This window comes from Vulpes lagopus, chromosome 7, assembly GCF_018345385.1.
Source record: "Vulpes lagopus strain Blue_001 chromosome 7, ASM1834538v1, whole genome shotgun sequence".
Classification (NCBI taxonomy): domain Eukaryota; kingdom Metazoa; phylum Chordata; class Mammalia; order Carnivora; family Canidae; genus Vulpes; species Vulpes lagopus.
This window is the reverse complement of record NC_054830.1, coordinates 810,606-928,158: the sequence shown is the minus strand read 5'-3', so window position 1 is coordinate 928,158 and position 117,553 is coordinate 810,606. Positions and strand designations below refer to the sequence as shown.

Genomic DNA, 117,553 nt, shown 5'->3' with positions numbered 1-117,553 from the left:
TTTTCAATTTCTTGGGGTCTACACCTCTGCGTGGGCTTGGCGGGTCAGACGGTGACCTTATGGTTCACTTCCTCAGCCACCTATCATTTAAGCCTCTACAGTTTTCTCTCATGAAGAGCAGCGCTGTGATACCGTGATGAGCAACCTTGTGCTGCATCTTCTCTGATGGCCTCGCAAACTGAAGTGCCGCCGAGTGAGAAGTGGTCTTCTGAGCATGATCACTACATGGGCCTGTGAAGGGCTGTGCACCCCACGCTCTCACCGGAGTGCCGGTGACACCCACCTCCACCGGGAAGGTAGGGATTGTCACTCTGTTCAGTTCTGCTGATCTCATCTTCATCGTCTCGTCTGGTTCCGGCCATTGTCACTGCCTTTGTGAGTTGCTTGTTCTGATGTTTTGCCCATTTTTCATTTGGGGAGCCTATGTTTTTTTCTTAACAAGGTGGAGAATCTTTTTGTAAATTGAGGACATTAACTTTGCCATTCAGTTTTAAGATTTTTTAAAATTAATTTGACAGAGAGAAAGAAAGAGAGCACAAGCAAGGGGAGCAGGACAGGAAGGAGCAGACTCGCTGCCAAGTGGGGATCCTGACGCAGGACTCAATCCCAGGACCCCAAGATCATGACTTGACCCAAAGGCAGATGCCTCACCGACGGAGCCTGCCAGGTGCCCCTGACGTTCACTCTTAAACACTTTCGTAGGTTTATCATTTGCTGCCATTTTTGCCTAAATGTCCTGTCACAGGACTTATCACTTTCTGCCTTATACCGTTTGCCTTGGGCTTCTCGCTGTAAAAGTCTCCCTCCACCCCCGAGGTACGGACATTCAATTATCCCCAGATCCCACGTGTCCTTCAGTGTGGCTGGATGTACTGTCCTTAGTTATGGGGATCTACCCCCTTTCATGGTCTTGCACGCTCCTCACAAAGGAGCCCAAACAGCGCAGACGTGCCCTCAGTAGGAGGGAGACCCGTGCTCCCGCAGTGCTCGCGTCGGTGCCGCGGCTGCCCTGAGTGCTCGCTCAGAGGGTCGCGCAATCCTCACAGGAACCCGTGGCCTGGGCTCACTAGCCAGCATCCCGGTCGGGAAGCCGAGGCACAGAGAGCTCAAGCCACCTGCTGAAGGTCACACAGCTGGCCCGCGGTGGGCCCGGCTTTGATCCCAGGCCGGCTGTTCACTCCTACCCTCCAGATAAGGAGAGGATGTGGGGGTGTGTGACTTCACAGAAGCAGGAGCCTCACACACACACCGCCTCACGTCCCCGGCTTCGTCCCTTCGCGGGAGATGCTGGGCAGGTGCGTCTGTCCTGTAGGTAGGGAGGCAGCGCCGTCTGGCTCCGCGGCCCCATACCGGCCCGCAGGCCTGCGTGTGCGTGTGCAGGCCTTGTCGGGGACGCAGCCACTGCTGTATGACGGACGTCACGCTGGACAAACCTGTCTCCCCGCTCGGGGGCCCCTCGCCAGCCTGCTCCGTGCCCTGGGAGGCCGGCCCCGGGGCTTTGTGCTCCCCGGTTCCCATCTGGGCTCGGCCACCAAGGAGCTCTCGCGGGCGATGGGAGGGGCGAGGAGACGCGCAGGGAGGCACCGTCCCCGTGGCTTCCCAAGTCGTCCAGCCTCCGTAAAAGCAGACACGAAAACTGAACCACGGTGGTGGGTAGCAACGTGCCTCAGTTTCCTCGTGTGCATGCACCGTCTCTCCCCGGCAGAGACTCCTCGGCGGGTCCGTCAGTCCCCATTTGTCTCAGAGATGCTTCACGACACCTGCACTTATACCGACACACGGGCCGGCGCGCCGCTGACTCGGTCAGGACGGTGGGCTTGCCGGTCTTGTCTGCGCTGCCGAGGCTGACGGGACGGCCGGGGTGACTCGGGGTGTGCAGCGCGCTCCGGAGACCAGTGGTGACCCCCCCAGGAGTCACAGCCTCGTCTAGACCCCTCCCGTTGAACACCCACCTGGCCCGTTACCTGTGACCAGGAGGTGACCCGGGGTGGGCCTCACCTAATCCGGGGCCCTCATGCAAAGGGGGCCCGGGTGTTCCTTACGGCCAGTCCTGCGGCTGGGACTGTCCCTGTCCCGGTTGCTGGTTTGAGGAAGCCCATGGTCCCCGCGACCCCGCTGTGAGGATCTGGCTCCTGCCAACAAGCAGGGGCCTGGAGGAGGCATCTGGGCTGCAGAAGGAGCACGGCCGGGTGACCAGGCCACTGCGGCTCTGGCGGGGCCCAGAATCCCACCCAGGAAACTGCAAGGTCCCCGGGGGGGTCGTCCGGGGCCCTCACCCCGCTGTCCTCTGTTGCGCGGGGGTGGCCTCCTCGCACCCCCGAGCAGGGTGACGACACAGTCCCCCCGTGACGCTAAGGCTGATGCAGCCGCTGGGCTCACGACCTCCCGCGCAGCTGGCACGGTTTGAGGGGGGCGGGTGCTGGCCCTCCCTGCCGAGGCAGAGCTCTCGAAAGAAAGTCTGAAGATTGAGCCTGTTTTGCGATCAATCTGCTGTGGTGGAGACCCTGATTGATGCAGACATTTATATTCTTTCCAATAAAAGAAAAAAAAATGAGTCAAAGAATATGCTGCAAGGATCATCCTACAACGATCTCTGCGGTTGGGAGATTCCAGGCCCTCAGGAGCGGGTTTTCTTCCGAGTCACGAAGGAAACATCCCCCTCACCCTACCTGCTGGGCCAACAGCAGCCCCCCGACTGCAAGTGAAGACACCTCGATCCTCGCGACACTAGCGAGACACGTGCTTCTCAGGCCACTGACAGGGGAGCTTCGTGATTATTGTAACTCCCTGATTATTCTAATTTCACAATACTTTCCCCCTTGCTTTTTCTTTTCCGTGGAAACAAGTCCCCCCGACACTACACGGCTCCTAAAATCCTGGCAACTCCCAAGTGTGTTTTCCGCCACGCGAACTCTAGAATCATTTTGTTCAGTTCTCCTTCACCCTGTGGGGGGAGACGAAAAAACTGATTGGGATTTTGATTGGTATTGAAATAAAAATGTATGGATTAATCTAGAGGAAATCGACATTTTTGCATTATTGTGTCTTTCCGCTCAGCGACTGGGGCATCTCTGTTTATTCCGTGCTGTTTTTGTGTGTGTCCTTCAGGAGCTGATATTTTTTCAACAGCCCGCATGTGCCTTAAGTGGGGTTTTTTTCTTTTTCTTTTCTTTTCTTTTTTTTAAGATTTTATTTATTTATTCATAGAGACACACACAGAGAGAGAGAGAGAGAGAGAGAGAGAGGCAGAGACACAGGCAGAGGGAGAAGCAGGCTCCATGCAGGGAGCCCGATGTGGGACTCGATCCCGGGTCTCCAGGATCACACCCCGGGCTGCAGGCGGCGCTAAACCGCTGCGCCACTGGGGCTGCCCATTTTTGGTTTTTTTCTGAAGAGTTTTTTGAGTTTTTGTTCTCATCTTGTTGTCATGGATGAATTGTTTTTATTATTTTTTGCAACATATGTTCTCACTGGAGGCTGCCAGACTGGGGGAGGCTGTATATTTACGTTGTAACCGCCTCGAATAAGCTGCCTGCTGGTTCGTCTTCCTGAGTCCTCCTGGTGTTTCCGTGATAGGATGACACCCTCTGGAAACAATGAGGGGTGGGGGACTGGTGCCATCCAAGGACTTCACAGCCCCGGCAGGAGATCTGCTCACCTGCTCCATCATTAACCCAGACTATTTCATCATCCTGTCTTATCACGTGGGCTGGCACCTCCAGTGGGCGGGAAAACACGCTGGCGAAGTTGCCAACTCCCTTCCGGTAACAGGCATTGACCAAAAGGCTTCCTGGAAAACACATAGAAGGGGGCTGACCCCACCAGAGGGTCCCCATTCGGCACTCACCGTCCACGGGCCTGCACTTCAAAGAGTTGGGACAGTCACTTGGGGCAGCGTCCCATGTGGACCTCACGTCCCACTCTCAGCTCCCACATGGCCACTGCGTCCCTGTTCAAGGCGCTTACAAGTCACTAGTGGGAAAGTGGAAGAGATTATCAAGAACCCCCTTTTTTAAAAGATTTTATTTATTTATTCCTGAGAGACACAGCGAGAGAGGCAGAGACACCGGCAGAGGGAGAAGCAGGCTCCATGCAGGGACCCCAATGAGGGACTCAATCCCGGGACCCCGGGGTCACGCCCTGAGTCGATGGCCGATGCTCAACCACTGAGCCACCCAGGTGTCCCCTCAAGAACCTCTTTCTGCAAGATTTTGTGAAGATTTCCTGTGATTAATAACGAGGCTGGCTGCTTTTTTTTTTTTTTTTTTTTTTATCACATTAAGGGCAGAGCCTTCTATTCCCGTCTCACCTAGAATTTCTGTGGAAGGCTTTTGGCACCTGCCGACGAAGCCTTTACTTCATCTCCTCCTACCCGCTGGGATATTGAAGTGCGGGAACGGATGTCCTAACGCCGACCACCACTTCTGCCTTATTTGATGACGGTGGGTTTTTTTTGTTGTTGTTGTTTTGCTTTTTCTTCAAATATCTCTGGATTCATCCAGGCAAGAACTTGACTGTGCTCCTTTATCTTTTAATGGATGGGAGCGGCCTGCAGATTTCTTCGTCGTCTTATTTCCGGCAGGGTTTGGGTATTGGGGTCTGCTGGTATTGTAGGATACTGTAACGGGGGACGGGGCTGGTTTAATTTCGCGGGGCGACCGTAACAGAGTCACAGGTGGAGAGGCTTCAAACAACAGAAACGTCTACCCCTGGCGGTTCCGGGGGGCTGGTTCCTCCTAGAAGCTCCGAGGGAGAGTCTGTCCTGAGTCCTTCTGGCTCCCGGAGGCGCTGGCAGTCCCGGGGCGCCGTGGGGGCTCTCGGACCTGCACCTCTGTCCTGCTATGGCTGTCTCCCCCGCGAGGCTCTCTGGGTTCCCCCGCGGCCTTCTTAAAAGGGTTTTTTTTTTAAAAATTTTTATTTATTTATGATAGTCACAGAGAGAGAGAGAGGCAGAGACACAGGCAGAGGGAGAAGCAGGCTCCATGCACCGGGAGCCTGATGTGGGATTCGATCCCGGGTCTCCAGGATTGAGCCCTGAGCCAAAGGCAGGCGCTAAGCCGCTGCGCCACCCAGGGATCCTCCCCCCCGGGGCCTTCTTGCGGGGACCCCCGTCGTTGGATTCGGGGCCACGCTGCTCCAGCATGACCTCGTAGCCGCGTTACAGCTGCAAAGACCTTTCTTCCAAATCAGGTCACCTGCTGAGGTTCCGAGGGGACACGAGCTGGGGAGACAGGACACGGACCCAGAACGGGGTGTTTCCCCTTTTCTAGGCTTCAGGATGGTGAGTGGAATCAAGGGTGTTTCTCTTTTCTTTAACCGCAAGGGAACTCCCGGCCCCATCAGCCGTCACCCGCTCCCGGCCCCCCGAGGCCCCTCCCCATCTGTGGACGAGCCCGTCCTGCACGTGTCACACGCGTGGACTCACAGCCCATGGGGCTCCTGTGTCTGCCGCCCCCCCCAGCGCCGTGGGCTCAGGGTCCTCTGTGTGCAGGTTTTTGTCACTACCCCTCTTCCCAGTTGCTTTGGGCAGAGACCTGCAGCCTCAAGAAAAGGAAGCACCTCCCATGTTTCCCCTTCTGCGTCCTGCCGCTTTCGGGGTCCATTCTGGCGATTTGTGTTTTTGCAAGAAAATCGTGCATTTCATTCATTCCCGCCTTCAAGTTCGTTAGCACAGAGGCCTTTATCCTGGTGCATCTGAACGTCCCTGGTATTTATGGTTGCGTAGGCTCTTCCATGCCTAATTTTCATTTGTGTTTCTTTCTCCGTTTTTCTTGATTACACAGCCTGTTTATCTATTTTAGGGTGCTTTATTTTTTTTCTTTTTCTTCAGAAAACCAGCCGTGGGATTTATTTATTAATTCTGTTGTTTTCCCCTTTTCTAAGCCATTAATTTTGGCTTTTATCTTTATTAATTTGCTCCTCTGCTTTCATTAGTTCTGTTTTGGGCTTGTTGCTCTCCTCCTGAGTTGCCGACTTTATTTATATTCACTTTTTTTTTTTCTTTTTCTGTAACGATGAAAGCATTTAAGGCAATGGATTTGTGCCCGGCCACCACCTGTATATTTTGGTGGAGAGAATTCCCATTATTGTTATTCCTAAATACTCTAGAATTATGTTGACCCAAAAATTAGTTCTTTTTAATACTTTCTTTGAGGAATGCCCAGCCAGGCTCAGTCGAGGGGGGCCGGTGGGAGCCTGCAGCTCTGGATCTCAGGGTTGTGAGTTCAGGCCCCACATTGGGTGTAGAGATGACTTAAAAATAAAATATTTTTAGGGGATCCCTGGGTGGCTCAGCGGTTTGGCGCCTGCCTTTGGCTCAGGTCATGACCCCGGGGTCCTGGGGTCGAGTCCCACATCGGGCTCCCTGCGTGGAGCCTGCTTCTCCCTCTGCCTGTGTCTCTGCCTCTCTCTCTCTGTCTCTCACGAATAAATAAATAAAATCTAAAAGAAAAGTCTTTGTTTTTATTTCTGGTGCTGCTCCTGGCGGCCTGCACTCCTGGCCAGGGCTGTGGGGCACCGCCCGGGCCCCAGGAGGCCGCCCGCCTTCCCGACGCCGCGCCCCCGGGTCTCGGGGAGGAAGTCTGTCCGCTGTCCCAGCAGAGCCTGATGTGCTTATTAGCTCGATCTCGTTACTTAGACTACGCTGATCCGCGTCGCTCTAACCTTGAGGAGTGCGGGGACGGCCGCGAGGCCTCCGGCCACCGCCTCTTGCATTTCTGAAGCTCTGTCCTTTCGGTGACAGCCGCACGCCACGTTCCGTGGGGATTATATTTGTAACAGCAGCGAATGGCCTTCCTTTGGTGTTGGGCTCTTTTTATTCTGAGCCTGCTTTTGTCCGATGTCAGAACTGTGGCCCTTTCTGGGCTTTATCCAGTCTTTTGCCTTTTTTTCTTTTTTAATATATACTTAGGTTTTTTAGAGCAGTTATAGGTTCACAGAAAAACTGAGCGGAAGCTATGAGCAGCCCCCACACGCCCACGGCCTCCCCGTCACCCGTGTCCCCCATCAGGGGCACATCTGTGACCCTCGGTGAGCCTGCGTGGTCCACGCACACTCGCCCTTGCTGACGCACGCACCACGGCTTTCGCTGCCTAATGTCACGTGTGGTCTTGCACAGAGGCGGCCCCGGCCCTACAGACCCCCTGCTCCGTGGAATCACCCTCCCCCACCCTGGCCACCGTGGACCCTGGCACGCCTCCTCCGTGGCTCTGCTTCCAGAAGGTCTTAGACCTAGAGCCATGCGTGTGTGGCTTCTGCGCGTCTCTGCTTGGCTCCACGGCTCGCTTCTTTCCGGGGCTGAATGATGTTCCCGCGTCTGGGTGGAGCTCAGTCCGCGTGTCCGCTCACCTCTTGGTTGTGCCAAGCATGACGGCCCATGAAGCAGGGCACCTTGTCACCTGCTCATTTGTCATCTGGACATCTTCACTGGTGGGCGTCCGCTCAGGTCTTTGTCCCATGTTTCAATCAGGTTGTTTTCTTGTTGTTGAGTTTTCCGTGCTCTTTGTGTGTTGTGGATCATGGTCCTTTATCAGAGGCGTCGTGTGCAAATATTTTCTTCTGGTCTGCGGAGTGTCTTCTTGTCCTTCTAGTGGCGTTTCTCAGTGTGAGTTTTCAAGCTTTAATACAGTCCAGGTGACCAGAGATGCCTTTCCTGGGTTATGCCTTCAGGGTAACGTCAGAAAAGTCATCTCCAAACTCCAGGGCATCTAGATTTTCCCTCAGGTTTTTTTTTTTTTTTTTTAATTTTTATTTATTTATGGTAGTCACAGAGAGAGAGAGAGAGGCAGAGACACAGGCAGAGGGAGAAGCAGGCTCCATGCACCGGGAGCCTGACGTGGGATTCGATCCCGGGTCTCCAGGATCGCGCCCTGGGCCAAAGGCAGGCTCCAAACCGCTGCGCCACCCAGGGATCCCATCTCTCAGGTTTTAAAATAATATTTTTATGTTGGAATCATTTTATGTTTACAGGAGACTTGTAATGATTGATAGCTCCTGATGCAAATATCTGACTTTTTCATGCCACATTTGTCGCAACTAAGAAACCAATATTGTTCAATTCTTTCATTTTTTAAGCAATCTCCATGCCTGGGGCTCGAACTCACAACCCTGAAATGCGCACTGAGCGGTCGCATGCTTTGAATCTTTCCAAGTCCCCTCGGTCCCTTCTGTGCACGTGAAAGTGGATTTTGTTTTGTGACCTACTCACCTCCGCCTCAAATTGGGAATCTTTAAAAATAAATAAATAAATGAGTGTATCTCGTTTATGTTAATTTGCATATCAGAGATTGCTCGCTTTACTCTGCTAATGTGACCGTATTTTATTTTTTCTTCCATCAACGCCTCTTGCAGATTGCTTTCTTTCTTTGGATCCAATGTCTTCCTGGATGTTTTTCCAATAATTTGGAAGGAAACAGCATTTTGTGTTCTACCAGGAGTCACTTTTAGAGGAGCACCACGGCGACCATGTGTTTTTCGAATGAGCAATTTTATTAATGGAACAGCGTGTACTGGCTCCGCACCCATCACTAACCTTTTGCTGTGTCCCTAAAACTCTCAATGTGGGTTGGCACAATCAGGGATTTCATCCCACTCTTCTTTGCTATTAAATTATTATGTTTGTTGGTGAAGCGTCTGCCTTCAGCTCAGGGCGTGATCCCGGGGTCCTGGGATCGAGTCCTGCGTCGGGCTCCTTCCCCTCAGGGAGTCTGCTTCTCCTTCTGCCTGTCCCCCTGTCCGTCCGTGCTCTCTCTCTAATAAATAAATAAAATCTTCAAAAAATTATTTGTTTATATATTATACGTCATCTCTCAAAAATTATATTTACTGTTTCATTGCCCTATTTGCAACCATTATTACCTTTCCAAATTCATGTTTAAGAGCAGCAGGTACCCGCCACGGCTTCTTTAGGGGATTTCTTTATTTTGCATCTGTTTGCAGCCTCTCATTCTTTCATTTTTTTTCAGGAAGGGCAAATGGGTGGGGCTTGTCCTGAGTTCTGCCTGAGGCCTGTGGCGGCTGCGTCCTACCTTAGCATGGGACCCAGGACGCGCTGCTTTCCCATCTAAACTGTCATTTTTACTTTTTTTAATTAAAAAAAAATATTTTATTTACTTATTCATGAGAGACACAGAGAGAGGCAGAGTCCAGGCCGAGGGAGAAGCAGGCTCTTTGCGGGGAGCCCGATGCGGGACTCGATCCCGGGACCCCGGGGTCACGCCCTGGGCTGAAGGCAGAGCTTAACCACTGAGCCCCCCAGGTGTCCCTAATGATCACTCTCTGTTATCAAATGGTGGTTGTGGGTTCTTCGGGGGTGTCCTGGCTGCTCGTCATCCCTCCTGGACCGGAGGGCCGGGAGCCCTCATCCACGCCAGTGCAGGTGTGAGTTGGTTCAGCCACCGGAGAAGACTGGCCGCGTCCACTCGCCCTACGCCCCGGCAGTTCCACCCCGAGGGAGGAGGGCGAATGTCCACAACAGAAGCCTGTTCGGGGTCCATCGCGGCGTATTTCCTCACCATGGCCCCAAGCTGGACGGAGCCTGGACGTCCGTCCGTCCGCCCGATGCCCACGGCGGGGACGCGTGAATGGGCGAGCCGAGGGTCGCACGAGGGCATCCTGCGGAGCGATGGGAAAGCCAAGGCGCCGGCGCGTCCCGCATCATGACTGCGTCTCTCAGAGTGTTCGCGAAAAGAAACCACCCGCGGGCGCCCGGGGGGTCAGCGGGTGAGCGTCTGCCGGGGCTCAGGGTGTGACCCCGGTCCCGGATCGAGTCCCGCATCCTCTCCCCGCGGGGAGCCTGCTTCTCCCTCCGCCTGTGTCTCTGCCTCTCTCTGTGTGTCTCTAGTGAATAAATAAATAAAATCTTAAAAAAAGAAAAAAAAGAACACACGTAAGCTTCAATTGGTAAGAATTTCAAGAACAAGTGGAACTAACTTTTGGCGACGGTGGTCGGGGCAGTGATCACCTCCAGGGGGCATAGGCTGGGGGCCCGAGGGGACCCTCTGGGGTGAAGGGAACGTCGTAGGTCTTCCTCGGGGTGGAGGTCACCGGGCGTGCCTGTGTGTACCCTTTTAGCCATAAACCACTCGGAGCCCTCTGGTGACGCGAACCTGACCCCGGGGTGCTGTGGGGACGGGGCCGGTCCCACGTTTTCCCTGGACGTGCGGCTGTTTACCCCACGTCCGAAGGTCCATTCAGGCACGGCTGCGTCCAGCTTCTGCCCACGGAGCTGGGGCCCTGGCCCGCCTCAGTGAGTGTGCCCGGGTGCTCAGCCGAGTAACGGCCCCAGCGACATCCCTGTCGCAGCCCTGGGGGCCACGGTATGAAACCTAGTGGCAGAGGGGACTTGGCAGGTGACATTAAGGCCTGGTGGTGGGGAATAACCCTGGGTTCCCGGGGGGCCCGGCGTCCTCACCAGGTCCCCCCGAGAGGGAGGCAGGCCCCAGAGACGGGCAGGCCCCAGGCTGCTGGCAGTGAGGACAGGGCGGGGGGGGAGCTGCAGGCCAGGGAGGGGGCGCCTCTGGACGCGGGACAAGGCTGGAGGGGGTCTCCCGGGGGTCCTCAGGGGGGGGAGGTGGACCAGCCCTGCCAGCCCCTGGGTTTAGCCCCGGGAGGCCCATGTCAGGCTCCTGATCTCCAGAATCATCAGAAAATATATCCGTGGGGTCCTCTTATGCCACCAAGTTTGTGCTGATCTGTTGTGGAAGAAGGACCCCCCCCCCGCCCCCCGACGCAGGGGAAGCTCCCTGGGCTCCAGGAAGGTGCCTGTGGCCGAAAGCCACAGGAGAGGAGCTTTATGAGCTACCAGCATCTGACTCGTGGGGCGCCCCCTCCCGAACCCCGTCCCATGGGGCAGCCGCCGGAGGCCGCGGGTGTGTCCAGGCCAGCTGAGGGGTCACTGGCCCACCCCTCCTCGGGAGACGCCTCCTGTCCACCACTGCGACAAGGAGCCTGGGCCGCAGGGGTACAGTGAAGCCGGTCCGGGTGTCCCCAGCACCTCGAAGGCCAGGTGAGGACGCGCGTGACCTTGGGGACCGGGCGGTGAGGGAAGCCCGAGCGGCTCGGTGCAGGGGAGGCTGGCGGGGGGGCTGCAGGCGGGCGGGCCGCATCCGTCTCCCGGGCCAGTCAGTGCTCTCCCGGCAGATCCATGAGGTCGATGCAAAATTAATTAGAGTAATCAACTCAGCCGCGCCACAGAAAGCACCCACACAGGTTAGGCCACTAATTGGTAGGAGCTGACAGTGTGTCTCCCGTGTCTTCAAGGTATTAACACTCCTCCCCCTGCGTAGATTAATTACCTTTCTGCGTCTTCACCCCGTTTATTGCTCCCGGACCTACCCTTCTTGGGGGGAAGGAAGGCAGGGTGCTGTGGCAGGGGGTCGTGGAGCCACCCCCGGGGCCCTGTGTCCCCTCCCCGGGGGGAGCCTATGAGGAGACACCGCGACCCAGAGGGTGGCCGCGGCTGCGTCCAGTCTTGGAGGAGCAGCACCTGCCAGCCAGCATGGCCTTGGAAGGGATGGCCTGTAGCCTGGTTGGATGTGGGACTCTTGGGGACAATTGCTCACCTTGCCACCTCCCCATCTGTCCAGCCACCATCCGTGCAGGCTTTCATCCTTCCATCCTTCCATCCATCCATAGACCCCTCCATCACTCGTCTATGCATTTAGCCTACATCCTGCCTCCATCCCCCTACACTCCGTCCATCTGTGGTCCATCCAGCCATCCACCCATCCACCCATCCATCCAGCCAGCCAGCCATCCAGCCATCCAGCCATCCGGCCATCCGGCCATCCAGCCATCCGGCCATCCATCCATCCATCCATCCAGCCATCCGGCCATCCATCCATCCATCCAGCCATCCACCCATCCACCCATCCAGCCATCCGGCCATCCACCCATCCAGCCATCCACCCATCCATCCATCCAGCCATCCACCCATCCACCCATCCAGCCATCCGGCCATCCATCCATCCATCCAGCCATCCGGCCATCCATCCATCCAGCCATCCGGCCATCCACCCATCCGGCCATCCACCCATCCAGCCATCTATCATCCACAACATACCCTTCTGCTCACCCACTCATCCATCCCATCCGCCCATCCATAGCTCCATCCGTCCATCATCCATAATACGTCCTTGCATCCATCTCCCCATATGTTCATTCACACATTCCTATGTCACCCATCACCCACCCATAGACCCATCCAACCATCCATCCATCCATCCTGATGCAGCCAACCAGGCAGCCGTCCACCATCCACCCGTCTGTCCATTCACCCGGCCCCCCCAAAGCATTTACTTACATATTGAACAGACACATATTTCCTCGTCTGGTCCACCTGTGCGTTCGCCTGTCCATCACAGCTTCAGTCATTCATTCATCAGTCCTGGTACCACCCAGACGTTCACCTGTTCCGCTGTCTAGCACCTTCCAGCCCCACCAAAAGCTAACGCTCTGCTGGCCCTGTTGGAAGCTCTTCCCACGTTGCCCTCACGCACCTCCACCCACCAGCCCATCCTTTGGGCGGCCTGTTTACCACCTCTGTCCCTGTCTGTGCGGCTGTCTCCCCATCCCCCCCGGCCCCCGTCAACTACCACAATTCCTCCTGGAGGCTCTGCAGGAAAAGCCACCTCAGGCCCTTCGCTCCCAGCTCCTGGTGGCCCCACGGCCCCGGCCTCCGCCACCGCATCACCGTCTCTGTGTCTCGGCGTCCCTTCTCATCTCCTACCGACGAGGACGGCTCTTTGGATTTAGGATTCACCCTAAATCCAGGACAATTTCATCTCAAGATCTGCACAGAGCCTATTTCCAAATGAGGTCATGTTCTGAGGGTCCCAGGGGGACGTGGATTTTAGGGGACACTATATTCAACCCACAACAGAAAGACTGCGTTGATTTTTCTTTTATTTTCTCTGCTAATTTTACAGGGATTCTCCAAGATGTCTGCTATGTTAAGATACTACCTTTGTAATGAGAATAAAGGCCAAATTATTTTAATATATAAAACTAAATCAGAAACAGAGACAGAGATTTAATCAGATTTGACCTATGAAAACAGAGGCTGGGATCCCTGGGTGGCGCAGCGGTTTGGCGCCTGCCTTTGGCCCAGGGCACGATCCTGGAGACCCGGGATCGAGTCCCACGTCGGGCTCCCGGTGCATGGAGCCTGCTTCTCCCTCTGCCTATGTCTCTGCCCCTCTCTCTTTCTCTCTCTCTCTCTCTCTCTCTCTCTGTGTGTGACTATCATAAATAAATAAAAATTTAAAAAAAAGAAAGAAAACAGAGGCTGAGAGGGGGAGCTGCTTGGCTCAGACAGTGGAGCGTGCGACTCCTAATTGTGAGTTCGAGCCCCACGTTGGGCGTAGAGATCACTGAAAAATAGAATCTTTTAAAAAAATGATAATAGGGATCCCTGGGTGGCGCAGCGGTTTAGCCCCTCCCTTTGGCCCAGGGCACGATCCTGCAGACCCGGGATCGAATCCCACATTGGGCTCCCTGCATGGAGCCTGCTTCTCCCTCTGCCTGTGTCTCTGCCTCTCTCTCTCTCTCTCTCTCTCTCTCTCTGTGTGTGTGTGACTGTCATAAATAAATTAAAAAAATTTTAAAAATGATAATAAATACAAAAATAAATACATAAACAAAGGCTTATGGAATGGACTGTGACTTTTCTGGATAACTGGGGCCCGGATGAGGGTCAGTTTGCTGGAATGCAGCGACGCCTAGGTCCTGTGGTCCTTTTGGTCTCCACGCCAAGTGGCCCAAATGGGACATCATTTGTCCATGTTGTGTCCACACTGTTCGTCCCTCCTTCGCTGTCACGGCCGCGTCTCGCTGCCCCCAGTTCCTCAGCACGTACGGACCCCACTGCCCTGGAACTTGCACCCTGGAACTAAGAGCTTCAACTCCGGCGCAGGCCTATCCGTGTGCCGCCGAGTCACCAGGCCAGGAGCAGGGCTCTCCCGGGAATAAGCGCCCTGGGCTTCCCTGTCCTGGGGGGGGCGGGGGTCCTGGACCAAGAGGAGCTCCTCTCCCGCCCCTCGGAGCTGAGGAGCTGAGCCTGACTCGGAGGTGGGGCTGAGGCCCTCTGCAGGGGGGGGTGTCCCTGTTTGATCTTGGGGGTGATGGGGAGCCTGTGAGGCTCTCAGGAGAGCGGCACACTCTGGGCATGAGGTTGGAAACCGCTGGGGGGCAAACACGGGGCTCCGTCCATGGGCAGTAGGGTCTCCCCGCCCTGACCCCCACCGTGACCCCGCCCTGCCCCCCCTCACCCTGCCTCCCCCCACTCTGACCCCCACCGTGACCCCGCCCTGCCCCCCCTCACCCTGCCTCCCCCCACTCTGACCCCACTGTGGACCCCGCCCTGGCCCTCACCTTGACCCCCACCCTGACCCCGCACTGGCTGGCCAGAAGGCAGGCCCAGGCTCCCAAAGCAAGGAAAAAAGTCTGCCCTTGGCAGAGGAGGACCCCGGGGGTTCTGCGCGACCCCTCCTGCAGCTGCGGGTGGAGCCGAAGCTCACGTGGGCAGGGGTGGTGGCCCGGTGGCCCCGGGAGGCCCCGGCGGCCTTGCCCCTTCCTGTCCCGGGAGGACCAGCAGCCTAGTGTCCACGGGGGGCGGTGCCGTCTGGTGTCCTGCTGCCACGGCCAACGGCCAGGGGTGACCTTTCCCCCTCGGACCGGAGCCCGAGCCAGTCGGCGGGCACGCACCGGGGGCGCACCCCCCCACACGAGCACGGACAGTCACACACACCTGCGCGCACCACACGGACGTCCACGTCGGGCAACGGGTGTGCAGACAGGTTCCGACACAGGCACGTGCAGGTGCCCCACGCAACCTCGCTGTTTGCCCCGGCACACGCACGTGCACACACGCACACGCTGGCACGCCTGTGCTCCGCGTCCACACACTGCCTCCTGCTCCCACCTGCTTCCATTCGGGCTGCAAACACCCCGGAGCCATCCACCTGGTGGGGCTGCGGGAGGGACGCAGAGACCGGGGTGCCAGCGTGGGGCCGCCCGGAGGCCCCCATCACACCTGTCTCCGGGAGGCCCCCTCCGCGGACCTCTGTGGCCAGACTGCTCGACCTGCTGCGTGACCCCAGGACCCTTCCTGGCCTCTCTGAGCCTCCTTGCCCCTGCAGGAGTCAGGAAGGCTGCGTGCAGGAGGGGCACATTCACTGGGGGTGCAAAGAGGTGGGGGCTACACCGCGGTGGGCGCGTTGGCACCCCAACAGCTCCAGGGGTGCAGGCATTGCTGCCCCTCCGTCCACCCCCTCCAAGAAGGAACCCCGGGGCACAGGTACTGGCTGCAGACCCTCCCAACTCCCTCATCCCCCCCAGGGGTCCCCACCTGGGAATTCACTGGCCCCAGGCAGGGCCAGTCAGAGCTGCCCATCCTGGGGCTGCGGGAGGGGCCCGGGTGGCCATGTGACCCGGGCTGCCGCAGTCAGAGAGCGTCCCAGGCCTTGCCTTGCTTAGACGGACACAGGGATGTGTCTCTGTCTCTCCTTCTCCCTATCTCTGGGCAGGAGGGAGGCAAGGCTACTGGCCACCATCTCGGGGTCCCGGTGACCAGGCTGTGCTACTGGCCCAAGCCTCACCTGCAGCCGCTGTCTATCCCGGGGTTCCGTTGTTGGGGCCCCTGGAATCCAGCTCCTGCTTCTCACGCCACAGGACGGAGCCCTGCTCATGTCAGGGAACCGCTCGTTTCCTGGAACTCGCCCCCTCGTTGCAGATGAGAGGCCTGAAGCTACACAGGGTTGAGGACAGGGCCAGGGTCCCCCTGGGAGGGGTTGGAGCGGGGGTGGGGGTGGAGGGGAAGGCGGGGGAGCCCTGGGTCTGCTGGTCCATCCGCAGCACAGACCCACCTCACACATGACCACGGTCCAAACAGGCTGTGCCCAGGGAGCCAGGCGGTGCCGGGGGACTGGGACCCCCTCCGGGCAGACACACCAGAGTGGCCGCAGTGGCCCCGTGGCCAGTGGGATTTCCCATGGCAATGTCACGGCCTCTCCGTGTGGGGAGCTTGCTCAGACTTGAACACTGCAGACAAAGGAGACCCAAGCAGGGCCAGGGTGGGGGCCCGAAGACCACGGGAGGGGATGATCCTGGAGTGGGCTCGCCTGCGGGGTGGGCACGCAGGCCCCGGTGGTGCCGTCTCAGGGTCGTCTCAGGGCCTCGTTCGGATTCCAACAGAGAGAGAGAGAGAGAGAGGCAGACGGGAGAGACACAGGGAGGGACAGGGACCGAGGGAGACCCACAGAGGGCGGCCCGGGGAGACTGACCCCGACTGCTGGCCCAAGGTCGTGCTGGGCACCCAGCGCCCCCGGCCCCGGCGATCGCCTCCCAATCGGGGGAGAGAGAGCCCCCCTCCGGCTGTCTCACCAGCTATTGATCTGCCTCGGTCGCCGCTGAGAGCAGGCGGGGCTCCAGGCAGAGGCCTCAGTGCTGGCCGCCAGCCTCCCCCCTGCATTGTAATCGTTAGGATTCTTTGGGAGCAGCGACTGCCCTGGGGGGCCAACTGCCAACACTAGCAGGCAGGTGGGCCAAGGGGGACCCACCTCATCTGTTTCTTAGGAAGAGAAGTGGGGACAGAGGAAGGCCAAGGTCCTGGGCCCCTATCCTGACCCACTGTCATGGCTCGAGAGGTGTCCCCCCGAGCCCCTTCCTCCCAGATTCCAGGGATTTGCTCTGGAAACAGAGGGTCTCTTCCTGGGGCCTGGACCTGGACTCTCTCCAGTGGTCTCCAGGGCGCCCGGGGGTCCAAGCTCAGGCCCTGGAGCCACCATAGGTGGATCCGACACCTGGGATGCAGCCAGAGCGGCACCAGCCTCCCTCAGCGCTTGGCGTGCAGGGGCCTCAGGCAGGCGGCTCCTCGCGTCTCCATCCTCAGGAGCAGGGCTGGGCATACCCGAGGAGGGTCCTGGGGGGCGGAGGTGAAGAACACCACCAAGCCGTCTCCATCGGCCAGGCCCCGAGGCTGGAAGTGGGACCCCAGCCGCCAGCCTCCACCTGCGCACCCATCTACAGCGCCAGGTACTCTTGTTCTCGCAAAGTGGCTGGGGTGGGGGTGGGAAGAGGGGATGGGACACAGAGGACAGAGGAGACTGGGCCCGAGCCCACGCCCCAGGCCCTGCCTGCTCGGCCCCCAGCCCCAGGACCGCGGATCCTGGCTCCGGTCCCCACAGGTGCAGTGCCACTGGCCACTCTGCCGCCTGGAACCTTTCTGCTGCTTCTCAAGCCCTGTGCTGTTTGCAACAGCCAGACTCCCAGGTGGAGCGAGGGTTTGCGCCGCACCTGGGGCCTTTGCGACCTCTGGGCAATAGGTGACAGTCCCACCCACCCGTGCCTCCCCGGTGTCGGTCCCACGGGTCTCCTCCGCGGCCTGGTTCACCGCAGCCCTGCAGCGCCGCCCTGGACAGTGCCCCATCTCCGGTGGGAGGCGGCGCCGCCCGCACGAAGGGAGCAGTGGAAGCCCTCGAGGCCGGGGGAGGACGACAGCCGCGGCGGGGACAGGCCTGGCCGGCCGGGCGAGGACCCAGTGACTGTGGCCTGCGTCCCTGGCTGTGCGCACAGGCTCGCCCAGAAGGCGCCGCAGCGGAGGGCGCCCTGCGGGGGCCGGACACCCGGGACCAGGGCCTCCAGGGCCAGGGTGGAGGTTCCGCCACCGGCCAGGCTCGGGGTCCCCGGACAGCTCCGAGACACCCACAAAGGCTTCCCAAGCAGTCTGTGCCCTCCGCCTGTCCTCTCCAATAATGCGTAAAAATCATTAGGCTCCGGGCCGAGACCCCGATCGTAAAGCAGCAGGTCCCCGGGGCCCGCGCCGCGCCAGCGGCATCCTCCGGAAGGCCGGGCGGCTCCCCCCGTGCCCCCGCCCTGCCCCGCCGCGCGCGGAGCCTCTCGCGATCGATTTTATGAAAGCAGCTCGGGGTTCGCCAACGTTTCCGCTAGCGCTTTATGCCCCTGTTTAAAAATTCTTAATTAAGCAGGTTTTTCTGTTTACACTTGAACTAATTACACTTTTAAAACCAACAATAAAACATTAGGCCCAGGCTATTAGAGGCTCCGGTGAAGGCCTGCGGCCCGGCCGGGGGAGCAATTCAGGAACTGAGCCCTTCGGCGGCAGATAGGGGTGCCGGGTGGCAGGCGGGTGCCCGGCTTCGCTCAAGAGGGTCTCCGAGTCTCAGCCGCCTTCCTGGAGGGTGGAGTGGGGGACAGCAGGCGGCCACCCGGGTCTGGCTTCCGTCCGCCCCAGCGGATGCCGGGACTATTGATCGTGCTGCCCTGCCCCGGCCCGTCCTCCCGGGCACCCTCGGAACACCAGGGCCCGTGCCAAGCAGGGCGCGGGGCGCCCAGGGAGGCCCGCGGGGGCCCAGCCAGGCTCCTGTGCGCTGGGCCGCCCGGACAAGTTGGGGGGCCCCGTGCCGGCAGCCTTCACGGGGCACAGGAGGGGCCGGCGAGCGTTTGGTGCAGGCCGAGGGTCCCCATTGTGCATGGGCCCAGCCCCCGGCCTCTGGTGGGTGTCCAGAGCTCTGCCCGGCTGCGCCCAAGCCCCGTGGGCGCCCGGCACCCACGCCTCGGCCCTGGCGCTGGACTGTGCCTGCACAGACTCCGAAAGCACCGCGGCGGGTGGCTGGGGGGCCCGGGTGGGACCGTCCCGGCACCCCAGACCTTCCCTGAGGCCGCAGCAGCCCCCGGAGCAGCGGGGCCGCCTGAGAAGCTCCTGGACCGGGGTCTGCCTCCCACGCGGCCTTGCGGGGCCCTTCTGAACACAGCCGGCAGCCCCCCGGGGATCCCCACAGGCCGTGCCCAGCCCCGCCGGCCCCACGGGAGGTTCCAGGCTTGCGCAGCCGCCCCAGGCCTCTCCGGGAGCCCCTCCCTCGTCCTGGGCCCGTGACTCGGCTGGCCACCTGGGCTCGGAGTCCTCCCGTGTCCCCATCGGCGACCACCCTCCGTGTACCTGCCTCCCAGCCACACGCGCAGTCTCCTCACCCCCCACCGGCTCCCACCTTCAGTCTCCAACATCCTCCATCTAGCCCCGAGTCCCCCCGGCACAGACTCCCCCGCAGCTCCCGGTGGCCCCGCGTCCCCCCGGGCCTCCCACCTCTGCCCTCGCCTCCAGAGCAGCCTGTGAAGGGCTGGCCGCTAATACGTTTGGATTCCTGGGCGCGGCAGCCTCTGAGGAGCGCCCCGTTCTGTCCTTGTCAGCGCACCACGGATGGTGAACGAAGGACTCGGCATGACTGTGTGTCAATAAAGCTTTATTTATAAAAACGAGCCAAGGGCCTCATTTGGCCCTTGGGCCATAGTTCGCTGACTTTTGACCTAGAGCGCCTCAACACTGACTTCAGGAGGCTCTTCCTCACTTGAAAAACTTTTTAAAAACATTTTATTTATTCACAAGACACAGAGAGGCAGAGACACAGGCTGAGGGAGAAGCAGGCTCCCTGCGGGGACCCCGATGCAGGACTCCGTTCCAGGGCGCCGGGGTCACACCCTGAGCCGAAGGCAGGTGCTCAACCACTGAGACCCCAGGCGTCCCTCTCACTTGAAGACTTGCTACATACCCTCCCTGCTCTAAAACTTGTCTGTGCTTCTTCACGGCCTGGGGAAAAACGTCCCCCTCTCCTGGCTTGGAGTGGAAGGATTAAACTTAGCCTGTCTCCAACACCAACCCCTTTTACAGCTGTTCTCTCTGTCTCTCTCTCTCTGACGGTCTTCCCTTTGCCCAACACCTTCACTGGGCCAACTCCTAGTCATCCCTCAAAGCCCCAGCCCCCACACCCCCTTCTCTGGGAACTGGCATCTGGGTCCCAAGCATAGCCTTTAGCCACGCCCTGGCCTCTGCCCTTCCACTCCCCGACCCTGTCCTTACTGTCTGGGCCTGGAAATAGGTGTCCAGCCCTGTATTCTCCCAATCTTGATGATCCTTCCCAATCATGTGTTGGCCATGACCATGGGTACCAGCCAATCACGTGGCAGCTCCTCCTCCCGGCTGTGGTGATTGGCCCAGGAATAGACATGTGGTCCATGCTGGCCAATCAAAACCTTCCCTGAGATTTTTTCCCTCAGCTGCAGGGAGGAGCTGAGGAGCCAGAAGGCCGTGGGCTCGGCCTTGTGGGGACGTGTTCCCAACCTGCGGGGAGGCTGGCCTGAGAGAGAGAAGCAGACCCCGCTTCTACCCACACGACCCGACGTCACGAGCACATAATGGGCATTCAACGGATGTCGCACACAAACACCCTGCGCCTCCCCGACCGCCCCCCGCCTGACTTCGCCCACAGCTCACACCACCTTCTTGCATAACTTACATTTGAAAATACTCGTTTATTTCTCACCCGTTTCCCCGCACTAGGAGGTCTGGTCCCTGTCTTTCACGTTGTCCCCAGGACCCCCGTGCACGGGGCGGCCACAGGATTTGCAAGGCTCCCTGGGACGTGAAAACGCAGGGCTTGCCGCTTGTTCAAAAAGCAGGAAAGGGAGAGTCATCCAAGACGGTAAACTGCGGCGCTTTCGCCGTTCTCCCGGGCTCTGTCTCCCTCCACCGTCACGGCGTCCTCCACTTGCTGTTCCGCGCACGTCATGTAAATAAAGAAAAACCAGACATTAGGACGATGGGCGGGAACGTTCCCGTTTCTGCAGCGCAATGCCAATTTTAAGTGTCCGCGAGTCGGAGGGCACGCCGCCCGTCCACGCGGTCCCCGGAAGTGCACGGTCGCATCGCGCAGGTTGTTCACGCCTATGCATTTTGTTCTTGCCAGAATGATTGAAACACTGCACTGTGCAAAACCGACCTGCTTTCACGTCACCATGTGTCGCCGTGGACGTGCAAACATGCTGCTGACATGCGGAAGCCGGTGGGTGCGAACGGAGAAGCAAGGAGCAAGGGCGAGCTACGTGGGCCCGCGGCCTCCCCCCGCGTCCTGCTCCCTCGTCCCATTGGACTCCACTAGTGAACATGTGTTCAAATAGCAAATTAGCAGGAGTTTCAAGGCGGTGACAGCACAGCGTTAGACCAAGGGTGGACTCCGGGCAGCTGCACAGGTCATGCGCCCACAAAGCCACCCTGTGGAGAGGTCTGGGACACAGCAGGCGCTGAATAAATGCTCACTCAGGAAGCGAGGGATCCGAGGAGGCTGGAGAGCATCGAGTCCCCGGGGGGCTCAGACTGCACCCACAGCCTCAGAGACTGTGAACAGTGTCCTGGCTCCACGGTAGGATTGGGGGCGAGGGAGGTGTAGTGCGGGAGGGCGTCCTCTGTGATGGGCCCAACGGTGGCCCCAAGGACGTTCACCCATGATCCCAGGACCTGGGGCGTGTCACCTCCCGCGGAGAGAGGGCCTAGTCGAGGCCCCCGGGTGAGGGTGACCTTGGGTTCCTGGGGGTCCCCCCAAGAGGGAGGCAGGGGAGGAGCCCCAGAGACGGGCAGACCCCACTTTGCTGGTGGTGAGGACGGAGGAGGGGTCATGGGCCGGGGAGGGGGCACCCCTGGAAGGTGGAGGGCAGGAGGGGGTCTCCCTGGGGCCCCGAGGGGTTGACCTGGGCGTGACCAGTCCTGCCTGCACCTGGGTTTTAGGACTTCTGAGCCCATCAGAGCATCCGCGTGAGCGGTTGGTTTAAGTGGCCAAGTTGGTAGCGACCTGTTAGAGCAGCACCAGGAAACCCCCACGCCCCGAAACCCGCTCGCAGCTGGAGGAGAGGACCCTGCTTCATCCTTCCGACCACCGGCCTCCTGCAGATCGGTCCCCCGAACTAAGCGTTCTGCGGCTCCGGGCAAAGATCCGAAACCCACGGTCGAAACCATGGGTCAGCGGGCGGAAGACCCAGCAGGGCTGGCGGAGGTCTGCAGGGGTCGGGCTGGGCTGCGGGCCCCCGCCCCAAGCCTCCTGGCTCTGTCACCCTAACCCCCACGCGCTCTTCCCCAGAGGGCGAGGGTGAAACAGAGGAGCCCTGGTGGGGCCGCTGCCTGGGCGACGGTCAGGCAGGTCCAACGAAAGACAAATGTAAGGTCACCGTGCGACCCAGCGACCCCACTGCCACCTACCCCCAAGGAACAGGAGCCCGCGGGGTGCCCGTTGGCAGCAGCAGGACGCCTGCCAGCCCTGGGGGGGGGAGCCACCCGTGTCCTCGTGGGGGAGCGCGCACGGCTTGCTCCCAGATGCGCAGACGGGACCGAGGGCCCTAAAAACCACTGAGCCGTGGGCTCTCGCGGAGAGCTTTACATCACGGCAGTTCCACCCGGCTTTTCATTTTTATGTTTTAAAAGATTTTAGGTATTTATGTCTTTATTTATGTAGAGCAGGGGTGAGCTGGGGCAGAGGCCGAGGGACAGAAACCCCCAGCACATTCCGGACCCTGAGAGCAGCACCCGAGCCCATTCAAGAGCAGATGCTCAGCCGACGGCCACGCCCAGGCGCCCGTCACCCCACTTTTCCAAAGCTCCAGGGTTGCCCCTGAGGCTGCACCTGCGCCCGCCCAGGCCCGGGGCCCATCGGCCTGGGGGGGGCCCCGCCCGCTCCAGCCTGCGGTCCTCGCCCACGCGGGCTCCCTGTCCCCCGCCTGACGACACTGTGATGGGTGCGCGGCCCGGTGTTTACGCTGAAAGTAGAGAAGTTTTAGGCTATGAAAGCTCGACAGGCTCGGAGTCCCAGGGGCGCCCATCCTGAGGGGGTCGTGGCTGCTCCGTGGGAGGGGGACGAGCATGCGAGGAGTCGGGTCACCCCTCCCCCCGGAGACTCCTTGAGTGGAGCACAGGAGCGGGGCCCAGTGATGCCCCTTCTTCCCCCCGCCCCTGCTGCTGCCCAGGCACCGGGAGCCCCACCGTCCCCCGTGACCAACAGGGTGACCCCATCAGGACTTGGCTGAGTCTGCACCTGGATGGGGATAAGTGCCTCCCGTCCTGGGAGGCCCCAGGGAGACCCCCCCAGCACAAAGAACACAGGGAGCGTGGTGGGGCCCCTCCCGGCCCTGACACCCAGGCATCCCCACCGCTCCAGGGCCGCCAACCAAGGCACCTGGGGGTCCCCGGCCTGAGGCTGTTTCTTGGGGAGGGGACCAGAGATGTCCCACTCCGTAGGGGCTGCTTCTGTCCAGCATCACCCTGGGGCCTCGGCAGCTGGGTCTGGGGGGCCTCGGGGGGTAGGGAGAATGTCCCATTCCTACTGGCTGGACGGCGGGGATGCAGGGCCAGAGGAGCCTCTGAATCTGGGGATGGCAGAGAAACGTGGACGGCAGTGAGCGTCCCCAGGGAGGGAGGACAGAGCTCAGGGCAAGGGGGAGGGACACTGGCGAGGGGTGCGGGAGGGTGGGGTGGGCCCTTGGGAGGCCGAGGATGCTGCCCCGGGGGCACCGTGATGTGCAGGGGGAGGCCAGGGGGTCCCCGCCTGGTGCCCTGACCACCCACAGTTCTAGAGTGGGGGGGGGGCACTTCTGAGAAGGGAGGGGAGTCCCTCAGGGTCTCGAGGTTTCTGAGAACTGTTCCCACCTATTCTCAGAACTGCCCCCCCGCCGGTTCTGTCCCCAGGCCCCAGCCTGACACATACCCCCACCCTCCCCCATAGCTGGGAGGGGGTGAGCTCCCTGTCCCTGGGGGGGTGCAAGCAGCCTGTAGGGGGCCAGGCAGGGGGAGGAGCCGCACTCAGACTGGTGAGACTGGGAGGGGTTGTCTGGGAGTCGCTCACACGGGCCTCCAGGGGAGGGGCGAGCCGGGTCTTGGCAGGGTCCTCAGGCCGCCCCCCCCCATGGGGCCCAGGGATGGAAGCCCAGCTGCCCAGGGAGCGGCCGTCGTGGGGACCCACCAGCGTCACCTTCACTCTTAGTGCGTTTGCCTGGTGCGCAGCCACACCCAGATAGGGACGCTGAGGCCAGAGAAGGGGACCCCCATGCCCGCCCCAGCCGCCTCCCGACCCCAGGCCTGGAGCTCCCAGAGCCCTGTCAGCAGCACCTCCTGCGGGGGGGCGGGGGGCAGGTGTGAGAGGCTGGGCCTGATGTGCATTAGTGAAAAATATTCCAAACAGCTTGGTGGGGAGGCTGGGGGGTGTTGGGGGTCAGGGATGGGCGCCCTCCATGTCCCCTCGCCCAGCAGGGAGGTGTCCCTCACCCCCCAGCCCCCTCTCCCCACCACTGCCCCCTTGGGCCAGGCTGCCCCCTCCCCTATTTCTTTTTTTTTTTTTTAAGATTTTATGTATTTATTCAAAAGAGGCACAGAGAGACCCAGGCAGAGAGAGAAGCAGGCTCCCTGTGGGGGGCCCGACGTGGGACTGGATCCCCAGGTCCCCAGGATCACGCCCTGGGCTGGAGGTGGTGCTAAACCGCTGAGCCACCCGGGCTGCCCTGCCCCCTCCACAGCTGCCAAGCCCCGCAGGGTTCCCGCCCTTCCCGCGGTCCCTGCCCCAGCCACCGACCTCTCCAGCTGATCTCTGAACGCCCCCCGCCCCCCCACCAGCCCCCAGCCCCGCAAGCCTCCTCTGTGCTGTGCCTGCCTCAGGGCCTTGGCACCTCACCGCACCAGCACCTTCTCCTTCTCCGAAGCCCCCTCCTTGGGGAGGTCTCCCCGCCTCCCAAGCAGAGCCTCCGTCGCCCCTTCAGGGGCCTCCCCCAGCCCTGTTTCCCTCTCTCAGGCCTCATTTGGGCCCCACAACGCTGGTGGCGATCAGTCTCCATTTTGTCCAAACTCTCCCTGGGGGGGAGGCCCTGCTGACCGACCCCAGGCCCCCCGCAGGGACCGCAGGGACCCTGCCGGCTCCGGCTGCTGACCCGCCCGGCTTCCCGCAGGCTCCTCCAGGACGGCTCCAAGTTTCGGCCTTTCTGGAGCCCCTTCGGCGCTCCCCCGCTCTCCGTCCCTTCCCGGTGGCCTCAGTTTCCCCTTGACCACCCCTCCCTCTGCCTCAGTCCTCCCCCGGGTCTCAGCCAACACCCCCGCCTCCAAGAAGCCCTCCCCGAGCCCTCCAGTTTTCTACTTAGACATTCGTCAGTTTGTCTCTACCAACAGGAAGGGGTCACTGGCGTGCGGCCACCACCACCGTGTCCCCAGCACCGAGGTCAGGGGTCAGTGCCCGGGAGGCACCCAGTACCTGGGTGTAGGCAGACGTGCAGCATGCCGGGTCCTGGCCCTGGAGTGACCCCCACTGACCCCCTGGGAGGGCATGTCCACCAGACGAGGCTTGTCCGGGGGGTGACCCGTGAGCGGCCTGCACATTTGCCTCCTGGGACCCCCCCTGCATCCTATTCAAGCCTAGTGACTCCTCAGGACTTGGGGCCTTCCTCCTGCAGAGTCTGGGGTGCAGGGTGTCCTGGGGACTCTCAGCCCCTCCTGGCCTCCTCCCCGGATACAGCAGGTGCACAATCAGTGCCCCAGGTGACCTCGGAGCAGGAGGCCCCCCCAGGACGTGGCGAAACTAGGCTATAGGGCCCCAGCCCTGCCATGGCTGCGGGGACACCCAGCAGAGGTGCGGCCGGGGGTCAGCGGGGGATTCCTCTGGTGGGCGGGTGTCGCCGAGCGGCCGTCCTGGCACATCCTGGCGTCTCCCCTCGGGCTCCTTGGCAGGCTCGCCCCATTTCACAGGTGGAGGCTGAGGCTCGGAGCTGGGGCGGGGCCGTGCACCCCCAGGCCTGGGGTCATTTGCCGTGCCCAGCCGTGTTCTGGGGACTCCGCGGCCCGCGCCCACCCATCCGGCTGCAGCCCCCGCGGCCGCCGTGGCCATTCCTGTGGGACTGGACGGGCCGATTAGGTCTGTTTAAGGGGAAGTTAACTCTGACGCCCCGCCCGCCGCCCGCGCCACCGGAGGGGGGACCACGCCGCGCAGCCCCCACGGCCCGGGACCGGCCACTGACCGGCTCCGCCAGCCTCACGGCTTCCCGCTGCACAAGGCGCAGGAGGCCCTCGGGGGCGCACAGACGGAGCCCACGGGGGGGCCCCCCTGCTGTGCCCGGGACAGTGACAAGGGCCAATGACAAGGGCCTGAGCTCGGGGCCCTCAGTCAGCGAGTCTTGCTCCCACTCGCACCCAGGGTGGCCTTATAGACCCGGAGCCGAGTCAGGGGCACGTCCGTCCCCTGCTTGAGCCGTCCCGAGGCTCCCCAGGGCCCTCGCCGAGGGGCGCGGACCCCGCAGGCCCCGGAACCCAGGCCTCGGCCTGAGGGTCACCGCGCCGCCGCACCCCGCAGCATCCCGGGGCGCCCTCCACCCCGCCCTCTGCCGGGCACGCCCTCCCCCTTACACACACCCCCTTCCTTGGACGGAGCGAGTGAGGGAGTGACGCCCCGACATTCCTCTCGCGACAACCCCACAGGGAGGCCCAGAGGGCCACTGGCCGCCTCCCCAGGGACCCCTGCATGTGCCCGGTGAGCAGAAGCTGAGACTCCCAGTCCCGGGGGGGCCTGAGCTCCGCCTGCAGAGGGAGGTGGAGGGAGGCGAGTGCCGAGGCCAGGAGGGGAGCACCCCAGCCGCGCAGGGTCTGACCTGTGGGCAGGGGAGCCCGGCAGGTTGTGGGCGGGACAGGGCGCTGCCAGATGCACGTGGGAGAGACCAGGCATCCCACCCAGCTCAAGGCAGGCGTCCGAATCCTGGCCTGGGCATTGGTGGCCACGTCACCTCCGGCGTCCACCCCCGACCGCCCAGTGCCCACGGCCCGCGGATGCCCCAGGACACAGGTGCCCTCTGCCTCCAGAGTTCACAGGATCCTGAGATCTCGGACCCTAAAATGCCCAATGTCCATACCCGGGGGTCCCGACATCCAGAAGCCAGGGCCCCCCGCTCCCCACCCTCACGTGTGTTTGCCCCTCGATGCAGGTTTCAGGAGGTGCCTGGGTTTCCACGCGGAGCTTATTTTATTTTCATTGTATTTATTTATTCATGAGACACACAGAGGGAGGCAGAGACACAGGCCGAGGGAGAAGCAGGTCCCTGCGAGGAACTGATGCGGGACTCGAATTGGGACCCCCGGGTCACGCCCTGAGCCGAAGGCAGACGCCCCACCGCGGAGCCCCCCAGGCGCCCCTACACGCGGAGTTTAAACGGCAAAGTCCCGAGGAAGGACGAGGTCCGCCGTCCCTGCTCACACGCGCGGGCCTCAGACACCCCGACCGTGGCGGCGCGGTGCGGGCTCCCCGGAAGCTGAGGCCAAGAGCGGGGCTCACTCGGTGAGGTGGGTTGTCTTCGAGGCGAGGGGCCACTGGGGACACCCCGTGGGGTGGTCACGGCCAAGGGCACGGGGCTGCCGCTCAGCCATCAGGTCCCTGCATCTCGGGCACCTCCAGAAGCCGCCTCCGAGCAGGTGCCCGGGGTGCCAGGAGCGGGGAGCTGTGCTGAGGTTGCGGGGGCCCCACGGGGTCTGCTGCACCGAGAGGGGGGCAGATGCCGGGTGTCACCCACACTGTGGAACAGACCCAAGGTGAGGCTGGACCGGGGAACAGACGGGAGGGAGGTCGATCCTCAAGACAAGCAGAGCGAGGGACGTGATGGGGGTGGGCGGCGCTCGGGAGGTCGGCAGACAGGGGTGGGTCCCCTCGCCGGGTCCTGGGGAGACGGCAGCTCCCGAGCAGAGGACGGACGCGTGGGCGCTTGCTCTACGTCCCCTCTACGTGCCCCCGCACGGTGCGGGTAAAGGAGAAGCCAGCCTCTCAGGCAGCTGGGGGGCTCCGCGGTGGGTCTGCCTCGGCCCAGGGCGTGACCCCGGGGTCCCGGGATCGAGTCCCGCGTCGGGCTCCCCGCAGGGAGCCTGCTTCTCCCTCTGCCTGGATCTCTGCCTCTCTGTGTCTCTAACGAATAAATAAAATATTAAAAAAAAAAAAGAGCCAACCCTTTAGCAGTTGAGGCAGTGGGCACCCAGCCACTGTCTGCCTTTCGGGGAAGGGCGGCAGGGAGGGGTCCCGCGGAGTCCCACCCACCCTCACGGACCACCCAGGGGCCTCGGGGCAGCTCTGCTCTGGCCTCAGTCTCCCCACCGGCCCAGCGGGATGACCTCCCGGGACATGTCCCCTTCGGCTGGCCCCTGGCGCTCTGGACACCCCCAGACCCGGGTCTGAGCCCCCTCCCTGCAGCCCTGGCCCGCCACCCACCGGCCTCCCCTCTCAGGCAACATCTTCATTACGGAGCCGAGTTGTTTAAATAAATGAATTAATATTGACGAAACATCAGTGACCTAATAAATGATTAGTTAAGGCGCACATACATCATGCCGCGGGGACGCCGGGAGCCCTTAATTACTGCTTTGGAGGGGCCAGCAGGCCCACGGCCACGGCCCGGCACCCCTTCCCGGCCCCGGACCCCCTCCTGCCACCTGGCTCCCCCCACCCGCCCCCCGCCCAGGGCTCTGGGACCCGGCCCATCTCTCCATCCCTGCCTGAGCTCAGGCTCTGCTGGCCGCGGCCTCCTCCCTGCCCCCAGCACCCAGAGGGCCCGGTCAAAGCAGGTCAAAACCTGCCGCCTTCCTCCTCCCTCCTCCCTCCCCCAGTACACCCCCGAGAAAGACCCAAGGCCTCCCCGCAGTCCAGGAGACCCCACGAGGCTGGTGCCCAGCCAGCATCAGCGCCCTCTCCTCCTTCCTCCCACACACTGCTTCCTGCCCCAGGGCCTTTGCCCCTACTGTTCCCTCTGTGGAGACCTCCAGCTCCCCACTGGGCCTGGGCAAACCCTGCTCACCTCCAGCAGCAGGCCCCTCTGGGGGTGGGGGTCCCTGGGGGCCTGGAGGAAACCTGGGGGGATATATGGGGTAGGGATGTGTCAGGTGCCCCACCTGGGGCTTCTCTATCATCCCCAGGGTCTGTGGCCCTCCCCCCCCCCACCCCCACCGCCCCCACTGCCCGCCCTGCTTGTGCCTCCTGAGAATGGCCTGGAGGCTTTGGCTGAAGGGAAAGGAGACAGGAGGCTTGCCTGGCTCATTGTTTCCCCTTCCCCACCCAGCGGCTGGCCCTTAGGGCCCGGACAGGACGGACAGGACGCAGACTCTGCAGCAGGCGGGTGGCAGCGTGTCCTGACCCAGCTCCTCCTGGAGGGCGGGCGGGGCAGCTGGAGAGGCTGCTGCTAATGGCTCCTGAGAGGGACCCGAGGAGTGGGAGAGCTGTGGGGCGGAGGGGGGCAAGGATGGAGGCGAGGGGGTGGGGGGAGGGGAGGAGGGGAAGAAGGGAAAGAGAGCAAGCAGGGCCCCGCAGGGGGGACAGTGTCCTGGCTGGACTTCTCCTCTGCCCTCCCCACCCACGGCCTGAGAGCCCTGGGCAGCCCTTTGCTCTGCATCTATTAAGCTCCTGCTGTATGTAGGGCCCATCTGGCTGGCAGGTGCGGGATCCCGGTGGAAGGGCCCGGCCTGCTCCCCACACCCTCCTCTACTGAGGCCCCTCCTCTCTGCCACCCCCCTGGGTGGTCAGGCCCCTGCAGAGCCAGGTAGGTGACCCCTAACCAGGTGCTCAAGGTTACACTGTGCCTTCGGGGCCAAATGGGGCTCATCTCCACTTTCTGCCTGGAAGTAGCCCCTGAAGCCCTGGGAGATCCTCCGGCGCCTCTGTGACTGGGCCTCAGTTTCCCCACATTCAGGGCCTCCAAAATCCTTGATCAAGCCTCTTCCCCCAGAGACAACCCAAGGCTGGTGGGACACAGAGGAATCAGGCTGAGAATTTCGTCGCCCTGGGCTCTGTGAACACGGTGGTCCACCTTCCTGAGGCCCCTCTCCCCGTCTCCCCGTCCTACTGCCCCCACCTCCTGCCTGGGGGCGCTGAGGGGGCCAGCCCACAGAGGCTGCACACAGAGGTTGGGGACCAGCGTGCAGGGGTGCTCAGGGGCTGAGGCTGTTGTGGCCCCAGGGGGCGGCCCCAGCCACCCCCCGCCCAGGCCAGCGCCTCTTGGGGCCCCTTCAGCACCTGTGCCCCGCCCAGGGCAAGCACCTCCCAGCGGCCTCTGTGGTGTGGAGAGGGGTAGGGCTGCTGGCGGGGCTGCTCCCCCAAATCGCTTCTCTGCCTTCACCCTGCAGGTGACCTCACAGGGGGCCCCTCCAGCCTCGGTTTCCCCGACCGTCTCGGGGGACCTCGACTCCCGCAGCGGGGTCCAGGGGTGCCAGGGGCCAAGCAGGAGCCGCAGGTACTGTCTGGTAATAGTAATAACGTTACAGCCGCTTCTATTCTCTCTATTCTCGGAGGGAGTGAGTCCCCCCGTGTCACGCTGGGCACCGGCACACCCCGGGCCGCGCCACCGCCTCCCAGCCCCGGGGGCACCGCGTGGCCACGAGCTCGGGGCCCACCCTGCCCGCGGGGAGCCGTTTACTAGAAGCCCGCGCACCCCCCTGCCCTGCCGGTCCCAGCCGGATAATCTAATCGCGTTTCCAAGGCTGCGATCGATAACCCGAGGCGGCGCCAAAACGAGGCTCTTAAAGGGCCAGCAGCCCCGCCCCGCCTCCCCCAGAGCCCGCCGCGGGGAGGGGGGCGGCCCCTGGGGAAAGACTGGCCCCCCAGCAGCGTGGCCCCTCCAGGCTGTGTGGCCCCACCAGCAGGCTGACCTCTCGGAGCGGGGAGTGGGCTCCTCTGGAAAGGGGACTCCCCGGAGGCCCCCGCCACTGCAGACCTGGTCCACACTGCACACCCCCACCGCCGGATGGGGAAACTGAGGCTCGGAGCAGGGAGGGAGCAGATGCTACCAGCAGGCTGGTGCTACTTCTCCCACCCGCATCTGCACTCAGCCCCCCAGGTCCCCCGAGGCCCCCTTGGCCCTGCCTCCCCCTCTCAGGCCCAGGCTACCTGTCGGGGGATCTATACAAACGCACTTAGCAATCCGCGTCCCTGCAGGGCCCGGGGATCAGCGATCGACCGCGGAGGGCCCGAGGCCCCACACTGCCCCTGCCCGCTGCGCCCTGCCCACCCCCACGCTTCCTCCTGGTGCCCAGACCTCCCCCGCCTGCCTGCTCTGCGCCTGAAAGGGAAAAACCGAAAGGCCCCCGATGGCTTCCTGCCTGCCCGGAGTAGCCGAGAGCCGCCCGGCGCTGCTGGGCTCTTCCAGAGGCCACGGTGCAGGAATATTCCGGAAGCAGTGACGGTGGACTAGGCTAGAAGCAGTCAGGACAGAACGTTCTAGGACGGTGGCGGCAGCCGGCTCAGGCCCTGCGGCCCGGCGGGCTGGGGCCTAGGCCCGGTTCCCACCGCCAGCCGTGCCCCACGCCGGGCCAGGGGGCCTTGCTGCGAGCGGTACGTGGGGCCGCGGGCGGGGGCGCTCCACGCAAACCCGGGGCTCCAAGGAGCGGGCGGACGCAGGCTCTGCACGTCGGAGAGGCCGCGGCTTGGGGACACAGGGGCTGGGGGACATACCATCAGTGCAGCCCAAGGCTCACTTGACCTCTGACCCTGCTGACCTTGCCCCCAGGGACCCCCTCGCCCTCTCCAAGTCTCGCCACCCCCGCTCGGCTGCCTGAGTGATCCCGGTCCTAACCCCGCGGCATCCCCCCACCCGGACACCCAAGCCTGACCCCACTTCCTTGTCACCTTCCGGGTCCAGGGTTGGGGCCGCCGGGGTGAGAGGAGATTGATCGAGCGGCTGACCCTGTGGCCGCCGTTGCCAAGGAGATGGTCCGTGGGGGCTGGAGGGGTGGCCAGGGCCAGGGGGTGACAGAGGGACAGGGAGAGAGGAAGGAAGGGGCGGGAGAGCATGAAGGAGGGAAACACAGAGGGAGGGGCCCGGGGAAGGGGCACGGTGCTCGGTGCTCGCAGCAGAGCCTCCTGAGCCACGTGAACACTCACCCACCCTTGGACGCCCACCTTCCAGGAGCCGGGGCCCGAAGCCTCCATGCCGTGACCCCACCCGAGGCCCCCAGCAGGTCCTTGAGCGGGGGAAGCCAGCACCCTGCCTGCCCTTCACGGTGGCCCCTCCTCCCCTCACACCCAGGGCACCAGGCACGTGTCCTAGAAGAGGGGCCAAGAGCACAGGGCCCTGCAGGATGAATAGGAGTTCATGGCGGGGTGGACAGGGAGTGGTGGGGGGAGGCGGCCCCTGTCTGCCCCATGAGCAGAGATGATGTGGGCGATGGAGGAGGGTCCCCTCGTGCTCAGCAGCCTCAGTAACGGTGGAAACTGTCCCCGGGTTGTTGGAGCCCACGGGGATTTCCCATGACGGCCGTGGCCTGGGGGCTGGTCACGCAGCCAGCCCAGCCTGTTTCCAGGGTGCCCAGGGGTGCAGCCGTCAGGGTGCCTTGGGCCAGCGCCGCCCCCCCGGGGGGACGGCATCAGCCCACGAAGGACCGAGGCGCCGGCGGGGAGGATCAGGCGGGCCAGCGCCCACCGAGGGGACACGGACCCGCGTGGACCGCGCAAACCGCCAGAACATGCGGACCCACGCGCGACTACGCCCGAGCGCGGCGGGCGGACCCACGCAGGCCTCACGCGAGCGGACACGCAGGTGCGCGCGCGCCCGGGCCCCCAGGCCACGCGTGGACGCGCGTGCGCACGTGCCCGAGCCCGCGGAGGCACACGGCGGTCTCGCCCCGTCCCGCGGAGCGCGGGCGCCCCCTGGTGGGCGCGGGCCCCGGTGCGCGTCGGGCGGGCTCTGCGGGGACTGCCCGAGGGGTACGGGGTCAGCCGGGGCCGCCGGGCCGGACCCCACTTCCGTCCCCCCCACCCTCGTCCCGCCCGTGGTGGCCCGCGCGCCCGGGTCCGGGGAGTCCAGCCCGTGCGGTATCCCCGACCCAGGGGTGCCCGGGGCAGGGTGGGCTCCGCGGGCGGGGCCCCAAGAAGACCCGCGGCCTCACCCAAGAGCGCCACTAGGGGGCAGCACTAGCCCGAGCGCGCCCGTGTGACCCGGGGCGCGGCCTGTCCCGCCCGAGTCCCAGCTCCGCGATGGGGACGTGGAGGCCGCTGGCCTGGACACGTGCGTGGTGCAGGGCGCGCGAGGGCCTCCGCGGAGAGCAGGAGCACAGGGAAGGCCGGGAGGTGGGGGGAGCTGAAAGGCCTGAGAGCCCCGGGGCCAGAGCGGGGTGCGGCCCCCCTCCCCGGGGCTCCTGGTCAGCGACAGGGTGCAGACGCTTAAGACACATCCTGATCCCACACTTTCTCCCGGTCAGGGGTGCTGAGGTTGGAGCCACCTGCAGAACATTCCAGAATCCTGTTCCCCTGGCTGAAGCCGAGGTTGGTGCCTCCCATTTCCAGGGTGGAAGACCCTGGGACTCTAGAGGGTGGGGCTCCTGTGACGCCAGGGCAGAGGTGACCCCAGGCCTGCGGAGGAAGGCCCGTCCCCGCCCCCCTGCACAGTTCCAGAGTCTCTGCACCTTTAAAAGAATGCGGCAAAATTAGCAGGTCTGCCGTCATTAATATGCAAAAATGCAAATCAAGGGGTGATGAAGCAGCAGGCCCCAGGATATTTCTGCTGTGATGGATTCTATTGTCAGGGAGGTTCCTGGTTGCCAAGCTGGCAGGGTTGGGGGAGACTGGAGCTGGGAGCTGGGCCGCAGCGCTCCTGGGGGGCTGGCCCGACCCCCCCTCCCCCCACCCGGTGCTCTTTGCTTGGGCTGCAAGCACAGCCCCTCCTGACCACGTTCCCCCCCCAGGCCGGCCCAGGGGGCCCTTAATGGGAGAGCAGGGGCTCAGGGTCCCCACGTCAGCTCAGACACCCAGCGGCTTGGCTGAGGGTGGCCCTGGGCCTCAGGGCCTTTGCGCTGGCCCGGAGCCAACTGGGGTCACTCCCGGCCTCCATCCCCCCGCCCCGAGACCCTGCAGGCCCCGTGGCTCTGGCCCCCCCAGGACAGCTTCACATGCCCATGAAGCAGCTCCTTGGTCACTGTTTGCTTCCCAGGCCGGCCGCGAGCCGGAGGGACAAGGACCTGCAGCCTGTGGTCCCACGGAGCGCCGGTGCCCAGCGTGTCCGGTCCCAGATGGGAACACTCTACAAACACTCCCCAGATGGGAAACTGAGGCTCACGACAGACTTGCTCCAGGGCCGACAGACTTGCTCCAGGGCTGGGAGCCCAGGGGAGGTGTCTCCCACGGGGGGAGGAATAGAGACAATAACGGGCAGGGGGGCTGTGCAGGGCCGGCAGGTGGAGGTGAAGGCTGCGTTCCAACGCCACGAAGGGGGCTCAGCCTTCAGCCCTGACAGTGGGGGGGGCGGTGCAGGAAAGAGGAGACAGAGACCAGAGACGCACAGAGACAAAGACAGAGGGTGAGAGCCTGAGAGCCGCAGGGAGAGGCCGCCCCAGCGCAGGGCCCCTCCCGCCCAGGACGGAGCTGGCCCCGCCACCGCCAGCTGCTGCCTCCCCCTCTGCACGCAGGGTGGGGGTTGGGCCCCAGAGGAGCCCCAGCTGCCGCTGCCACACAGCCAGCCCTCAGCCCGGGCCCCACCAGCTGTCCCCGACCCCGCAGCCCCTGGGCCGCAGCAGCGCTTCTGCCTGGGTCCCCTGTCTACTTGACCTCAGGCCCGCCCTCTGAGCCTCAACATCCCCACCTGTGAAGTGGGGACCAGCGTCCACTGAGCGCCTGCTGCAGCCAGGGCGGGCGCGAGGGGGGTGCAGCCGAGGCCTGACCTGGCGGGGGCCGTGGGCGGCCCCCAGCAGGGACAGGTGCGGGGAAGGTAATAGCCTGGCCGAGGCAGAGCCCCCCCCCTGCAGAGGCCCCCCGGGGCCTGCTCGGTTTGCTCCTCCCTGGATTCCTCTCTGGCCCTCAGGGGCCTCCTCCCGGGGCCCCCGCACCCCCACCGCAGCCCAACCCCAGGCAGAGAGGGAATTCGGGGCCGCTGGGTGACCGCACGTGTGGCGGCCTTTGTCAGAATGAGGCACAGCAGAGAGGTCAGGGCCGCCTGAACTGGCCCCTCCCCCGGACGTGGGGACAGGGGCACAGGGGCGGGGGACAGCCAGGCCCGAGAAGGGGGGGGCACAAGGCGTGGACGCGGGGCCTTGATTCTTCTGCGGCCTCCATACAAATTGGAAAACGGAGGCTCACGGCCTTCCCAGGAGAGGGTCCCTGACCTCACAGGAGCCGGTTCCTCCGGGGCAGGGCCTGGGGCTGCCCCTGCCTTTAGGGAAGGGGCCGTCCCTCCGCAGTCCCCGGCACCTGCCCAGAGGCCAGGAGGCTCGGCCTCCACTTGGCTGGGTGGCTTGGGCTCCCATCCCCGTTACCCAGGGGGAAATGACCTCACCGGCCTGGGTGGTGGCCCTTAGACTGGATTGCCCTTGGGGACCCCCCTGGAGCACCAGGGTTCCCCCCCAGCCCCACGTCCCCTCCAGGGCATGCCCGGGGAGCACTGTCGCTGAGGGGGCTGGGGCGTACCCCCAGTGGGAGGGTGCCCCCACCCCGTGGCTCTGTGGGGCTGCAGAGCTCTAGCCGTAGGGTGGAAAAGTCAATTTTCTTTTAACTTAAAAAGTTCGTGCACACGCACACACACATACACGCACGCACGCGCACACAGAAAATAAAGTCAAAAAAAAAAAAAAAAAGAAAGAAAAGAAAGTCCAGCTTCTCAGCTAATTCCACTTCTTAAATATAAATATAAAGTAAGAACTGAAAGTCCCCCCCACCCAGGGTAACCACTGAACCCCGGGGACGTTTCCTCCTGTGCTTTTTCGATACCTGCTTTTTTTCCTTTACAAATTCTCTCCCCCCAGAACGGTGCCTTGGGTCTCAGCCCGGCCTTCAACCCGGCCTTTGGTCTGAACGGTCCCCCCGAGACGTGTTTCCGGCTCAATATGCAGGTGAACCCCGAGCGCTGGAAGGCGAGGGCGGCAATCCTCGCACGCCGGTGTTGTCATCGCCTCGTGCGTCCCCTTCCGCTGGCCACGGGTCACGTCCGAGCGCCCGCTGCCCTGCCGCAGCCCGCCTCCTGAGGGACGTCCCTGTTTGTGCCACCGTGTTTTATTAGGTGTATTGGCGTCAGGATTGGGACTGGACGGGGCGTTCAAGGGGGTGTGGCCGACTTCCTTTGCTGGGACACACACCCTCCTAGTTTCGTCACGGCAGGATATGACCCGTCTCTACTGTCCTGCCAACCACGAGGTCGGTGCGTACTCGTTTGCATTTCTTTCACCACGAGCAACGTCAAGGCTCTTTTTCTCTGTCCCTTTAACTGCCGTCCGTCCGTTCGTATTTCTTATGTGAAGAACTAATGTTCATTTCTTGGTGTGGGTTTTCTGGTTTTGTTTTTGTTTTTAAAGATTTTTTAAAATGTATTCATGAGAGACCCAGAGAGAGGCAGAGACACAGGCAGGGGGAGAAGCAGGCTCCCCGCAGGGAGCCCAACATGGGGCTGGATCCGGGGAGCCGGGGGCCATGCCCTGGGCTAAAGGCAGACGCTCCACCGCTGAGCCACCCAGGCGTCCCTATTTTTTTTATTGATTTGTAGGAACTCTTTGTATGTGAAGGATATAAATCCTTCTGTCACAATGTTGCCATTCTTTGCCGCCCCCTTCTCCCACCTCCTCTAACCTCCTCTGTGTGTCTGTTCAATTCCAAAGTGTTTAGTTGTTACATAGTCAAGCATGACGATGGTTCTTCTTGTTGTATGTCTTGGCTCTGTGCCTCTTCCGCTCCTGGAGAGGGCGAGGAGGTGGAAAGGCTGGACGAGCCCTCCCAGCCTAGGAGGACAGGGAGCTCAGAGGAGTCCGAGCACCTCGCGCCCCGGGCCCTGTCTCACGCGCTCCTGCCGGGCCCTTGGGGGGCAAGTTGGGGCCAGGCCTGGGCGCCCAGGAAGCAACGGGCCTCACCCCTCGGAGGAAAAGAAGCGGGGCCTGCCTCCTCCCTGGGCCTCCTGGGTGAGCACCTGCAGAATGGGCGCCACCATGGCCACCACCTCCCAGGGCCCCAGTGGGACCCAGCACGGCGACTGCAGGGAAGGTGAGGTGCCAGCTGACCTGGAAGATGACCGCCCCCAGCCCTGACTTTCAGAAGGGGAAAGCCTCTGCCCGAGTCATACAGTCACGATGAGGGCGGGACCGGGACTTGAACCCAGGCCTGTTGGCAGAGCCGGGCCCATGGCTTCTGTGCGTTCCTCCCTCTGGACACTGTCTCTTGGGCCCTAGACGTAGCCTTCAGAACAAGGAGCCCTCGGGGCGCCCAGGGGGGGCTTGGCGGGTGAGCGTCTACCTGGGGCTCAGGGCGTGACCCCAGGGTCCTGGGATCGAGTCCCACATCGGGCTCCCTGCTCTCTCTGCGTCTCTCAGGAATAAATAAATAAAATCTTTAAAAATAAAATAAAAAGAGAACCAGGAGCAGCGCACTGCCTCTGCCCTCACCCCACCCGGGCCGATGAGCACCCACTGTGCGTCACACCGCGTGGAGAGCGGAAACCTCGCTCCCTGCCCTTGGGGGCGCTGGCCTGGCGGAGGGGGGTACCCAGAAACTGCAGAAGGTGAGAGGGGCTGTGAGCTGGGCGGGGGTCTGGCTCCGCTGGGGACCAGGGAGGCTTCCTGGAGGGGGCGGCCCCGGCCCCGCGCTGAGAGCTGAGAGCTGAAGGAGGACCAAGAGCCGCCGGGCACAGCGAGCACAGGGCCGGGGCGCCCCCGCCAGCCCGGGCCTTGCCGGGTCAGCGCCGCTGTGCCACCCGTAGGAGCACGTTGCCCCCCGGCTCCTGGCCGGCGGAGGGGCGCGCCCTGCCTGCGTTTCTGGAAGGGGCCCCGGGGCGCGGGTGACGGCGCGGGCGGGCGGTGCGCCAGGTGTGCAGCCGGCCTCCCGGCGGGGCGGGACCAGGACTCAGTCTCCCCGTCTGGGCAGTGGGGACGCGGAGGAAGGCGGGGAGAAGCGGCCGGGGCAGGGCTGACAGGGGCCCCCGGGCGCCACAGGCCGAGGTCAGCGAGGCCGCCCCGTGGGTGGGCGCGTGGGCAGGCAGCGGTCGGCGGCTCCCCATCCCCTGGGCGCACCCCTCCCCGGGAACCGGGCCGGACAATGCCCGTGGGGAGGCACCCCGTGTTTGCACAGGCCACCCCGGAATGCGGTGGGACAGGCCCCGGGGGCCCCTGAGTCAGCACCACGGGCACCAGGCCAGGAGGGGGAGGGCCAGCCCTGGCAGGTGGCACTGGTCCTGGGGTGACCGGCACAGGGCACGTCGGGGGTCCAGGGTGGTGGGTGGGTGGGCTCTACCGCTGGAGCCCCGGGTTGGGGCTCGCCCCAGGTCAGGGCTCATTCACCCTCTCGTCTCTCGCTGCTGCCCCTGTTGCCCCCGGAGCGCTGGCTCCGTCCCACGGGGCCTCATATGGGAGAGCCAGGAGCCCCCTGCGCCTCTTTTATTCCTGCCACCAGCCCTGTGATGTCCCTGCCTGGACAAGGACACAGCATGAACGTGCCCAGGCCCCGGTCCCACACCCAGCACTCACCCTGCCCCTTGGAAAGCCTCGGGCCACCCTCAGACCCGTCCCCCATCAACTGTCCCCATCCCCGCTCTCCGCACCCCAGGGGCCAGCCCTGTCCCCCCGCAATGTCCATCTACCTCCACTCCTCCTGCCAGGAGCCCTCGCCCACTGGGCAGCCGTAGGGGTCCCTCCCTCTCGGGCTCCAGTCCCGCTGTGGCTCCCTAGTGCCCTCTCCGTCAAGGCCCCGCCCCACCCTCTGACCTTGGCTCCTTCACCTTCCATTTCCCTGAGCTCCACCTCCCAGCCTCTGTCACGCACTTCTTGTCTGTCCCCTGGTCACCCCCGAGTGTCACTGCCCCCCAGACCCACCGCACCGAGCTCAGGGTCCTGTGGGGCCCACTCAGAGCCCTCTGGATCTCGGCCTGGTGCCCAGCAGTGGGGGGTGGGAGGCTGAGGTGCCGGTCCCTGGCTCCCGAGGACGGGGTGGGGGGGCTGGAGGGCCAGGGGTCAGATGGCCTCTGGTCCCCTCCCCCCTTCCTGCTACTTCCCGCTGCTAGGCCTAGGGAGGGGCCAGTGGCCCCAGCTCCTGTCCCAGCTCTGCTCCCAGGTGGCCTGCAGCCGGGGGACACCGGTAGCCCCAGGCCCAAACACCGGGCCCTCCCCGGAAGCAGGGACGATGAAGGAATGAGGGAGGGAGTGAGCCCTGACCCAGCCACCCAGCCGAGCCCCCGCACCCCCCCGGGGGTATGAAGGGACCCAGGAGCCCCGGGCCCCAGAGGCAGTCGTCTGGAGACGTTGACCGGTGACCGTTGGTGCCGGTGATAAGGGCCCCTCCCTCCTGCCAGGGCTTCTGAAAGGCAGGGGAGCGCCCTGAGCGTGGGGGGGCAGCAGGCGGGGGCTGCACTCGCACCCCAAGACAACCTTCCCACTTTGGAGACAAAGGAAAACAGATGTCATGTCGGGAGGAGGGCCCCAGAGTCCCAAACTCCATCGCGCTCCTTGTCTGCGGACGCCCCCGGCCTGCACACCCAGGGTGACTCTTCCGGAAGCTTCCACCCGAGGCCTATGTCCTATGCCTTGTCCCCCCACTGCCTGGCGAGCCAGCATCCTTGGCATGTGTTTGCCCCACCAGAAACAGGGTGACCTCCCTCGGTGTGTGGGGTCCCCGGGCCCGGGGCCCAGCGCACAGTAGGTGTGGCTTGTGTGGAAGGAGGAAGCAGGTGGGGGAGGCAGGGGCCCGGCTCCCGTCTGCACGGGGCCAAGCGGGCGGGCGGGCACCCACAGAACAAAGGCCGCGGGCGGGCGGGGTGGGCGGGCCTCGAGGGGCCCCTGGCACCAGCCACTGGCTGCCTGTCCCCATGCCAGGGCCTTGTGGGGCTCACCCAGGCCTCCGGGCTGGGCAGAGGTGTCAGTGTGCGGGGGCCCCCACGGGCTACTCCACCCAGTGACTCAGCCCAGGCTGGGCCTCCCCAGGGAGGACTGCGGTGGCCTGCGGGGGCCGAGAGGGCCTCCCGGCAGGTGTGAGCCCCAGGGCGCCCTGGGCCCTGGGGAGGGCCTTTGGAAGCCTCAGTTTCTTCATCTGTACAATGGGTCTCATGGCTCAGGTATGGTGACCTGATGACCACATGTAGGGATGCCAAGGGGGCCTCTGATGGCCCATCCTGCCTCAGAGGGCGGACTCGGGGTAGGGCACAGGCAGTGCATGGCCCAATGCCCAGGAGCGAGGCACATAGTAGCTGCATGGTCCCCCGCTGCAGGGAGTGTGTTGAGGGCCACTCCAGGAACGGTGACCCCAACGCCATGGTTCAGACCCTGAGCACTGTCGGGGAAGCAGGGACTGGGCCTGGACCCAGGCTGGCGGGAGGCCGCAGCGGCAGGGTCAGGCCACAGGGCATGGCTGGGGACTCAGGGCACCTCTGTGCCGCCAGAGACACAGGCCCAGCAGTGGGGAGGCACAAGCTGAGGGCACCGGCTCTGTGCCCATCACGGTGCCTTCCACGTCCTGATGGGCAACAGGCCCAGGGCCAGTCAAGACTTTGCATGAGGTCACAGTGAGGCTGGGAGGCGGGAGGAATCCGCACCCGGACCCCAAGACCCATACCTCCCTCTCCAGGCGTGCAGCACAGGGAAATTCTCTGAGCCAGAACGGGTTGGGGTGAGGGCCAGCCTACTTTGGGGTAGCACGAGGGGCTTGTGCCTATGTCGGGTGGCCCCCGAGGCCTCCGGCCGCTCCTTGTACCCCTCACCCTGGACCACCACTCTGCTTCCTGGCCTGGGAGCAGCCCTGAACTACGGTGATTGGCGGTTTCCAGGTGTGAGTGGAAAAGCAGTCCAGGCAGAGGCCGCAGCAAGGACAACGGCCTGGAGGTGAGCATGGGCCTGGCAGGTTCCAAAACAGCCGAGAGGCCCTGGTGGCCAGAGCCTAGTGGGTCAGGAGGACGGTGGCCTCTTCCCAGGCCTGGAAGGCAGTGTAGCTTCCTGGGGACACAGGAACCCACGAAAGATTGTGATATTTTCTTTTTAAAAAAATATTTTAGGGATCCCTGGGTGGCGCAGCGGTTTGGCGCCTGCCTTTGGCCCAGGGCGTGATCCTGGAGACCCGGGATCGAATCCCACATCAGGCTCCCGGTGCATGGAGCCTGCTTCTCCCTCTGCCTGTGTCTCTGCCTCTCTCTCTCTCTCTGTGACTATCATAAATAAATTAAAAAAATATATATATATTTTATTTATTTATTTGAGAGACAGAGAAAATGGTGGGGGGCAGAGGAAGGAGCAGACTCCCTGCAGGGAGCTCCATGCAGGACTCAATCCCAGGACCCTGAGTCCCAGGACCCCAGGATCATGATCTGAGACCCCAGAACCCTGGGATAATGACTTGAGCCCCTGAGGCCCCCGGGGGTCATGACCTGAGGCCCTCGGGGACCCCAGGGGTCATGACCTGAGCTGAAGGCAGGCGCTAAACCAACCCACCAACCCAGGCGCCCCAAGGCTGTGACATTTTAATTTGTGATTTTATCCCTCCCCTTCCGTAGGGTCTGCGATCCTCCAAAGCCGGGGAGCCCCTGGATGTGGGAAGAGGTTCCGACCCAAAGGGAGACCAGGCCGCCCACAATCTAAAGGCTTGGTCCAGACTCCGCTTTACCGATAAGCAAGTCAGAGGCTCAGGGCGGCCCCGTGTGGCCTCTGACCCTGAAACCGAGCGGGCTTCCATCGCCCTGCCAGCAAAACGGGTGCACACCGCGTCCTCCGGGGGTAGATGCCCGCTCTCAACGGCCAGGACCGGGACCGGCCCTAGGAACTGAGACACGACCCTGCCGGCGCGGCCGCGCGGGCGGCCACGCAAACCTGACAATAAAACCCGAAAGCCCACCCCCACCGCTGTCGGAGCCTAGCGCGCACGAAAGTCCCACCTCTTTCCTCGCCGGGCCGCGCCGAGGGGGCGGGGCGGGGGCGGGGCCGCGCCACGAATGGCCGGCGGGCGCGTCAATCAACGACTCGCAGCCTCCGATTGGCCACCGCTGCCCTGCCTTATCTTTCCATCTCACGATCCTTGCCCTCTTGCGTCAGCGCTGCGTGCCCGCCGTGCGTGCGCGTCCGCGCCGGAAGATAGTCCGGGGCCCCTCCCCGCGCCCCCCGCCGCCGCCCCGCCCGGGCGCCCCTGCCCCCAGGCCCCAGGCCGCGCCAGCCCGGGCCGGGCCCCTCGGGCGCGCGGAGGACGAGCCGCGGCGCCCGGCGGGGGCCGAGCGGAGGCGGCGGAGGGATCCGCGGCGGCGCCGGGCGGAGCGCGGGGCGGGGCGGGGGCGGGGCCCGGCGGGGGCGGGGCCGCGCGGGGCGGGGGGCGGAACATGTCTCCCGCCGCAGGAAGATGAGGCAGCGGCGGCGGCCGCGGGCGTAGCGGGCCGGACCGACCCAGCGACGCGGCCGCAGGGCAGCGCGAGCTCGCACACGCCGCCTCCGCCAGCGCCGCGGCCGCGCACGGGCCCCTCGGGGCGGGCCGCGGGGAGGCCCGGCCGCAGCGCCGCCGCCGCCGCCCACGCGCGACCCTCGGGGCCCGGCGCGACCCCTTTGTCCGGGGGGGCCCGTTCATGCCGCCGCCCCCCGCGCGCTGCGGGCCGGGCCGCGCCGAGCAGGTGAGCCGCCGCCCCGGCCCCGCGGCCCCGCGCAGCCCCGCGGGCCGGGACCCAGGGGCGCCGCCGGCCGGGCCCGCTCGCCGTCATTGTTCTCCAACTTTCCGGCCTGGGCCGCACTTGGCGAAAGTTTGCGGCGGGCGCGGCGGGGGGCGGCGGCGGGGGCCCCGCGGGCGCCGAGCCGGGCGGGGGCGGGGAGCGGCCTTTTGTCTGGCGGGGAAGGTGCGGCGCGGCCCGCGGGCGCAGGTTGAGGCCGGGCGGGGGGGCCGGGGCGCGAACATCTGCTCCGCGTTAGCGCGGCCCGGGGCGGCGGCGGCGGCGGCGGCGGGCGGGCTTCAAAGGCTCCCGGGCCGCCCGCTGCACCGGCCGCGGCGGGGGGGTGGGGGGGCGCCGTGGGCTCGGCCCGGGCCCCGCGACACCCCCGCCCCGCCGCGGCCTCCACGCCGCCTGCGGCCGCCCCACGGAGAAGTGCGGTTTCGTAGTCCTCCGCCGAGTGAGTTCCGCACGGCCGGCGGGGGCGGGGGCGGGGGGGCGCCGCTCGCACCGGCCCGGGCGGGCGAACAAAGCGGGGTCTCCCCGGGCCCGACCCCGCAGCCTCCCGCGGCGCCGCGCTCCTGGGGGGGGAGGCTCGCGGCCCCGCAGGTGACCCCCCGACCCCGCGCGGCCCCGGCGGCCCCTGGGGCGCTGCGGGGGAAACCCCGCTTCGGGGACCCCCCCCCCCCCCCAGCGGGAGGCGAGGGATGTTTTCAAAGTTGCTGAAAAATAATTCCCGGATACATCGTGACAATAAAACAACCTAAGGTTGTTAAGGTGGTTGTTTTTTTTTTTCTTATGACTTTTTTTTTTTTTTTTTTCCTTTTTCGTTGGGGGGACGTTAAGAGTGGAGGGAGCTTCGCTTGCGAGTCCCTACCCTGGGCACCCTCCCCCTCCCCCCCCGTTGAGAAGATTGTTTTTTAGCTTTCAATTTGGGGGTGACCTGGTTTCCACCACGCTGTGACAGCTGCTGGGGGGCGGGGGTCACAGAATTTCCCCGGGGATGGGGCCTGGGCCGCCCTCCCCCTTCCCCAGCGGGGCCAAGCCCGGGAGGGGGGATTGGAGGGGGCGGGGGCGGGGGCGGGTCCTGGCGGATGGGCAGGGACCACTCCCACCCCGCATCCCGTTTAAAATTTGCAATCTGATTCCCTGGTGGTCTTGGAGGGAGTTTAGGGAAGGGATATTTGCGGACTCCTCCCCCTCCCCCCGCATTGTTCGGCCTCCCTGAGGGCTCTGGGGAGAGGTCTCCGGGGGCCCGAAGCAGGGAGTCCTGGCTGCCCTGCCCCCACCGCCGGGGTCACGGAGGGGCTCCTTCTGGGAAGACCTGCGCCCTCAGGGCCGTTAGGAGCCGGGCTCTTTACTCCCCATCTGTCCGCCTCTGCCAGCCACTCAGCTCTTCTTCCCCTCCTTCCTCCCCGCGTGTCCGTCCGTCTGCAGGGCCGTCTGCAGGCCTGAGGTGCCCACCTTGGCCCCTGGAGGATGAACCAGCCGCAGAGGATGGCGCCCGTGGGCACAGACAAGGAGCTCAGCGACCTGCTGGACTTCAGCATGGTAAGCCGGGCTCACCTTCCCAGGCTCCCGCCCTGCCGCGGGGTGGGTCTGCGCCCCAGGTCCCTGGGACAGGATGCCTGCCACAAGGGCCCCCAGCTGGGAGCCAGGCCTCAGACTTGGGCTGGAGGGGGCCTTGGGGGGCGCTGGGGGGCATGGGCTGCGGGCCTGCGGTGGTCTCCGTCTCCTGACCAGGAGGGTGGGCGCGAGCGGGGTTAGTCGTCCGGCGTGGGTGCAAAAGAAAGAAGGGAAAGAGGCACCCAGCGCGAAGAGGAGCAGCGGGGGGCCCGAGGGTGAGCCGGAACACAGGCGGTGGCGGCTAGCACTTCAGTCATTCAGCCACGTGGTGGCTGCCCTGGGGATGGTCAGGAGCGGGCGGGAGGCGGCTGGAGGCCTTGGGAGGGTGGAGGTCCCTGGGCAGTGCACACTCCGAGCTGGCGGGGGCTGCCGCTGTCACTGCTGTCCTCCTCGGGGCCCCGAGAGGCCCGGCCCCCGCCTGGCTGGACAGAGCTCCCAGGACGCTGCCAGGGGCATCACGGCCCCACGGGGCCCCCTCTGGTGCTGGGAACAGGGGTCATCGTGAAGGACCAGGGGTCACGTTTGTCCGTCTGTGGGGTGGGCTGTCTGTCCCCGGTGTCGGCGTGGTCTGTGTGTCCTCAAACTGTGCTCCCCGAGTCCGGGCAGTTCCCTGCTCCGGGAAGCCGCCGTGTCGGTGTGAAGCCAGTTGGGGGAGGGCACTCTCGGTGTGAACCTCAGCCTCCACCGGGTCGAGGCCCGGGCCACTGAGGCCTGTCGAAAACAAAAGTCCCCAAAGCGAAACGGCACTGCCGTCCTGTGGAAACACAGCCCTCGGGACAGGGGCTCCGGTCCGGAAGGGCCGCGCTGGTATTTTTAAGCCCCGTTTTATTTTTGCCTCCTCGGCTGAGTAACCTGGAGCACAGCTCGGTTGTTTTTTTGTTAAACTGACAGGTCACAGACTACTGAGCCGGAACAGGCTGGGGCGGGGGTGGGCGCGGGTTCAGGCCGGGCCCCTTAGCCTCTCCTGTCCGAGGGCCTGGGCACCCCCGCCCCCCTCTGTCTGGTGGGTCCCACTGGCTTGTCCGACCTCGCTGATGACCCGCCGCCCATTTCCCAGCCGCAGAAACGGAGGCCGAGGGGTAAGGTGCTCCGTGTGTTCCCGCAGAGTGAACCTGGAGCTGGATTCCCTTCACCCCCTTGTTACGGGGGAGGCCTGGCTGGTGCCAGAGGCAGCCCCCCTGCCCCCCCCCCCCCCCCGTGTTCTCTCTCGTCATCTCCGTCCCCTTGTCGCTGCTCCCTGCGTCCTGACGCAGAGAACCCGAGTGGATTGTTTTGTAAAACAGCTCGGTCTCAGACAGGAGGTCGCGGAGGGCGGTGCTGCGCGGACCCGTCCCGTGAGCAGTGGGCAGGGCGGCCGCTCCACCGAGGCGTCCGAGCTGCTCGGGCCAGGCCCTGAGCCCCCATCAGGACGGAAGCTCGTGGGGTGCAGAGGGCGCGTGGGCTTCGGGACTGGCCGGGGTGGTGCTGCAGGCCGGTGCTTGCCTGGGGCGCTTCCCCGGGGCCGCGGCTGGCCGACCCCACTTGGGCGCTTGCCCCCCTGCAGAGGCACCTCCCTGTGTGCCCACGATGCCCTTGTGCGCTTGGGGTTCGGGGTCCCGTGGAGTCGGGTCCTGAGTCCATGTCACAGAGGGGAAGACTGAGGGCCTGAGGACGAGGGGCAGTGACAGGGCTGACGTGGCCCGGTGTCCCTGGTGGCAGGTGCCACGTCAGCATGGTCCTTGGTATCTTAGAGGACAAAACAGAGGCTTGGGATGGGGCCCGCACACCCCCAGGCCTGGCATCCTGTTGGTTCTGGTCATGGTTCAGGCCACCACCCCTCCCCCCAGTGCAGGCCTCAGTTTCCCGGGTGGGACCGGACCCTAACTGGGAGCCCGGGGCCTTGGGGAGGCTGGGCCAGTTGAGTGAGCGCAGCCACGCCCCCGAGAGGGTGCAGACCCAGTGCAAACCTGCTTCCGGCCTGGCTGCGCTCCTCCCATGAGCCCCTGCGCCTGCCGGGCCAGGTGAGCCTGGGGCCTCCATTTCCCTCCTGTGGACGGTCCGTGGGCGCAGGGCCCCACATCCTGGGTCTCCCGGGGCTTGCCCACGGGCCCCGTGCCCCACCTCCCGGCAGCCACCCAGAGCCGTGGACCGTGGGGCAGGGCGGGGGCAGGGCGGGGGCGTGTGTGCTTCCGTGTGGCCGCGGGGCTTGTTGATGTTCGGTTTCCCGGCCTGAGCCGCTAAGCGGTTTAATCCCGAGGGATTTAACACGGTGGGTTTGGGTAAACCGGGGCGGGGGGGGGGGGGCACCCTTTCCCAGGTCCCTCCAGCTTCCTGTCCTTCTGGGCCTCAGTGTCTCCCGAAGGCAGGTGTGACGAGGACCCCGGGGGGGACACTGAGCCAGGTCACGGGCCTCCTCGCCCCATGCCCGCACTCAGCGCCGGGGCTCGGGCCAGAGGCGGTTCTCGCAGCCGATTCGCTGCTGCGGCCCCAGGAGCGTAAACGTTCCCTAACGCTGAGGGGTACGCGGAACCGCGTCGTTTCCAAGAGCAGGTAAACGGTCTCCGGCGCTGGAGTCGGTTACTCTGGCCCCGAAACGGCAGAGTTATTTTCTAGTCTTATTTTTGAAGTAAACTCTGCTCAAGTGGGGCTCGAACTCGTGCCCGAGATCCAGAGTCGCACGCTGCATGGTGGCCAGCCGGCATCTCCACGCGGGGTTTTGAGTTGTGCCCGATTTCCCGTTGCCGGCAGCAGGCTGTTTCCGGGGTCTCCGGGGGGGCCGGGAGCCGCAGGCGGGGCCCATCCTGGCACGCGCGCCCAGCCTCTCTCTCTCTCCCCACAGATGTTCCCGCTGCCGGTGGCCAACGGCAAGGGCCGGCCTGCCTCCCTGGCTGGCACCCAGTTTGGAGGCTCAGGTAGGATCGTGGGGTGCGGGTGTGGTGGGCTGGGCGGCCGGGGCGGGGCTGGGGCTATGGGCTCCAGCATGAGGGGAAGCTGAGAGCCGGGGGTGCTAGCACCCAGCCCTCCTGACTTGGGCCTACTTGCATGTCGGGGAGAGGCCCAGCTGCTGGCTGGTTTTACTTCCGGTGTGTAGTATGTGCCTCCTGTATACGGGACCCGGCGCCGGGCTGACGGAGCATCCTGCTGAGCACCCAGGGTTATTCTGGGCCCTGCGGTTTTCAGCATTCATTCGAGGAATAGCTCTGGCAAACTTGGATGGATCAGCCCCCCCCTATTGGGCACGGGGGGTCCAAGACACGGCAGGGAGAGCACAGGCCGCTTCTTCCTGCTGAAGGGCCTAGCTCAGGGGCCAGGCCGCACAGCAGCAGGGGGGACGCTGCCACAGAGCCAAGGGAGTTGGGGGCCGACTCCGAGGAAATGCTGTTTGAGCAGAGCCCTGAGGGGGGTTCAAGGCAGTGGGCATAGCCCGTGCAAAGGTCCTGGGGCAGAACCGGGCCTGGTGTGTGGGAAGAAGAGAAAGGAGGCCTGTGTGCCCAGAGCAGAGTGAGTGAGAGGAAGGAGGAGAGGGCAGAGAGGGGACAGGGCAGTGCTACAGGGCCTTAGGGTGTCTGGAAGGTTTGGGCTTTTATCCCAGGGAGCTGGGAGTCCTGCAGGGCTGTGGGCAGAGAGGGCTGCCCTGGGTACTTCGGGGAGCCCACCCTGGTTGTGGGTGGGATTGGGGGAGCCCAGGACCTCCTGCCACCCTGTGGACCCCGCATCTCTTTGGGGTCTCAGTATCGGGTGTGTGGTGTTCTGGGACCCTGGGATTCGGAACAGACGGTTCTTTCTCAGAGCTGTCTGCGGGTGCCGCTGGGGGTGTCCATTGGGCTCTGGGGGGGGTTCAGGGTGGGTTGTGCTTGGGCACCCCCGCAGGGGAGGGACGTTGTGTCATGTCCGTCCCCCCACGCCGGCCTTCCCCTCCGCCTGAGGAAGTGGCCGCAGGGCTGGACAGTCCTGCCCGAGCTGTGGAAATCCCCACAGGCCTGGCCCTCCCCCTGGAAACGTCTCCCAGGAGCTGGGGTGCGAGCTTTTGGCTGCATCGGGCAGAGGGTCGGGCCATGGGGGTCTCTACCCCGGGCCTCTGTCTTCCTGCAGGGTCCGCCTGGGCGGTGGCCCCGAAGACTAAAGCCATGGCTCCTGGGGAGGGGCCCTCCAAGTTGCCCCACGCCTGGCCCTGCCCGGGGCCTTTGGCTGGGGACAGCTCGTCTTATCGTTCCCCATCCCCTCCAACATCGGGCTGCATTTTCTTAGGAGGGACGGGGTGTGGTGGTTCCTGGGAGACCCCCGTGGTGTGCCGCTGGGGACCACCAACCAGGTCCAGTTTAAGCCGTCAACCCCTGCCTGAGCCCAAGGGCCCCCCCTCGCTGCCCCACAGGCACCAGATCCCGTGTCACCTGTGCCAGGTGGTGTGACCGGGAGCTTCCGTTTCTTCATAAAGGGTGCTTGCCCGCGGCCAGATGATTCAGTGAGTCTGGGGGTGTGCGTACCGCTCAGCTGGAGGCGTGGGGGCATCTTGGGGGAGCCCTCCTGGCCCTGCCTGAGCCCAGCGTCAGGCCTGGGAGCCTCGGGCCCTGGGCTTGGGCCCTGATGGCTTCTCCCTCCTGGGTCCGGTCACCCCTTCCCGAGCAGGCCGGTCATCCTCCTTGGGGTCGCATGTGCTCACAGGGGTCCCCGCCAGCCTGGCGCCCCTCCAGGGTCTGGTGGCTGTTCACAGTCAGCTCTTCCGCCCCGTGGGTCGCAGGGGGCCCTTCCTGTTAGAAAGTCAGCAGCCCACTGTGTGGCTGGCGGCTCCCAGCTCAGGCGACCCTGCCCGGGGTCTGGAGGTTGGCGGCCCGGCTGCTTCGGATGCCCGGGCGCGGGGAGCCGGAGGGTCTGCTTGGTGTCTGCCTCGGGGCCGCACACAGGGAGAAAGCTTTCTGGTCCCTCCCTCTTGGGCGACCTCGAGGCACAGGGTCGCGTGACTGCATCGTCTGCAGTCACCGCGGGGTCTGAGGCCACCAGGACTCCAAGCAGAGCCTGCGGGCCTGGAAGAGGGGCCTCTCCTGGGGGTCCTTTCTGGGCAGCTTTCCCCGTGGTGCCCGGGGTCTCTGCGGGGCCTGTCTGCCCCGGCGTCGGGCGAGTTCGTCACGCGGGCTGGGCTCTGGTGAGCATCCCTCCGGGCCGGCCCCTTGGCCAGCACAGGTCTTCACACCTGTCCTCCCGCTGGAGCCGTGACAAGGATATGCCGTTTCAGGGCCATTTGCATCACCGACAACGGGTGACCTGTGTTCAAAAGGTTATCGGTCATGAGTTTCTTTTTGATGAATTTTGTGTTATTATCTTGAGCCTCACTCATTTCTCCCTTTTTGTGGGATCGATGGGCTTTTGCCGCATCATCGCAGATTGACAGGAAGTTGCAAAGACCTGTAGGGAGAGGTCAGGTCCCCTGCCCCCAGCAGTGACCTCCTGCCTGCCCCTAGCATGGGAGCCGCCCTGGTACCTTCCAGACGTGGTTCAGATCTCTCTCTGCTCGTGTCTGCGTACGTGCGCATGGGGCTTCCACGCAGTCTCATCCCACGTGGAGCACCGTTAACCGCTGCGGTCCAGATGCAGAACTGCTGGCAGCTCCGCCCCCGCCCCCAACCCTGGCGGCTACCGACTTGCTGATCTCCAGCTCGACGGTTTTGTCTTGTCAAGAATGTGTGCAGCCACGTGGCGTGTACCCCTGTGAGACTGGCTTTCCTCGCTGAGAATTCCCCGGAGCCCGTGCAGGTTGTTGGCTGTGTCCGCGGTGCTGCTGCTTTGCTGCCTGCTGAGCTTAACGACAGCAGTAATGCTACGTATCAACCGTGATTTACGTTGATGTTCTTGAGCACGTGTTCCAGGCACCAAACCGGGATTGTTTGAGTCTTCAGTCCTCACAGGTTGGGGAAAGAAGCAAGATTATTGTTGTTGCGCTTCTGGTGAGGTTCGTACCCATCCCAAGTCACCCCCAGCACGGCTGCCTGTGGCGTCCTTTACTCCTGTCCTGTGTTGCTCTTCTTGATTTGCAAGAGCTCTTCACATAGGAAGGATGTTACTAGTTTTTCGTGGTCTGTGTTGCAGTTTTTTTCCTAACTTTGTAACTTGTTAACGATGGAGATTTTTAATCGGTCTCGTGGTGTTTCACAGATTAAATTTTTATGGTGTCACATTTTTTTGTTTATGGCGTTCCAGCCTTGGTGCCATTTCTGAAAAATCTTTAGGAATCAAATCTTCACTCAGCAGTGAGTGTGGCTGTGAGCGTCACGAATGCACCTGCTCCTTGTTAGTTCAGGCTGAGGAGAGAGGAGCGTACGACACGAGATGCAGGAGGGCGGAGGAGCGAGGAGCACACGACGGGAGGCCTTGGCACAGCGGAGACACGAGAGATAAGATAAGTGGGAGGCAGACAACCTCACCTGGGAAACGATAGTGTGCGCAGGACGGCTCCCCGGCCCTGCAGCTGACGGCTGACGGCTGATGGCGGGGCTGGGCGGGGGCCTGCAGGAAGTGCCCCCGGTGACCCCCGGGGCGCGCCTGCCCTCCGCAGAAGCATGTGTCCGGACACACCTCCTCTAGGGAAGCACACACGTGTGGGTCACAGTGAAAACAGGAGTAAGACAGACTCAGGTCTGTTCCTGCCCGGTGCCCCCCGTGGCCGTTTGTGGAGTGTCGGAGTCCCGCCCCTCCTGTGCCTTCGCAGGGCCCCCCACGTGTTCACACCCGCAGGTTCGGTGTCGCGATCGTGGGGACAATCCTGCGTGTCTCTGCCCCGAAGGGAAAGCCTATTGGGGTTTGCTGCGGTGTCCACTTGGCAGTTGACTGGGGAGGAACTGTCCGTCTCCACTGCAGTTTCCTGAGGTCAGAATCCGGTTTCTCCCGCGTCTGTTGAGGTTCTCTTTTAACCCAAATAGCTTTGAGGAGAAACCCTGGAAACTGAAGTACAAGTTGTGCACTGGGGTGCCCTAGGGCCTCAAGGAGCCTCCCTGCTGTGCTCTCGAGGCCATCGCTGCCCCGCCCGCTGCCTGGCTCCTCCTGACGTCCCTTCACTGTTGCGCCCTTCCTGGGTGTGCTTCTCTGGCTGACCGGTGAGGCCGTCCCCGCGCAGGCCCCGCTGGCCCTTGCACAGCCACTGGTGTTGCCAGAAGCAAGCACCCTGCGTGTGCTCTTGGGCTTGAGGGCAGGACCATGCTTCAGGGGGGCAGGGGGCGCCTGGAGGTAGGTCCTCCTGTCGGGTGGCTTCCCTCTGGTCCCAGCTGGCGTCCACAGTGAGTGTGCTCTTGCTGTCCTCTCCACGTCCTGGCACTGTCCCCGGGCACGTCCTCCCGCAGGACGTGCCTCTCGCCCGGTGTGGTCTGCCCCCTGCACGCCATCCGTGGCCTGGGTCCCATGGGCCGGGGGCTTCTCTGGGTCCCTGGGCAGTGCTCCTGACCCTGCCTCCTGGGAACAGGCTCTGAGGAGCGAGGAGCAGGACGTCCCTGGTGCGGGGACCGGCCCGCCACCCTGTTACCCTTCGCGCTGTCTTCCGCAGTGATTCCAGTCGCCGTTTTGTCTGTGCCTCTGGTCAACGCCGTGTTTTACGTGGTAACGTGGCTGGGATGCACGCTCGTGGCCCCTGAGCCACGGGTGGCACGGTGCACGCTCAGCTCCACGTCCCGTTCTCTGTCTGACTCGGCTGCCTCTGAGCCCCTCCGTCGATCTTCGTGTGGGGAACACGCTTCCTGGCCAAGCTGGCGTCCGTCTGTCGAACGGCTCTGCTCCTCCCTTCTCCAAACCTGTGGTTGGTTGGTGTTTGGCGTTGCACCGAGGGCCGGCGCACCGGTGCCTCCTGTTTGGGACCTGCTGTGCGGGTCACGCTTTTCCTTTGGAGCTGTGTTGTTCGCTGGGGCCTGGTGGCTGCAGTAACGTGGTTTTCTGTTAGTTTTGAGACACATTTGGTACTTTCTCTTAAAAAATGTTTCTGTCGAGTCCCCAATTCCTTTGGAGATTTCTGGGCTGGGGGCAAGCGCCTGTGTCCTGCGTCATTTCAAGGTCATCAGTACAGAGTCGGGGCACGGCTGGAGCCCTAGCCCTGATGGGAAGACCCAGAGCCTGCCGACCTGGTGGGGGCCTGCTGTTGCCGCACACGTGTCCTCGCTCAGTGGGACGTGCAGCCGTGACGTCTGTGTCCCGTGTCAGCAGGAGCAGCGCCCCATCTCCACGAGCGTGTGCAGGGGCCCCGGGCTCTTGGAGCTCAGGGCAGGGGGGCGTCCCTCCCGGTCCAGTCCGTCATCCGCGAGAGCGTGGCCCTCGGCCTGGGCCTGGGATGCGGGCCTTCCGACCCCTTCTCACCGGGTTGCCTGCTGTGTGCGCGGGGCCGCCGAGGCGCTGGGCCGGAGCTATGCGTGTGCCTTCCCCGGGCGAGCTCTGCGGGGGGTGGTTTTCAGGCTGGGGGGTAATGGGGCAGGAGCCTCCTGCTTCCACCTGGGGGTCAGACCCGTGTCCTGCAGGTGGTGTGGGGATGCGCCCGTCCGCCTGCTGAGGGGCGTACATAGACCGCCCCTTGCAGAACACAGGGTTTGTCTTCCTGACAGTCTGCGCCCATTGGTTGGTGCGTCCACCCCGTGGCCACAGAGGGGCCCTGAGCAGGTGACCTTGCCTCTCTCCATCGCCACTCCCTCGTCTGCAGAGCCGGGAGGGCTGCTGCTGGAAGGACTCGGGGAGGGCGGCTCGCCAGCCTCCCTGCTCTGGCTCCACGTCCGGGCTCCGTGGCGGCCACCCACGCCCCGCGGTCTGCAGCGCCCTCCCGTCAAGGCAGCTGTGCGCCCAGCACGGCCCGCCCGCCTCCCTTCTCCCTCCTGGCCGAGCAGCGCGGGGCTGTGTGCCCTCACCCGGCCTCGACAGTCAGGAGCACGTGTGTGCGTGTTTCCTGTTCTGTTCCCTCCTTTTCTTTTTTTTAAGATTTTATTTATTTATTCTTGAGAGACAGAGATAGGGAGGGGGGGAGAGAGAGAGAGAGAGAGAGAGAGAGAGAGGCAGAGACACAGGCAGAGGGAGAAGCAGGCTCCATGCAGGGAGCCCGATGTGGGACTCGATCCTGGAATTCCAGGATCATGCCCTGGGCCTAAGGCAGGTACCAAACTGCTGAGCCACCCAGGGATCCTCCTTTTTTTTTTTTTTTTTTTTAAAGATGTTATGTACGTGGGGGGAGAGAGCGCGGGAGCAGCAGGCAGAGGGAGAGAGACCAGACTCCCCGCGGAGCAGGGGGCCCGATGCGGGCCACATCCCAGGATCCCGGGAGCACGACCCCAGCCGGTGCTGGCGGAGCGCCCTGGGTGCCCCCCTGGTGCCCTTGGTGGCCACCGCTCAAATGCGCAGTCCGCTCTGCCCGCTCAGAGTGAGGCTGGGTCCCGGAGTGAGGCTGGGTCCCGCCGTGTGTGGCCTCGGGGCCCTGTCCCTCCGGCCCGAGCGCCCTTCCCGCGGGTTGCTGCCCTTCACCGTCTCCTGTGGGTTTGTGGGCTCCGCTCTGCGTGCTTTGCCGTCTTCTCACTGTTTTCTCTCCGGTCCCCTGTTTGCGGGAGGAACCATCCGTCTCTGGTGTCCTACGCATGTCTGTGTTCCGTTCCCTGCAGGGGCCCCAGCCTGGCTTCTGAGCTCATTGGGGGCAGGTTGCCCCACCCCGACTCAGGACCACACGGGTCCCCTGGAGCCTGAAGCGGGCTGAAGCACTTGGGTCACGGATCTGAAGTTCACGGGGGAGGGGAGGGCCCCTCTGTAGCTGCGGGGGCCCAGTTCTCTGTGAGTTAGCATGTCTTTGTGGGACCCTCCTGAGGCTGCCTCTGCCGCTGGGAAGCCCCTGGGGTTGTGGGTCGTTGCTCCAGGGCCCCAGGGGTTGGGCTGGGAGCAAAGCCCCAGGTTTGGAGGTCCTCTTGCTCTTAGGGCGGGTGTGGCCTCTGCTCATTTCCTCTCCTGCCTGCGATCTGCTGGCTCACGGGTCTTGCCGGGCCCCCCAGGCTCGGGTGGACGCTGCCTGGGCTCCGGGCCCCTTGGGCACCTACCTCCGGTGGGAGCTCCCAGCGCCCGGTGTGTGCGTGCAGAGGGTCTCCAGTCTCGCCGCTGATGTTCTCGAACCTGCTTCTGATCCTTGCCAGCCCCAGGGGGTGGGGGCCTGTCCTGGCCATGGCCAGCCATGGAGAACTTACTGAAATTTGAAGTCACGCACGTCGGGAAGGGAAGCATTCTTGCGTGTGAACAGAGGGCACAGGAGGACAGCAGAGAGGCAGGAACACGGGCCGAGTGAGCCGGGTTCCGGGCACGGCCTGCCATGCCCCTTGCAGCTTCCCTCCTAATTTTGAAATGATACAGGAATTTAAAAGTTGACTCCCAGGGACCTGGGAGTGGGAGGCTCAGTAGGTTGAGCATCTGACCCTTGGTTTTAGTTCAGGTCGTGGTCTCAGGGCCGAGGGATCGAGCCCCACATCAGGCTTCACATTCGGCGTGTCGTCGGCTCAAGTTTCTCCCCCACCCCAAATAAATAAATCTTAAAAGAAAATGTTGACCCCCCCCCCAAATCCTGGAAGAGAGGCCTCCCCTGGCTTGTGGGAGTCCACAGCCCCAGCCGAGGAAGGGTTGCCCCGAAAAGCAAACTGGTGTCGCTCTCGCCCCTCCACAAGCCCCTCAGTGCCACATGCAGGTGGGGCTGGCTGACCCACCCCCTGGATTTGGGGGGATTTTAACTGTGAGAGGGAAGGGCCAGAGGGAGAGCTGTGTGTCCCACTGGCCTCCTGAAGGTCTGCAAGAAGAGAGACCTCTGAGCACTTGCTGGGGAGTCGTTCCCAGACGTCGTCAACGTGTTTTAGATGCAGTTGCGGTGCCTGAAGTGATGGTTTTGTTGTTACTATTTCGGTCTCTGGGTTGTGGGGTCATGGTGTCCAGCACCGCGGCTGCAAGCCACATGTCGTCACCCACGCTTACGTGTTTTAAAGATCCCACAGGATTGGAAGTACCTTCCATCAGTCATGCTGGCCCCACTTAGAGGCCGAGCAGCCCTGTGTGACAGGGTCGGGCGTGGGGACCGGATGGGACCGGATGGGTGCCATGGGGCTCCTGGACATAGGCCCGGGTAGTGGCAGCTGGGGCGAGGATGTGCAGCATGGACGTTGCTGAAGCTGTTTGCGGGGGGCCAGCCCCGCGTGGGCAACGCTAAGGGTACGGGGGACCCTGGGCTGGGAGGGGACGGCAGGGCGGCTTTCCTGAGGGAGGTGATGAATCTGCAGGTGTGGGACCCACGGGGCAGAACTGGGGCGGGCGAGTGGGTGGGGGTGGAGGGGATGAGCTGCAGGGGGAGGGTGGGCAGAGAGGGATGTGGGGAGCCACAGGGCTGCCAGACGGGGGGGGGGGGGGGGGGGCAGAGCCAGGTTTCGCTTTGGGAAACCTCATTGGGCTCCCTGGGCTGGAGCGTGGGCAGGGACGGGGGTGGGGGAGCCGCTGCTGCGGGAGGACCCAGGGCTGTACTGGAGGCGACAGGGAGCAGACCGGCCTGAGGGGTTTGAGGGGGCTCACAGAGCCGGGCTCTGGTCCACACCCGGGCCCCCAGTACTGGAGGAACCCTGTTCAGGGGACCCGCTCAGGAATCCCCCCCAGTGCTGGGGTTGCCTGGACGTCCCTGCAGAGGGCCAGCAGCTCCCCTGCTCTGTCTTTGCAGGAACAAATGGGCACACTCGTGTTCAGTGACACTCTACTTACAGAGAAGCAGGGGGCCCGGGGCGGCTTGGTGTCTGCGCTGCGCTCTGCCCCCCCAGGCCCGGGAGGATCCAGCCCGGGCCACGGGGGCCTCCCAGCCCAGCCCCAAGCCCCCAGGTCTTCAGGCAAGGGCCGGCTGGGACCAGGGACCAGGCTTGGGCGGTGCCCCCCCTCTGCAGTGTCCCTGCTTCTCTGTCACAGCAGCCTGGGCAGGTGGTTGGCTTGTTCCCCCTCACTGGCCCTGGAGCTCCGTGGCGTGGGCCCTGGCAGGGCACCCTCTATGCACCCTGTCCTGGCCGCCGCCACCGCCGCCGCCGCCAGCAGGAAACACGCAGCCTTTCTTGAAAAAAGGCCCAGAAAGATTACATCCCGACAGCAATGCTTTATTCTATTTGTACGTTTTAATTATAGCATGAATATGGAATGTGAATATTCTGTATGAATATTCATAGTGGTTATTAAAATGTACAATTAATCGGTGGGGGGGTTAATAACTGGTGGTGGAGTGAGGGGGGAGGGGCCGTCTCTATTTCTGACATCTTGAGAAGAGGGGAGGCCAGGGGGCTGGTGTGGGCTTCCTCCCCATGGGCCGCGGCAGACCTGGTTGCGTCTGCCGGGAACTTGGGAGCCCCTGTGGGTGGGAGTCCCCAGGCCCTGGGGTGCCCTTCATGCCACCAGGCCCTGCAGGGGTTGGGCTGCGGGTGCCCAGTTGGAGTCGTCCTCAGACCTGGTCTGCTGTGCTCTTGCGACGTAGCTTCCCCGTGGCACCGCCAGGGGTGAACTGTGGATGGCCACGGGGTGGGGGCTGCTCCAGAAGAGGCAGCAGGCATGTGGGTATAGGGGAGGCTGAGGCTTGCCTGCGGGTACCGTGCCCAGGGTCACTCGTGCCTCACCGGCCTCTGTTCCCTGTGCACATGCCCCAAACCTGGTGGCAAATACTGCATAGATCCCAGGACCACAGGAGCCCCTGCCGGGGTCATGGCCCCCCCCAGCTCCAGCAGAGGCAGCCCCCCACTGCAAACACGTTGGAAATTTTTGATTAGAAAATAAAATCTAAATGTGATGTATGAATATGCATTAGGGTGAGGGATTAATATGCGCAGTTATGCAAATCAGGCAGCAATTAAACACTAGTTTGTGGGGATGATGATTAACACAAAGGCATCATAACAGTATGAAATTTGAATGAAGTTTCTGGCAAAGCTGAGTGGGGGAGGGCGGGTGGGCTGGCCACCTCCCCAGAGTCCCGCTGGTGGGGTCGCACTGCGGGCTGGCGCGGGTCCCTCCAGCCCATCCCTCTCCGGCCTGACCCTGACGCGGGCCGTGTTCATCCCCTGTCCGCAGAGGATGGAAGCAGGACCCAGGCGTGGCGCTGGGGCCCTCAGGGGGCCGGGGTCTGCTCCGCGGGTGTCAGGCCGTGTGGCCTTGTGTCTGGTGGATGGAGCCAGCCCAGCCCCCGCTGGCTCTGCCTACTGGGTGGGGAGCCCTGGGTGGTGCCCGCGAGTGCTGAGGGAGATAAGGGTCCCACCCTGCCCCACCCCCTGCTCCAGCCCCAGCCCCCCAACCCCACTGCTGCACCCCCCGCTGCGCCGTGGGCCTCTCCTCCCCAGGGCCCCGCTGCTCCCTGCTCCCCGACACGCCGCAGCCTGGGCCTGGAAGGTAGTGGCAGCTGTGCTGTTATTTCAACAATGGAGTGACTCCACCTCCTGAATCCCCACTCGTGACAGGAAGGGAGAGACTCCCACTTCCCTGAGGTTAGACTTTAATCACTGCTCACCCTTTCATGGCGCCCTCATGCCCTTTCTTGTAGGGTCAGGAGAGATTGAGCTTGATACAGACGCCCCGGTTCCTTGGGGTCATGGCTGGACCAGAGGGAGAAACTAGGTGCTGGGGGGAGCAGGCTCTGAGAGTGAGGGCTCCGCCCAGGGTGCGCATCGTGGCTGGGGCTTTGATGGACGGGTAGGAGTTTGCCAGCACAGGCAGCTGGTAAGATTGTTTTTGGAACTGTGGGCCTGAAGATACGCTAAATGATGGGGTGTCTGAGGTGCTTCTCAGCAATGATAGTTGTTTGTTTTATTGTGTTTTTTAAGATTTAAGATTTTATTTTTACGCGAGGTCTGCAGTCACCTTGGGGCTCGAACTTAGCAATCGTTAGGTCAAGAGTTGCACGCTCCTCCGCCGAGCCAGCCTGGCGCCCCACTGACAGTTAAAATACGAGCAGGGTAGGGGCTGGGTGAGGCCAGAGGGACCCCAAGGCCAGGCTGGGTCAGGAGGACCCAGGAGGCCTGCTCAGTTGCGGGAGGGCTTCTCCCTGGGGTGCCGGGAGCCACAGCAGGCTTCAGAGCAGGGAGGCAGCAAGGGCGAGCCTAACTCTGTTCTGTTGGCCCGCAGGTCTGGAGGACCGGCCCAGCTCGGGCTCCTGGGGCGCCGGCGACCAGAACAGCTCCTCCTTTGACCCCAGCCGGGTAAGGAGCCTCCAGGAGGCCCGAGCCCTGGGCTCACTGCTCTGGTGTGGGGCGTATATGGGAAACTGAGGCTCATGGGCAGGAAGTCAGATGCCAATCTGGTCTCCTGGGGCAGTGGGCTCGGAGACGTGGGTTCAGGTCCTGCCTGGGACACTCAAGAGCATGCCTGCCCCCTGGAGCTCGTCTCCCCAGCACCCCTCACGCCCGTCTGCCTCCACAGACCTACGGTGACGGCACTCACTTCAGTGAGCCCCACGGCAGCCTCTCTTCATCCACATTCCTGGGCCCCGGGCTTGGAGGTGAGTGTCTGCGCGGCGCGGTGCGGCCCCCTCCCCTCGTGCTCGTGCTTCACTGGGTTCTCCCAGAGCATTGGGTGTAGGAGGCCGTGGCCTGCTGCCCACGGGAGCGTGGGCTCAGGAGTCCTGGCAGCCCCAGGAGGTGGTCAGAGCCGCCGGCCATGAGTCAGGATTCAGGCAGGCCTGGGCTTGAGTCCCTCCCACCAGGATCCACAAGGACCTTCTGTGTGCCAGGTGACGAGGCCTTGCCCAGCTCCCAGGGCCCCGCAGCCTCCCCCACCTGCAGACGGGCAGGCTGAGGGTCAGCGCGGAGGGACGTGTCCAGGGCTCTGTGCTCGTTGGGGCCGGCGGAGGCTCAGCCTCTGGGACCATCGGGGCCTGCCCGGGTGGGTGGCTGAGCAGGTCCCCGTGACTGCGTGTGGGGCCGGAGCTGGATAGGCAGGCATGGTGCCCGGGGGGAGGGGGCGGGGGCAGGGTCCGAGGACATACTGTGTGGCAGGAGCCTGTGCTCATTGGTTGGCCAGACCCAGAGGGCGAGGGCCGGCCCCTCGGGTGGCCTGGGGTGGCCTGTACACCTGCAGGGCCTCCGGTTCCCTTCAGCCTGTTCCTTCCTCCCGCTCCTTCCTGGTGCGGGCAGTTTCCCACGGTCGGGCCTGGTCAGCAGGGCCCAGAGTCCAGCTGGGTCCCAGGCCCGCCCCGTGGCATCCAGGCCCGGCCCGCGGGCTGGCAGGGAGGTGGGCGCAGTGCAGGCCTCCCTTGGGCTTTGTACCGTCGCCCCCCCCGTGTGGTCTCCCTGACGTGGGGGCCCAGCGCGTGTGTTAGGTACGTTCTCTGTGCCAGGCTCGCAGGATGCACAGGGTCCCCCCGTGGAACCTCCGCTTCCTCTCCTTGCCACCCTCATCCTGCTGCTCAGGAAGCCCCTATTTGGTGCCCGCTGTGTACAGGGTCTGAGCCCCAACACCTGACATTTGCAGCTAAGAGTCTGGGAGGGGAAGCCACCTTCCTGGACCGAGCCCAGAGCTGTGGCTGAGCGCGCCTGCCCTGCGTCGCATGCTGACCCCGGGAGGAAGGAAGCGCGGGCGCCTCCCCCTGTCACCCACTGCCCTTTACTCCCTGGTTTGCTGATTCTTCCATAGGCCCAGGATTGCCTGCCCTTGGAGGCTCATGGGACGTGGGACTGGGGCACAGCCCACGAAGCCCTGCCCCCCGGGCCCCCACCAGCACCTGCTCTAAGAGTTTGGCCAAAATTGTAATTTCATGATAAAGAATCGGGAGATTTTCTCTCTTAATTTGAGAGCAGTTGTAATCAGTTGACCAAGCACCTGAGTTTCTTGCTCACGTCAATGCTGGTACTGGTCTGCCCTGTGCAGACACCAGCATCTGTCTTAAGGCTGAATCCCCTGGTGCTGATTGATCCAGGGCCTCTGCTTCAGGTGAGGCTAGATCCAGGCATCCGTCTGCACTGGTGCTGGTGGTTGGGCTGTGTCCTCACCGCCCACACGGAGGAAAGGCCCTTTCTCACCCAGCTGACCGCTGGCTGGGAGCTGGGGGTGCAGCCCAGGGCCCAGGTGCTGGACCTCACGGGTGCACGGGAGCCCAGCTCCCCGGGGAATGATGCCCCAGGACTGCATGAGGAGAGGGGCGGCAGGATCAGCTGCTGCTGTGCGCGCCTTGGCAGGACACGTGGGGGCCTGGTGGTTCGGCGAGTTCTCTGAAGGTCACGCTGGGACGGTGTCTGTCCTGACCCCTGCTTGTGCCTAGGCTGAGGGGGAGGCCAGCGTCCCACCAGAGTCGTCTTGATGCCTGGTGTGGGGTCGGCCTCCAGTGAGTCTTTCCTCTTCCAGGCAAGGGCAGTGAGCGCAGCGCGTACGGCACCTTCGGGAGAGACACAGGTGTTGGCGGCTTGAGTCAGGTGAGGCCCGTGTCTGCGGTCGTGGCCCGTCGGCAGCCTGGGTCCGCTGAGTCTGGAGAGGCTGCGGAGGCTGCAGTCCCTCGCCTTCCCCACCGCCTTTCCCCCTCTTCTGATCTGCAGCAGGTTCCCCGGCGAGCCCAGTGCGGTCCGCTGCGGGAGGACGGGCCCTGGGCCAGGCTGGCCAGCTGGGCGTGGACGGGGCAAGGGGAATGCTGGGGAGGCCACAGCCCCACCCCGGGACTCCTAGACCTGGGGTCCAGGCTGCAGGCTCTCCACAGCTGGAGGGGCCCGAGAGACCGTGCCCACCCCCGAGGGGCAGATGGGGATGCCGAGGCCAGCCTGGTAGCTCGAAGGCCCTGACCCCTCCCCCTGTGCCCTCCCAGGGAGCCCACCCCACAGGCGGAGAGGCTGATGGGGGGAGAGTGGGGGGTGGACAGTGACTCATCAGCGTGATCCCCTTGGTGTGGCCAGGCCTCGTCCCAGGAGGTGCCACCTGTTTGCTCACAGTGTCGCATCCAGAGCGGTAGCGCTTGGATCAAGTGCCAACCGGGTACAGACCTTGTGCAAAGGGAGCCCCCAAGGTGCCCCCTGTCTCCACAACACCCTGTGCCCATCTTGTAGACCAGGAGGCTGCGGCATGGCGCTGCTGCTCAGTCGAGCTGCAGGACTGGCTTGGGCGCCACTCCCTTTGCTCCCGAGGAAAGGAAGCTCATCTCACATTAAGCTAGTGGGGCCAAACCACTTACCTTAAAAGAGACGTGCAGTGAGGCAAGCAGGTTTGCTCGACAGCTCGACACGGGTTTAGCGTGTTGAGCCTCCTGCCGTGGAGGTTGCAAGGCTGTCACGAGAGTTTTCCTCTGTCAGGCTTTGTTCAGGGAAAGAGCCGGTGGCTTGTGGTCGGGAGTGTCGTACGTCACGGGAACGTCCCGGGCGGGCAGGGTGGGGTCCTGCAGAGGCTGCCCGTCGCCCCCCGCAAGGGTGTGAGCAGCCCCCGCCTTGGCCGTGGCGTGGCAGCCCCGCCGTCCTAACGACCTCGCCCTCTCGTCCCCCAGGCTGGCTTCCTGCCCAGCGAGCTGGCCCTCGGCAGCCCCGGGCCCCTGTCGCCTTCAGGCACCAAGGGCGGCTCCCAGTATTACTCCTACCCCGGCCACCCTCGGCGGAGAGCCGCGGACAGCGGACTGGGTGAGTGGGGGGCCCGGGGCGGGGGGCCTGGCCGCGCAGGCTGGTGGGGGACGCGGGGCTCAGGGAGCGAGGAGCCGAGGTGCCAGGCGGGGTCGTGTGAGCTCTGGCGGTGGCCTTCTGCTGTCCTTGTCCGCTGTTGGCTCTGCTCGAGGCCGTCACACTGGGACTCACGCTGGATGGGCTCTCCCCTGGGTTCGGCCCCGTGCGTGGGGCACTCTATTTTGTGTGTGTTGGGGGGGGCATTCTAAACGGCGCTTACGCAAACGCAGGAACCAGGGCCTCGATAGTCCACGAGGAGGGCCCTGGCTTCTAGAACCCAAGGGGCGGCGGCTGCACTGCCTGCCAGTGGCCGCCGGAGCTCGGCCAGTAGCCTTGGGGAGGGCCGCGTGGAGGGGTCCTGCCGAGCACGGGACCCACGCCCCACAGGCAGGTGTGAGGCATGGCCGTGGGAGCACAGGGAGGGCCGCACGGAGGCCTGGCTCTCGGGCCGCGGACCCCACCCCGCTCCACCCTGCAGACGGTATGGACGCCCCTGAGACCTCACTCTGGTTGTTTCGCTCCCGGGAAGCTCAGGGTCTCTTGTCCGAGGCACAGGGTGGGGCCCCAACCCCATGTCCCGCCTGGGGGGCAGGAGCCAGCCTCTCCCGCCTCACCGCTCCTCTGGCCCCGACAGACACACAGCCCAAGAAGGTCCGGAAGGTGCCGCCTGGTCTCCCGTCCTCGGTGAGTGGTGGGCTGCAGTGGGGTCCTGCAGGTCAGGGGTCTGGGCTTGGGGACCTCTCCGCTGGGGGTGAGTTCTGCCCCGGGGCTGTGGCTCCAAGGGCCCCTGGGAAGTTCCCCTCGGTCCAGCTCACAATCCTGCTGTAGGAGAGCGGGATGTTACTGGTGGCCAAGCAGCTCGGGAACGGGGTCCCCACCCCTCCCCGCATCCCTGCCCCGCTGCCTGGCCCCTGGCAGGGTGTCAGCCCCAGTGCATGGCATTGGGTCCCAAGATAGGGTCATGGGGAGAGAAGGCGGTCTGCTAGGGTCCCCGGCTCAGCCGCCGCTCCGCCTGGCTCTGCTGGCCTCCAGGACCCCGAGCCCCGACGCCGGGCACGGCCCCGAGTGTGACCCGGATTGCAGTCGGCCCAGGGTCAGTTAGGTGGGCGCTCTGCTCTGCAGCTCGTGGTGCCGGTCGGGCTCTGAAGATCTGGTTTGGGATCCCGTTGACCCCTGCTCTCCCTGTCTGAGCCTGACCGGACCCCCCGTACCCACCCCGTCCTGCTCTAGCACCAGGCCAGGCGCTCCCCACCGGCCTCAGCTCCAGGCCGTGCCAGCCCCGGTTGGCGGGATCCTGGAACCTCCCTGCTGGTCTGGAGCAGCCAGGGCACAGTGTGAACGTGGGGCCCCGCGTCCAGGCTGCTGGGGGTCCCAGGACACGGGGCAGAGGGAAGGGCTGCAGCGTCACAGCGCGGCTCTGATGGATCGAGGAGGCCCAGGGCTGGAGCGCGGGCGGGAGAGCCGCTGCCGCCAGAGCGTCCCGTGCTGGCCCAGGGGACGTGTTAGAGCAGCAGAGGACCGCGTGGCGGGTGGAGGGCAGGCCTGGGTGCGGGGGCCGGTCCCTCCCAGCCCCCTCCTGACCTCATGGGCCCGCCGGCAGGTGTACCCCTCCAGCTCAGGTGATGACTACAGCAGGGACACGGCTGCCTACCCGTCCGCCAAGACCCCCGGCAGCGCCTATCCCACCCCCTTCTACATGGCAGGTTCGTGGGGGTCCCCGGAGATGGTTGGGGCAGGGCTCTGGGTCCCTCTGCCCCCCGCCCACCTCACCGTCTGCCCCCACAGATGGCAGCCTACACCCTTCGGCCGAGCTCTGGAGTCCCTCGGGCCAGGCGGGCTTTGGCCCCATGCTGGGTGGGGGCTCGTCACCCCTGCCCCTCCCGCCAGCTGGTGGCAGCTCCGTGGGTAGTGGCAGCAGCGGAGGGTTCGGCAGCCTGCACCAGCACGAACGCATGGTAGGCCTGCATGAGGGGGCGGGGGCGGGCGTGTGGGCAGCGCCCCGTCGGGCCCCTGTGACCCCGTCCCCACCCGCAGGGCTACCAGCTACATGGAGCAGAGGTGAACGGCGGGCTCCCAGCAGTGTCCACCTTCTCCTCGGGCCCCGCAGCCGCCTATGCCAGCGTCTCCAGCCACACGCCCCCCGTCAGCGGGGCCGACGGCCTCATGGGTACTGGCCCCCTTCACCCCACTTCCAGATGCAGCCCCCGGGCTGGACCCCTGGCAGGGTGCAGGCGTTGGGCCTTGTCACGTGTGCCCTTCCTCCCCTGGGCCTGCCCTACACACCAGCCCGGCTTTCTCAGGCCGTACCTGTGATGTTTGCAAATGGCCCTCTTCATTGGGTCCCCACTTCGCATCTGGGCAGGGAGGGGCTCCCAGAGCCATGCTCCCACCATTGAGTCACAGGGACACAAGGCGATTTGCTGGGGTCCCTGGCTCGGGGGCTCCAAAGGAAGTCATTCTCGGGTCCTGCCGCCTGCCTGTCCCTGGAGCCTCCGTGGAGGCAGGAGGCAGGACCCCAGGCCGTTACCCAGCTGAGCTCAGGAGCTGCCCGCCAGCTGGGCCAGGCTGCTAGGACGATACGTCCCTGAGGTTGGGCTCCACCTCTCTCTACCTCCCAGGCTCCCGCGGGACAACTGCCGGCAGCTCTGGGGATGCCCTCGGGAAGGCGTTGGCCTCGGTGAGGCGTGGGACTGGGGGTGGCAGGGTGGCTAGGCTGGTGAGCCCAGGAGGCTGGCCCCTGACCGCCTGTCTGGTGGCCTTGCTTCGTCCCTGTTGCAGATTTACTCCCCGGATCACTCAAGCAATAACTTCTCCTCCAGCCCCTCGACCCCTGTGGGCTCCCCCCAGGGCCTAGCAGGTCTGTGTGGGGTGCTGGGGAGGGGCGGGGTCTACATCTGGTGCCTGCGGCCCTGGTTGGGTGGAGAGCTGGGTGGACCAGCCGTCCCCGGGGTTGTGGGATCCAGCAGGGGCAGGGCGTAGGGGCCAGGAGCCAGCCTAACAGGACTCCGGAGCACGGACACGTTGGCGTCTGTCCAGCCCGTATATAGTCGGCACCAACGGCGTGCCCTGCCTTTAGTTCTGCCAAAGGGGCCAAGGTTCTCCTATCCCCAAGACCATCTACCTGGGGATCAGCTCATGGGGAAGTTTCTGGAAGGCCAGGTGGTTTTACTAGAAGCCCTGCAGGCCCTCACCTCTGCGGCAAAAATCCTGGCCCCTCCCTGAGCCATGTGGGGCCCCTGGGGTGAACCTGTGCCCTCCGCTGGCCGCACCACTGGTAGGGCAGGCGGGCCTCTGGGACACCTACCGCTGTGCCGCTGGGCTGCCTTCCCCGGGAGGTGGGTGTGGGTCGTGGCTGGGGGAGCCCGATTCCCTGGGGCTCCCCTAGCTGGCTGGCCTGGGCAGGGCTGAGCCCAGGGGCCCTGCGGGCAGGGGAGCCCTCGTGCGCCCCCTGCCAGCCTCAGAGGCCCTGTTGACTGGCCCCCTCCCCTGCAGGGACGTCGCAGTGGCCCCGACCAGGAGCCCCTGGTGCCTTATCGCCCAGCTATGACGGGGGTCTTCACAGCCTGGTGAGCTTCCTGCCCCGGCTCCAGGGCTGGGTGGGGGCGGTCCCTGGTGCGGGCCTGCGCCCAGGGTGCGGTCTGGGCCACGAGGTATGGGGTACGTGTGGGCCCAGGGACAGCATTCCTGGGGAGGGGGCGGGCGGAGCTCACGGGCGGGCAGTTGCCCCCTTGATGGGTACTCGTCGGGTGTGAGGTTGAAGCCGTGACCGTGGCCTCAGGGACCCGCGGCCCACACCCTGACTGCCTCCCGCCCCCCTGGCCCGCAGCAGAACAAGATGGAAGACCACCTGGATGAGGCCATCCACGTGCTGCGCAGCCACGCGGTGGGCGCCGCGGCGGACGTGCACGGACTGCTGCCTGGCCACGGAGCGCTGGCCCCCAGCTTCGCCGGCCCCGTCATGCCACTGGCCGGGCGACACACCGGCCTGGTGAGTGCTGCCTGCGGCCGGGCTGGGCGGGGGTGACGGCCGGCCAGCCCTGACCATGCACCTGCTTGCCTGTCTGCAGGTGGGAGGCGGCCACTCGGATGACGCCCTCTCGGCCAGTGGCCTCTTGCACAACCACGTCGGCCTCCCCAGCCAGCCCGGCACCCTGCCTGACCTCACCCGGCCGCCGGACTCCTACAGCGGTAAGCCTCCGCGCGAGGCCGGGGGGCAGCTGGCCTGGGGGTCACCTGCGCCCTGACCCCATGCAGGCCCGGCTGGGGCTGCCCTGTGCCAGGTGCTGGGTGGGGGCCCTTGAGGGGTCAGCTCAGCCCGTCGGTTCCTTCCTGAAGGAGCCGGAGCCCGGCCTCACCACTGAAGTGTTCTCCACTCAGCATCCGCTGCGCGCTTGGTGCTTCTGTAGGCAGTGGGCGGGAAACGGGGACGGAAAAAGCCTGCCCCTAGGGGTGGCCAGCAGTGGACTGCGTAAAGAGGGGTGCTGGGGGGAACGGGGAGGGCTGCGGGGGTGCTCGTAGGTGTAAAGATGGTGGTGGGCAAGATCGTGACATTTGGGTGGGGCTGGGGAGGAGCGGACAGGCTCTTGAGTGAAGCTTGTGCAAAGGCCCTGGGACAGGACCACGTCCCGGGTGCTGGAGGAGGAGTGAGGGCCCTGCATTGGGTGAGGGAAATGGGAAGAGATGGCGAGGTCAGGGAGGTGACAGGGCAGGTCACACGGGGTCCTGGGGACAGGGGAGGACCTGGGTGCCTTGGAGGGCCGCGGGTAGAACAGGGACCTGCCACGCTCACAGGCGCCCTCTGGGAGCCACGGGGAGACCGGGGAGCCTGGTGACGTGGGCACCAGAAGTGGCGGGTTGAGTCCTGTTCTGCAGGCACAGAGCCCGTGCAGGTGGATTCGGGTCTGGGGTTCAGGGCAAGGCCCGGGCGTCCAGGGCACGCGGCAGGGCTCAGAGCTGGGACCCCGGGCAGGCTTGCCAGGCTCCTGAGGTGGGGGCCGGTCGCCGTGGGCACAAATTTTACGGGGAAAAGACCCAAGCGGGTGATGCCACTTTGCACAGGGCTGGAGGGATGAGGTGGGGACGGGCCTGCGGGGGCCTCGGTTGGGGCTGGGGCTGCGCTTGTGGCAGCGGGGCCGCGGGGTGCAGACGCTGACGGCCGCGGTGGGGGACGGCTCGGGGCCTCCCTGCAGGCACGTGTATGCTGCCCAGTGTCTGGAGCCCCCAGATGCTCCCGTGGGTTCTCCGTCCTGCTCAGGACCCCCCACCCGCTCAGCACCAGCCTGAGTTTGACACCAGCATTGGTCTGCACCCAGGGTCTCTTCTGGGGCACCTCCAGCCACCACAGGCATCACCCCTGGGGAGCTCGGGGTGGGGGCAGGCCTGCTCCTTGACCCCTCATGCTGCCCTGGATGCCTTGTGTCCGTGTATGGGGCCAGGGTTCCCTGACCTGAACCTCTTACCCCAGGTTCTCGTCCTCCCCTGCCCTCACCTCCCCTCCCTTGCCCTCTTCCCTCCTCTCCCGTCTCCTCTCCTCCCTTTTCCTCCCGTCCTCTCCCCTCCTCTCCCCTCCTCTCCCCTCCTCTCCCCTCTTTTCTATTCCCTTCCCTCCCTCTCCACTTCCCTCCCCTCTGCTTCCTTTTTTTTTTTTTAAGATTTTATTTATGATACACACACAGATACACATACACACACACACACACACACACAGGCAGAGACACAGGCAGAGGGAGAAGCAGGCTCCTTGCAGGGCCGGATGTAGGACTCGATTCCCAGTCTTCAGGATCAGGCCCTGGGCTGAAGGCGGCGCTAAACCGCTGAGCCACCCGGGCTGCCCCCTCCCCTCTCCTTCCTTCCCTTCCCCTCCCTTCCACTCCCCTCCCCTCCTCTCCCTTCCACTTCACTCCTGTCCTCTCCCCTCCCCTTCCCTCCCCTGTCCTTCCGGGTCATCTGTTGCCAAGCCCAGGCCCCATTCCTGGTCCGACGTTATTATCACAGAGTGCGGAGTTCAGCATCACTTTCAAAGGGCGTCTGTAGGGCGGCCCGGGCAGCTCAGCGGTTTAGCAGTTTAGCGCTGCTTTCGGCCCGGGGCGTGATCCTGGAGACCCGGGACCGAGTCCCACGTCGGGCTCCCTGCGTGGAGCCTGCTTCTCCCTCTGCCTGTGTCTCTGCTTCTCTCTCTGTTTCTAACGAATAGATAAATAAAAATCTTAAAAAAACAAAACAAAAACGAAGGGCTTCTGTAGAAGTGGCGTCGGCTGGTGTGTATCACCTCGGGGTGAGGACCCTCTTGCTGCTGGTGGCTGAGGCGGTGGGCCCAGGCCCTGATGTGGAGCCTTAGGTTGTTTCCAACTCTACGTTTGTGCCAGGTGCTTTCTGGACTGTGTCTCTTGGTGCGTGTGCTTGAGCTTCTCCGGTGCGATTCCAGGTGGTGGGGTCTGGGGGTACGTGTGTATCCACCTTCTCCAGAAGGTGCCAGGCATTCCCAAACTTGCTGTGCCAACTTCCCTTCCACGGGCAGGACTTCAGGTTGTTGGGCTCTGCTGTTTCACCAACTCACTGACTTATTGGATCCCAATATGCATTTCCTAGTTTCTGGGTGTAAACAGATTTCCACGGGGTCATATCTGCCTCCTTTTCTGTGAATCGACTGCTTGGGAACTTTCCATATTTTCCTGTTTTTCTTATTTATTTGTAGGAGGTTTTTACATATTGTGAAGATCAGTCCTTCACTTGTTTACCAGTGTTTTCTTTCTTGTGGTGTATTTTCTTATTTTCTTGGTGGTATCCTGGTAATCAAAAAAAAATTTTTTTTTGTGATCAAAAATTCTTAGTTTGTTTCTTCTGAAAACAGCCTGTTTAGTGTTTTAGAAAATAGTCCAGACTTCTGAGTCACAGCAAAATTTCTACTTTTCTTCTAAAGGTTGTCAGATCTTTATCTGGAATTGTTGACTGTGTAGCGTGAGGTAGGGACTTGATTCCAGGAGTGTTCTCTGTTTTACTACTGTTTTATGGTTGTTGTTTTTTTTTTTTTTTTTTTTTGCAAGTGAAGGCCTGGATTTCTCAAGAGGTCACTGTACCTCATTTAAGGGCCAAGTGAGATTTGTTGAGTGGTCCTGGAGGTGCCCCAGACCCTGACCCCAGGCCTGTTGCAGGACTTGGGCGTGCTGGGGCCGTCTCAGGTGCCAGTGAGATCAAACGGGAGGAGAAGGAGGACGAGGAGAATGCATCAGTGGCCGACAACTCAGAGGAGGAGAAGAAGGAGTTGAAGCCCCCCCGGACCCGGACCAGGTGCCAGCCCTCCTCAGCCCCCGCCCCGCCCCACCCGTCAGGACACACGCACACGCACACGCACACACACGGCGCCCACACCGCGAGGCTGTCGGCGGGCCCCCCGCCTGCCCCCCCGCCTCACTGTCTCCCTCTGGCCCCCCGGGCCCCCCCCCCCATAGCCCGGACGAGGACGAGGACGACCTTCTCCCCCCAGAGCAGAAGGCTGAGCGGGAGAAGGAGCGCCGGGTGGCCAATAACGCGCGGGAGCGGCTGCGGGTCCGAGACATCAATGAGGCTTTTAAGGAGCTGGGGCGCATGTGCCAGCTGCACCTCAACAGTGAGAAGCCCCAGACCAAACTGCTCATCCTGCACCAGGCCGTGTCGGTCATCCTGAATCTGGAGCAGCAGGTGCGAGGTCAGTGGGGGCGCCGCTCCTCTCCCCCGCCACTGCCGCCCTCGCTCTCACCTCACTTCCTGGAGCCAGCCTCCCCTGCTGTGACTATCCCCCTCCTGCCATGACCGTCCTCCTTGCTGTGGCCTCTCCCTGCAGTGACCACCCTGCCCGCTGTGACCTCCCCCACCACAGTCCCTGTTCCCTCTCTGACCACTGGGCCGCCTAGCCTGGCCCCAGTGTCCCCTCTGCAGATGGGAAGATGACACTCTTTGGCCCCCTAGCTCTGCAGACGTGGGCACTTGGCTCTGAACGCCATCCCTGGACCCCAGGGACTCCCACCCACCCCAGCCCTCCTTTCTGGGAAAGGCTGTAGTCCCTTGCCTGAAGCCCATGTGCCCCGGAGCCGAAGGTCACTGTCGCTCTGAGCAGACACATCCTTGTGGGGCCACTTGAGCCCATCAGCCCCCATCTACAGGTGGGGTTCGTCCCCCTGCCCCCATTTCCCAGGGCTGGGTGAGGATCCAGAAAGTCCCCCCTGTGACTTGGCTCCCCAGCTCAGCTCCTTAACGCCTCCCCTGCCTGCGCGCCCGTTAACCCTTTCTCTCCTGCAGCGCTGTCGCTTGGACCGGAGCTGGGGCCCTAGCCCACCCGGCCTGCTGTCCCCTCAGCTCTGAGGGTTCCGTGTTTCCGTGGTGGTGTGGGCACCCCGCCGTGTTCCCCGCGCCCGCCTCTCTGCTCTCTGCCTCTCGCGCTCCCCCCATCCCAGCCCATCCATCTCTGCTTCCACGGCAGCCCCTCCCTACCTCGCACTTGCTGCCCAAGCCCCGGATGGCAGGGCTGCGACCTTGGGGTCTTTCCTCCCCCAAAGCCCCCCAGTTGGGACTTGAGGGACGAAAAGGGACCAAGGGGTGCACCAGCCTCAGGCCTGTCAGTTTGGTCTGCGCGCTTGTCCTGGGCTCCGGGGGCCACCGCCGCCACCTGGCAGGATCCGCTCAGGCCCAGGGGCGGGTGGGCGGGCAGGGGCAGCAGCAGCCCCCCCGCTGCGAGAGCAGGACAGGGCACCCCGAAGCTGCTCACATGCAAGTGCCTCGGCCCCTCCTCAGCCTCCGGGGCGCACACCGGGGCCTTCCCCGCACTGTTCCACGGTCCCCGAGACCAGATGTGCAGGTGTCCTGATGGCAGTTTGCCCCCATCCCACCGAGGATCGGACACAGAGTAGTCCCCTGCGCCAAGTCGTGTGGCTACACAGTCCATAGGGTTCGAGCCAGGGTCTGGACCTCCTGGCAGGTGCCTGAGCTGTCCCAGAGTCTCTGTGACCAGGGCCTGGTAGCCTCCCCCACCCAGGGCCAAAGGGGGTTGTTGGCGGCAGTGAGGAGGGGTCTGCGGAGCCGATGCTCCCAGCCCAGAGCCACCCAGAGCCAGCGTGGGGGTTGGGGGTGGGGGCCAGGCTTTGGCCCCCTGAGCTGAAGTCATCTCTGCCTCTTCCCCCACACCGTCAGGTCAGGCCTAGCACTCCCTTAGCCCAGCCAGCGACAGCTCTGCCCGGGGGACACCATCCCAGGAGGGGCGCTGGGCCTCCCCTGCCCTCCTGGCCAGTCCTGGGGCGTGTGGAGTGGGCAGGGGGCGAGGGATGTCCTGCAGCTCTGCACAGATACGCACACGGGGACCTCGGTCCCTCCTCCGCCCCCCGGGAGCGCTCCCACGTTGGCCTCCTTTGGGTGTAACCTTGTAGCCTACAGCTGGCTCCCAGGGGTGCACAGGGGCAGGCACAGTGCCCAGGGGCCGGGCTCCAGGACCGAGCCCTGGGAGCACAGGTGAGCACGTTGTCACAGACATGCACATGCACACACATGCGCCCGCACACGCACACAGCGGGAGCCCCGGCCCATGACTAACAGAGGCCCCGGTGCTGTGACCCAGCAGTACGGAGGAGGTGCTGTCCCTGGAGGAGAAAGACCTGAGGGACCGGGAGAGGCGCATGGCCAATAACGCACGGGAGCGGGTGCGCGTGCGGGACATTAACGAGGCCTTCCGGGAGCTGGGGCGCATGTGCCAGATGCACCTCAAGTCGGACAAGGCACAGACCAAACTGCTCATCCTGCAGCAGGCCGTGCAGGTCATCCTGGGCCTGGAGCAGCAGGTGCGAGGTAGGCTCCCAGGCCAGGTGCCCCCGCGCCGCGCCCCTGCCCCTCCCCGTGCGCAGACAGCGGGGGACTCCGCGCCGGCTCCACGTGCTGCTCACGGCCCCCACGCCCGCCGCCCCCGCGGGGACCCTCTCCCACATTGCTCTCCCCCTCCCCCCAGAGCGTAACCTGAACCCCAAAGCGGCTTGCTTGAAGCGGCGAGAAGAGGAGAAGGTGTCAGGCGTGGTCGGAGACCCCCAGATGGTGCTTTCGGCCGCCCACCCGGGCCTGAGCGAGGCCCACAACCCCGCGGGGCACATGTGAGGGGCGCATGTGAGGGGCGCCGTGCGGGACCCGGGACCCCAGCCGGTCCCCGCTGCACGTCCTCGGTCAGCACGGACCCGCGCCACCCCAGGGCCTCCGAGGGCGGGGCTGTCCGGCCCTGGGCCTCACCGCCTTGACGCCTGGGGACTTTGCTGATGGATCCTGAGACCGCGGCCCCGGCCCAGACCCCAAGGGGCAGTGTTTTGTTTCGTTTTGTTTCTAAACAAAACCAGAACGCAAGCAAGATATACACTTTGTCAGAAAAGATTTAAAAATGCCTTAAGTATAAAACGCAGGAGAGTCCAAACCTACCACTCGCTGGAGGGAGAAGCTGCGCAAGACTGGCTCGTTCCTGAGGAGCCGCCGTGAATCGTGCCTACGCCTGACATTTGTCTTAAGGAAAATAAAGAACGTTAGTTACAAGATTTTTTTTTTTTTTAACGTATTAGAAAATTAGCAAGGAGGATGCCTTTGGTCTCTTTTTTTTTTTTTTAAGCTTTTTTGCATATGTTTTGTAAGCAACAAATTTTTTGTATAAAAGTCTTGTGTCTCTTGCTATTTCTGCTGCTGTTTCTAGACTTGAGCGTTGCATTTCATGATCAACCAGATTATTAAAAGTTGTATTAAAAAGGCCCACTGGACCCTGAGGTCTCCCCGCCCTGGGAGCCCCTGGACGCGAAGGAGGATGTTGTCTCCTAGCTGCTTATCCAGAGGTCGGGAGGTGTCCCGGGTTCGCTCAGGTGTGAGTGGTGGGCAGGCCTTTCCCTGGTGGGGGGCGTCCTCGGGGAACCCATCGCCCCATTTTCCTCAGGTCTACAGACCTCCCCACATTGGATTTCATTGGGACCAACGTGTGTCCCTGGGCACGGGAGCATGGTGTTGGGGGCCTCCCTGGCACCCCGTCCCCACCTCTGGCAGAGGACCAGCACAAGCCCCCACCCCGAATGACTGCCCCCAAACCCAAAGAGCCCACAGGCTTTGCACCCGATCACCCGCAAGGCCAGGAGGGAGGTCTCCCCGTGTCACCAGGCCTAAACTGAAAGTCCTTGACCCTGGAGCTCCTGCTATTCCTGGGAAACCAGGACAGTGGCCCCCCCGTGGGTCTCCCAGCCCCAGATCAGGCCTGCTGGGCTCTGGGGCTGCTTTTCCCCGTACCCCCCAACACCCAGGCCTTAGGGACTCCGGGGTGGCCGCCTTCGCCCCCAGCACACCAGTCTGTCCAGTGTCTCCCCAGCCCCTCCCACTCGCTCCGGAGCAGTGGGGCTGCCTGTGCCCCTGAGCCCAGCCTGGAACTCCCCGGGCCAGGGAGCTGGGTGCCCCGAGGGAAGCTCCAGGCTTCAACCAAGCCCTGAGGTCACTGGGGTCCTCCCGTTGGGTCTGCTCCACCCCCCCAAGACTGGTCGGGAGCAGCGAGGAGCCATGGGCTTGTGAGGGACCATCCCCAGTGACTCCTGGTCTGTGCGGGTCTTGTGTGTCTTTTGGGGAACCTGCCTCAGTTTCCCTCTGCTTCTGGCCTTACGAGGGGCCTCTGCGTCCCCCCCACCACCACCCCCAGACTACCGCCGGATTCTGTATTACATGTAAGTGGCCCTGAGGGAGGGAAGAGCCACGATTACGGGAAAATTGTGCTGAGTGCCTCAAGATAACTGGTTTCCAAACAAAACCTTTTTAAGAAAAATGGTTTTATACAAGTGTCGACACAGCTGGCTGGATTCTCTGGGATGTTCAAACGGTCCTCTCTGAAGTGGATCTGGAGCCCCGTCCTGTGTAGAACAGCCCTGTAGCAATAAAGGTGACATTTGATGACCACACTTTGCTGTCCCCTGTGCTTCGGCGGGGGAGGCAGGGAGGCGGTGCCCCGTCGGGCAGCAGGTAGCGCAGGGCGCGGGGCACAGGCAGGGACAGGGCCCCGGGCCTGGGGCAGCTGTAAACATCCACTGGAATCTACGGTCCCTCATTCTGGGGTCAGGAGTCCCCCCCCAAGCGGGCCAGGTCCCTCCGGAGGCCCCTTCCTGCCTCTCCCACTCCCAGGGGTGTCAGGCGTCGCGCAGCTGGTGGCCACATCACCTCTGTGGCATGTGGCCGCCTCCCCGTGTGTCCGTGTCCAGATTCCCATTATGGGGACACCTGTCACTGCAGCAAGGCCGCCCTCCTCCCGTGCGACTGTCTTAGCCCAGGATCTGCAAAGATCCTGGCTCCAAATAAGGTCCCAAGGGGTGGGGGGCAGGGCTTCAACATGGCTCTTTGGGGGACACACAGCAGTTTGACCGCGGTGACAAGGCCCACGGCGATTCCACGTCCCAGAGCCGGAGCTCCTCAGGTCGGGGGGAACCTGCCCCTGCAGTAGGGGTCCTGGGATGGAGCCTGCGTAGGCCGCTCCCCCTGCCTCCGCCCCTGGTGCGCTCCCTCCCCACACACGTAAATAAAATCTTTTTTTTTGGGGGGGGGGGGTTATTTTTAAGCAATCACACCCGACACGGGGCTCGAGCTCATGACCCCGACATCCAGGGTCGCACGCGCGCGGCCCACTCGCCAGCCCGGTGGCCCTCGGGAGGGGCGTCCAACAGAAGTGGGAGGAGAGAGGCCCGCGGCCGGGACACCAGCTCCGTGGACGTTTCTTTTAAGATTTTATTTATTTGAGAGAGCGGGGGAGAGCGCAGGAGCGAGGGGGCCAGAAGCAGACGCCCCACTGGGCAGGGGCCGACGTGGGGCCCTGGGCGCCGGCTGGGCGCCGCCTCGGTGGCCACTTGGGGAGAGAAGCCTCCAGACGGTGACGAGGAGCGAGGGGGCGGAGGGGGTGCACCCTGTGACACCCCTGGGGCCCTTATTTGTCACCAGGTGTGACCGTGGGACACGGGGCCCGCATCCTTTCTTTGCCCGGGCAGGAGCCCCCCCGCGGCCGCAGGTGCGAGGAGCCCGACAGCCTGGCGGCGGACGCAGGTCACGGACACCTTGGCTTGTGAAAGCTAAGCTCGGCGGCTTCGTGCGCGGGGGGACACGGGCCCGCGGAGGAGTGACTCAGCGCCACCCGGCAGGAGGCGGCGGCTCGGGATCACTGGCCCCACGCGGCAGGCCGGACGCAAGCTCAACACCCTGGGCGCCTCCCTGGGTAGAAAGGCCTAGAAAATTTGGATTAACTCACAGAAGACATCAGCTGAGCGGTTGCGGGGGCTGGAGGGGCCGTGAGTCGGCCCAGCGGCTGGAGGAAGCCCGAGGCCCCGGCTGCCCGGCTGCCCTGGCGCTGCGCCCACGGGCACGCACGTCCACGTGCAACCTGCACGCGATCACCATGTGAGTTTGTACACGTCAAGCACACCTCAGTACGTTGTCAAGAGGTTACAGGAATCCATCCGCGGGTGAGCGGTACACACAGCATGTCCCCCAGTGTGTCCCCTGCGCACGGCCACGTCCCCGGGCTGCCAGCAGGAGCAAGGCCCTCACGTGCCGCCCTAGGATGGACCCGAGCCCACCATGCTCAGGGAAGGCAGACACAGGAGGCCCCATGGGGTGGGAGTCCACGCATGACACGTGCAGGACGGGCTCATCCACGGACAGGGAGGGGGCCCAGGGGCCCGGGAGGTGACGGCTGATGAGGATGGAACGGACCTTTCCGAAGTGATGCAAGTAGGAGTGGTGGTTCCAACAAGTGAATGCACTGGGCGCTGCTGAAATTTTTTTTAAGATTTTACTTATTTATTAAGATTTTATTTATGATATATATATACGGGGGGGGGGGCAGAGACACAAGCAGAGGGAGAAACGGGCTCCATGCAGGGAGCCCGACATGGGACTTGATCCCGGGACCCCAGGATTGTGCCCTGGACCAAAGGCAGGTGCTACACTGAGCCCCCCCGGCCCAGGGATCCCTAAAGATTTTATTCATTCATTCATGAGAGACACAGAGAGAGACGCAGAGACACAGGCAGAGGGAGAAGCAGGCTCCCTGCGGGGGAGCCCCATGCGGGACTCAATCCCAGGACCCCGGGGTCACGCCCTGAGCTGAAAGCAGATGCTCAACCCCTGAAATACTCACTTCTAAATGGCTAATTGTTGGTTATAGGGACTTCACAGCAGTAAAAACAAGAAAAGCAGTTCCATTTCCCCCAAAGGCCAGATGGGAGTATCACAGGGAATCCTGGCGCCCCGGGCAGAGGACCACTGGGATGTGGGAACCGCTGACAGTTCTTGCTTATCAGGTATCAGGATCCTGGCGACTCCCTTCTGGGGATCCTCCCCTCCAGTTCCAGCCCATGTCCTCGCAGGGGCAGAGGCTGACCTGCCCCATTTCCACAGCAGGCCCCGGGGCATTTTCTGCACTTATTGGGAGAGATGCGAGGGAGATTCTAATAATATGGCCAGACTCCTGGATCCCGCGGTGCCTGAAGCCATCCAACATGCCGAAAAACCTAACTTAAACTGGTTTTTGTTATCACTGGAAAGGAAAACCTTCTGCCTTATGAGCTGAGGTGCGTTAGGCAGAGGGGCAGTGAGCCAGGGCTCCCGGACCTGCTGGGTCCAGACCTGCAGCCCTCAGGCCCCATGCCCAGCTCCACTTTTTTTTTTTTTTTTTAAAGGTTTTATTTACCTGTTTCAGAGAAAGGAAAAGAGTGACAGCATGAGCCGGGCAGGGCGAGAGAGGAAGAGACAGGAGAGGAGCCCAAGGCGACTCTGCAGGGAGCGCGGGGCCCAACGTGGGGCCGGATCTCAGGACCCCGAGATCGCACCGGAGCTGAGACCAAGAGCCTGAAACCGGGACGCGGAGCCACCGTCCTTCCCTGCAGGCCGCTCGGAGGCAAGCGGAGGCCCCAAGGCACCTGCAGAGACACGTGTCTACACAGGTAGCAACAAGCCCCCTCTCCCCGGGCCACGGGGTATCAGCGCGGGGGCGGGGGGCTCCCCCACGCGGAGGGGCCAGGACGCGCCCAGGACCCGGGAGCTGCCCCTCCCCCCACCCCGCGAAGGGGCCAGGACCCGGGAGCTGCCCCCCTCCCCCGCGGAGGAGCCAGGACGCGCCCAGGACCCGGGAGCTGCCCCTCCCCCCACCCCGCGGAGGAGCCAGGACCCGGGAGCTGCCCCTCCCCCCCCCCGCGGAGGGGCCAGGACCCGCCCAGGACCCGCGGCCCCGGAGCTGCCGCCCTGCAGGAGGCGAGCGAGGGGGGAGGCGAGCCCCGGACTGCACCCGACGCCGGGGCCCCGGACCGCCCCCGGAGGTCCGCCCGCGGGCCGCACCGGGACCCCAGGGGCGACGGGCCCACTGGCGGCGTCCGACCGACCGCGCCGCTCCTCCGGCGGCCCCGGCCAGGCCCTGCCCTCCGGGCCTGCTCCCCTGGCAGGACACGCGCAGCAGCCAGGCGTCTCGGGTGCAGCTGCGGCCGCGGGGAGCCGCCCTGGCCGCCGGCGAGGGGACGCCCCCGCGACTCCCGGTCCCGCGCTCGGCAGGACCCGCCCACCCGCGGCCTCGCGGGAACGACTTCCGACCCTCCCCGGAAGTGACCGCTAGGTTTTCCGGGTCTGCGCGCGCAGCAACCGCCGACGCCCGTTGCCCACTGGGCAGCCTGCCCGGGGCGGGGCCTCCGCGTGCGCCTGCGCGCTGCGGCCGCCGCGCCTGCGCAGTGCGGCCGGCGGCAGCCGGGGTCACCCTGAGCTGCGGACCGCGTCGCGATGCTGAGCAGGTTCCTGGGCCCGCGCTACCGGGAACTGGCCAGAAACTGGTGAGCGTGTGCCCCCGGCCCCCGCGTCCCCGGTCGGCACCTGTGATGCTGCAGGCCCCAGAGGGGTCCGGCGCGTGCGTCCGGGGCGGGCTCCTCACCCCTGCCTGGGCGGACCGACACGGCCGCCCGCCGTCTGTCCGGGCCCCGGGCTCCCGCCGGACGCCGGGCAGGGTTCCTCGGGCCTTACGGACCCTCGGAGCCGTGGTGGTGGAAGTAGCGCCTGCAGCCCCCGCCCGCCGTGAGGCTCGTGGCCGGCCACGGGAGCTGCAGCGGGTTCCCCGGCCGCGGGGCACGTGGGCCCGCACAGCCCCGAAGCGCGAGCAGGTACCCACGCCGGGAGGCTGCGGCGTCCTCCAGGGGCTCTGCCTGCGGTGGTTCCCGGCGCAGGCCTGATTGTCGCGGAGCCCTGCGGGGCAGCTCCGGTGGCCCTGCTTCCTGCAGAGGACGGACGAGCCAGAGGCCTGGGTTCACAAGGTCACCTCCGCGAGCCTCGCTCGCTACGCTAGAGACTGGGTCCCGCTCCTGCTCGTGGGGAGCAGGTGCATGGGGTCTGACCCGCAGGAGGCCGGTGGAGCCACTGAGGACTCTAGTCCGTCACCGCACACGAGTGAGGGGCCGCCCCTGGGCGAGAGCTGCACTCAGCCTGTGCCTGCACCCAGCACCTGGGTGTCCTTGGGCAGGTGTGCGCTCCTGATCCGTCTCTCAGTCCCACAGCTGTCACGGATCAATCGCGAGCTGCAGAGCCGACGGGCATGCACACCTGGGCTCTATGAGGGTGGTTATGAGCTCGTATTGTTGAAATTTTTTGAGCAAATTCCACAAAAAAACCTGCCAGTGTGAAAGCAGGCGGGAGTGAAGTCGCCTCGGGGTCTTTGGCTTTGCGGCCACCCCACGGAGTTGTCTGAGGCTTGTGTTCATACGCTGGGCAGGAGGGGGTGTGTGTGGTGGGCGCTGGATAAGGGGGAGGGGGAGAGACCCAGAGATGCAGCTGGAAGGGTGATTCCCGATCAGGACCTGACCCCTGCTGTCCTCTGGCAGGATCCCCACAGCAGGCATGTGGGGTGCCGTGGGCGCTGTGGGGCTGGTGTGGGCCACGGACTGGCGGCTGATTCTGGACTGGGTGCCCTACATCAACGGCAAGTTTAAGAAGGACAATTAAACGGATCCTCCTCGGACGCCTCTGGTAAGTTTGGCGGCCGTTAGCAGGTGAATCCTGTGATTCACACGTGGCTGAGGACTGGGGCTGCCATGAGGCTGGTTTTCCCTGCCCCGAGAGCTAGGGCGGCAGGTCTGGAAGGCTCACCTGGATGTTTAACCCAGGAGAACCCTGCCTGTCAACACAAAGCTGCCAACCAGCATCCCTGGTTCGCGGGGCTGAGGAACAGGCAGTGCCCCAGGGGCCCCGTCCCGGAGGCTGACTGCGCATCCCACACGGTGCCTGCCATCCCAGTCTGCCCAGCCCCGGGTGTCATGGAGGGGTGCCCCACTTCACGGGGCAAGTGGAAGCTGGCCCACAGGTGTTGGCCTCCCTAGGGGCACTGCTTGAGCCTTAACGACCCCTTGGATGGTTCCATTGGCCTCGGTCAACTGTGCTGACCACGTGGCCTGGCGGTGTTCTGGTTTGCCACCTGCCTGACAGCCGGAGTGCCCATGCACTCTGTCCATGCAGCAACTACGTGGCATAGCCGGCTTTGACTTTGGAGGCTGGCTGCAGTGTGTAGACCTCATCACTCAGCGCCTCCCTCCTTGCAAGGACGGGAGCCTGGAGTCTAATGCCCACCCGCCCTGTCTCCCTTCCAGGTGTTGGCGGGTGCTGTCTGTGAGCCCTTGCCGTGCCTGGACTGCCCACGCCCTCAGGATGGACCTTAGGGGCACGGATAGCATGACCGAGGACTCTTTCTGAAGATAGCTTTCATGTTTGAGTGCGCACAGCATTAAACCTTGCTCTGAAACCTGCCCCACCTGGACGTGGTCATGCTGGGGATGTTGTTACCATGACTTAACTCTGGTGGCCTGAATGACCCGGGGTGGGGGGAGGCATTGTGTCAAAGAGCAAACCTCCGTTACTGCTCGACGTCTGGGGGTGAGAATTTAGGAGAAGTTTAGTTACGTGGTCCTGGCTCCAGTTACTCAGGAGGATGCAGTCAAGGTGTCAGCCGGGGTGGCTGGTCGGAAGGCCGGACGGGGGTGGGAGCTGTTCATGCTTTGCCGCATGGGCCTCTCCTAGCATCTTTGCGGGTGGAAGCTGCGTGTCTTAGGACCTTCCCCCCAAAGTCTTGCACCGTCACTTTCTCCACTGTTGGAAAACACACCCCCACATCCAGCCCACACTCACGGTACGGAGACCTTGGCTCCGTTTTAAAAGAACAAAGATCAGAACTTGTAGGAAAGTGAAGCCCTCACCTGAAGGATACAGAAACGAGCAGGTACACGAGGACCTCTGGCACTCCCTTTCCTCCCTCTGGCCCCTGCCCTGTTCTTGAAAATTCTAGAAGCTTCGTGTGTGTCAGAGCATACTTGTGAAACCCACTCCCGTGTTAGTCGGCCATAGGGAAACTCCACAGACTTGGGAGCTTAAGCAGATCAGTTCTAGAGGCAGAAGGTTGAGGTCAAGATTCTGGGTTTTGCTGCATCCCGCTTTCCCCTGATTCCCCTGTGGGGGGCGCGGAGGGTGCGTCTCCCGGTGTCCTGGGCCACTAATCCTCTGGGGACACGGCCCCACCCTCCTGACCTCACCTAACATCCTGGGTCACCTCCAGCAGCCGCCCTCGGGGTTGGGGCTTCACTGGATGCACGTGGAGGGGGTCAGGTGTTCGGAACAGGGGTGATTTTTATTTTTTTGTTTTTTTATTTTTTAAGATTTATTCATGACAGAGAAATAGAGAGGTAGAGACACAGGCAGACAGAGGGAGAGAGGCAGGCTCCATGCAGGGAGCCTGATGCGGGACTCTATCCCGGGTCTCCAGAATCACCCTGGGCCAAAGGCAGCACCAAAGCGCTGGGCCACCTGGGCTGCCCAACAGGGGTGATTTTAACACAAGCAGTGGCACTGATGACACCCCTTCTGCACATCATTTTTTTCCCAAAGGCATCTTTATCTTTCCTGGGGCTCACGCCACTTGAGGCCCGGTCCTCCGCTTTGAAATGGCTGCCACGTGCCAACCCTCAAACTGATCTCAATAAATCCTGTCACTCGCTGTTCTCTGCAGTGATGTCTTTTCAGCGATTTATAAATAGATGTGCTGCTTAAAACCTAACAAGGGAGGGGCCGCGAGACAAAGGAGTTACTCCTTTTTTTTTTTTTTTTTAAAGGAGTTACTCCTAAGTTTGTTTTGTTTTTAAGTTTCCAGCCCCTGCAGGGCTGGGCGGTCCCACGGCCCCGAGGCAGCACCGAGCTGGAGCCCTGTGGCCTGAAGTGGAAGGAAACCCGCGGCCCCCTTCTCACAACTGTGATTTGATAATGCTGAATACCTTTAAAGAAAATACAGGTGAGCTTGCTTCCATGACAGCCAGAAAAGTAAAATTCTAATTCAGATTGTTATACATTAAACTGAAAGTACTGTGAGCTTTTTTTTTTTTTTTTTTTTAGGGATTTATTTATTTATTGAGAGAGTGAGAGGCAGGGACACAGGCAGAGGCAGAAGCAGGCTGCTTGCAGGGAGCCCAACATGGGACTCCATCCGGGTCTCCAGGGTCACACCCTGGGCTGCAGGTGGCGCTAAACCACTGCGTCATGGGGCTGCCCCTACTGTGAGCTTTAATACAAATTTTCAGTATTTTTTTCCCCCCAGTATTTTAATACCTTTCCAACCACTTAAGTCTGGGTGGAAAGTTAACCATTAAAAACATCTGTAAAAGATCACAGGTCTCATGTTGTCTCCGGTTTGAAATGGCTCAGCACGATGCCATGAAACCCTTTATTTAAAACTTTCACATTTTGGGGGATGCCTGGGTGGCTCAACGGATAAGCATCTGCCTTTGGCATGATCCCGGGGTCCCTGCAAGGAGCCTGCTTCTCCCTTCTGCCTGTGTGTGTCTCTATGTGTCTCTCATGAATAAATAAAAATCTTAAACATATATAGGCAGCCCAGGTGGCTCAGCAGTTTAGCGCTGCCTTCAGCCCGGGGTGTGATCCTCAAGACCTGGGATTGAGTCCCACGTCGGGTTCCCTGCATGGAGCCTGCTTCTCCCTCTGCTTGAGTCTCTGCCTCTCTGTTGTGAATAAATAAAAATCTTAAAAAAAAAATTCTGTTAACACCTCTAAAAAAAAATTTCACATCTTGGAGGCGCCTGGGTGGCTCAGTCGATAGAATGTGCAACTCTTGATCTCGGGGGTCATGAGTTTGAACCCCACATTGGGCATGGAGATTACTTAAGTAAACTGTCGGGTGCCTGGGTGGCTCATTCAGTTAAGCGTCTGCCTTGGGCTCAGGTCATGATATCAGGGTCCTGATATGGGGCCCCATGTTGGGCTCCCTGCTCATCAGGGAGTCTGCTTCTCCCCTTGCTTGTGTTCTTACTCTCCCTTTCTGCCAAGTCAATAAAAATCTTAAATAAATTGAGGTTCCTGGCTGGCTCAGGAGAACATGTGACACTGTATCTCGGGGTTAGTAGTTTGGGCCCCACGTTGGGTATAGCAAGATTTACAGAAAAAAGTAAAATTTAAGTAAAAATAAAAGGAAAACAAACTTGGAGGCGTCTGGGTGGCTCTGTCGTCAAAGCAGCTGACTCTTGATTTCAGCTCAGGTCATGATCTCCGGTTCTTTGGATCGAGCCCGCTGTTGGGCTTGGAATCTGCTTAAGATTCTCCATCTCCCCACCCTACTACGTACTGTCTCTAAATAAAATCTTTTTTTAAAAGTACAAATTTGACATTTTGTCTATCATGGATCTTTTGCATTTAAGTTGTTACAGCACTGCAGTAAATGCCATTCATCTTGATGCTGAGGTCTTTGGGACCCTTTACATTCTGTGCCGCAGCTGAGTGGCGTGCTTGCCTCCCATGAACTCAGGAACTGCTGACTGGGGAGATCTGTGGTTGTCAAGACTGGGGGAGTCCTGGCATTGAGTGGGTGAGGCGAGGGGTGCTGCTCAGTCCCCCACAGCACCCAGGACGCCCGCAATCACCCATCCCCAAGGTCCACAGTACTGAGGGGAGAGGCCCTGTCAGTCAAAGTGGCTCTTTATGTCATCAGATTTCGTTTCTCTTTCTTAGCTCGTGTACATGGGCAGGAGAGGGTGTCTGCTTGCGGCCTGAGCCAGCCAGCCCGGGAAAGGGAGCTTCGGAGTGCCAGCAACTGCCGCCCCCTCCCAGGGCTCCTGGCCTCCCATCCCTGCTGGCACCCTGATCATGTCCACCCGGACCGGCCCCTCGCGATCAGGCAATGCCCACAGGCCAGCTGAATACGTTCTGGAGACATTCTAGGCCTCAGGCGGTCAAATTCCCACAGAAGCAAGTGAGGTCCAGCTAGCTGGATGCCTGAGAACGGAGAGGAGGCTCCTAGGGTGCGTTTCCAATGGTGGTTCTTAGGGTCAAATCTTATGACCTACACCATACATCCATCAACATGGTACTAACAAAAACCAGAAACTAAACATCGACAATGTGGTGAAATGAGCCCTCCCCCCAACCCCTTCCACCCCCCAGCTCAAAAGACCAGGAGGCTTCCCTTCTCACCCCTCCCCTTGCTGGCCCAGGGCAAAGGAAAAGGTGACTGAAGAGTGGATGGATCTATGGTGCCAGGAGGCCCAGCCTCCTCCTCATGTACCACTGGCAGGAATGTAAAATGGGGCAGGTGCTGTCGAAAAGTTTGGCTGGGGACCCCTGGGTGGCTCAGTGGTTTAGTGCCTGCCTTTGGCCCAGGATGTGATCCTAGAGACCCAGGATCGAGTCCCACTTCAGGCTCCCTGCATGGAGCCTGCTTCTCCCTCTGCCTCTCTCTCTGTCTCTCTCTCATGAATAAATAAATAAACACTTAAAAAAAATAGTGTGGCTGTTCTAAAAATTAAATGCAGGGATGCCTGGGTTGCTCAGTGGGTTGAGCATCTGCCTTTGACTCAGGTCATGATCTAATGTCTTGGGGTTGAGTCCCACAACTGGGCTCCCTGCTCATCGAGGAGCTGCTTCTCCTCCCTCTGCCTGCCGCTCCTCCTGCTTGTGCGCTCTGTTGTCAAATAAATAAAATCTTTGAAAATAAGATTTTATTCATGAGAGACACAGAGACAGAGGGAGAAGTGGGCTCCATGCCGGGAGCCCAATATGGGACCCCATCCCAGGACTCCCGGATTGCGCCCTGAGCCAAAGGCAGACCCTCAACAGCTGAGCCCCCCAGGCGTCCTGAAAATAAAAATAAACAGTTACCACTTGACCCAGCAATTCCACTTCGGGGTATGCACCCAAAGACTTGAAAGCAGGACCTGGGAGTGGTCCTGGGAATCCCTGATGCAAGAACCTTAATACTTTTTCCTTTATGTGTCTTTATGTGGTTTCACTGACAACAAGTGTATCTTTATAACTACAACTTTTAAGTTAAATAAAACCATTCAAGCTGGAGAAATGCAAGCCCAGCAGCGCCCAGCATTGCCTCCACGAAGGTCAGCGTCCCGAAGTTCTGGGTTCTGGCCTCAACTCTGCAGAAGGGAATGCAGTGCCCCCAGCCAGCTTCGCACGGTGACCGCTCGGGCGCCCACCTGGCCGCTCTGCCCTGTATCTGTGAGTCCAGGACCAGGACACGGGGGGAATCGTGAGAAGTCGCCGTGCACCTGAAGACCTGCAGCAGGCCGTCGAGCTTCACCTGCGCCCCACGCGCTGGTCCTGGGGGCCGGGCCCCGCTGGGACCTGAGCTGGGGAGACACCTGCAGGGGAGACGCGGGGGTACGGCCGGCGCTCCGCGTCCCCCGGCGCCAGGACAGGAGGCCCAGCGGTCTCCGGGCACTGACCTCGGCTCCATCACCCCAAGTCCCGAGCACCTGCCCTGGGCCGGGGAGGGGAGGGGCTGAGGGGAAGCCGCCGGGCTCTCGGGGGCGCGGGGGGAGGAAGGGCCCCGGGGCGTGCAGGGCGGCGGTCACCAACAACGCCTGCAGGCTGGGAGGCCGCGCGGCGGGACGGACGACGGCGCGGTACCGGGCGGCCACCTCGGGACCGTGCAGCGGCCGGCGGCTCGCGGGGCACAGGGCGCAGGCGCGGGGCGGGCGGGCAGGGAGGCGGTGCTACACCCAGCCCCGCCCCCTAGCCCCGCGCTGATTGGAGCCGCCGCCGCGGGGCGGGGCTGGCGACCACGGGGCGGGTCCCGCGCGGCGCCTGCGCAGCACGGGGCCCCGCGCGCGGGCGGGTGGGCGGAGCGCGGCCCCCCGAGCGGGGGCTGGCGAGCGCGGGGAGGGGGCCGAGAGGGCGGCAAAGCCGGCGCGTGCCCGGCTGGGGGCGGAGGGCGGGGGCCCGCGGGCCGGAACAGCCGCGGCAAGTGGCGGCGGCGGCGACGGAGGCAGCTGAGGCGGCGGCGTCGAGCGGGGGTCCGGGCGGCGGCGGCGGCGGCGGCGGCGGGCCGAGGAGCCGGGCGCGATGGAGCGGAAGAGGTGGGAGTGCCCGGCGCTCCCGCAGGGCTGGGAGAGGGAAGAAGTGCCCAGAAGGTCGGGGCTGTCGGCCGGCCACAGGGATGTCTTTTACTATAGGTGAATGAACGTGCCGGCCGGGCAGGGCCCCAACGGGCGCCTCCCAGCGGCCTCTGCGGCGGCCTGGGCGCCTCGACCCGGGCTGCGGCCTGGGCCCCGCGCGTGCGTCGTGCGTGCGTGCGTGCGTGCCGGCGCGCGGCGGCCCCGGGCCAGTGCGCGTGCGTGCCCCTCCCCCCCGCGGCCGCGTGGAGCTCCGAGCGGCGCGGCGCGGGGCGGGCGGCGGCCTTTGTTCGGCGGCCGCGGCGGCCGGGCTGGCGGGGCGAGGGGCGCCGGGCGCGGGCCAGACGCCGCTGGGAGGCGGGGGTGGGGGCTGGGCTGTCCCTCGGATCGGCCGGGCGCGCGCAGCCCGGGGCGGGGGCGGGGGCGCGGAGGGCGGGGCGGCGGGGCCGCGTGTGCGGAGGGCCGGCCCGCCGCCATCCCCGGGCTGCGCGGGAGCGGGGGCTGCGCGGGGGCGGGGGCTGCGGGCTCGCCGCCGCGGCCTGGGGAGACAAGTCGTGGGCGGCAGGCCGGCGGCCACCTGCTGCTCCCCTCCTTCCTCCCCTTCTTCCTGAGTGCTGGAAGATGCTTTTGTTCCTGAGCCAGCTCTGGTGGCTCCCTCCCCCTTGCTGCACGATCCTGGGGCGCGTTCAGGTCGCTGGACCACGTAAAGGGGGCCCCGGCCACGTGCTGGGCGCGGGCCGGCACTGGGGCCGCGGGCCCAGAAGCTGCCCGGCTGGGGCCGATCGGGGCGGGGGTGCTGCTCGTGCACCGCGCACTGGGGTCGCTCTTGGGCCTTGGCTGCAGGAGGGCGGTGAGCAGGGAAGGGAGGGCAGCTGTCAGGACCAGCGCGGGGCTGGCTTCCCCGAAGAGCAGCGGCCCTGTTGGGGCACTGAGGGGGCGGGCACTGCCCTTGTCTGCTGCGATGAAGCCTGGGTCCGCGCGGCTCTGTCCGCTGGGTCAGTGAGGAGGTCCGAGGCCCTCGTTTTCCACACGTGTCTAGGCGTAAGGCTGAAGCGGGTCTCTCTGGCTCTAGTCCTTTGTTAACTGAACAGTTGCCTCTGCAGCACCTGCTGCATGTCCTGGCGGTGGAGCTGGCAGTGGGACCCCGCGACTCCTGTAGTTACAGGTGGTGACATTCACAGAGAAGCGCAGGGGTCTGTGAGGGCCAGTGATGGGGTGCTGGACTGAGGCTGGGGCGGGTCAAGGAGGGCCTTACTGAAAGGGTGTCGCTGAGCTGGGCCCTGGCAGTGGAGCTGAAGGGAGCTGTCCGGGCAGGGGCATCCCGTGCAGAGGCTGCAGGAGGCCGAGCCAAGGGCAGCATGGCCAGAGCACCTGGAGAACGTTGTTCCACCTCTTGTCCCCATCTCTACGTGGGCCTCTCAGGCCCTCCGCCAAATGGGGCCTTCCTGTGAGTCCCTAGACCTGAGTATGGGGGTCTGGCAATGGGGAAAAGCTCCAAAGAGGCTGGACAGATGGAATTCAAGCTTTCTGGTGACTCCACTGAGAGGTGGGGCCTGAGGGGAGCAGGGAGGGCAGGTGGTGCGCTTGGGCTCTGTGTACATCAGCGGCACCACTCCCAGGTCTGACCTGGGTGACCCACCAGGCAGGAGGGTGTCACCTGCCCTCCCAGTGGGTGGGAGGTTTGGGGAATGTGACCTGGAACCCATGGTGTTGTCTAGAATGTGGATCTCTGGTGTCTCCACCTCCTGGAGCGCCAGCTGAACCAGCAACGGGGCAACAGCATGGATGGATTTGCCTAATTCTCTTAAGGCAGAGGAAAGTAGAGCTTGAGGGCTTTCGGTCAAACAGACCTGGTTTGCAGTCCAAGCCTTGTCCCTTGGAATACTTGGGCCTTGGTTTCCTTCTCCAGCGAGTGGGGGAGGGAGTGTGTTCTTTGCAAGGTGACCCCACAAACGTTACCTGGGGCTGAATCATCAGGCTGCGGCCCTGTGTTCTTTGTGAAAATAATCTCCCTGTGATATTCTGTGTCCAGGCAGGAGGTTGAGGGTTTGTGGGAAGTTAGTACCCTGACCTCGGGGCTCGCTGTTTGGACAGGTACAAAGTAGAGAGGACTCCCCCAGGACATCTCATGTCAGAAGTGGAAACGCTCGGGAGAAGCAGGACGGGCTCAGGGTCAGGGCCCCTTGGGGCATCGCGGGCTCCAGGCCTCATTCTTGTCGGTGCCCACTCACTGGTCCTGGCGACTGGCACAGCAGCCCTTCCTACAGACTAGAAGCCAGGCTGTGTTTCAGTCCTATACCCACGTCCTGGCCTGAGGCTCGAGGCCGAGTGGTGGCTCCTAGCCCCACAACCAGCCCCCGGACATGCCAGCCACAGCCCCCATCCCCATGCCTGGAGCTCCTGGTCTGTGCCCTCCCAGAGAGGCCCTTGTCTTGCTCTTTGACTTCTATACGTGTGCTCCGATTAAGTCTAGAGTAGTGGTGGTTTTCAATAAAATCTTAGGGACGTTCTCCTGTGTCCATACTGAGCTGTGGATCTGTAGGACCGTTTTTAAAGCTTGAGATCTAGTCCGCGTTCTGCCCAGTCCATCCTGTACAAGTGTACTGTCGAGTGGATTTCAGTCCTACAAAGTCGTGTGGCCGTCACCTCTAGTTCCAGAACATTCCATCACCCCCAAATGCCCCCCCCCCCAGCCCCTGGGATCTACTAATTCACTTTTTGTCTTGCTTTTGTAAAAAAAATAGTTTTTATTGAGATTAGGATTCATACTGAATACAGTTCATCCGTTTCAAGTGTATAGTTCAATAGTTTCTAGCATATTTACAGGTATGGCCACCTCCACGGTCAATTTTAGGATACTTTCCTCACCCCGAAACAGCCCCAGGCCCTTAACTGTCAATGCCCCGTACCCCATGGCGCGGTCCCTAAGCAGCCACTTACTTACCTGCTCTAGTTCCTGTCCTCCTGTAGTGTGTGTGCGGGGTGGCGAGTGGAGGCAGAGAGACGCTGGCGAGGTTCGTGGGGTCCTCCTTCCTCTTTGCTGTCGTATTGGACCCCGGCTCCTGCCCGCCGTCCCGGCGTGTAGGCTCTGTGTGCACCAGGCAGCGCAGCAGGGTGGGGTGGGGGAATTGCCCCGCAGAGTCCCCGGTGGCCTCAGAGCAGGGGTCGGGCTCTGTGTGGGGCGCCGGGTCTCGGGACTGGGTCCCGTGACTTGCTTGGCTTCACCCCGGCCCTGCCCGCAGGGGGTGGGGGGATCCAGAGCTGAGTGCGGCTGCCCCCCGTTTGGGTCCTGACGCTGCAGGAGGGGGTTTCACTGTGGCTGGACCAGATTCCACGCTGCCCTCGATTGTCCCGAGTGGGGTTTGGGGACCAGACATGCCGTTGTTTGAGAGGCTCGTCTGAGGTTTTTCAGGGGAGATCAAGAAAATCAAGCACTTAGCATCTCAGACTGAGGAGCCAGCAGCAGCGGAGTGACCTGAGTTGGTAGCTGCGCCGTGTCCGGAAAGGCGCCAGGCCCCCGGGCCCCCCCACAAGTGCTTTCTCACAGCCGGATGGAGACGTGATCCCCACGGCACACGGCTCGCCCTCCTAAAGTGCACGAGTCCGTGGTTATTGTATCACAGAGCCCTACAACCATCACCAGGGCCAACCTCCAAACATTCCATGTCCCCAAAAGCAAAAGCAGCCCTGGCCCCATTAGCTGTCACCCTCGAGCCCCCTCCCCATCCATGGACAAGCCCGTCCTGGACATGTCACACACATGGACTCACACCCCGTGGGGCCTGCTGTGTCCGGTTCCCTCCCTGAGCGTCGAGGCCTCGGAGTCCGTCCCCGGAGCGGGTGGGGGGCGTCACTCCTGTTCACAGCCAAGGGACATGTTCGTGGGGTGGGGGGGGACGACACAGTGTATATTCGCTCTCCCGCCAGTGGACACTTGGGGCTGTTTTTACCTCCTACCTTCCGTGAGCCTCGCTGCTCTGAACACCCGGCACCCGGCTGTATGTTTTGCACAAACATGTTCATTCCCTCAGGTAGATCCCGAGTGTGGGGTTGCTGTTCAGTCTGAGGAGCCACCTGCCTGTCGTCTGCAGTGGCTGCAGCAGTTGCTGTTCGGGTTAATGCCTGCTGGTCCTGTGCTGGTTCCTCCTAGTACAGCCTCCTTGACTCGGCACAGCAGCCCTGTGGGTTGGCATCACTGGTTTCCTAGAGAGGTGGGCGGCCTGTGCCGTCCACAAGGTGAGCAGGACGGCAGAGCTTCGTAGCCAGGTCTTCAGAACACCTGGTTTCCGATTTCCCAACAGGTCACACCTGAGCAGCTATTTGGGGTCCTAGCCCTGAATCTTAACATGAGATTTTACAGCCCCCACCCCAGGACACCCTAGTCCCCAACACGGCACCCATGAGGAGACTGTTGTTAGGGGCTCTCCCTCAAAACCTGCTCTTCTGGGGTCTTTTCTCAAGAACACAGCCTAATTCTGTTTCTGGAACGTTCTGAGATGTCAGCTGGGCTCCCAGGGCTCCCGGGGCTGGGCCCCACCCTTCCGTAGTCAGGGCATTTACTCTGAGAGCTCGTCCGAGCTCTCAGCCCCGGTGTCTGCCGGGAGGCCGCACTGGGGAGAGGGCAAGGGTTGGCCCAGCACGCCGCGCCTGCCCACCGCTGACCCCCTCTCCGTCCGCAGCCCCAGTGGGAAGAAGTTCCGGAGCAAGCCCCAGCTGGCACGGTACCTGGGGGGCTCCATGGACCTGAGCACCTTCGACTTCCGGACGGGCAAGATGCTCATGAGCAAGATGAACAGGAGCCGCCAGAGGGTCCGCTATGACTCCTCGAACCAGGTCAAGGTGAGCTCCGGGCCTCAGGCTCACTGCTCAGACCCGCTTCGGGGCCGCCTGGCTGGCGCAGTCGGTGGAGCGTGCGGTTCCCGATCTTGGAGCCCTGAGTTCAAGTCACACGTTGGGCATAGAGGTTACTTTAAGAACAAAAACGCAGGGGATCCCTGGGTGGCGCAGCGGTTTGGAGCGTGCCTTTGGCCCAGGGCGCGATCCTGGAGACCCGGGATCGAATCCCACATCGGGCTCCCGGTGCATGGACCCTGCTTCTCCCTCTGCCTATGTCTCTGCCTCTCTCTCTCTCTGTGACTATCATAAATAAATAAAAATTAAAAAAAACAAAAACAAAAACGCAGGCATTGACGGGGTAGCTGGATGGCAGTGAACGTTCTCAGTCGGGTCTTGTCGTGAGCTCCTGGTCCTGGGGTCAAGCGCCACGGCGGGCTCTGTGCTCCCTGAGGGGTCTGCTGCTCAGCTTCTGCCCCTGCTGTGCGCTTTCTCTCTAAAATAAGTAAATCTTTTTTTTTTTTTTTAAGATTTTATTTATTCATGAGAGACACAGACAGAGGGAGAAGCAGGCTCCATGCGGGGGGCCCGACATGGGACTTGATCCCGGATCTCCAGGCTCACGCCCTGAGCTGAAGGTGGTGTTAAGCCGCTGAGCCACCCAGGCTGCCCAATAAGTAAATCTTTAAGAAAAATTGTAAGATAAAAAAAACCGCAACTCTAGTTTGGGGTGGAGAGCAAGGCTTCCACAATTAACGTTACTTGTCCCGGTGTTAGAGTTATAACTGGCTCTTGAAGGACATTTGGAAGTTACAGAAGAGTAGGAAGAGGGAAAAAAATTCTCTTTACTTTGTCCCTGAGAGAGGCCATGGGCCTGCGGCTGGCCCTGCGGGTGGCCCCCAGCTGTGCCCGGTGTGTGTGCCTGTCACACTCTCCCCGAGCCTGGCACAGCTGGCGTCCCTGCAGGGGCTGGAAAGCAGCACTTATGGAACACCCAGGGGCTCAGCGGTGGAGCGGCTCCCTGTGGCTCAGAGAGTGACCCCGGGGTCCCGGGATCGAGTCCCGCATCGGGGTCCCCGCAGGGAGCCTGCTTCTCCCTCTGCCTGGGTCTCTGCCTCTCTCTGTGTGTCTCTCATGAATAAATAAACTCTTTAAAAATGACAGAGAGAGAAAGCAGCACGTCTCCCACAGCTGATGGGCCACATGGGGGTGCCTGGTGACGCTCTACCAGTCTGATGGATGTGCGTCCAGGGGGACTTTGGTCCTGGCTGCAGGACAGCACCAGCCAGGGCACTGTCTGGACTGTGCTCCATGGAGAGCAAGGAGCAGGAGGCAGACACAGGGCAGGTGTGGTCCAGGGCCCCACTGTGGCCCCAGAGCCGGGGTGCCTCCGGGTACGCTGTGACCAACAGACAGCGATCTGTTCCCCAAAGCCCAGAGGGGAGGGGTCTCGTCCGCTGCGTGGGAGAGCCCAGGGAGGCCTCTGGGGCTGCAGTGTGTGTCTCTGCAGGGCAAGCCCGACCTGAACACGGCCCTCCCCGTCAGACAGACGGCATCCATCTTCAAGCAGCCGGTGACCAAGATCACCAACCACCCCAGCAACAAGGTGAAGAGTGACCCCCAGAAGGCTGTGGAGCAGCCTCGGCAGGTGAGCCCACGTGCCCCCCCCACAAGGTCTTGGCGGGCAGGGGGGCAGTGGGGGCTTGGGTCTGCGGCAGTGGAAGCCCCCACCCTGGCCCCGCTCACCACACGCTTCCTCTCGCCACTGTTTGGGGGGAGAGCTTGTGGTTTTGTGGGGCGTGGTTCTGTAAGGTCACGCACATGGTGCTTGTAAGCTGCTGCTTAAAATCCGAGGATTATCTGTACCTTTGTGCATATTTACAAACGCCCAGCAGATAGCTGGCGTGCAGGTGCTGGCGCGGGCAGGAGGCTGTGGGAGCCGCTCACGAGAAGGCCCCTTGTCATTTCCACTCCCCTCGGTGGCATTTGGGTCATAGTCCTCTATAACCACTCAGACCTGAGCATCTGTCCCCGTGCTTTGGACCGTGCCTCTTTGCACCCTGTCCCCGAGTCCTGTGGTGCCGTCCACGGGCAGAGCTCCTTGCACCCCCGGAGGCGCTGGGCCCCCTGCCTGCACAGGTGGTGCCTGTTGACGGTGCTGACCAGGTCCCTTTGCCTGCTGGGACCTCTGGGGGCCTCGAACTCAGCCGTGGGAGGACGGTGGACTCCTGAAGTTTCAGAGCAAAGGGCGCTTTGCCTGCGTGGGATTGCATCATGTTCTGGGAACCATAGACTGTCAGCACCGACGGCAGGGCTCACATCCCGGCTTGCGTGCCTCTGAGCTGGGAGGACAGGCCTGGGCGGAAATCCCGCTGGGTCCTGCAGAACTCTCATTCCCAAGCAAGTAGCTCAGGCACGTCGGGGGCAGAGGTCGTGCTGACCTGCTGTCCACATGTCCATGGGCCCAGCTATTGGTGGGCCTGGCCAGGGCTGCCTGTTGTGGAGGCATGTCCGTCAGCCCCATCTCTTTGTCTGGTGGCAGCTTTTCTGGGAGAAGAAGCTGAGTGGCCTGAATGCCTTTGACATCGCTGAGGAGCTCGTGAAGACCATGGACCTCCCCAAAGGCCTGCAAGGTAACCCTGGGGTAGGAGGGGGCCAGACGCAGGGGAGCCGGTGGCCTCTGCAGCACGGGGAGCAACCCTAAATACCACGCCACGGGCCGAGTGCCGCGGCCCTGCTGGGGCTGGGCTGGGCAGCAGGGAAGGACAGGTTTCTGGGAGCACAGGGGGGGCCGCAGGTGTGGCACGGGGTGTCCTGAGGAGACCTGGCGTGTGTGGTTTTGCTCCCGCGCCGTATGCAACCACACCGTCCCTGAGAGGCGCAGCTTCTGCGTTTCTCACGAGCAGGCCTGAGTGCCTGTAGTGGGGGGTTTGGGAACGAGATCCCAGGCTAAGGGAGAAGGGCCTCAGGTGCCAGATGGTGACCACCCTGCCCGCCCTGGTAGGCGTGGGACCTGGCTGCACAGATGAGACCCTGCTGTCGGCCATCGCCAGCGCCCTGCACACCAGCACCATGCCCATCACGGGGCAGCTGTCGGCCGCCGTGGAGAAGAACCCGGGGGTGTGGCTCAACACGGCCCAGCCCCTCTGCAAGGCCTTCATGGTGACCGACGAGGACATCAGGTATTGGCCCACACGTGCCCCCAACGCCAGCCCTGCCCGTGGCCAGCATGCTCCCCCCCCCCCCCCCCGTCTCCCTGCAGTCACATTTCTCTACTAACGCTCTCCGGGGTTAGTGGCGGACGTAGCCCCAGCGAGGGCAGTTTTGAAAAGCATCAGCAGGAGCCTGCCAGTGTGTCTGGAGTTGAGGGCAGGCCAGGGGCTGCCTGCAGAGGGAACAGGAATCACCCTTGCTCTTCAGGAATGTTCTTAGGAAGAGAAAGTGGCTCCTCACCGGTGTGGACAGGCTTGCAGTGTGGCCTGCCTGTCCTCGGGCACATGAGGCTTTCCAGGTGCCTGCCAGGGGGCTGCAGAGAGTGGCGTGTGGAGCAGGGAGCACGGGGTGAGTGAGGGGTGGCAGCAGACACGCCCCAGGCCCTGAATGCCAGCACAGGTTTAGGCTGGACCCCGCAGCTGCGGGCCTCAGAGGGCTTCCCCGACGAGCCAGTGTCTAGGTGCAGGTGGGCTCGGGGCAGGAGGCGTCCATCTGCCAGAACCATCTTGAAGGGCGTCCTGGTGAGGAGGTAGTTCAAGCTGGCAGCAGGGCAAGGAGCATTTAGAAGCAGCAGAAAGTGGAACACACGTCCTCTGGGGCTATAAAGCATAAGCGCACAGCTGAGGTCAGGACAGTTAGGGGCTCTGTGGTCCCTACACAGACTCGGGGCTGGTACCACAGCAGCCGCGGCCGGGAGGGGCTTACCCGGAGCGGAGGCGGGTGGGCTTCCCGTCTGGGCACCGGGGTGTGGAAGCCAGGCCGGTACCACACGGGAGCCCCATGCTCTGTGCGGTGAAGACCCGGAATAGCCTATAGCCTCACAGAGGAGCTCGTCTCCAGGAGATGGAAAGTATAAGGAAAGAACACAACCATCTGGAAAGACTAGACGGATTTTTAAAACCAAGCAGAACTTCTAAAAATAGGAAAAGCCACGGAAAGGAGAAGCTCGTGTCATGGGTTAGGTAGGGGATCTGGTCCCGTCTGGAGAGGAGACGGGCGGCTGGCAGTGTGGCAGCACAGCACGGGGGTGCGGAGTCTGGGGCCGGGGGGTTGCAGAGTCTGCAGCCAGCGTTTGCCAGACCCCGGGACAGACGCAGGTGCGGATTCACCTTCAGGCGGGGTCTTGGCCGCAGGGAGGAAAGCTGAGGGTCTCACAGCCTAGGCTGACTGCTTTCTAGGCGGCCAGAGCAGAGGGCAACCCCTGAGAAAGCTGCTCCATCTGCAGGGTCCTGTCACCCAGCAGGCCATTGTCCCATTTTTTTTTTTTCTAAGATTTTACTTACTCATGAGAGACACACATAGAGAGGCAGAGACCCAGGCAGAGGGAGTAGCCGGCTCCATGCAGGGAGCCCGATGTGGGACTCGATCCTGGGACCCAGGGTCACCCCTGAGCCCAAGGCAGATGCTCCACCGCTGAGCCCCTCAGGCGTCCCGTTGTCTACTTTCTCTTTGCAAACTCTGCTCAGCCGACGGATTCACGTGCATCTGTGCGCTGGGCCCAGGAGGAGAGCCGACCGGTGCGCCCGGGCAGGGGCTGACTGAATCGGTGCCCGCAGGGAGCACTGGGAGGGGCAGCAGCAGAGGGAGCCAGGGATGTGGGTCTGGGACCTGCTGCCAGAGGTGGAGTGTAGGACCCAGACCCTGAGCCAGAGGGCCACCAGCTAGGGCGGAGGACCCTCCCTCCTGTCCTGGCACCTGCTGTCCTGGAGGCGGGGACCGCGGGGACGAGCTCTGGCCAGCGCAGCCTGTGTGTCCCCAGGAAGCAGGAGGAGCTGGTACAGCAGGTGCGCAAGCGGCTGGAGGAGGCCCTGATGGCCGACATGCTGGCCCATGTGGAGGAGCTGGCCCGGGACGGTGAGGCGCCGCTGGACAAGACCGGCGCGGACGAGGATGATGAGGACGACGAGGACGAGGACGAGGACGAGCCCGACCAGGACCAGGAGATGGAGCATGTTTAGAGCAGGTGCTGGCTGGCTGGTGGTTCCAGGCCGCAGCTGGCACTTGGACGGTGACTGTGGGGATGAGGGACATTCCCAGGGTCCTGGGGCCTGCGCCATGCAGGGTGGCGGCTGTGCCGGTCTCCCCGTCGGGGCACTGATGGCGCCCTCTCCCTGTCTTCCCAGAGGCCCCGTGGAGCCCTGCCTGCGGGGAGCCACTGCCAACTCCAGCTTCTCCACACTTGGACCAGGCTCTGTGGCCCAGCCCAGGAGGATGGCGGCCCCTCCTAGGCCTTCCCAGGCGTGTCCCCTCCCCCAGGTCCACGGGGGCACGGCTGGAGGACAGCCCCTGCCTGATGGGCCCCCACGTTTGCTCTTCTCTGAACGGCCTGGGTCCGGAAGTGCCAGTCGCCCCCGGGCCCCGCCTGCAGGAGGCCGTCCTCGGAGCCATCACTCCACACTGGACTAGGGACCGGCCTCGTCCCCACGGCCGCCTCACACAGGACAGCTGCCCCCAGGCGGCCTGCGAGGTCCCCCAGGGGCTGGAGGAACTTTTTCTGGGACAGTCAAGCTGCGGGACAATATTCCAGGGTCGACACAGGAGCCCTCCAGGTGCAGGCTGGCTCCCCTGCGCGCCCCCAGCGGGCGAAGCCGTCGTGGCTCCAAGCGGCACACGCCAGGCGTCCTTCAATAAAGCCGTGACGCCAGTGGGGCTGGACGTCCGCATGACTGCTTAGCCTTTGTGTGTGCTGCACGTGGACGCCAGCTCTGGCCTCCGGGCCGGGAAACCTCGCCGTCCCCACGCGCCCAGCCCTGCCTGAGGGGCAGCCAGCCCCCGGGACGGAGAACTCGCGGCTGACTCGCCCGGCAGGGCTCCAAGGCAGCTGCGCCGGCGGCATCTGCGTCCCCCTCCCCCCGTGTCGCAGGGACAATGACGCCCCTCGCTTGGGGCCAGAGCTGGCGCTGGGGCCGCGGCTCCTCGGAGCCCCCAGCCTGGGGTGTGTTGTGCGGCCCGGCGATTCCCGGTGCCCGGAGCCACGGCCCCTGGGAGCCCTGGGCACGGCGTCAGCGTGGAGTTCCTTCGTCCCACGCCCTCCAGCCCCGAGTGCCTTGGGCGGGGCAGCCACCCTGTCCCCGCGCGGCCCCGGCCCACAGCCTGAGACCGTCAGGCAGGACCCGGGTTGCTGCCTCGTGTGGCCGTCACCCTGGCCGGCCCGGAGGGTGGGCAGATGGCGGAGCCCCTGCGCCCCAGGACGCCGGCCCCGGCCGGCCGGCAGCATCCCGCTGGTCCAGTCAAAGCACAGCTCCTCGGGAGCCACCCCCAAGGCCGATGTCCTGCCCCTCACGGAGGCTGCACCCGCTGAGGGAGCTGTGCCTGGGGCTGGCCCCTGCGTGGGCCTGAGGCCCGGAGCCCTGCTCAGCGGGAGGGACCGCGGGGCCCGGGAGGCACCCGTCCTGCGGGCGACCGTTGAATAAAGCCATCTCGGTGAGTGTGGTCTGCAGCCTTGCTTCCTCCCGAGGACCCGAGCCTCTGTGTCGGGGGCCCCTGCCCGGCCCTGTGTGGCTCCCGGGGACCGGGAGGGCGGGCCCCGGGTCCCAGCTCCTCAGCGGAAAGAGCCAGTCTGGCCAAGGTTTCCAGAAGTGCCCTCAGCACCCCCGGGGCCACCTGCTGCCCCGACTGGACCCAGTGGGCTCTGCACCGGACGCACCCACGTTGGCTCTGAAGACTAACAAGGGTCCATCTGGAGTCTGCAGTGGGGGCTCTGCGGGGGCCTGGGGTGGGGGAGCCAGCGCTGGTGGGATCTCACCCCTGCTGCCCCCTGCCCGGCCACTGCCTGCCCTGCATCCGCAAGCAGCAGAGGGTCCGCCCACCTGGGGTCGGAGGCAGGTGGGTGCCCCAGGCCCTGCCCTGCTGCCTGGAGCGCCCTGCACTCCCCGACCCCCCAGTCGCACATGGTCACCCCACAGGCACCAGCCCCACCCTGCAGTCAGCCTGCCCTCCTGGGGACCCAGCTCCCAGAAGGGGGACAGGCTCGGGAGCCACAGGAGGGGGGCCCCACTGGCTGAGAACTCCGGTCTCCCCGACTGCAGGCCCAGAGAGCCCTTGGGGGGTCACGGACCTCGGGACCTCAGACGCTAGGATGCGGTCAGGGTCCCAGCCCAAGGGTGTGTCCGCACCGTGGACCAGGGCAGTGGTCTGGTGTGAGGGTCCGATGCCCCCAGCCCCACAGCAGGGCCCTCCCCACCCGAGAGCTCATCCTGACCCTGAGCTGAGGCCACCTTTCCAAGACGTGGGTCCCCCAAATTCTCTCCTCCCCAAAGAGATCCCTGGTGGCAAGGGCTGAGGAGAGGTTCCGCGCAGCTAGGTCACCTGGCAGGTGCTGCTCCAGCATCTCCCCACGCCACCTGCCGGGCCCCTTGATTCCGGAGCCATCAGTTCAGGGCTGTCCACACCACAGAGAACCACCCCGCGTCTCCACCTGGTGCCCAGCCGCCCCCACCCCGAGGCAGACTTTCGGAGCCATGTTGCACCCCACTCCGCTGACCATCCTAGGGTGCCTCACCTGTGCGAGCCTCCCGGGGCCACTGCACGGGTCACCACCAACTTGGCTGTGGAAAACCACACGGGGCTGGTCACCCCCCTCGTTCCCCGGGGCCCAGGGAGGCCTGCTCCTGCCCCCCCACCGCCTTCCGGGGCTCGCGGCCCCTCCTCCGTCCTCACCGCCAGCAGCGTGGGGTCTGCCCGTCTCTGGGAGGCCCCCCGGGGACCCAGGGTCACCCCCGCCCCAGGGCCTTGACCAGGTTCCTCTGCTGCAGGAGGTGACGCGTCCCAGCTCCCAGGACCAGGACTGGGACGTCTGTAGGGGACTCCATGGCCATTACCCCGAAGGTTCCTTGTGTCTCCTGGCAGCGCGCAGCCGGCGTGGCCTGGCCCTGCAGCCTCAGCCTTGAGCATCTCTGTTACCTCCAGGCCCCCCCAGGCCCCGCCCCCCCCCGCCTCCCGTGCTGCCCCCTCAAGCGGAGTGAGCGTGAGCAGTTGCTACACAAGCTGGGGAACTGGTCGAACTCAGGATCCACGTAGGTCGAGGAGGAAGGGGCCCTACGGGTGACCTGAGGCGGCAACACAGCAAAATAAATTGGGAGTTGGCTGGTCAAAACCTGGCCGGCCGGGCCAGGGCAGAGGGACCAGCTTGCTCAGCTTCTAGAACAGTCCAACGGGACGGCCCCCAGCCACACACGGCTAGTTCCGCTTGATTGGTTACAACTAACTAAACCCCCATTCCCTGCACACCTGGCTGGTGGCCCTTGAGCCACAGCACATGGAGAACATTCCATCGCCCAGTCGGCTCCGCGGCCCAGTACCATTCTAGAACAGGGGCTCCGAGCCTTTGCTGGGGAGGGGCCGCTGAGGCGCTGCCCGTAGGATCAGGCTCTAGCACACGTGTCCACACAGGACGCTTGGCCGCGAGCAGCTGCCCCGAGTCGGTCCCTGAGCCCACGCCGCCCGGGGGGACCCAGACCCAGGAGGCGGCTGTGATTTTTTTTTTCCCAAACGTGATGTTAATGTTCTGTCAACTTGCCAGGCTGCCCCCCACCAGCCCCATAGCTGGTAAGTGTGAGTTCCGGGTGTGCCCGAGGGGGTGTCGGGAGAGGTGAGCATTTATCCGGCAGCGAAGACACGTCCCGTCGACCCGGCCTCAGTCCACCCAGCCGGGGCTGAACGAGCTTCTCTGCCCCTGACCCAGCCGACCGTCCGCTCCTGCCCCTCCGGGCCTGTGGACGCGGCCTGGATCCCACACAGGCCCTCCCGGGCCCCAGCTCGTGACGAGGCCGTGGGCGTCCGGTCCCCTCGGCTCCCTGTGGAGATCTCTCCCTGGATCCCTCTGCCTCAGTTTCCCTGGGAAGCCAGAGTGTGCGACTCCACTTCTGTGAAAGGTCAGGAGAGGCAAATCCACAGGGACAGAAATCGGGTTCGCGGGTGCCAGGGTTAGGGGGTGCGGGTGCTGCCAGCGGGGATGGGGTTTCTTGTTCGGATAATGACAGTGTCCTGACATCCCCAGTCGTGATGACTACACGGATTCTTGAATTTACTAAAAAACCGCTGAACTGTCTGCAAGGGCAAACGTCGATGCGCCATAAACCACATCTCAATTTTATAAGCAAAAGGAGATTTCAGAGTGTCAGGGGACCTGAAGCGTGTGCAGCGACCCCAGCCAGTCAGGAAGGAGGCTGAGGGTCCCCACACGGCCGTGGGGGGGGCAGCAGGCGGCCTGCAGCGCAGACGCACAACTGCTGGCCCGGAATCTCTTTTTAAAAAAAAAGGGAAAAAAAGACAAATCAACTTGGGCTGGGTTCAAGAAACCTGCCACAAGAGACAGCACAGGGCAAGTCGTCTGGGCGAAGTTCCAGAAGAGACAAGGGGTCCCCGGGGCCCACAGCCAGGGGCACAAAAGGCCGCCCGGGGGCCCACCCCCCCCACCCCGGGCCAGCAGAGCTGACCAATCAGTGTGACCCGCAAAGCAGCTGCGTTTTCTGCAACTGCGGTCACACTGGATGTGAACTAACCAGATTTCAAATAAAAACCTGGGGCGGGGGGAAGGCGCGTGTCCTTGCGTGTAAATGATGTGTCTAACAACGCCCCCCCCCCCCAGTTCTCAGAAGGGGAGTCCGCCCCACGCCACACCCTCCTGAGCGACAAGGCTGAAAAGAGGACTGGTCCCCGCAAGGGAGCTTTGTGGCTTATGTTCTCGGGCAATTTTTCCCCTCGACTTCTTACTCTTTCAAACATGCCGTTGGAGGAGGAGGGCACCCCTGCCACCCCAGGGCCGCCCCGCTCCCTGCCACCCCAGGGCCGCCCCGCTCCCTGTCACTGGGCATCCCCCCCCCGCCCTGCCGCCCCAAGGAGCTGGAGCTATTTTTAAAAAAAAAACACATAGTTCAAAACAAAGAGGTCAAATAGCACTAAAACCCCCAGAGCCGACCCTCTGGAGCGGGTTTTGCTGCTTCCTTTTGACATTTTCCTTCGTGCTTTTTATCCTTCTTGCTCCCCGTCCCCAGCCCCAGCCCCCTCCCTGTGCGTTGACGAGCCCATCCTGGAATGTCACACACGTGGACTCCCACCCCGTGGGACCTCCTGTCTCTGGTTCCGTCCCTGAGCATCGTGGGCTTCGGGTCCATCCCCGGGGCGGGGCAGGGGGTGCCGCGCTCCTGCTCATGTGGCCCAGGGACATGCCCGTGTGCAGGGGACACGCTGTGTGTACCCGCTCACCCGCGGATGGACACTTGGGCCGTGTGTCCCGCCCGGCTGCCGTGAACACTGAAGATGGTTCTCAGTTCCCGGTGCAGGCGGGGGGAGCCGCTGGGCGTGCTGTCCTGGCACCCTGCCTCCCCGGGACTTTGTCGCCAGCGCCAGGCAGCTCCAGCGGGGGGTGCTGGTGAGGAGTCCTTCCCGGGTTCCCTTACGTCGTGATGACTTGAGTCGGTAAAAGTACAGAGAAGGTAAAGCTGACTTTACAGTTTTTAAAACCTAAAAACAAATATTTTGGGGGACACCTGGGTGGCTCTGCAGTTCAGCGTCTGCCTTCGGCTCAGGGCATGACCCCGGGGTCCCGGGATTGAGTCCCACATCGGGCTCCCCACAGGGAGTCTGCTTCTCCCTCTGACTGTGTCTCTGCCTCTTTCTCTCTATATATATCATGAATAAATAAAATCTTTTTTAGAAAAAGAATAAATAAAATCTTTAATGAAAATGTATTTTTTCTTATCGTGGAAGGGTCTGAAGCGCTGACCAGTGAAGCCCGAGCGCCGGCACCGGTGTCACGGAGGCCGCTGGGGGCCCAGGCCACCTCCCAGGGCCGCCCCTGCGCTTCCGTGGGATCCCGACGCAGCCGGAGCTGCAGGAGCCCTGCAACGGCCGTGCGCCCTGCCCCTACCCGCGGGCTGGCACGAGGGGTAAGCGGCCTCGACCTGGGGACGGGCACCCGGGGCATCTCCCCGAAGACACTCCAGGTGTCCAGCCTGGGGAGGTACTGTGCGCTGCCCTGTGTCCCCCAAAAAGACTCTCCTTGTCCCAACCGCTAAATCTGTGGGTGGGATCTTACTTGGACACAGCGTGTCATTAGTGCCTACAGGTGTCATTAGTGAAGGCGAGGCCACGGGGGAGCGGGGTGGCCCTGAATCCACTGCTGCGGCCCTCACGAGCCATGTACACACAAACGCACATGGAGAAGCCGCCTGATTCGGGAGACAGATTGGGGTGACGCGTCCACATCCGGGGGCGCCGAGGACAGCCAGCCACGCAGGGCTGGAGAGGCAGGGAGGACCCTCCCTGGAGCCTTCGGGGAGCCCACGGTCCTCCACACCTTGACCTAGGACTTCTGGGCCCTTGACACAACACACTGGTGCTCGAAGCCACGGGGTCTGTGGTCACCCGCTCAGAGCACAGGAAAGAGCAGGAAGGCGGGAGGCGCTGGTGGCTGCGGGGGTCACGGAGCAGAGGCCGCGGCGGCGCTGGGGAGGCTGGCGGACAGGCTGGGGGCCCAGGACACCCCCGCAGACTGGCGCCCGGCTTGCCCCGCCTCCCGCGGCCCACCCCTCGCTCCACGCAGGTGCCACCTCCTGTCTCCTACACTCTCCAGCGTGCACGCCGCGTGCAGGGCTGCGGCTTGCACGTCGAACAGGAGGGATTTATCCTTGAAGGTTTTGACAGAGAACGAGCGAGAGCATGAGCCGGGGGGAGCGGCAGGACCCCAGGATCACCGACTCGGCCCTCCAGGCGCCCCTGAACGGACGTCTAAAGTGCACCGGCTCGGGGCCCTTCCTGTCCACTCACACGAACACCCAACAGGTCAGCCTCGCACAGCCCGACCGTGTGGACGTGAAGACCCCGGAGCCCCGGGTCCCCCTCTTCTGACTCATCGGCTCTCACAACAGCGTCCTGAAGTTGCCGGTCGTCTTTGCTCCCGCCGGCGGGCCCCACAGCCCCCCTGCACGCAGCCCAGCCTGCTCCCTCGCGCCCCTTCCCAGGGCCGCACCTGTGTCGCTCACGGCCCCCCGGGTTTTGCTGGGGTGCGTCCCGTGGGATGCCAAGCTGGCTGGTGAGGACCTCGCCGGCCTGCACCGTCCTGATTCTTCGTCCCACTGGACGCAGACCTTGGTGTCAGCCATGGCTTTCCCCTGGATCCTAGGCCTTCCTTTCCTGACCCTCTGGAATGTGGCCCGGAAGCCCTTAGGGGGCCCTTAGGGGGCCCTGGCAGCTCGCATGTCCTCCCAGGACAAGCTGTGGGGTCCGGCTTCCCCCTTCTGTCATTGCTGGACAACTTGCCTCCGATTCCGCCCGTGTCTCTGGGACCCACGGACTGTTCCTCTGGTTTCTCCTTCCTCTCCCAGGTCCCACTCATCTTGCCTGACTTTCTAGATTTCCTCAGCGGGAATCTTCCAACTTCCTGCTGAAGTTAAAGGCCGGCTATTGTGCTACCTCCCAAGCCCTGTCCTTGCCTGTCCTCCGTCACCTTCCGGTTGGCTGAATGCCTGTGGTGTGAGCAGAGTCCCCACGGCCCCCAGGGTACCCTGGTGTCTCCAGGCAGCGGCCAGGAGCTGTGGCAGGTTCCCCCACGCCACTCTGTTGTTTCTCCCCCATCAGTAGACACCGTGTCCCCTCCCAAGCCCCCCAGGGGGACACGTGTCTCTGGCCCAGAGCAGAAACTGGGAAGCAGAGAGGCAGGGGAGAGGGCATGAGCCACCCTGCACCCTGCTCGTCTGGAGACCTCTCCACTGGGATTGCAATGGCCACTTGGACACAGGGTGCCTGCAGGTGTCATTAGTGAAGGTGATGCCATGGGGGAGCAGGGTGGCCCTGAATCCGCTGCTGCGGCCTTCACGAGCTGTGTACACAGCCGCAGCCCTGTGGCTTGCCTTAAGGAACATAAACGTGGGTGCATAACCCCCGAAAGTGCATCCCGGGTCAGGCATGCACGCCAGTCTGTTTTCCACCTGTCACTGCCATACTGTCTCCTGTGGTCTCTTTCCGATGTCTCCCCAGCCCCCCACCCCCTTCTGTCCTACCCTCCCCCTCCTCCAGCTCAGCAGAAGGGCCACCCACCTGCTCCTCTGGGCTGGGTGGGGGCCAGGAAGGAGCATCAGCTCAGGCCAAGACCTGGTCCCGACATGGCCACGGGGGCAGTGCTGGTGGGGAGGGGGCCTGTGGCCTGGACGCGTCCTGCTGGGCCTGGGGCACCAGTGGACAGTTCTGTGGGTCAGACGGGGACAAGGCCTGTGGCTGGGGGATAAGGAGCTGGAGCTTGGCGCTTCCTGGGTGCCTCCAGGTCCTCCGGGAGCTTGGCCCCATGGGGATGGGTGTAGGCCCAGTTCTGGCGAAGTGATTCACACTCGTGCGTGTTCAGGGGCACAAGAGAGAAGCGGGACCCCGAGGGGGGCCCTCGGCGGGAGGCGGCCTGGGCGGCCAGGAAGGACAACTTGGGGCGGGAGGGGCCCTCCTCGGAGGCACCTGCCGGGAAGTCTGGGGGTGGCGGCGACCCGGGGTGAGGGAGGCGGTGGGCGGGGGGGGGGGCTGCCCGCTCCCGCTGCCACCTCCGGCCCGGGGTGTCCCCCCAGCTCGACGGCAGGGCAGGCCCCCGGCCGGGGTCGGCGGGGCTCGGGCGGATGCTCGCAGCCCGGGGTCGTGCAGGGGCCGCGGGGGCCCGGGAAGCGCCGCCGCCCACGTGGCCGCCGCTCGGGCCCCGCCGCCCCCCCGCGGGCGCCCCCGGGTCAGGGCGCGCGGGCCGCGGGGGGGCGAGGCGGGCGGGGGCGGGGGCGGGGGCGGGGCCCGCGGGCTCCCACCTGGGCCCCGCCCCGCCCCACGTGACCGCGCCCCGCCCCGCGCGCCTGCGCCCTGCCGACGCCCCATTGTTGGCCGCGCGCGCGTCACGGGGCGGGGCGGGGCGGGGCGGGGGGAGGGCGGCGGGCGGCGCGCGGGAGGGAAGCAGCGTCCGCGCCGCCGCCGCCGCCGCCGCCGCCGCCGAGCCCGCCGCCGAGCAGCAGAGGAGTCGCGCCGCCGCCCCCGCCGCCGCCGCCGCCGCCGCCCGCGGCCCGAGCAGCCCCGCCGCCGCCGCCGCCCGCCCCGCCGCTGGATGCCGGCGGCCGGCGGCCCAGCTCTCAGAGGCGGAGCGCGGCGGCGCGGGCGGCGGCGGCGGCGGCGCGGGCGGCCGGCGGGCGAGAGGCGGGGGCGCGGGCCCGAGCGCTAGCGCCGCCATGCCCGGCTCCAGCGGCCAGCCCGACGGCGGCGGCGACCCCAGCCCGCGCCCGCCCCCGCCCCGCCCCCGCCGCCGCCCGCGGGCCCCGAGGAGGCCGCGCCCGCCGCCCGCCCCGCCGCGCTGCGCCTGGCGCTGGAGCAGCTCTCGGGGCTGGGGCTGGGGCTGGGGCTGCGCGGCGCGGGCGGCGCGGACGACGGGGGCGCGGGCGGCGGGGACGGCGCGGGCGGCGCGGACGGGGCGGCGGAGCCCGCGCCCCCCGACGGCCGGGAGGTGGCGGCGCCCGCGGGGCCCGAGGCCGCGGCGCCCGACCCGCTGGCGCTGCTGGACCCCGGCGGGAGCCCGCCGCCGCCGCCGCCGCCGCCGCCGCCCCGGCCGCCGCCCGACGTGTTCGCCGGCTTCGCGCCCCACCCCGCGGCCCTGGGCGCGCCGGGCCTGCTGGCCGAGATGAGCGCGATCGGCAGCCGCAAGAAGAGCGTGAACATGACCGAGTGCGTGCCCGTGCCCAGCTCCGAGCACGTCGCCGAGATCGTGGGCCGCCAGGGTGAGTGGCCGCGGCCGGGCGCCGCCCCCGCCCCCGCCCCCGCCCGCCCGGGCCCCGCGGCCGCCGAGCGCCTTTGTCCCGCGCGGCCGGCCCGAAAGTCGGGCGCCCCCGCCCCCGCCCCCGCGCCCCCGGGGCTCCGAACCCCGGGGGGGGCGCCCCGCACCCAGGCGGGGCTCGCGGGGCGGCAGAGAAGTTTGCTGCCCCGAGGGCGCTGGTCCCCACTTGCAGGCCCTGCCGGCGGCGGGGGGCGGCGGGGGGCGGCGGGGCGCGGGCCCAGGGGGTCCCCTCCCGCCCGCAGTTGGGGCCGCGCTGGAGGACCCGCCGCACGAGCCTGCTGAGGGCCGGGCTGCGGGGCCTGCCCGGGGGCGCCGGGCCGCGGGCCCGGGCTGGGGGTCCCGGCAGCAGCATCGTCGGACGGTCCCTGTGGCCGCCCCATTGTTCTCTTTGTTAGAGAGCCAGCCTGAGACTCGCAGGGTGACATCAGGCCGGCCGCCGCTCATTGGCCCTGGAGCCGGAGCCGCGGGGCGGGCGGGCAGGAGGGGGGTGGGCACAGCTCCTCCGGACACACGCCCACCCCCTACAGCCGGCGGCCCCAGCCCCCCTTCCCCCTGCCCTCTGCCCGCACCTTTCTGTCCACCACTCCCTGCTCCTCGCCGGGTTCTAGAACCTGGGGTGGGGACTGGGCGGGGCTTGAGGTGGAGCTGCAGGACTCCCGGGCTGGCCTTCGGGCTGGGCTCGGCTCGGGCTGGCCTTGGGGCTCGTAACAGGGGCCGGAGACCCGGTGGGGCGGGCTTGAATTGCAAGGTGGCTTGTCACCCCTGCCGCCGGGGGTCAGAGCACCACAGGGATGCTCCGGGCACTGGCCTCTCGGAGTTCTGGGTGGGAGGGGTGGTTGGCCAGTGAGTCCTGGGGCTTTGGGTGAAGGTGCAGCCAATCACGGGCCCTCCCCACATCTGGACAGCAGGAGGAGCAGGTGTGGTGCTGGGCTGAGGGACCAGGAGTTGGGAGCAGTGCCGGGGACAGGTGGTTCCCTGGGCCCTGTCGGCTGCCTCCCATGAGCAGGACTCCAGGCCCGACCGCCCCGTCCACCCCCTGCCCCAGTCTCCCTTATCTGCTGCAGGACGTGTGACAGGCCTGCTGCCACGTGCTGAAGGTCCAGAAGCCAGTGGCAGGGTGGGGGTGGGGGGACAACAGACGCGGGAACCGGCCTGGGGGCTGTTGCCCAAAGTCACAAGGCTGATCCGCAGGCTGCTGGGGCGCGGAGCACGAGGGCGTGTTCCCTGCGAGTGCGTGTGTTCTGGAACCCCGGGAGGGCCCTCCAGAGAGGCTGAGTCCACCCCAGTGGTGGCGGCAGTCGAGCAGAGGACGTCCGAACCCGTGCCTTTGGTTGTGCAGGAGCACGCTTGGGGCGCCCCGACCTGCGGGGTGTGCCCTTCACCACCTGTTTATCAGGTGCCGGCCTGGGGTCTTGCTGCTGGCAGACAGCAAGGCCGGCTCCGGGGGTGCAGACTGGGCTGGCCCTGTGACCCCAGGCAGGGGAGATCTCTCTGTGACGGGTTGGTGGGGACAGCACCTCCCTCCGGTGCTTTGTGAGGATTCTCAAGAGGGTTCTAATCCCAGCGGCAGCTGGTAGGAGGTGGGGTGCAGGGTCCCGGGGAGGGTGCCAGGACGGGGCCTTCCAGGAGCACCTCTGGGACCTTCTGTGGCTCCCATCTTCTCTTCTGTGCCCCGATCCTGACCCCCGCCGTCACCCATCCACTCTCCACCTTGGGGGCTTCCAGCCTGTCCCTGCACCAGTGCGGGGCCACAGCTGCTCGGAACGCCGCCTCCTGCCCAACCCCAGGTGCGGGCTCCATCCCCCGGAGGGGGCCAGAGTCCCCGACCTGTGGTCTCCCCTTTCCCGGACACTTTACCTGCCGTTCTCTGAGCTGTTTTTTCCATCCCACAGCAGGTCTGCGCAGCCCCTGGGGACGGGGCAGGTGGTTACCACCCCCGAGAGTGCCCTCCTCCCTGAGGCTGGGTGGCCCAGAGGTGCCCTGCGTGGGAGCCTCGGCCTGCCCCGCCTCGCTGAGCCTCCAGATCCCCCCGAGAGGACCCTCTGTAGCTTCTGGTCACGGGAGGGGCCGAGGCTGGGTCAGCAGGGCTGCGATTCGAACCTTAGTGCCCTGGCTCTGTCTGAGGGAACGGGCGTGGCCCCGGAGAGGACTTGTGCCCTCCGAAGCTGCAGGGTGGGGGTGCCGGCCCCCTTTTACAGACAGGAGAAGGGAGACTCCGAAGGGAGTCAGCAAATGTCACCTGGGAGGCTGGTGCCTGCTTGCCCCGCGTGTGACCTTGGCTCCCGTCAGCGTGCACCCCCACTGGGCGTCCCTGGGGGCCCCCTGCCTGCTGAGTGGGTGAAGGGCGGCCGTCCCCCGGGCCCCTCTGTCTGCTGCTGTGGCCAGGGCCCGGGCCCCTCTGTCTGCTGCTGTGGCCAGGGCCCGGGGCTCAGCCTGGCCCCCCTCAGCTCGGGGACGCCCGCTTTGCTCACCGCTCTCCCCCGCTAACCCCTCCCCTGCAGGCCTGGCGGCTGGTGGTGGGGCCCAGAAAGAAAGGGGTTCCCTGGGCCCGGGTTGGGGGTTCCCTGTGTTGGCAGCCGCCGACCTTCCCGCATTGGTGGGGGTCTCCGAGCCTGTTAGAGGGATGAGCCCGCTGCCCCCGCGGAGCCACCCTGCCGTGATGCGGCCCAGCCTGCCTGGGCCCTGCTCTGGGGACAGCACCCCACTGGGTTGGGCAGGGGCATCCCGAGGTCTGTCCCAGCCCCGTCCTGCTTCCAGGGCTCCGCCCACCCTTCACTCGGCCAGGAGCCCTCCCCTGACCCACGTCCTTCCAAGGGTGAGGCTTGTCCCCTCACGACTTCCAGTGCTGGTTGATCAGCGAAGCCTGTGGTGACCGTGGGGTCCCTGGGGGCAGCGCCTGAATTCCTGAAGCATGCGGGGGTTGGGACCCCAGAATGAGGGCATGTGAGCAGGCTCAGGTTCTGAGTGGGGACCCGCCACCCCTGTGTGAGGGAGGTGGACGTTGCTGGGCGGTCACCCCGCTCCCGGGCACACCCGCTCGAGTCGCGTCCTGGTGGCCCAGGAGTCGGCCTCGGCCGGCAAGCAGCCCCCCGCGCCCCCCAGGGGCCTGGCCCCGCCGTCACCCGTAGCCCCGACTCCCCAGATCCGCGTCCCACCACCCTCTCTAGCTGCCACCTCTTAGGGCCGTGGCGCGGGTGGGGCTTGGCGCCGTGGGTGTCCCGCCGAGTGCGCCCAGCGAATGCGTCCCCTCTGCCCCGCGGGCTCCATCCGGGGCTCCGGGACCGCGAACAGGGCTGCCCTCCGGCTGTGCCAGGGCGCCCTCGCGGTGGGTTTCCCTGTGCCCTGTGGCCTGGCCCCACCTGCCCGCCCCCGCGGGGCCTGGGACTCCTCACGTGGGGTTGTGATCCCCTGGCTGGGAGCCTCGTGGCGGCAGGCACCTGCCCGGGGTGCAGGGTCTGGGCCCTTCTCCGGGCGAGGAAGCAGAGCACGGGACCGGCCGTCGGGAGGCCAGCGTCCTCCAGCGCACTGACCCTCACGGCCCGCCGGCCTCGGGGAGCTGGAGGGTCCAATGGGAGCAGCTGAGGGGCCCTGCTGTAGTCCCTGTGGGCTTCCTGGAGGAGGGGGCACTGGGCAGTGACCTGATGGACACTTGCAGATGGCAAAGGTTGTACAGGGGACCGTGAGGCTGGGGCAGGGGGAGATGCTAGTGAGGCCATGGGGGCCAGTGGCCCAGGACCCCGGAGAGGGGATGGGGGTGCTGTGCCCGGGCTCTGGGTGAGGCTGCCCCCCGGCCGCCCCTGACTGTGTGTTGTCCTTGGGAGAAGTCAGCAGCGCTGTTGTCTCGGTGCCAGCCTCTCTTGCCGCCGTGGCCCCGTGTGCCTCTGGCCTCGGGAGGGGGGTCTGCTGGACTCCTGGGCCCCGACTCATGGTGGCACAAAAGGCCCTGGGGTGGGGGTATGAGACACCTACAGGCGCCCCCACCAAACACCCTGCGTCTTGCCCGCCCGTGCAGATCCCCCTGGGCCGTTGGAGGTGCCCTGTGCAGGGTGCGGGGGGCCCGGGCCCCCGTGGGCTGGGGAGGCCCGCTGGTCAGGAGAGAATCCTAGGTGGATGCTGCAGTCCCGGGCTGCCCCACCGCTGCACGGGGGGTGCTGTTGAGGGCTCTGCAGACCATCCGTGTCCCTGGGCTGCCGGTGGCTCCTTGCTCACAGGGTGGTCTGTCTTCTCCGTGGCTTCATGTCCTTCCTCTTCTAAGGGACACCTGTCGTGGCTTCAGGGCCACCTCACTGCAGTACTGCCTCGTGTTCCCTAATTACACCTGTAGGGTGTGTCCCAGTAAGGTCCTGTTCACAAGGACCCGGTGGACATGAATTTTGGGAGACGCTGTTTAACCCACAAGGTTAAACGTGCCTTGCAACGTGCGACACGTCAAGCCTGGGACCAGAGGGGACACGGAGAGATGTGTGTCTGAGGATACAGCCCCGAGTGGGTGCGCAGAGCGGTGGGGGCTCCCAGCCCCCCTCGCCGGCTGGCCCTGCAGCTGCCCCCCGGGAAGGGCTGTCCTGGGGAGGGTCCCCGTCCTCACAGTGTCTCCCCCCTGCCTCCTCCAGGGTGCAAGATCAAGGCTCTGCGCGCTAAGACAAACACGTACATCAAGACGCCCGTGCGTGGGGAGGAGCCAGTCTTCATCGTGACCGGCCGCAAGGAGGACGTGGAGATGGCCAAGCGTGAGATCCTGTCCGCCGCCGAGCACTTCTCCGTGATCCGCGCCACGCGCAGCAAGGCCGGCGGGCTGCCCGGTGCCGCGCAGGGTCCGCCCAACCTGCCGGGCCAGACCACCATCCAGGTGCGCGTGCCCTACCGCGTGGTGGGGCTGGTGGTGGGGCCCAAGGGCGCCACCATCAAGCGCATCCAGCAGCGGACACACACGTACATCGTGACGCCGGGGCGCGACAAGGAGCCGGTGTTCGCCGTGACGGGCATGCCCGAGAACGTGGACCGGGCGCGCGAGGAGATCGAGGCGCACATCACGCTGCGCACGGGCGCCTTCACCGACGCGGGCCCCGACAGTGACTTCCACGCCAACGGCACCGACGTCTGCCTGGACCTGCTCGGGACGGCCGCTGGCCTCTGGGCCAAGGCCCCCAACCCCGGGCGGCGGCCCCCCGCGCCCACTGCCAGCCTCCGCGGGGACCCGGCCCTGGGGGCTCCCGGGGGCCCCGAGGCCTTCTACGCGGGGGGCCGCGGGGGGCCGCCAGTGCCCGAGGCCGGCCCCACCAGCCCCTACGGAGGCAGCAGCTCGGGCAACGGGGGCTTCACGTTCGGTGGCGACGGCCCGGGGGCCCCGGCGGGGCCGCCTGCCCCCGAGGACTGTGACTTCGGCTTCGACTTCCTGGCGCTGGACCTGACCGTGCCCGCCGCCGCCACCATCTGGGCCCCGTTCGAGCGCGCGGCGCCGCTGCCGGCCTTCGGCGGCTGCTCGGCGGTCAACGGGGCCCCCGCGCCGCCCGCCCCGGGCGCCCGGCGCAGCAGCGGGACCGGCTCGCCGCGCCACTCGCCCACACTGCCCGAGCCCGGCGGCCTGGCCCTGGAGCTGCCGCTGGCCCGCCGCGCCGGCCCCCCCGACCCAGTGGGCGCCCTGGCCTGGCGGCCCACGCAGGGCACCCTCGCCTCCTTCCCCGGCGCCGGCTTCTCCGCGGCCGCCCCGCCGTGCGCCCCCCTGGACCCCGGGGCCTCTGAGGGCGGCCGCAAGCCCCCGCCGGCCGCGTCCTCGTCGTCGTCCTCGTCGTCGTCCTCGTCGTCGGCCGCGCCGCCCCCGGCCGCCCCCGGCCCGGCCCTGGCGCGCGAGTGCGTGGTGTGCGCCGAGGGCGAGGCGATGGCCGCGCTGGTGCCCTGCGGCCACAACCTCTTCTGCATGGACTGCGCCGTCCGCATCTGCGGCAAGAGCGAGCCCGAGTGCCCGGCCTGCCGCACGCCCGCCACCCAGGCCATTCATATCTTTTCCTAGCGGGGGGCGGGGGCGGGGGGCCGGGGCGGGGGGCGGCGGGGCGAGCCTTCGCAGACGAGCTTTAACTCGGCCCCAGGCGTGGAGACGGCTGCCCGACGGCATCTCAGTTCCTAACAAATAAACAGTATTGAGTCGACAGGTTAAAATAAACCAGAGAGAAAAGGTCTGCTTGCACTTTTTATTTAAGACTCCCCGCCCCCCAGGGTGATCTTTTTAAGGAAAAAAAAAAAAGATATATATATATACACACACACATATATATATATGATTTTTACAACTCTCGCTAGTCCTTTGGGACTCGGATTTCTGACTTGACAGTGCTGGCTCCGGACACCGCCGCAGCCTCTGCGAACCCCCCCCGAGGAGCCCTCTTGGGGTCCACCGGTTGCCCTTTTGTACGTCCGCGGGGGACAGGCTGGAGGGGGCGGGGTGGGGGGCGGGGGGGCCCAACCAGATATTTCTAACTTTTTGTTTTTAATTATTAATCCCCTTCTGCTGTGGTTTCTGTTGTCAGTTTTTAAATTTTTTTAAATTGTGTTTTTTTTAAACTTTTACTTTTTACCTCTTGTGTATATGTAGGGAATTTATAGGGAAATATGTACTTTATGAAATAAATTTTAAGAACTAAAATATATTTTATTTTAAATAAAGTAACGGACCTTTAATCTTACACAGCTAAATTACTGATTATATATTTGCTGAGCTGACTTAAGGGTTCAGAAAATTGTATCAAGAGTTTTATTTTTTGACTTCAAAGCCTTCTTAATAAAGTCTTTTTACTACATGTGAGCCCTTGGCGTGGTGTGGGGTGGGTGGGCGTGGGAGGGGGAGGATCAGGGGAGGGGAGCTCGGATCCACCCCCGTGCCCCTTAGGCTTCCAGAAGGGATTCGGACTGAGGATGAGGGTGTTGGGTCCGGAGGGGAGGTGGTGCAGCCAGGCCCCCCGTTTCCTGGGGCTTGGGCCCCCTGACGCTCCCAGCCGACGGCCAAGCACAGGGGCAGCTGTGGCCGCTGTGAAGATGGGGTGCCAAGGCTCTGTGCCGTGTGGTGACAGGGACTCCCAGTCTGTGCAGAAGGGGAGACGGGTCTGAGTCCCACCTCCAGGAGGGGTTCGAACACCTGTCCGTCCCCGAAGGACCTCTGAGCGATGACCACACGTGCCACCCCGCCCTCTCCGGGTCTCGGAACAGAGGACGATGCCCATGGGACCGCTAGGCAACTCAGGGCGGGGTTGGCCCAGAGTCCGGAGTGGGACTATGGGTTGGACCGTCTGTAGTCATCGGGTGCCACTGAAGCTCCCAAGGGAGGGAAGAAAGCCCCGGATGCGTGGAGGGTGGGCTGTGAGGCGTGGGACTGCTCCCGAGACAAGCTGGGGAGCCAGGGGCCCGTAGGCTGCTGGCCTGAGTGCGCACGGAGGAGGGGTCTGCACACAGAGCCTGCGAGGAAAGCTAGGAAGGAGCAGCCCGGAGGGCCTCCAGGAGGCGGCGAGGGGCTCAGGGCGCCAGGTGGGTCGGGGTACCAGGAGCGGCGGATGGGCGCCCCACGGCCGTGGTCTCCCGCTGAGTGGCGGCCCCCGGCGGCAGGGCTGGGGGAGTGTGGAACAGCCGCCCACCCGGGGGTCCTGCTCCGGCTGGAGTTTCCCCAGCTCTGGTGAGGGTCGTGGGTGAAGTGGTTAGCAGTGGCCCCAGAACCCGGGAGTGGGCCTTATCCGGAAAAAGGGGTCTTTGCGGATATAACCAAGGATCGCGGGGTGGCTCCTCGTGATTTAGGGCGGGCCCCAGTCTCACGACGAGGGTCCTGATAAGACCATACGGGCCAGGATTCGAGGCCGGAGCAGGGAGAGAAACCGGGCGAAGATGGAGGCAAGTCCAGGGGCGCCGGCGCCCCCGAGCTGGAGAGGCGGGGAGCACCTGCCCCTGGACCAGCCCCCTGGCCGGCGGTGACAGAACAAAGGCGTGTTCTGTTAAGTCACCAACATTGTGACAATTTGTTTCAGCAGCCGCAGGAGCCAGTAGGGCGGGTGGGCAGCACGCAGGCGGGGCCGGCCCACCACGCGGGGAGGGGGCCGGACGTGGCTGCCGTGGCCCCGGGCGACTGGACTGAAGTTAGACCGTCCTGCAGGAGGCTACAGGGGCAGTGGGAGGCGAGAGCGTGGGGACCAGTCCCCCTGGCATTTTGGACAAAGAGAAAGCAGCCCCCCTCGAGGGACCAAGGGGTCAGGGGAGAGACAGGACACCCAGGAGGTTGAAACCAAGTCCTGGGAAAGGAGGTCGGGACTGGAGCCCAAGCAAGGGGTTTCAGAAGATGCAATGGGCGTGGGCCCGATCTGAGGACATGCCGTCCTGGAAGCGTCCAGAAATGTCTGAGGGATGTGCTCGCTCCCTGCTGAGGGGCTGTGAAGCCGATACTCGAGAGGCCACAGTTGCTGCGGCCCTTGGGGAAAGCTGAGAGATGGCCAGAGTGGGCTCTCGTGCTTGCCATCTGGGGCCCTGGATCCAGCTGTGCCTGCAGGCAGCCCGTCCCAACCTCCCAGTTATGAGTGCCAGCGAGCTCTCCTGCTTTGCTTAAGCCACTGTAAGCTGGAGCCACTCGAACTCATAGCCACCTACGGGGGCTACATTCCTGGGGGTGAGGGGTGCTGCGCAAAAGCAAGGCCATTACCGGGTGCAATCAGCTTCACAACTAGACGCGCTCAGGGAAGCCAACGACCGAGGCAAACCTTTTTTTTTTTTTTTTTAAATCTTTTTCCTCCCTAATTATTTAACTATTTCTCTACTTTAGAACATTTATTTACTCCCAGTTTTCCCATATAGTTTTTTCCTCCTCTTTTTTTTTAATTTTTTTTTTAAATTTTATTTATCTATGATAGTCACACAGAGAGAGAGGCAGAGACACAGGCAGAGGGAGAAGCAGGCTCCATGCACCGGGAGCCCGACGTGGGATTCGATCCCGGGTCTCCAGGATCGCGCCCTGGGCCAAAGACAGGCGCTAAACCGCTGTGCCACCCAGGGATCCCGAGGCAAACCTTCATTGCCCTTGTCACTTGTGTCTGTGGGTTCACAGGCTCAGCACACTGCGGTGGCCCCCGTCCAGTGTCTTCTGAGAAGCCTTTATTGTGGGTCCCGTCAGATTTCAGGGAGACGAGAGGGTAAGGCTGTGGTGCTCGCATCTGTGAGATGGAGCCACCAACCGAGTGGGCTCAGTGGGGGTGACATGTCACCTGCACGACCACGTGTAGGGAAAGCAGCTCTAGGAACAGACACGGGAGTCCCCTCCTGGCCTACCACTTGCCTGCTGCATGCCCCTGGGCACGTTATCTCCCTGACTTGTCTTCTCTGTAAAGTAGGGACTTAATCAACGCTTAACCACATGCAGCCGAGTATAGAGCCTGGCAGGTGTCCCTAGTCATCCCCTCTCTCCAGCTCTGCCCTCAGATGGATACATCTGCGGAGCATCAATTCAGACACAAGACCTCTGAGGCCAGGAAAACACCAACAGACCAAACAGAACAAACAGAGCCTGGAAATGGGAAGGTGCTCAGCGTTTGCTGGGTGCATGGATGGATAGGTGGGTGGTGGGTGAGTGGATGGATGGATGGAAGACGGATAAGGAGTGGATGAATGGATGATGGGTGACTGGATGGATGATGGATGGATGGATGGACGTTGGGTGACTGGACTGATGGATGGATAGATAGGTGGATGGACAGGTGGATGGACAGGTGGATGGATGGATGGATGGATGGATGGATGGATGGATGGGGGATTTATAGATGGATGGATGGGTAGGTGGATGGGTACATGGATGGATGGATGGATGGATGGATGAATGGATGGGTGGATGGGTGGTTGGGTGGGTGGATGGATGGGTGGTGTGTGGATAAGTCAGAACAGAGGAGGAAGGACTAATTCTGCTGAGAGATTCAGAAGAAGGCTAGCCGGAGAGGTTGGTTGGTTGGTCAGGGGGAGACAGAGTAGGAAAGACTTGGAAGTGGTGGGATCACAAGTCACATTCAGGGAACAAAGAGCAGTCAGGGAGACAGGTTAAAATAGTGGGAGAAAAGGCAGAAATCCTGACCTGGAAGGTGGCCTTGGAACTCGTTTCTCAGGCCTTTCAGGGCAGGCACCATTTTCGCCACAGCCCACCTCCCCTCTTCCTCCTCCCTTCACTAGGAGGGAGCCCCGCCAGCCCGTGCTGGACGGCAGTGGCCAACAAAATTTAAATGTGAATGTAAACAGCCACTGGTGGCTGATGGCTCCTACATAGAGCAGTGTCACTCTAGAATGTTCTGGTCCAGCAGTGTCCAATAATGGGACAATGAGGGCGCCTGGATGGTTCAGTTGGTGAAGCGTCTGCCCTCAGCTCAGGTCATGGTCCCGGGGTCCTGGGATCAAGCCCCATGTTGGCCTCCCTGTTCAGGGGGAGCCTGCCCTCCCCCCTGCGCATGTTCTCTCACATTCTTTCAAATGAACAAATAAAATAATAGTGGGTCAATGATAGGAATGTTCTAGGTCTTCACTCTCCATTGCAAGAGCTGCCAGCCACACTGAGTGACTGAACATCTGAAACACGGCTCATGTGATTAGGAAACTGAACTTTTATTTTTATTTTTTTTAAAAGATTTTATTTATTTATTCATGATAGTCAGACAGAGAGAGAGAGAGAGAGAGGCAGAGACACAGGCAGAGGGAGAAGCAGGCTCCATGCACCGGGAGCCTGACGTGGGATTCGATCCCGGGTCTCCAGGATCGCGCCCTGGGCCAAAGGCAGGCGCCAAACCTCTGCGCCACCCAGGGATCCCAGGAAACTGAACTTTTAATTTTGTTTTTCTTTTTAAGGTTTTATTTATTCACGAGGGACATACAGAGGCTGAGACACAGGCAGAGGGAGAAGCAGGCTCCCTGCGGGACCGTGATGCGGGACTCGATCCCGGGACCCCGGGGTCACGCAGGCCCTGGGCCGAAGCCAGCCGCTCAACCGCTGAGCCACCCGGGTGCCCCCGTGTTAATTCACTTTAAATGGCCACCAACAAAGAAGGGGAAGCAGCACCTGGGCAAGCAGTTTGCTGTGTAGACTTTGCGCTACTTCTGACCCCGGGAAGCAGGAGGCCAGGCTGCCGCGCTGTGGCCAGTGCGTGCGCGGTTCTGACCAGAGCGGCCCTAAAACAGCGCGAGGGGAGCTGGTCGAGGCCCCGGGTAGGGGTGACCCTGGGCTCCCGGGGGTCCCCCCCCAGGGAGGCGGTGCTGGCGGGGAGGACGGAGGAGGGGCCGCGGGGACCCTGGAAGGTGGGGGCAGGAGGGGGCCTCCCTGGGGCGGGGGTGGGGGTGACCTGGGGGTGACCAGCCCCGCCCACGCCTGGGTTTTCGGCCTCCGGAGCCCAGAACCGTCGGTGTCAGCGGTTGACGGCCGGGCGCGGCGGGAGCCTCGGGGACGCGGCGCAGGGGCACATCGGGGACACGGGGCGCCCCCCCCCCCCGGGATCCAGGACACGCGGTTACGTTGAGGCCGGGGCTGCCTGGGCCGTGCTGCTCCCCGGAAACAGCCTGAACGGGACGTGCTTTGATTTGCTGCGTTTGGTAAGGGGCGCGGGGGGGGGGGGGGGGGGGGGGGGGGGGGGGGGGGCGGGGGGGGGGGCGCCGGGGGCGGGGGGCGGGGGGGCGGGGGGCGGGGGCGCCGGGGGGCGGGGCAACGCCTCGGTTCACAGGGGCACGCGGCTGCCAAGGGCTCGGCTGGTACAGGTGAGGCCGGGCGCGGGCCCCGGGGCTGCGGAACGGGAACCGCAATGAACCGGCCGATTCGCAGACGCCGCCGAGGCCGCCTGCCTGCCCCTGCGGGGGCGCGTGTGCCCGGGGCGGGGAGGCCGAGCTGGAAGCCCCGCCCCTTAGGCCCCGCCCCCTTAGGCCCCGCCCCTTAGGCCCCGCCCCCGTGGGCGCGGGCGGCGCGTCCTCTGTCGCCACCGTGTGGCCGAGTCTGCACATGACGCCCTGACGCGTCCCGCAGGAGCGCACCCGCCCGCCCCTCGCCCGGGCTCCCCCAGGGCACCAGCCGGAGCCCCCTTTGCACCTTCCCCCCACCTTGGCCGCCCCCGCCCCGCCGCTCAGCGCCGCCACACAGGAGCCGCTCCCTAAACGTTTGTTGATGGAATAAATGACGGGGCACCCCGCTGCCAAAGAACTGAGCTTTCCCTTTACTCAGCAGATCTGGCCTCGCCGGGGGTGGGAGGGGTGACCCCGAACAAGCCCAACACCCCCGTCCATGAGAACCTAGCCCCTGTCCCCGGTGGCGCAAAGCACTCTGGTGCGTTGGCTTTTTTCCTTTTTTCTTTTCTTTTCTTTTTTCTTAAGATTTTACTTATTTATTCATGAGAGACGCAGAGAATGAGGCACAGACACAGGCAGAGGGAGAAGCAGGCTCCCTGCGGGGAGCCCGTCGCAGGACTTGAACTCGGGACTCCGGGGTCACGCCCTGGATGGAAGGCAGATGTGCCACCTCGGCGCCCCGTTCTCTGTAGTTAAGTCTATTGGTTGGTGTCATTTTTTAGACACCCCAGGTGAGTGACACCCTGCGGTATTTGTCTTTCTCCGACTTAGGGCACTCAGCGTAACGCCGCTAGGTCCGCCCACGTTGTTGCAGATGGCAAGGTCTCATTTTTCGTGGCTGCGTAATAATCCCTCGT

General features: G+C 64.0%; 5 protein-coding genes across 26 annotated transcripts; all 5 read left to right on the top strand.

The window, feature by feature from the left end:
• The first annotated feature begins 42,230 nt into the window (after positions 1-42,230).
• Positions 42,231-72,352, top strand: TCF3 (transcription factor 3). 16 transcript variants are annotated; one of them, XM_041763353.1, is made up of 19 exons: positions 42,231-42,363; positions 43,831-43,944; positions 46,838-46,910; positions 58,108-58,181; positions 58,402-58,480; positions 60,322-60,389; positions 61,442-61,571; positions 62,245-62,294; positions 63,211-63,313; positions 63,396-63,565; positions 63,645-63,777; positions 64,229-64,287; positions 64,389-64,467; positions 65,103-65,176; positions 65,440-65,598; positions 65,678-65,798; positions 68,762-68,897; positions 69,059-69,294; positions 71,578-72,352. In XM_041763353.1, exons 2-19 carry the CDS (start codon positions 43,873-43,875, stop codon positions 71,718-71,720), a joined length of 1,959 nt encoding a protein of 652 aa, XP_041619287.1. In that variant the 5' UTR covers positions 42,231-42,363; positions 43,831-43,872; the 3' UTR covers positions 71,721-72,352. The 16 variants fall into 16 exon arrangements, with proteins under 16 accessions (XP_041619287.1, XP_041619290.1, XP_041619288.1 ...); XM_041763356.1 differs by lacking the exon at positions 69,059-69,294 and adding an exon at positions 71,197-71,420 and having other exon boundaries at positions 65,437-65,598; XM_041763354.1 differs by lacking the exon at positions 69,059-69,294 and adding an exon at positions 71,194-71,420 and having other exon boundaries at positions 65,437-65,598.
• A 1,859-nt stretch (positions 72,353-74,211) lies between these two features.
• LOC121494593 (translation initiation factor IF-2-like) lies at positions 74,212-76,478 on the top strand. Its single transcript, XM_041761179.1, has 2 exons — positions 74,212-75,011; positions 75,781-76,478. The coding sequence occupies exons 1-2, from the start codon at positions 74,212-74,214 to the stop codon at positions 76,133-76,135; spliced, it is 1,155 nt and encodes a 384-aa protein (XP_041617113.1). The 3' UTR covers positions 76,136-76,478.
• An 808-nt stretch (positions 76,479-77,286) lies between these two features.
• Positions 77,287-79,387, top strand: LOC121495624 (cytochrome b-c1 complex subunit 10). Its single transcript, XM_041763412.1, has 3 exons — positions 77,287-77,431; positions 78,470-78,614; positions 79,232-79,387. The coding sequence occupies exons 1-2, from the start codon at positions 77,382-77,384 to the stop codon at positions 78,588-78,590; spliced, it is 171 nt and encodes a 56-aa protein (XP_041619346.1). The 5' UTR covers positions 77,287-77,381; the 3' UTR covers positions 78,591-78,614; positions 79,232-79,387.
• A 5,383-nt stretch (positions 79,388-84,770) lies between these two features.
• On the top strand, positions 84,771-96,512 carry MBD3 (methyl-CpG binding domain protein 3). Of its 7 annotated transcripts, none has more exons than XR_005989026.1 (7): positions 84,771-85,099; positions 89,719-89,878; positions 91,368-91,520; positions 92,415-92,505; positions 92,877-93,054; positions 94,845-95,093; positions 95,209-96,512. XR_005989026.1 is itself a non-coding variant. In XM_041763399.1 (7 exons), the coding sequence occupies exons 3-7, from the start codon at positions 89,777-89,779 to the stop codon at positions 95,041-95,043; spliced, it is 723 nt and encodes a 240-aa protein (XP_041619333.1). In that variant the 5' UTR covers positions 84,771-85,003; positions 89,071-89,275; positions 89,719-89,776; the 3' UTR covers positions 95,044-96,512. The 7 variants fall into 7 exon arrangements, 6 of the variants coding, with proteins under 6 accessions (XP_041619333.1, XP_041619328.1, XP_041619331.1 ...); XM_041763399.1 differs by adding an exon at positions 89,071-89,275 and having other exon boundaries at positions 84,771-85,003; positions 94,845-96,512; XM_041763394.1 differs by having other exon boundaries at positions 94,845-95,048.
• Positions 96,513-102,858: 6,346 nt separating this feature from the next.
• MEX3D (mex-3 RNA binding family member D) lies at positions 102,859-111,661 on the top strand. Its single transcript, XM_041761166.1, has 5 exons — positions 102,859-102,952; positions 103,636-103,787; positions 104,286-104,410; positions 104,465-104,814; positions 109,481-111,661. Exons 1-5 carry the CDS (start codon positions 102,859-102,861, stop codon positions 110,875-110,877), a joined length of 2,118 nt encoding a protein of 705 aa, XP_041617100.1. The 3' UTR covers positions 110,878-111,661.
• Positions 111,662-117,553: the final 5,892 nt, after the last annotated feature.

Excerpts from the sequence above, each read along its gene's own strand:
- MBD3 (XM_041763394.1), top strand. The coding sequence starts at position 84,990 with ATGGAGCGGAAGAGGTGGGAGTGCCCGGCGCTCCCGCAGGGCTGGGAG. Across the intron at positions 89,879-91,367 it reads ACTCCTCGAACCAGGTCAAG|TGTGTGTCTCTGCAGGGCAA; the intron begins GTGAGCTCCGGG and ends CTGGGGCTGCAG. Across the intron at positions 92,506-92,876 it reads CCTCCCCAAAGGCCTGCAAG|GCGTGGGACCTGGCTGCACA; the intron begins GTAACCCTGGGG and ends CCGCCCTGGTAG.
- TCF3 (XM_041763351.1), top strand. The coding sequence starts at position 43,873 with ATGAACCAGCCGCAGAGGATGGCGCCCGTGGGCACAGACAAGGAGCTC. Across the intron at positions 60,390-61,441 it reads GTGTTGGCGGCTTGAGTCAG|GCTGGCTTCCTGCCCAGCGA; the intron begins GTGAGGCCCGTG and ends CTCGTCCCCCAG. Across the intron at positions 63,314-63,395 it reads CACCCCCTTCTACATGGCAG|ATGGCAGCCTACACCCTTCG; the intron begins GTTCGTGGGGGT and ends CTGCCCCCACAG.
- LOC121494593 (XM_041761179.1), top strand. The coding sequence starts at position 74,212 with ATGACCCCGACATCCAGGGTCGCACGCGCGCGGCCCACTCGCCAGCCC. Across the intron at positions 75,012-75,780 it reads AACCTGCACGCGATCACCAT|GGACTTCACAGCAGTAAAAA; the intron begins GTGAGTTTGTAC and ends TGTTGGTTATAG.
- LOC121495624 (XM_041763412.1), top strand. The coding sequence starts at position 77,382 with ATGCTGAGCAGGTTCCTGGGCCCGCGCTACCGGGAACTGGCCAGAAAC. Across the intron at positions 77,432-78,469 it reads CGGGAACTGGCCAGAAACTG|GATCCCCACAGCAGGCATGT; the intron begins GTGAGCGTGTGC and ends GTCCTCTGGCAG.
- MEX3D (XM_041761166.1), top strand. The coding sequence starts at position 102,859 with ATGGGGGAGCAGGGTGGCCCTGAATCCGCTGCTGCGGCCTTCACGAGC. Across the intron at positions 102,953-103,635 it reads TTGCCTTAAGGAACATAAAC|CTCGACGGCAGGGCAGGCCC; the intron begins GTGGGTGCATAA and ends GTGTCCCCCCAG. Across the intron at positions 103,788-104,285 it reads CCCCCCGCGGGCGCCCCCGG|CGGCCAGCCCGACGGCGGCG; the intron begins GTCAGGGCGCGC and ends GCCCGGCTCCAG.